The sequence below is a fragment of the Ambystoma mexicanum genome, chromosome 3q (genome assembly GCF_040938575.1).
Source record: "Ambystoma mexicanum isolate Mex_15411 chromosome 3q, UKY_AmexF1_1, whole genome shotgun sequence".
Lineage (NCBI taxonomy): Eukaryota > Metazoa > Chordata > Amphibia > Caudata > Ambystomatidae > Ambystoma > Ambystoma mexicanum.
The window spans coordinates 139514614-139658792 of NC_090926.1; the positions used below are offsets into that span (position 1 = coordinate 139514614).

The 144179-nt window shown below is 46.4% G+C and overlaps 1 protein-coding gene and 1 long non-coding RNA gene across 2 annotated transcripts; one reads left to right on the forward strand and one right to left on the reverse strand.

Annotated features, from left to right (window-relative positions):
• Positions 1 to 34791: 34791 nt before the first annotated feature.
• LOC138582231 (uncharacterized) lies at positions 34792 to 83310 on the reverse strand. Its single transcript, XR_011304987.1, has 2 exons — positions 83114 to 83310; positions 34792 to 37349 (listed from the first exon to the last, which is right to left on the reverse strand). It is a non-coding gene; the product is annotated as an uncharacterized lncRNA (long non-coding RNA).
• LOC138582230 (nuclear receptor subfamily 1 group D member 2-like) lies at positions 57936 to 100836 on the forward strand. The gene is made up of 8 exons (XM_069653330.1): positions 57936 to 58426; positions 86526 to 86816; positions 88785 to 88873; positions 89559 to 89703; positions 95993 to 96501; positions 97875 to 98060; positions 99247 to 99457; positions 100184 to 100836. Exons 1-8 carry the CDS (start codon positions 58411 to 58413, stop codon positions 100378 to 100380), a joined length of 1644 nt encoding a protein of 547 aa, XP_069509431.1. The 5' UTR covers positions 57936 to 58410; the 3' UTR covers positions 100381 to 100836.
• Positions 100837 to 144179: the final 43343 nt, after the last annotated feature.

Below are 144179 nucleotides of genomic sequence, written 5' to 3' on the forward strand. Positions count from 1 at the left end.
TGGGAAGTGACAACACGTTGTTCATGGATCAATCAGTACCAGGGATCGCAAGGTACGATCTGCGTCCAAGGAAATAGACTTATGGCACGGTTCGGCTGTGCGCTCAGAGGAGAAAAACGTTATCAAGGGCTTGCTTTCTGGCCCGGTTAATTGTTTAAAAAGGGGATTCTGTTGGCTAGGGTTTGTGGAAGGACTAAGAAGATGCTCGGCCTGGAGGTCGCCAGCTAAAAGCATTGGTGTTTTTCCGTTTAAAGACTACAATGCCTGCAGCCGCTTCCGCTCGTATGGAAAAGGGAAAAGACTGTGTGACCAGCTACGGGAACGAACATTTAACTATGTGGGCCCCGAAAACGTACTGCTGCTTTGTGATAATGTCAATTGGCTTTATAATAGTCATTGTTTTAGGCTTCTGGTACCTAGAAGAAGTACATCCGCTTGAGAATTTGTTGCCGACTGAAAATGTACCTACTGTTTCTACTCCTTTCGTGCATCTGCACACTCTATCTCCTAGGGACTCTCAGCATAGACAGAGATATCATAACAATACACTACTACTTATCATGAATGCTACATATGCCATCTTTAATAAGTCCGACTGTTGGGTCTGCTTACATTTACCGCAACACAGGGATAAGGGGCTAGGTTGGTATATTCATCCTTTACCTTTGACAACTGCATGCTATGCTTCTCTTAGAGCACTATTCTTTGGTCGCTGGTACGACAGTATCTCAGGGAACTTTGATGGGACTAATCTGAATCAGTTTGAAAAATGTATTTTGACTCCCTTGGGATGCTCGCTCTTTGCAAATAGGAGTAAGCCCAATGTTGCTTCTATTGGGCCTTCCGATAGACTGTCTCGTCCATTTCAATCTTTGATTTCTTTTAAAATGGCTCCTATAGGCAATATGGATGCTATGCCTCCTTCCTACACTGTCAATCATTGCCCCGATTCAGTTTCTTTCTGCATACAGAGGAATGGTACTCAGCCAATGGGAGATTTTAAAGGTTGCGCCAAAGTTGCGAATTTGACTGGGGTAGACAGACCATTGTATGTGGGCGAACCTGTCTACTTTGTTTGCAGTAATGTAGCATTTCCATGGTTACCCAGGGATTGGCAGGGAACTTGTTATTTAGGGATCCTGTTACCCGGGGTATTCATAGCCAGTACTGTAGAGGTTTCAAAGGCTCGTCCACAGCGGGACGAGGATGGCGACACTTCAGCTCAAATTCTGGGCGATTTAGCTAAGTCCTTTGTATCATTTTGGGGACAAATAATGAACTCTGAAGATATCAGGAGACTAGCAAGAGTTCTGGAGAGAACCATCAACCGGACCACTGACATACTCTATAATATGACTCTAGAACAGAAAGCAATAAGGTTAGTAGCACTTCAGAACCGGATGGCATTAGATGTCATCCTGGTTGAACATGGAGGGGTATGTAAATTGGTGGGGTCCGCTTGCTGTGTTTTCGTTCCAGATTCCTCCCCAACTCTCTTCAAGGCAATACAGAATATGCATGTCCTAAATTCAGAAGTGCATGTTCCCGAGGGAAACTGGGATCTTAGCGCTTGGTTCTGGGACTTCTTGCGATCTTGGCGTTGGAAGCTACTTTCGGTCTTGCTGATCATTTTAGGAATTCTGCTGTTTCTTTGTTGCTGTATACAATGTCTAACTGGTATATGTTCGGTGTTAGGAGGATGTTGCGCACAGGCGATGGGTACATTATGACACAAGGTATACGTGTGACTGTTTGTGCTGTCGAACCACGTCTCTCCCCGGTACCTTCACACTCTCCTCACCTGAACTTCCTGAGTTGTCTGTGTCTTGTAGGTTCCGCCGATTCAGGTAGTCTCTTTCCTTTTTTAGGGGTACTTGCCTGTCACGGAAGGAAGCCACAGTTACCGCTGAATGGACAGCAGTTCCGGGACTCCTTTTCTGGAAACAAGCCGGGAAAAGGGAAAAACCCACACGGGGAAAAAACCCTTGAGGATGCAGAGTGATCGTTGCAGTCTGGAAGATCCACGCAGACAAGGCTGGAGAAGACACAGTCCAAAATGCAGGTACGGTGGAGTCCAACGAAGATGAGACCGGTAGCTGAAGGGTCGAGAAGTACTCCGTAGGAAGGCGGGACAGTTCTTAGAAGTAGGAGCAGACCACTGAGAAAAGGCGGCTGGTAGGTGCTGAGTGGGCCGAGGAACACGGCCCAGAGAAGGGAAGAGAACAGTTCCCAGAAAAGGAAGAAGGCAGCGGGAAGAGAAGCAGGAGAACCTTACCGCTGCGGAGAGAGAGAGAGCGGCCAGGGAGGAGAAGGGAGAAAAGAAAACAACGCACGCCGCGGAGGCAGCAAAAGCGGGGGAAGTGGAGGGAGAAAGGGTACCGCGCAGGAAACGGCAGAGGGAGGAGAAAAGATAGGAAAATAGTATCGCTAGGAGAGCGAAACTAGAAGGCACCAAGGTCCGCTTTGTAAGCCGAGGCAAGCGGAGGAATAAAGCGGGGCCAAGGGGAGCGAAGGAACCAGGAGCGCTGGAGTGAAGTCAGCGAGCGGTTGAAACGCAGCGACTTCCGGGTAGAGGGAGAAGATAACACCCGGCAGCCCTGCGTCCGGCCAATGGGCCCGGACCAGAAACAAAGGAAGGACTAAAAACCCTTTTGTCCGGGTTGCAGTCTCCAACGTGGAAGAAGCCGCCAATTGAGGTGGTGGTGGCGGATGACAATACGCCCCAGACAAGAACTCCAATGAATATGTGCTGAAAGAAATTCTAGTGACCGATCTAATGGCAATAGATATCTCTGATGGTGATTCAGGGTGTATGGACATTGGGACGTGGAGTTATTCGTAAAGTGACTAGAAGTAGTTTAGCGATTGGCTTAGGCCAAAAGGAGGATTTGTTGAACTGGAAATTATATCATGGCTCCTTTATTGTATTTATTGACCTAAGCCCAGTCGCTCTGCGAAGAAATCCGCGTTGCAAGGTCCTGACCTTAGATCTGTGTTAGCCGCCATTTTAGGTTGATCCGCCATTTTAGATTCTCACTCTAAAGTCACCCTGTGTTCTAAGATGGTGGACAGCGTCGTTTTGAATGTAACATGGCCGTCCTGACCTCTGTGTACAAGTTAATGTGTAAACTGCCCGCAGGCCAAATGTTAGGGTCATGTACTGAGACCTTGTCCTTCGTTGACCTGTGTATAGAGGATTACCTGTACCAACGAAGCTAATCCATGAACATATATTGTGCACAATACTGTTCGAGCATCTAATGTGAACACTTGTTTAACTATATTGTATAAATGTGTACAAAGACACACTTTGCTATTGTAACTTGTTGGAGAATGTATTAAGGATAATCCGTAAATGTATAGATGCATAAATTAGAAGTGAACTCGGCATGAACCCTAGATCCGAGATTCATTAACTTACAAGTGGGTTGGACATCATGTTTTGCATTGTATAAAAGGTGCTACTATTTTGTGTACAGTCAGTCCCACTCACTGAACACACCGAACAGGGCTGGTATTTGCTGTGTTGTACTGAGGGCCTGATAGCTATCTGTTGCTTTGTCCTTTGAAACTGTTCAGTCATAGAATAAAGATTTGTGTATCTTTTTAACCCGCGTTTGGTGTATTTCCTTTTGGGGTACTCAGCCTCGATATCTTCTTTTTGCTTTCACATGTCAGTGGTGTTTACCCACACAAAGGCATGGTCTGTATGTTTTATGGAGGACCATGCTTCTGGAAAGGGGACTTTCTGCTATCCTCTATTCACTAATTAAACCCCCATTGCCCTTCATGGAGGGGTTAAGCTACCTCTTTTTGGTGGGGTCCCCCTCTACTTGGTTATAGTGTCTGAAAGTGTCTGGCACTATACTTGTTATCCCAACTATTCCTGGAGTGGAGAGAGGGCCTTTCTCAGAAAGCGTCCTAAGCTTTAGATTGGATCTCGCCTTGCACCTACCTTATCCTTGTCCGCCACCCCACCATCCACCACTCCCCCTAGCTCCCCCTCCACCCCTGGCTCCCATACACTAAGCTGATCCCTGCGACTCCCACTTCCAGCTTCTGGCACAGTTACTGTGGTATGCAGTCTTTTGTAGCCAGATTTACCTGGGCGGTCACTTTTAGGGGCGGCCCCGGAAACGCAGTCTAAAGATCTCATGCACATTCTCACCATCATACATTGTGTTCTGACACGTGACATAGGGGAGGACAGCCTGCTGTTAGTAGTGAGAATCATTGCAATATTGAGTTTGGGGGTGAATTGAAAAGGAGTGCTTGATTTCTAAAAGATATGGAGGAATGGGGTGATGTGTTTTTAGAATGGTGAGTCAGATGGGAAGTTGGAGGGGGAACCACACACTGGGATTGGATGTTTCTCTAAGAAATCTCTCCAATCTACTTAAACACCAGCCTTATTTCACACCACAGTATCTCACTAATCTGTAAGGCACCTTGAGGTTGTTTCTGAGGAAACCTAAATGCTGTGTGGCTTGTAATATGGGTTTATATAAATATACAAAATGTTCCCATAGAGTCCACACGTCCTTATTATCTGGCCCTCCAGGTGATTTGGACTACAACTCCCATCAGCCATAGCCATCATATTCAATAATGAACGTTCAAGGCAGTTGTAGTCCAAAACATCTGGAGGGCTACATAATGAGTAGACAATATTAATTACCATGGAGCAAAGGGATGTTCTGTTTTCCTAAATGGGCGCGCCAGTGGTGCAGCTTGACACAATTGAGACGTGGTGATGGCCAGTTCACCTGTTTTGGGCTATATTAAGAACCAGGACCTGCAAGCAGAACTGCAGCGGAAGTCGCACAGGTGAGTCCATTTTGTTTAAAGGGCTAGGAGCCATTAATATAGTAGCCAAGACTCTGCATTCAGAAGAAGAGAGTTCTTACTATGAACATTAGATGATTATTGTACCTTTTACCTTAGAAGGTGTAGTGGAATGCGGGTGCTGAGTTGAACCTGCTCAGCTTGTGTAGAACATGCCCAGGGCTCAGACCCTGATTTTCTAACATACTGATGTACTTCCAGTTTCGACATTGTCAGGGAAGCAGGAGTCGAGGTGTACAAAAATGTATTGCAACTATGTTCCTCTCTACCCCGCCACATGCCAACATACATCCCCACTACAACCCCGCTGTCCACCAACCCATACCCACCCTCATCCCCACAATACACACCCCATACCTGGGTCCTGGCTTTCCGCCACTCCATCCCCAACACTGTGTTTTACAAGTTTGTTATCAACACTGAATGAACATTTCCACCATTACTTTCAGCCATTTCCCCCCACAGCTTGCAACGTTATGCACCATCCCCTTTCCAATCACCAACCGTTTGCACCACCATTCGCACCTCTTGAGGGACATGTCCAGAACTATAGCCACCGCCCACTCCACCCATTACCTGCACACACACACTTTGCCTGCAGCAATTTCAGGTTAATCGTGCTTGATTGCAGAAATCAAACGCACATTGCGGTGATCAGCGTTTGTTTTCTGTAATTAAGCAGGGATATGTTGCGACACGCGGATGGGCATTATGTCCAAAGCCGACTTGTCAAGTAAACTATACCAAGCCAGCACCAGCGAGATAGCTCATCCAAATGTGACGCTAGAGTGTTATCAGCACGGCTCAGGTCCGAATTCCCAGTAGGGGGAAGGCAAAATACAAAGGGTGCCTTCCCTGTTGGTAAGAAACGTTGTTATAGCTGCTGTTTTTAGCCCTGGTCCAAGCAAGGATGTCAACTTCCCTCACCCCAGCCAGGGACAGCCCCCATGAGAAGCACCCTCCCCAAACCCCAGGGAGCCCAGAGCGAGGCGCTCTGCACCACAAAATATAATTGCTGATAATAGGAGATGGGCTAAACCCTGAGTTCTAAGATAAGTAAGGGGCACAAACACCAGAGTGGATTTTATATGATCCCAACAGGGCACCCACTTTATGTATAAAAAATATGTTTTATAATTATACAATTTTCTATTCCCCTTCCTAACGTTCCTCTGGCGTGAGTACCAACTTAATAGGAATCTGCTGCATCAGCCCATCCTTCCTTGCAGGGGACTTTCTTTACCGCACCGCCCTCAGGGGTGGAGCAGGGTGAATTCTGGCCCTGTCCATTCCCATCAGTGCTTTGCTGGGCATTGTTTTGCTCTAATTGAAGTTGTAATTGAAGAAGACTTGCTTAGTGGAAGGCTCAAAGGCCCCTTAATTATGTGGTTACTACCTTTCACACACCTCCACGTTCCACAAAGGCAATGGGACAATGCTAGATTTGTACCTCTGTAGTGATTGATATAGGTTGTGCAGTGGCACCTGGAGCGTTTCAAGTGCCAGATGGAATTACCAATAATATTCTCAGAACCAAATAACCAGACAGAATCAAAGAACATGGCAAAGTATAACTTTATTAACAGCTCAATAAAGTAGGGCAATCTGGCGAACAATGGTTTGTAGTCCACACACAATAACAATCTGATTATACAAAGGCTACATACATCACTATGCATTAACTATGATGTCATTTTACATGTCAAACTGTAACCTATTGAAGGGAGGAATTTGTTAAGGGAACATATGTACCTATATATCATATAAGGGTTAGTATCATTATTGGATGACCCGTATCTGGCAGGCACGTTTTGAACCACCCCTAAATACATATAATACAGATTATAGCAGAATAACAACAGCGGGTTTGCTTGTGCAACATTGTACACCACACTGCTGCATAGACCGTTATGATTAGTTGGCATTGTTTCCCAACCTTGGACTTTCAGCTCATCAGCAACAAGTAAGCAAAATGAAACTCAGGTGCCAAGAACAACATCAGACTACTTACCACTTGCCCAATTAGTCCATGATCTCTCATCGGTCAGGCCCGAAGCCAAGGCTTCTTCTTTGTAGTTTTTTGGACTGTTCTCTACTCTGGGACCTTTAAGGGAGTGTAGGTACACCATTATGTTCATCTGGAGCTTAATGAATAGGCCTTGTCCTCGAGTTCTGAATCACATGTGAGGAGACCACGATTTTGCCCATTTTAACCTTTTATTTAGTGATATTTAATTCATTTAAGATGGGTGTCATTACTTCTCTTGGCTTCCGGAGACTTGGTTGCTTTACCTCACATAAACTTTCTGCATCTTTGTCCAATACTTGGCACTTGAAGATGTTTTCTTCTTTGCTTAATCTAAGAGAAATATGTCTTACGTACATGGCTTATCCTCTTGAATCACTTTGTGACATGTCATTATTCTTGATGTGGCATCCTTGACCCCAAGCCAATAGATATTCTTTGTTCCTCACATGAAGCTGTTTTCCAGCATCTCCTGACTCTGCAGCCCTGGTCTGTCTCTGAGGTAGCTTGATCAGTTCCAACATGAGCCTTGTGTGGTATCCTAGATGTTGTGATTGATGGCATGTGTGAGTGCAGGGGCCTGGTGGAATGCTCAGGTGGAGCTTGGAGTGTTGGGGCACCTGTGTGTTCCAGCAACTGACGGTTGGGGCTTGGAGCTGGGCAGGGAACCATGGTAGAAGCTTGCAGATCTTCTCTCCTACCTCTTACCTACACTATTTAACAAAGAGACAATAAAGCATGTTCCTGTTTCTACTTACCTGGGTCAGCCTGGTTCCTGCTCCTTGTACATCACTGGCCCAGGGTACATCTTGCAGGAGGCAAGATACATTATCTGGCATCCATCTTTTCCTCATGGCCGCTTTAGTCACATTACATTTTCTTCTGCAGCAAGCTTCTATATGCCTCATCTACCTTGCGTTTCTGCGTATGTACATCCACTTCATCTCTTCTCACTGATTTCTTTGGTGCACATGATTTCTTCATATTTGATTACATGTTTCTCTTGTTACTTCAGTTGCATCTTTATTCTTTAAGTATTCTCATATCATTTTGGTGTGTCTTTGTGTCTTCTCTTCATGACGTCACTCTGCTCTTGTCAGGCTTCACGTATAGGTCTTGGCTGTCCAATGATGTATGCAAACATCCTTCCACCACGTCAGTGTGAGGGTACATTCGATATGGTTGTCTGAGTGCATAACGTCCTTCGTAACTTCCATGTGGTATTGGGATGATACTTGGTGTCACAGATAGTGCTCTGTTACTGTTGTTTCAGTGTGACAGAGGTGAGGGGGCAGGTACTAGAGATGATGTGTACATCTGCTCCTCTACATTCCCCCCTCTGGTTGCGTCCTCGGCCACCTCCATCTCTTCAATGTTCTTCATCTTTTCTCCATACTTTGGTTTCTTCAGGATCCATACTTTTGTCACCCCCCTCAGGTCACCTGCATTTTGTATGTGTTCATCCACACTCCAGGTCATATGACAGCATTCCCCAGTCGGTTGACAGAATACACAATGTCCTATATAGTTCTTATGATCCTTTGGGTAATACAACATCATACCTGGGTGTGCCAGCAAACTCTTCTTTATGTTCTCACTGGTGGTGTCTTCAGTTGGTGGTGTATGGTCAGCGTTCATGTCAATCATTATCTTTATCCCAATAACTTTCTTCGCTGTCTTCTTGCATTGTCCTATAACAATCCTTACAAGGCAGAATCCTAGCAATGCCAACACTAGTATTACTCCAAGCAGGTTGAAGACATTTGCCAGCCAAGTTGGAACCCATGAAAATAGGGACGAAAACCAGTCATCCACTTCTGTATTGTCTACTTCTTCCTCCATCTTCATATGTAAGGTTGGCAGCATAGTTATTGCCTCTGTCAGGTTTCCATTTTCTCCATCATGACCAGGTGAATATGTGCAACAGGAAGGCCCAATCTTGGCACACACGCCACCTTCCATTGCTGTGATGAAGTCCAGCACATGCCTGTTCTGGAGGGTCATACTTCTGATGGCCCTCAATTTCTCTTGGATCGCATTAAACCCTTTGATTGTTGTATCTATTGTTTGTAACAACTCCCACCTGGTTATCTGCAACATTTGGCATTCACTGCGGTCTGTATTCCTGTCATAGATATGGCTGTAAATATCACTGCCATCTTGCTGAATAGTTTATGCTCATCTTGAATGCTATCATAAACTTCTATTAATTTTGTTGAGTAATAGGTCTCTCTCTCTTCAGCTGAAGGAGGTTAAGCAACCTCTTCTTTCTCTGATGTGCATCCCTTTTTGGAAACTCTTCAGTATGTAGACCCCTTTAGGGGATCACATATGCAGGAGCATGTGTGACCACAATAGAACATATCCCCCCTCCCGATTTCTAAGCAGCTGCATGCAAGTGCTGGATTCACAGGCCCAAAAATGGTCCATCAGCACGGCAGTTCCTCCACTCATTCCTGGAACTTCAACTATCTGCTTACAGTCCTTGTTTTCTCCTAGTTTAACTGATCCTGTATTTCTGAAGCACAGTGTGACATTCTTCATTGGCAATATGGATACAGGTCCTGCTTCATTCTTGACCCACATTAAAGGTTTTGCATACTTGGCCCATCTTTTCAGGCATTCATCATTCACTATTTGCACTATTTGCACTGGTGATGTCATCAACAAATGTGCGCTGTAGTCCAGCATTCCATCTTCCCATCCTGTGCTGGTTGCTACTCATCCATATATCAACATCTGATGCCTTTCCCAGCATCCTGGCAATCCTGATCTTTCCCATGCATCTGCAAATCCTAGTCTCTTTTGCTCGATAATCATCATCTGATCTACAGTATTACCACTGATGGAATACGGAAGTATCCTACTCATCCACCCTAGGTCCTTTTCCATTTACTATGTATTTATATATCCCTCTTCATATGCAAATGTCTTTATTGGCCTCCATTTTAAGGTTGCCAATCTTCCCTAAAATGGTCCTCTTGTAGTGCATGCTGCTAAGTGAGTAAGATATCTTGCCTCTAGTTCAGGTATTTCTCTTGCAATTAATGTTCTGCTGTGCTCATGGCAAAGGGGACTAGAGACCATACGCAACAGATTTCATCTGATGCTCTCCTCCCCACCTCTTGCATGTGTCGATACCACAAGTTATTCTTTAAGTGGGTCGAATTATCAAGATATGTATTTATATCTTCATGATCTTCACTAGCATCTCCCTTAATCGAATAATTAGCAATAACATTAGGGAAAATGCTACTTGTGCTTTTATTAGGGATAATAAGAGATGTTTCATTGTCAATCACTGTACCTGCATTTTTAATCATTGTGTCTAAATGACATAATAATAAGGTAGAAAAGACAAATCATAGTGCAGAATGAAGTTACAATTAATATTACAAAGAAACTTATTGGCTTTCCTGTTGGTAGTGAGTCTTTTATTTCTTGGAGCATTCTTATTCTTTTAATTCAGTATGTAATTTTTATTATCTTTTGTAAATCACACTTTAATATCACAAACAAAATTCTGCAATCATTGCAGAATGATTCCAATAAAGATTCTGAAAATAATATGAGTGTTTTTAGGGTTTCCAAGAAATGTCACAATGTCCATGTGTTGTCTTACTAGAGCTGGATAAGACTGCAATATGTAGGTAAAACATTCAATAATGTATGTCATGTTTTTATTATTGACAGCAGAAGAGGAGGTATGATACGCTTTCTTTCTTTGGATCCAGTACATTAGTACATTGTCTCTTGCTCTTATCTAAAATAGTTCTGGAACTGATTCAAATGTTTGTTGATCCTTCTTCTTTGCCTTTGAAAAGTTCCTTAAGGATTTAAAGTGTCCTTATATCAATTAATCTTTGTCTTGGTTCTTTGCAGCCAATCTTGTCCTCATCCGAGGGGCTTCTTCTCTTACTTCACTCTCAGTGGATGCAGGAGGGGTCAAGGTCTTTCCTTTGTATGGCTTGATTTCGTGAAAGTGCAGCCAGGCTTGTCTTCCTTGTAACCTGACAGGTGTGGGAGTAACTTCTTCTGCTGTGTATGGTGCTGCAAAATGGGGTTTATTCCAGGTGCAGACAAAACTACATACCAGCACTTGGTCTCCTGGATACAAACTAAGTTGCTTCAGTAGATTGTCGGGATCAATTGTTTGGCTGTCTTCTTCAATCCTCTTTGGCCACACCCTCTGGTTCTTAATCTATTGTGAAATAAAAGTGGTTACAGTTGTCAAGTAATCATGCATCTCATCACCTGATGTCCTCGCTACGATGTGGGCATCAGTTTCTAGGGAAGTAGGAGGAGCAAGATGTATTTTCATGCGGAATCCAGCCACCAACTCATGGGAAGTCAGATGGTGTGCGGAGCTAGGTTGGTTTTGCAGTGTGAATAATGCAAGGGGTAAGCAATGTATCCACCCCTTCTCTAAAGTGATCTTGATTTTAGCTGTCCTCTATTTAAGGAGTCAGTTTAAACAATTGCAAATGACATTCACCTGCGGCTGATAGGCAGAAGAAAACGTATGCTTTATACCTCGTAAAAGAGTAACCTGCTCATATAGTTTCTTTACAAAATGTGGTCCATTGTCAGACCGCAGGACGTCTCACACACCCTAAGAAACGCCTCATGCACAAGAAACTTGGCAGTGCATGTGGCATTGGGGTGCGTACATGGACCTGCCTCAATCCATCTGGAAAAGAGACATACTACTACCAACATGTACCTATAACCATTACATGTCTGCAACCTATCCACATGAGCTATACGTAGATGCTGAAATGGGCCATTAGGTCTAGGGATCACTCCTCTTACTGTCTGCAAAGTGTGCCCTGCTGTTAATTACTGGCACACGATGCAATTTACAGTAAACTGTGCCACATGTTCTAATATATTTGGTGAAAACCAATCTTCTGCAATCTTAGCAGCAAGACTCTCTTGAGTCATATGCGTGGGGTATTGAAGCTGCTCCAGTGCCACCTTCAATAATGCTAGAGGTATAACTGGCTTTCCAGTGCTATCCTGTCTCCATATACCCTCAGTGGGGGATAAAGAACACCCCTACTTCTTTCATAATTCTTGCTCTTCTTGTAATGCTCGATCTTGTAACTCAATTAACTGAACAATAGACTACATTTTAAAACCCTTGTTCACCATCATGCACCGTCCTGACATTTGTTTAACACTTTTAACTTTAAAAAAAGAAATATTTGGGAAATATGCTGCCCTTTTGGCTTCTACATCTGCAGCTTCATTACAGTAAGAAATCATGCCTGGCCTCTTAGTCTTAGTGTCTCAATGAGCTTATCCAATAGGGATGCATGTTGCACTGGTGTGCTGCCTGCGAGGAGGAAACCACTTCTTTTCCATCGTGACAAACCTGCGTGTATAGTTGAAGTCACTTAGGCACAGTCAGAGTACACCATCACTTCCTCATCCTCATATCTTTGAAGTGCGGCAATAAGCACCACTAATTCTGCAGCATGTGCTGAACAATGCAAAGGCAGTCTCACACTTGTCACTATTTCAAATTCACATCACAGTTCAGCTTTACTACTGCAGACCCAGTATGTCTTTCACCAGTAGTTTGGTCAATTTTCGAAGAACCATCAATAAAGAGAATGTCCCCCCTCCGAGAGCATTTTCTCTAATGCAGAGAATGTCATCACAGAACTGAGTATACATATACATTGTGCAGTTATGTACATAGTCCTCCTTTCCCACTGGTTCTTCTACGAATGTTGCTGGATTCACTATTCTGCATCTAACAATTTTGATCACTAGGTTTGAGATAATTACCTTGTACCTTTTTTAAAAAAACTTTATTTTGGTTTGCATATCACATCACATTCGCTTCAACTTCCCTCCAATGTTACATTACATATATTTTTAACAGTGATTCTCCCCCTCCCTCTCCCAGTCCTTACGATGATCATACATGTTTTCATAATTACATTGTTTTAGTTACATTGGGGTTTTGGGTTGACAAACTTCATGGTGGGTTAAGTCACTATCTGAGTCCGATGGGGTGGCACCCAGGTATGCTTTGAACAGAGTCCAAATGCCTTTTGGTCTGCATGGTGGGGGCACCATTCCTATATAGGTTTCCTCGCATTCGTTGACATATGTCAAGGCTGTAAGGAATTGTTCTGCGCGTCTGGCATGGCTACTTTTCCAATTTTGCAGAATGCACTTCTTAGCTACTGCGCAGGTGACATTAAACAGTCTCCTAGTTTTTTCTGTGATTTTTCCTATGTCGCCGAACAGGTATTTTTGGGGATTGAGCTGCGCTGGGATTTGTGTTACATCTTCCAAGATGTTTGCCACTTCACACCGGAACCCGGTTATCAGGGGGCAGGCCCAGTACATGTGAAATGCGTCCGCTCAAGGGCTGTTGTTATTTTGTGTGTGTTTGGACTATATTGTATAGTGTGGAGACCCCTGTGTCTGTTTGTGAATACAGTGATTGATAACATGCATGTTCGGGCGGTTCTACTGGATATGTTGCCCATCGTTTCTTGAATGCCACTTTCATACGGTGGTATTGCAAAGTGACAAGTTGGTTTCGCCCTACTGTATCCGCAAAATCTTCTAGTGTTACAAATATACCGTTTGGAAACGCGGCTTTCATTTTAAATTCATATTCCGGGATCCAAGCCTTCTGTATACTGATGTCGTATGTTGGCTTAATGCCTGGGAAGTTCCATAGCGGCGCCTGTGAATCATGGGCTGTGTCTATGTGGAGCCACTTACTGATTGCAGCCCATGCTGCGATTGTACAGGATGCTGGGTCAAATGTACAATCATCTTTGTGAGATTTTGCGAATATTATGGATCTCCGGTCTGTTGGGCGGACCGAGTGTCGCTCGATGGGGACATGTGGTGTTCTATCTGTGGGGTACTGCCAGTATTTAGCGTATTGTGCCTGCGCCACTTGATAGTACAGCTCGAAGTCGGATGCAGCAAAGCCCCCCATTTCATAGGGTTCCACTAGCTTGTCCCATTTCAGCCTATTGGCTCCACCATTCCATGTGAAAGTGGTCGCCATGGAACGTAAGTTTTCAAAGAAAGGTTTGCCTGGCCATATTGGAACATGCTGAAAATATACAGGAGCTTGGGGAGCACTGCCATTTTGAGTACCGCGACTCGGCCAGCGAGTGATATGGGAAGTATGGCCCAAATTTGCAGTTTGGTGTGGATCGTCTGTAATAGGGATTCATAGTTATCTACATATAGTGACATTTTGTCTCAAAAGACTAGGATTCCCAAGTATCTGATATGGTTAGGGGCCCAGCTCAGGCCGTGTGTGTGTGTAGGGCAGCTAGTGGCTTGTGTCAGTGGAAAGATTTCCGACTTAGCGGTGTCAATTTTGTAGCCTGAGTGTGCAGTGAAGTCTCCTACCACTGTCAGTGTGGGGACTAGATTATTCTCTGGTTCTCGTATATACAATAGTGCATCATCTGCATATAGTGAAATGGATTGGTAAACACCGGCCATCTTTATGCCCCTCAGTTCCTGCTTCAACCCGATTGCAGCCGCCACTGGTTCAATCGTGAGGGCAAAAAGGATGGGAGAGAAGGGACATCCCTGCCTGGTGCCTCTGTGTAAAGTGAGATGGCTGGATAGGGTACGATTTGTTAGGACCCTAGCTTTGGGTGAGGTATAGAGCAATCTGACACATTGGCCCTCATTCCGAGTTAGGACTACACCATGGAGTAAATAGCTCCATGGTTGGCAACCATGGAGCTATTTACTCCATGGAATACCGGCATGGTGAATGGAGTAATTTCCGGTCCATTCCAAGGTTGGATGGACCGGTAATTCCCCATTCACCATAGCCCTTCCCCATCCCCATTTCTGCCCCCATAGGGCTCAATGGGAATGGGGAAGGAGGTAATTACGGCACCGTAAATTACGGTGCCGTAATTTACTCCAAGGTCACTTTGCGGGTCCCGTAATTTACTCCTGCTAAAAGCAGGAGGTAAAGAGGGACCCGCAAAGGGAACTCGGAATACGGAGGTAAGGGATTACCGCCATCGGTGCCCTTACAGGCGCCGGTAATCCCTTACCTCCAACCTCGGAATGACCCCCATTGTGTGAAGTATGGGCCGAAGCCGAATTTATTAAGAACTTCGAACATTTATTTCCACGAAACCGAATCAAACGCTTTCTCAGCGTCCAGTGATACAGCCACTGCCTGTACTTCCGGGTTAATCTGTGCCATGATACTGAATAGTCTACGCAGGTTTAAGGCCGTGGACCTCGTTGGAATAAAGCTGCACTAGTCGGGGTGTATTAGGAAGGTCATTTTGGGCAACAATCTGGTGGCGAGCACTTTTGCGTAGATCTTAGCGTCTGTGTTGATCAGGGAGAGTGGGCGATAGGAGGAGCGGGGCATCTAGGCTTCAACAAAACCGTTATGACTGCATCTGTCATTGTATCTGGGAGTGAGCCGTAGCTCATGGCTTCCTCCCATACTAGGGTTAGTATCGGGGAAAGTATTGTGGCATATGTTTTATAGAGTTCAGAACTCAGGCCATCTGGGCCTGAAGTTTTGCCCGCTGCCAGTGATTTGATCGCTTCAGCGATCTCTTCGCTAGTTATTTGCTGCTCGAGGGCCCAGTTATCCTCTGGCGAAAGTCTAGGGAGATCAATCTCGCTCAGGTATGTATTTATGTTTTCCTGCATACGTGTTTCATGATTTGCGTACAGGTTGTAGTATTCGGTAAACTCAGCATTAATTTCTTCTTCCCCATGTACGGCTATTCCCTCTGCTGTGAAAATGCTTGTGATTGGGGTATGGTTGTGTTCATTCCGTAATAAGCGTGCCAAATGGTTTCCGCCCTATTTCCCTCCCATATCTACGCGCCCTGATTGGAGTGGCCATATATTGTTGTTCTTTGGTTGCTAAATCGTCGAATTTTTGAAGGTGTGCGTTGATATCGGCCAGCGTGTGCTTGTTATGTGTTGCACTGTAGTCGGTTTCGAGTGTTTTCAGATATGTTTCAGTTCTGTCTAATTCTGACGGTCTTAAGGAGTCCGGTGGTTTTGGACATTAAATTTCCCCTCACCCATACCTTAAATATTTCCCATATGATGGACCATTTGTCTACTGACCCTTTATTCAATTGGAAGAATTCCTCCATTTCAGCATATAGTGATTCTTCAACATTCGGATCCTTTAGGATATTTGGGGGCATTCTCCACCGCTGGGTTGGTCATTTTATACTGTGTAATGATACCTCGAGAGTCACCGGAGAGTGGTCCGAGAGCGTGCGGGGAAGTATTTCACAACGCTCTACTGAGTTAATAAGGGGAGAGGAAATGAACCAATAGTCTATTCTGGATTCTGTGTCATGCACTGATGAGTAAAAAGTGTATTGTCTATCAGTTGGATGTATTCCTCTCCAGGCATCGGTCAGGGCCAGCTCCTCTATGGCTTGGTGTATAATTGTGGCCGATTTAGTGAGGTTCCTTTGTTTACTCGAAGACCTGTGCAATGAGACATCGAGGATAGTGTTAAAGTCCCCCCCACAACACCCATGTATCCGCTGTCGAATCGATTTCATTGAGGAGATGGACATAAAACTTGGGGTCATCTAAGTTCGGGCCGTAGGTGTTGACCAATACCAATTTCTCGCCTGCCACAGAGGCCCACACCACAACATATCTACCCAGTGGGTCAGTTTTGCTTTTTTCGGTGGCAAACCCCAACAAGGGGTGTATTAGCGTAAGGACACCTCTGTTCTGTGATGAGTATTCAGTATAGTGTCTGTTATTGCCCCACTGTCTCAAGACACTTTCATTGGTTCCCCGCAATGCATGGGTTTCTTGGAGCATGGCAATGTGTGGGCGGTGTCTATTAATATATGCTCCTACTCTGCTGGCTTTCGCCCTGTTATTCAGTCCACGAATATTCCAGGTAAGCATTTTAAGTGTCAAACCGGTAGGTGACTTTGTTTTCTGCGTCATTTTGATGTATTCCAATCAATCTTGGGAGGGAAGGTCGTCTCATTGAGGGGATCAGCGCGTGATACAGTGATTGCATTTTTTACACCAAACAAACCAATGAACCTCTTCTCCTGGTGCCCAACTGGGGCTTTCAACGGGAGTAACAGGGTTTTTAAACAACAAAACAGTCCCAAGTTACCTGTACCCACCCCCACCCACACCATCGGACCCAACTTAATGATGATCCCTTGTTGCAACTTTGTGGTTTCACCTGTGGGGCGGACGAGTGCTGCAACGCCGCTTCCCTAGTCGAACGCGTCTCATCCAGCTCCATTTAACATTCGAGAACTGTGGTACCCCCTTCTATCACTTCAACTGCATAAGTTTGAAGAGAGGGTAAAAAAAAGAGCTGGAATCGATCAATGGACATTTTGAGGCTTATACGTGCTGTTGATGGTTATTTTGATCAAGTTCATGTCTTCCAGGTGGAAGGAGGATTGAGGCTTCCACATAGGCCAGTGCCGTTGTAGGAGATTCAAAGAAGTGCGCCCGCCCCCCATGTTGTATGCGCAGCCGTGTTGGGAACAGAAGGGCGTACGGCAGCTGTCTTAATCGCAGCTGGAGCTTGATGGACTCATAGGATTGTCTTTGGGTTTGGACTCCCGCTGAGAAATCGGGGTATATATGTATGTTGTCGTTGCTGTATTTCAGGGGCCCCCTTTCCCTTGCCAGCTTCAGAGCAGTGTCTCTGTCCCTATAGTTCAGTAGTTTGACAATGATTGTGCGGGGGGAGCCCCCGTCTTGGGTGATGGGGCAAGGGTGCGGTGTGCCCGTTCGACTAACTATTGTGGGGAGAATGAGTCTTCACCCAGGAGGGACGTCAAAAGGGTTTTGATTTGAGATTCCATCGGGCCTTTGCAAAAGGATTCTGAGAGACCGACTATACGTATGTTGTCCACCTCGATCTCGACTCCAAATCATCACACTTGTCCCAGAGCTTATTCATTTCCCCTTTCAGGAGTGCAATGTCGTGGGTGTTTTGGTGGGTTGAATCCTCGTTCGCACTGATTCTATTTTCAGTGTCTGTGATCCTGGCACTTTCTATATCTACTCGGGCTTTGAGGGAACCTATTGTTGAGACAATGGCCCTCATTACGACCCTGGCGGAAAGTGACTGACCGGACCGCCACAGCGTAAATAGCGTTTCCGCCATTGCAAGAAGGAGCAAAGTGCGGCCCATTCCGACCCATCGGGCACGAGCACCACGGCATGGCGGAAGTGCAAAGTCCGCGATGGCGGAAATGACCCCAAAACGGCCCACACCGCCGCCGTACGGCGCCCTAGGTGCAATATCGCCACCCATCACAGCGGACACCGCAGTGTGCGCCTACCGTAAAGTACGGTGACCGGAAATATACGGAAACGGAAGTTAAAACACGGGCCCGGAACGGGAAACAACCCGCCGTACACCTATAAAACCACTAAAACCACACAACCACTAAAATCACCACCCTGAGACACAACCCAACCCGTCATCCACCCTAGCGAAACCAAGAAAAATGGGAAAAGTAGCGAAGAAAGCGTGCGACCGCAAGCGGCAGGTCCACTTCTCCCGTGAGGAACTCACCGTGCTAACAGAGACCCTCCAGGAGAATGCTGCCGTCGTCTTCTCCACGCAAATGACCAGGACGGCACTCGCAAACAAGAAGGCCATATGGGCTCTGGTGGCACAGCGGGTAAGTGCGGTGGGGACCGCACCCCGCATCCCACAGCAATGCCGTAAGCGATGGGACGACCTGCGGATACGCGTCCGCAGCATACTCTCTGCCAACCGCAACATTGCCACAGCCACCGGGGGAGGGTCGGAATCACCAATCAAGCTGACCCCCTGGGAAGAAATCTGTGCCTCCACCATCGGAATGGAGAGCATAGAGGGAGTCGGAGGGATGGAGAAAGGAGTGCAGACATCCGAAGAATCAGGTAGGTGGGCCTAATGAAACAATGCCAAAACCACAAAGTCCATCCATGTGAAGCACCATGTGTCCCCATAGTGCAACAGAAACACATGTCCAGGAGAACGTCCACACACATTGGCCTGATAGCGCACGTTAAAACCCACAATAAATACATAAATAATTAAAAACCCCTAAAACACGCACTACACGTGCAGCAGGCACACCCTAACTGCAGGCTGCCAAACAACTGCACCCTCACTCCACACACAAATGGAAGCACCTCCAAGGCCCCGACCCAAATCACCCTCAGGTACCACCCCAATGCATGTGATACAATGCCATTCCAATTCCCACAGACCCACCAATAACCCTCGCCCTCCTTTACTCCACCACAGGGTCCGATCCAAACGACGAGCTGCAGGACACCCCTACCAGCACACCTGCAAAGAGGGCCAAGACCAACGGCCAAAGACCCTCCACCTCAGCTGCACGCATCAAGACACGGCAGCAGCACAAATCAGGTGGCAGCACACAGGAGGGAACATCAACAGGCACCCCAGCAGCCAGCATGCCCACAACACCACCACCACAGGTCCCCCCAACGGATGCCACAGAAGGCACTGCCTCCGGTGGCAGCAGCACCATAGGTGACACCCCATTGATGGCAGCATGCTCCGACACAGAAGACGGGGATGTCGAAGTCAGATCCATCCATGACCTGTCCCAATCCCCCTGTCTGTTCCATCCCGTACTACATGAGGATACCACGCAGGGGCACCCACAAGACGACGACTGGCCATCCCCCACAAGCCCTGTGGCAGGGCAACATGAGGACAACAGCCCCTCTGTGACACCCCCGCAAATGGCCATGGCCCAGCAGAGGCAACAGTCCCTCGACCAGTTAATCGTGCAACAGCAGCAACTGGCCACGCTCCTCAAGGACCATGCCGATGAATGTGGGGGCACTAAGGCAGACATAGAAACATCAACTGAGACACTTAGGGCAGAAATGGAGAGAGGCACAGAGACACTAAGGGCACAAATGGAGAGTAGCACCGAGAGCCTGAGAGTCCAAATGGAGAGAAGCACCGAGAGCCTGAGGGGGGAACTGCATGCGACATCCAAAGACGTATGTGGTGAACTTGCCGCAGTGCGCCGTGTGCTCACTGAGCTCCCGCAAACCCTTAGGGACATGCATGGACGTGAGCAGGCAGAGACATCATCCGTTGCAAGTTCCGTCCAGGGCAGCCCCCAACGTAGATCTGGGAGGAACCTGCGCTCCACAGGCAGGGGTGCCCCTGATACCCGCAGAGGGGGCTTGCAATAGCGACTGCCCACGGACGATGAGCATCTTTGGACACTGGTGTTCGGGGGGGAGGTGGGAGGGTGGAGGGGGTGTGTTGGGCTCACTTGGGTGGCGGGTCGATAGGGTGTACAACATGATATCACATATGCCATAAAAAGTGCACGATCAACCAATGAGATGTGTGGACATTGATCTTTGTGTACTAGGCCATCATAGGCGTACAGTCCATATTGTGCATGTCCCAGACACACACAGTGCCACGAGTCCCGTGTCCATGTATCAGCCACCAGGCGTGAGTGCTAGAAGCATGCATCAATGAGATGCTGACGAATGTCACGGCCCTCCGGTGCCTCGCAGACTCCTTGAGGTGCTGCCACATCCCCACCCTCATCATGACCATCATCAGGTGCTTGCAGTTCTGCGTCAGGGGGCATGGGCACATTTCTACGTACGCACATGTTGTGGAGCATGACACATGCCATCACCATCTTTGCAACCTTCTCATGGCGGTACAGGAGTGCCCCGCCAGACCTGCTGAGGCAGCGGAAACGAGTCTTCAGTAGGCCGAATGCCTGTTCTATGACTACACGGGTACGTGAATGGGCATGGTTGTAGTCCTCCTCATGCTGGTCCCGTGGGTTCCGGACTGGTGTGAGGAGCCATCTCTTCAGTGGATACCCAGCATCACCTGTATGTGGACGAGAAACGTATGATGTGGAATGCCATTGCTACGTACGCACACCCCCCGCCCCCTTCCTGCCAGGTCATTGCCGAATCACATACCCCACATCATCATGCATGAAATGAGACTCACCGAGTAGCCAGGATCTGTTCCCTGCGTGTCGCTCCATGTAGCGTGGTATTGTAGAGTTCCTCAAGACCATAGAATCATGGGTTGATCCAGGGAATCGGGCACAACAATGTGTAATGATCCTGTTGGAGTCACACACCATTTGTACATTCAGAGAATGAAATTGTTTTCGGTTGCGGTAGTGGGCCTCCATGGCATGTGGGACGACCAATTCCACATGGGTGCAGTCGATGGCACCAATGCAACCCGGTATGCCGGCAAGTGCATGGAATCCCACTTTCTTGTTGGTAATTTCCAGCTCCGAGCGTGGTAGGGAGATGTAGTCGTCTGCGTGCTTCAGGAGGGCATCGAGCACTTGCAATAGTGTCCGTGAGAACAGTGGCTGAGAAATGCCATGCAACTGTCCGACTGTGTGCTGGTAGGTGCCTGTGGCCAGGAAGTGGAGTACAGACACCACCTTCAGTAGGGGTGGGATGGCGGTTGGGCTATCTATCATGCTGACAAGGTCAGCCTGTGTCATGTCCACAATGGCGGTTATGGTGTCCCGGTCCAGATGGTAGAGGGTGTGGATCTGCTCATCAGTGAGGTTGAACGGATGTGCTCGGAGGCGTGGGATTGCGGGCTGCCTGCGTGGTGGTAGTGGCTGTGCTGGCGGCCCTTGCTGGCCCTGCCTTGGCCTCCTCCTCCTCCTGCGTCTCCTCCGTGCGGCCGGTTGTAGTTGGTGTTCGTCTTCTTCTTGGAGTTGGAGTACTTGCAGTGCTATCAGGTCCCCCAGGGCCAACATCGCGAGTTCTGCCGGTAGCATTTCGGTGTGGTTGTGGGAGGAGACTGGCTGTGCAATTTATGTGTTTCCAGGCTGAATGGCCTCCACCTGTGGTGATTCATTCCACCTGTGCAAACTGCTCTCCCCTTTGGCCGAGCACGTCCCGCGCACAACGCTGCAATTCGTGGAATGGCATCTTGCTATTGCAATCTTGTATTTGTACCCGATGGCCGTGTAACATTGGTTGATATGTTCATTCTGTTGTGGTCCCATTGTTTCACATACTATCTGTGCAGTCGCGAACAGAGTTGTGAAGGGTCAGTGGAACGTAGTACTCGAGTAACGGTGGGCCCTCATTCATCACTGTACCGAGTTGCAACGACGGGCGGGGCGTCCCATTCGTGGGTGAAGGCAGTTGCCATTTTCACACACAGCCGCACTCGATGGATTAATTAGTGTTTTCAAACGGCCACAGATGCCTTTTCGACGTGATGTTGCAAATGAGGAATTCGAAGGGCGGCGCTTTCGGTATTCAGCTAGCGGCGAGGAGATGCCCACAGGTCTGACTGCAAATATAACGTTCTATTGTTCTATGTCCTTGGGACAGGGGCCATGGCGAGAATGCTATGATTGATATGAATAGTATGGGATGCGCAATTGCGTAGTGGACGATAAGGCAGGACGTTCCCAAATACATGTTACTTCACTAGACTGGAATTACGTGCTGGGGCACTGTGGATTTTGCAGGCTGCATAACGCACAGACTCAATGGATATTTCTAATGTTATGTGAGTACATATTCAGGCGTTTTCATTACGGGATGAGGGAATGATGAATGGATGCATGGGCAGGTGATTTGATACAGTGTTTGCCATGTACAGGGCTTCTTGGGATCTGTCCGCCCCCCCCTGCGCTATGTGATGCAGGGCTGCCATAGTGGGACCATCGTCTATCTGGCCTTGTTGAGCCCTCCCTGTCTCGACGCGCCTTCAGACACTTGTGTCCATGCACGTTACCAATCCCATCTGAAGGATTCTGTTTTCACAGGCGCATGCACAGGTACACTCGTTTGTGATGGTGTTTTCACCTCGATATAGATAGTTATGATTCGCAAGTGGTTTTGGGGTGGTGATGATCCTTTGGAGTGGGCTTGCATGCATATGGCTGTGGATCTAGTGTGATCATTGAAGTGAGTTGTTCGAATGTAGTTCTGATGGCCATTCTATTCTGTTTCTTTTCTTTTGGTTGACAGGTATCTCCTCCCCTTTTGCCACTGCCATGTGTATGCCACTCCTGCAGATGGATTTTACTCCCGACACCTGCTGCTTCGTGTTAATCAATGGAGCAGCATTACGATCTTATGGGACGATCGCCAATGGGCCACATGCCCTTACGCAGTACTGGTGGCTCGGAGCAACATTTCGGCCTTTCAGCTGGACTAGTGCCTCCCCATTGGGACGGCCCTGCGGTTCTGTGCGCTTCCATGTTGCCTTTTCGTACGTGTATGTGGCTCTGTGTACCATGAGGGAACAGGGCGTCACACGAGTAGTGGCTGGTCATTTCTTGCGGATGCAGCCCACAATGGTGAAATGTGTTTTGGAGTTCATGGCCTGATGGCTGTATGGGCTTGGTGATATTGATGTGCATTAAAATTCTATTCTGATATGGGCCGTGTAGCGTTCTTCTTTGCAAGTGATGTGGCATATTCCTATTTGGGGAGCGATGTATTGTGAGGGGATCTGCATTGGGTTCCAGCTTCGGAGTTTTGTTGCGTGGTCCTGTACTGGGCGCGTTTGCCTACGAAGCCCGTGAGGTCAGGGATGGGGGCTGCCAATATGACAGTTTGAATGTTGTCATGCTCAGGGGCGGGGGATTGGGTTTTGTGTGACAGATGCCGGTCAGCCAGGTGGACTGGTGGAATGTTGTGATTTTCTGAATATTGCTGGTCACAGGTGCCTGTGTTTGCGTGCGTTTCTTGGTGGGGGACTGTGGTCATGTCCATTGGGATGGCTTCTGTATTCGTGCCATCTGTGTCCTGCAGCTCCCATTGGCCCCTCTTGAGGTTCATTTGTTCGTTGGCATGCATGGGTGACTTGTGCATTTCACTGGTTGCATTGTGGCTTCGTTGCACCTACGGGGAGTTGTACTTTGTGGGCAGGGAGCGGTGTACGGGCAGTCAGTGGGGCCGTTTACGGTTGATTCGCGATGCCGTACTTCTCACCATGGCGGAATGGTGCATTCCGCCATGCTTGATGGCGTTAGGTACATGTCCGCTGGGGTCGGAATTGGCGTACCGTTGCGCCATGGTGGTGTTTACGGTTTGGCATGGCGCGCGCGCGCGTGCTTGGTGCAGTTAGCGTTGGCGTTCACTACGGTGTCGCTAATGGCATCGTACTTTGCGGTGACGGGTCATAGTCGCACCGAGCGCTATTCGATGGCGGTATTGCATTTCCGCCATCGTTTTCCGAATTCCGCCAGGGTCGTAATGAGGGCCAATGTCATCTAACTTAACATTTATTGCCAGGAACCCGTTTTGCACCATTGTTAGGAGTTGATCGAATTTCGAGTCGTCTGTAGCCGAGGATGTAGCGGCTGTTAATGGGTCTGGGCTTTCTGAGGGTGTTTGTGAATTTGTGAAGGAATCCATCGGTCCGGTCTTCCTGCTTTTGACTAAGTTTTTCCCGGGTATCACAGGGGTGTTCGTTTTGGTTGTTCTGATTGAAATGATGGGCGTGGATGTCCGCTTGCATTCGGATCTGTTTATGCCAAGATGCAGGGCTTTGTGTACTGGGTTTGGGGGGGCTAGTCGATTCTCAATTGTGCAGTCTGCGGGGACAGAGTGGTCCGGATATGCTATTAGATGACAGATTCTGGTGGAACTTGTGGACAAGAGTCTTTTTCGCCCCATCACGGGTATTGGCCGGGGGGGTTTTGTGGCCTTAGCCAAATTCACTGGGTTCCTACTATGCGTTATTGTGCCAGGGCCTATTGGACCCACCTTAGACAAGGGTCAGGCTGGATGGTGTTCTCTCCACCTCTTCTCAGATGAATTGATGGAGCGACTTAGACTTGAGCGGTTTTGTCCCCCACGGGCACCCGGCTCCTATGGGTTACGGGTGTCTGTCATTCGCGTGGTGCTTGCCTGTCTTGCGTGTTGCGCAGGTGTCCTCCACAGCATAAGGGGTCTTCTCCCGTGTCCTTTCGCCCACCAACTTGCGTTCATTGGCAGATATGCCCGTTCAGGGGTCTGAGTTGATTATTTCAATAATCTGACCCGGGGCGCTGCTTAGAGTTGAACCGTGTGTGCGGTGCGTATGGACGATATCCCTCTGCGCCTGTCTCTGCGTGCGGCCGGCCCAGAGGGGTAGGAGTGGGCCAGCCGTGTTTTGGGCTCTGTGGTCAATTGCTGCACGTTGGGCCGTCCCTCTCTGTGTGTTATGGGTTGGTGTAGCCGCCGCAGCTCCAGGCCGTATATTGGACATGAGGGACGCTCTCCGCTGGAAGGCGGGCCAGGGTGCAGTATTTGTGACTTGCTGAGAGCACAGGGGGAGGCAACGTTGATCCTACCAGTGGGGCTTCTGTTTCCATTGCGCCGCCAACGTCTGCCATCCGCCGATGTCCGGGACATCCCGGGCTGTTGGTGCCACCGCCTTCAGCATGCGCTGCCTGCAAGGCCAACTCCGCCCACGGAGAGGCTTGCGTGCGATCAGGAGCTGCGACTCTCACGTTGGTTCTTCTGAAGCTGCAGAGTGGCCCGGAGCTTCTCGTTTGCGACCCTGCCTGTATTTGGCCATACCGGGTCCGTTTTCTCCCGTTCTTTCTGAGGGTGGATTCAGGATATATACTGCGATCAGCTCAGCTGTTATCGTGGTTCGGGGGATCCAGTTATAGGGTATGTTTGTGAAGGATTTTTACTGGAGAGGAGCGCCACTCTTAGGCGGCCATCTTGTTGTCCAACAGCCATAATTACCTTGTAGCATGATGCTCTTTGTGTAGTCAATGTACTTTTTGGCTTCTCTAGAATGGCAAATAGCGGGTTTGACAAATAATGTCACTGAACACCCCATTGTAATGCTTGAAGCTTTTTCAATAGCAAACCTAGCAGCAGCTAACACTTGTTCACAAGAGTAATGTCCTTTTATTACTGGATCTAAAATCCCACTATAGTAAGCAAATGGTTTATGGCCATGTCCTAATGTCATTTTCTGTGCGAGGACTGCTGCCATAACTTCTCCATTTGAATGAGAAAATCGATAAAACTCTTCATTATAATCTGGAATTAATTCCTAATACAGAGACCAAACTGATAGCCCTTTTTAATTCTTGAAGTCCTTCAGTCATTTCATCTGTCCATGTTTTCTTACTTTTGCCTACCTGTGCTTCCTTAAGTCCTTTTAAAAGTGGTTCAATATATGTGATATAATCGAAACCCAAGGCCCTGCAATAGTTACATAGGCCTACAAATTGGTGCATTTCCCTCACTGTTTTAGGTTCTGACGTCTTCATAATTGCTTCAGCTCTCTCAGGTGTCACTTTTCTCCATTCTTGAGAGATTAACTGTCCTAGTGCAGGACTTCTTCCTGACAAAACTGGAATTTTTATTTGTCCACTTTGTATCCTTTCGCTGCTAGTATTGTCATTAGTTGAACTGAGTCTTCCCTACTTTTCTCTTCTGTCTCACTGCACAATAATATATCATCTATGTACTGAATTGTTGTACTCTCAAGTTGTACGTTACCTAGGTCCATCTGAAGGACCCTATTGATGTTTGAGGGGTACTCACAGTACCCGTGAGGAAGACAAGTGCATTTTAGGTGCTGATTTATATACGAAAATGAAGTCAAATCCTGCAAGTCTTCATGAAGGGGGAATTGAGAAAAATGCGTTCTTTAAGTCTATTACAGTCACATATTTGATGTTAGATGGGATGTTACATATTATTGTAGTGGTTTTTGGAGCCAAAGGAAACTCTGCTTCAACAATATTATTTAGGGGACAGAGATCCTGAATAAATCTCCACAACCCCCAAGTTGATTTCTTCACTGAGTGCACAGCCGTATTACCTTGGGACGCTGATGGCACTAATATTCCCTACTTCATTAAAACGGAAATAGTCTCAAATATACCGTCACCTGCTTCTCTGGACATGGGTTATTGTTTTGCTCATGGCAACATTTCTCCTGGTTTAAGTTTGATTTTGACTGCCTCTGCTCCTTTCAATAGACCCACTTCATATGGACTGGTCGTCCATAAAATGCTTGGTACCTTTTCTAAATCTTCCTGGAAAAATGACAGTTTCTTTTTTACCATTGCCATTCTCTGTGGTACCTCTCTATTCTCCACTTTAATCCAGTAAGTAAGACTAATGAAAAATACTAACTAATCATCTGAGTAATCATCCCTGAAAAGCTCCTTGTCTGTCAAGTCTGTCAATCTATATCCTTCGGCAAGGGCTATTACTGCTCTCCATCCTCTTCCCTCATCATCTGTTCCATGAACACTCACCCTTTCCTCTTAACCACTGCTGCTTCAGCTCAACGGGAATAACTTGTCATTCTTCATCATCCATAGGTATTTCTGGTCTAAACAAAAACTCTTCAGGTATTCTCCATATTTTACCTACCTACCTGGGTAACCATGTTAATAAAGCAGGTTTCTGTGTGTGATCTTGAACATAATACTCTTGTACTCTTGTGGTTCTGTATTATCCTCCCTCTTGGAGTTTGCCAGTTTTGCTGTATGCCCCCTCTACTTCTACAAGTTCTGGCTATGTGTCCCATCCTTCCACAATTCCAAAATTGCTGCAGCTGTCCTCCATTAACTCCTTCTCCTCCCTGAGGGTTTTGGAATACTCCTTGTCCCCCCCTAGGTCCCTACCCTCTACCTTGTGGCCAGAAATGATTTCCACTCTGATCCATAGGGTACACTATGTTGCTTTGCTGTGTTGGCCGTATATCTTGTGTTGCCACTCCTTCACCACTCATTAATACTGCTCCCTCTATGGCTAGTTTTGACTGTTTTTTTTCTGAACTAACTTTGCTTACTCCTTTCTATTCTCAGCCTTCTTTTTATTCTTCTCCTGTAACAATCGACAATGATGCACAATAGTCAATTTCATCTCTGGCCATGGCTTTGACTCCATCCCTACCTGTTCCTTCACCTGAGATGTTAGGGCTATAGAGATACAGCCCTTGGCCTCAAGCCCAGGGACCATATCTCTCCAGCCCTAAGATCTCTCCACTGACTCCCGGTTGCTGCAAGGATCAAATTTAAATCCCTCTGCATCATCCATAATACCAGGGACCATTCTATCTGCAACTAACTCTCACCAAATACTCTCCTTCCAGATCCCTCCAATCCCCCTGCTCCAACTCTCTGCTTGTCAAGCGCTTCTCTAAGCAGAGAGTGGGTGGGCGTTCTCTTCCCTTGGCTTGCTCCCTCCTATGGAAGAGCCTCCCCCTTTCTCTCTGTCTTGAGCCGGATCTCCTTAAGTTCCACGAGCACCTCAAGACTTTCCTCTTTTCCTCCTCTTTCCCTCTCTCCCACCTGCGCTAAACCCCACAGTTGATGTGATTGGTGGCCTGGGGGCTTATGTGTTCCTCTGATTCCTGGCCTTCTGTCCAATAGCCCGCAGCATCCTCAATCCCCCTGCACTTGCCTTCGGGCACCAATGGCCTGTGAGGTCTCACAGGCCTGCACTTATTGTATTGGCTGGTGACCCGCCTTCCACCAAGTGGTCACTGCCTGCCACTTACCTATTGCCTTTGCAACCGCTTCTCTGGCACTTACCTGTTGCCTTGCAACTGGGTCACTGGCACTTCCCCACTCTGTGGAACCTCAAGCACTTACCCCCTTCCCCTGTCCCTCGTCTTTCCCTGCACTTGCCCGCTCTGAATGTTCACAAGGCCTAGTTTGGCCGCTTCTGTATTCTGCTCATCACTGTTATGTTATTCCAGTGTCTTGCTGTTCCCATGTTCCCTTCCCTTTGCCCTGTGGGCACTTTGAAACACAATTCCTTGATGTATAAGCACCTTACAAATAGCTAATTAAATAAAATAAATAAATCAGCTGCTGCACTGGCTCGGGCAGTCCCTGACATAAAATATGATAAAATAATGACACTGTTTTATCACACGGTTCTCTCATCGCAAGACGCCAGCGTTCTTGAACATCTTGAATAAAGGCAACAGGATCTTCATCCTCACCTATGTTTCTGGTTATAATCGCACGCATGTCTGATGTATCAAGATATTGTTCTCTGAACTCCCGCCATACGTCTGCTCTGCAATTATTAAATGACACTCCATCATGTGTCATGTTTTGTCCAGTCACACACGCATACCCTGCTTGTCTCCAGATGTCGTCAGCCCCTCTCCTCTAGAATGATTGCTTTTATATCGCTGATTGCTAATGTTATTCTTTCTAACTAATAAATCAATTTTCCCTTACCTGAAGTCAAACTAGCAAATTTACATTTCAAATTATTCGTATTTATTTGTGGCAACGGTATATATTGTGGTCGTCTTCCCCCTTTCTCTAATAATGAGAATTGTGTAAATCCTGATCCATAATCATACCCACCTATGCTTCTTGTTTTCCAGGTGGGGTTAGTCTCGCCCATTTGTCCCCGCCCTGGCAATGCCCTTAATCTGCTTATATAAGGCAGGGATATTTCTCCTGCACTGCGCAAACGTACTTGTGGTCGCTCAGTGTATGATATCGGTTCTGGCATTTTTTCTTTAGGGTCCTCTGAGTCTGACCATTTCACCCCTTTGTCTACAATTCAGTCTTTCAAAAACTGCATACGCCCTCTCTTTGCACTCTCCCATTCTCTTCCCTATCTTCGTCTGTCAGCATTATACCCCAAATTGTATGGCTGTCATCTCTTTCCCCGTCATCAGAATCTAGTCTATCTAAAGACAGCGTTCTAAGCTCATCTGTCATTACGTTGTGTGTCCTACCTCCTGTTTCCCTTGATAGAGATCTTTCGATATTCTCTTTGGTTTTGTACCCATCTTTATCCCTCATTTGCCCCAATCCTTTTCCCTGTCTTCTGCCTCATGATCGTCAGCCCATGTTTGTATTCTTGGTCTCCCTTGCAGCTCCCTACGGAGCTGTTGTGACCCTCTCTCTTCTTCCCATAGTTCCTTTGCTTCGATCGGCACCATGCCTCGATTGAATAGATAATCTATTTTGTCATCCCTTTGTCCCCTACTCCTGTTCATCTCTTCTTCCCTTCTTCTCACCTCTCTTTTCACTTCTTCCTCTTGCCTTCTTTGTAACCTACATTCTTTCATTCTTTGTGTTTCTATCTTCCCTTGTTTCTTCTCTAGTTTCTCTTTTTCTCCCTTATCCTTCTTCGGTCTTCCTTTTGTTTCCTCTTTTATCTTCCCTTCCTTGTATGTTTTCTCTCATTCTCTTTCCTTCTTTTCCCACTCTTCACTTTCTCTAACCCCATCAATGCCCTTGTCATCTAGTTTGAGTAATATCTGTCCTCCCATCCATTCATTCTATACTATTGTCACTTCCTTGACCACGGGGGTCATTCTGAGGTTGGAGGTAAGGGATTACCGGCGCCTGTAAGGGCACCGATGGCGGTAATCCCTTACCTCTGTATTCCGAGTTCCCTTTGCGGGTCCCTCTTTACCTCCTGCTCTTAGCAGGAGTAAATTACGGGACCCGCAAAGTGACCTTGGAGTAAATTACGGCACCGTAATTTACGGTGCCGTAATTACCTCCTTCCCCATTCCCATTGAGCCCTATGGGGGCAGAAATGGGGATGGGGAAGGGCGATGGTGAATGGGGAATTACCGGTCCATCCAACCTTGGAATGGACCGGAAATTACTCCATTCACCATGCCAGTATTCCATGGAGTAAATAGCTCCATGGTTGCCAACCATTGAGCTATTTACTCCATGGTGTAGTCCTAACTCGGAATGAGGGCCCTTGTCTTTTAACTTCCTCCTCTATCACTATGGCTGTCCTTCCTCTCATCACATTGTTTATTTTGATTGTGTGTTCACATATATTTGTATTTCTCTACCTTTGCTCTCTTCCATATTGTCCTCACTGTTATAAGCAGGGGGCTCATATTTCGGATTGACATAACCTGCCGCTGCTTTAAATTCCTATAAAGGATCAAATCACTGCTTCTCAGTATCTGTGCTCTTGTTCTCAGAAGAGGAGCTGAAGGCATTTTATCCCCCCGTTTATGCTAATTAAGCATCTACTCCTTCTCAGGCAGATCTTCTTTCTCACTCTAGTACATCTTCCATAGTTCTAAAACAGCCACCCTTTTCTGTAACTTCTTTCCCTTATATGTAGCATTCGATTACGTTGTCATATGTCACAATACTGTTTTTGACAACAAACCCTGCTGAGGCCATGGCATACGTGTCTTATTAGTCATGCCTCAGACCCACTCTGAATGATATTTCCATATCTTAGCTGTGTATCTTGTCAATGTCCTGCATACGTGTAGAAGAGGAGTGTCTACCATGGTGACAAGTTGATTTTGACTGTCTATACTTACCCAAGTTTTTATTCTTCTCTTTATGTTATCAAATATACCACACTGATAAATTTGAGCAGGCACCATCAATTGCCACTTAATTATCTTTTTGTTACATCATTGATATTTGAAGAATCTCTTCTTTATTTGTCTCCTTTAATTTTTATCCTTCTGATTGATGTCTATTTGCTTGATTAAAAAAATCTTAAAATAATGTACATTTTTTACTATCCTTTTATATCTACTAGTTTTATTTAACACAACAAAAGCTTTACACTGGCATATTTATACCCCACACATGTGCACTTTAATAAATGTTCCCCTACGTATGCCTTCCTTTACTGTCTTTAGTAAATGTATCTCATCTTATTTTTGCTCCATTTTGGAGCTTGATGCACACTCTTCTTGTTGGCCGTGCCTCAGGAATCCTGAACCTCCCTATTTGGAGTCTTTTTAGTGCGTACCCTTCCATCCCCTTGGAACCGGGAATCGAGGTATCAACTTCTCTTCTTTATAATCCCCCAAATCCTGTAAATTTACAACACAGTACCTCTCCCTAGTTTTGCCACTTTCAATGTTCTACTTAGGTCCATGGCTTAGCTCAAGTCTCTCTACATCGATTCTCCCTCAACCAACCAGTTCGCCTTCCATCCACGTGGCACCTGCGGGGACCGGACAGGAATTTCGTCAAAGAGGCACCTCTTTTTACACAAGTTTTATTGGGCGCTGTTCTCCACAGGAAGCTCTGCAGTCTTCTGTATTAGCGGGAGGGATTGTTTGGGGGAACATGTCTACTTATAGAATATATACGGGTTAGTCCTTCATTGGCTGTCTCTTTTCTGTAAGACACACCTGGAACTACCTCTTGATACATATAATACTGATTATAGCAACCAAAATGGCAGCAGATTGGTCTATGCAACATTGTATAGCAGTTTGCCCCATAAACCCACTGATTGGTTGGCATTCACATCCAACCTTGGTCCTTCGGCTCAGCTAACAGTACGTAAGCGAAATGAAACCCAGGTGCTTGAATCACATCAGATTACTCCACACTTTCTCAATTAGTACATCATCTCTCATCAGTCCAGTCTAAGTCAAAGCCTCCCATCTGTAGTTAAAATGTAGCCTGCTCTCTGTTCTAAGACATTCAAGGGATTGTAAGCACATCACTATCTTCATTCGATGCTCGATGAATAGCCCTTGTTTTCGACTTCTGACCGACATGTGAAGAGACCACAAATGTGTCCATTTCAGCCTCTTATTTACTGCAATTTGATTTAATTATACTGTTTGTCATTGCTCTACGTGGCCTCTAGAGACTTGCTCACTCTACCTTGTATAGATTGTGTAGACTTTATACACTTTTAAATGTCCAATACTTGGCTCTTGTAGATGTTTTCTTCTTCTTTAGTCAAAGAGAAATATGTCTCGTCCATGGCTTTTCCGTTGGCCGCCCTTTGTGCTTTGCAGCTATTCCTTAAAAATAGCACCCTTGATCCCAAGCCAACATAGACTCCTCTTTTTCGTGCACACAAAGCTGTTTTTCCAGCTTCTCCTGACTCTGCAACCCTGATCTGTTTCTGGGGTAGCTGAATTGAATCTTTACATGAGCTGGAGTCCACTTTCCTATTCTGGCCGTCCTTGCCACGTTATATATTCCTCCATAGTAAGCTTCTATGCATTTCTTCTACCCTTCTGTTACTGCGTATTTACACTTATTGGCCAGCAACTTACTTTGTCTTCATTTGTATTCATGATTACTTTACCATTTCGTACATGTTTCTCTTATCACTTCAGTTACATTGTCACTCTTCAGTATTTTCATATTGTTTCAGAATGTCCTCGTATAGCTTCTTTATGACCACAATCTGCCTATGTCAGATTTCACTCAGTGCTCCATGATGTCCAATGGTGCGTGCTGACATCCTTCCACAGGGCATCCTTCCACACTTTCAGTGCAAGGGTACATTCAATACGGTTGTCTGAGTGCATATAGTCTCTCGGTACACTAAATGCAGTATAGGCATAACACATGGAGTCTCACATAGGCAAACCCTTTGGTGGAGACGAAGGAACATTAATCACTAACACCCGACAGGACAGGGAACGCTTAGAATTCGTAGGGAGGGAACCACGCACTAGGAGCTCAGGGAGGCAAAGAACAGTCAGAGCCCAATTATGACCAAAGAGTAACCCATAACCTTAGCAATCTCAACCCTTGGTGGGGGAGGCCTACACCTCCTTTCGCGCCCACTGATCACTAGACAGCCACAGGGATAGGCCACCACCTCGTGCACAACCAGTTCAATAAACTGCAGAGGAACGATCCAGCAGACAGCAAGGCCAAAAGACACCAAAGACAGGCACCCAAAAGAATGAGGTAACCCACTAACCCATCGGCTAAAACCTCAACTCTCTCTGCACACACCTCTCAAACCCTAAACAAACACAACCATTCTCTTGCACTGCAAACCACAAGCACTTCACTACACTGCAACAACAAAACAAACCGCACATAGGCCCTCATTACGACCCAGGCGGTAAGTTACCGCCTGGGTCGTACCCTTACCACCATGGCGTAAACTATGTTTACGCCATGGTGGTTGGCGGATTTACCGCCCCATTCCAAGGTGAGTGGGGCGGTAAATCCCCATTTCCCATTTTACCCTTACCCATTCCCATTTTTTCCCCATAGGGCATAATGGGAATGGGGAAAGGCGCTAATTACGCCACCGTAAATTACGGTGGCGTAATTAGCACCAAGGTCCCTTTGCGGCATGGGTTTTAACGCCTGCAAAAAGCAGGCTTTAAAATCACCATCCCGCAAAGGGACCTTGGAATCAGGCGTTAAGGGTCGGCGCCGTTTACGACGCCGTAAACCCCTTAACGCCTGGGTCCTAATGAGGGCCATAGTCTCGCACAACAGCACATGGGAGCGCACAGATCTGCAAACCGCACACATGCTCAGCGAACAGTGCTAACCGAACTGAAGCTGCCAATAGAACATCCCAAATCTTGCTCTACCTTTATCCCACTACACCCTACTAACCGATCTGACCCTATTAATTTTCAGATCTGCCAGAGCGCCAGGGAACCACACTGGTGGTGATAGTGCACGGTATAAATATCCTTTAACATAACATAATATAGGACCGTTCTCCTGCTGTTCCAGTATGAAGGCGGTGCCAGGGCGGGTGTTAGGGAAAATGTGTCCATCTGCTCCTCTACAGTGTCTCACCCAAGGGTGCCTCATCCCGACTACCCAAGTCAACTCCAACCAGGTGATCCACCCACACATAGCCACCCCCAGAGTCAGGATACGAAAGCGGTGGTCTTTCCCTGGCCACCTGGGAGGATATATTGGTGAAGGAAGTGGGGATATCGTCAGATTCCTCACATAAGCCACATTTTGAGTCTTTGAGCATAAACAAAATGGATTACAAATTGCCATGTTTGGTCGATGTCATTGAGCAAACATCTATATATCATGTAAAGACATACAGCTATTATACATTGACCATAGAACTTTCACCCCAGAATTAATGTACATGGCTTCAATCATTTTTCCATATATCCATATAGTCTGATTAATGGCTAGGGACATATTGAGACAGACATTCAATCCGATGGGAATTGACGTTAGTAAGATAACGTTTTATAATAATAATGAATCACAAACAGTCATGAATGTTATATGAGGCAAAATACCAAGCTGTTTTGCTAAACTACATGACATTCAGACAAAGGGTCTTATCCTGATTATTGCTCTGTTGCAGACAGGCACACCACATTGATGTGCAACTCAGTTCTGATTTGCAACATTTGCTTCATTGACTTGCGCACTGCTTCTGGTGTGCACATGCAATCATCTCAGGCAACCTTCTTGGATTGCATTCAGTGAAATCAGAATAGGCTCTAGTCCTAAATCACCATGTTTCCATCCCATTTCCACAGGTGCAGGAAGGTCAGGTATGACACAATGGGCATTTTGCCACACCACGGCTTGATATTGTAAGCTCATCAAATGGAAAGGAAGAGCATCACTTGTTGGTGACATTGCTGCTGGTTTGCCAGTCTTGGAGAACAAGATATGTCATGCTGAATTAACAGAGTCTGTTCTGTGCACATAATATATTCTGCAAACAAACACTTGTGCGGGTTTGAAATTCTCCATTTGTGAGTTTACCAATTCCTAAGATCTTCAGCAGTTCATGGTGCTCACTGAATGGTGCAGTTCCTGGTGCTCTCTGAAACGTTTGGTGTGATTGGCAAATAGGAGGTGATGTCACACCAGTTAAAGCGTGAAATGGTAGCAATGTTGTGAATCTCTTGGTAGATTGTCAAAAAAGTATCAATTGGTATATGACGCTGTCTCTCTGATGTACCTGGCATCATCCAAAGATGGTCCCAATGTGCCATTCATAGTGGAAACCAAAAGCAGGAGAACATCAGTGTACCGGGATGACACAACCACTGTCCTAAACTGGCTCTGCACACCATGCAACACCAGTCTTGTGTCAGCTTCTTTGTGTGTTGATTTCAGCGCACTTAAATCAGTTGTCTCTTTTGAAGACCTGACCTCAAGCTCTTCCCTGAACACTCCAGCAACTAAAATGTCTTTGTCCTCTGGTGCTTGTGAACACAATTCATTTGACAAGAGTATTGCCAGATCAGCTTTATTGTCAGCCAGTAACAGATGTTTCCAGTTCTTTGGAAGAGGCACATCATGACCCTCAATAAGTTAATTGGTCAAGTGGATTTGATGCCCCATTTTATGGTAGTACCCCTGATTGTCTCTTCACTTTACCTGTTGAAAACATCTATCTGTTGATACCTATAACCTGCATTCTGCACTGTCCTAACATACGTGTTAGCCAGATCTCCGAAGGTTAGTGCATTGTCTGGCTTCCCAGAGCTACCACACGTGCTTTTCCTTCAATGACAAGACAGGATGAACTTTCATTAAGTTCAATAGATTAAGGACAGTTTATTCTTTCTGTTTTCCCATCTGCCAGAACTCACTTGTTCCCAGTGTGGAGTGTACCATTCATTTCCGTAAGTGACAAAGGAACTGGAAGAAGTTAATGTTTTAAGAAAATATGGCAAGTCAACTAGTCGTCCATCTACATAGGCAGTACATTAGACATTGGAGGACATTTCTGTCTCCCTTCATAATAGTTTTCTTGCCCTTGCCCTTAGTGTCTTTACCCACGCCATATAGAGAGGCAAATGTCGGTGTGTTATTCTTCTTGAGGATTGCACGGAATAAAACATCTGGGTTGCTGTGCTGCTCAGATATAATCAATCACTTTTGAACAAAGTCATCTATTTCCTCTTGTCCAAGCACTTTTGCACACAGTAGCGAGTCTAGATTGAATCTGCTTCAAGATCTTCTATTGCACTGTTTTGCAATGACTCTGGGTGTGTAACACTAGAAAACCCATTGAAACCCTGGAAGGTCAATACCAAGGCACTCTCATCATCATTGTCAGGCTTTTATCATGACTTGGTAGCTTCGTTGTGTAGGTGTGCACTCCCAACACAAAGATTGTACATTGCATGTGTGCTAGCTGCTATATGTGATCTAGGATTATATGACAATGTCCACCTGCACAGTGCTGATGTCATCTTGGGGATATCAATGGTTCCACCACCTTTCTTTCCTATGCCATTTATCCACTCCATCAGCCTGGTTTAAGGTTTGATTCGATCATGTCACAACAAAATTGCCCTTTTGAAACTCTGTTGACACAGCATCTGGAAATTGGAGTATATGAGCTAACTATATTTTACCCCATCTTGCATAGTTAAGGTTGTCAAATCGCTTTGAGTATGGCAATATATGACTAAAAGAGGGAATATGGAGGTCCCATTTCCCATCACGCTTGGCTTGAGTGAACTGCAACAGTATTGAGACCTTGGGCCTCATTATGAGTATGCCGGTCCAGTAACAACGGTGTTGGTAAGCTTTTACCGGCACGGCTACCGCCAGGGTCATACTGAGGCCCCATGTCTGTGAACTGCCACCAGAAGATGAAGTTCACATCCTCAGATTTACTTACAACAAAATCCATCAGAAGTACTAATGGGAACTTTGGCTTTATGGGTTTGGCAGAATATGCACAAGCTCTAATCCACACTCGAACCCCTCTTCAAGGAAACCAGGAGATCCATTGTCACCTGATGAGAAGGAGAAGAAACATAAAGCAGACACAATTACAATACATTACAAAAAGCTTAATCCATTTTAACTGTGGACTGCACTATAATGCAGATGAGCTAGATTACATGAACATTAGCTTATAATATCGTACCATAACAATGCATTTTGGCAGCCATTTTTTAATGCTAATTAAAAGGTCAAATACTCATAATTCGTCTTAGGAACGGAGTTAATGGAATTCAGCATTCCCTAATTATGTGAAAACATGAGCTTGCCAACGTTTACATCAAAGTGCACCTAACATTCACATGTATCAGAAATCCGTCCCGTCTATGAATTATAGAAACATGTTACCTAACAATGCAATTAATGTATCTAACTAAACTAACACCATCATATGAATGCTTGGACTGCCAAGCTAAACGCCCAGAAGCCACCAAGTCCAAGGTAGATTGTGTGATAGGTGAATGTGGGCAGTAGCACACAGGAAGATAAGGAAATCTGGTTTCTGAATGCACTGCAAGCCTTGGCATTCTAATTGTATAAGCGTTTTATGGTATCATTGTGTGGATATTGCAGTGAATTCCCATGCAATATCCTATGTTGAATGCAGAGTGCCTGAATGAGGCGTATGACTTCCCTTCTTTTACCTGTGAAAATATTCAATGCTGCAAAAGATGATGAACATGCTCTGCCAGAGTTACTATTTCTGGAGACATTCTCACAGTAGTATGCAGAATTTCATTAGGGATAGCATATGGAATAATACACCAGTCATATAATAATTAGGTGATGGTGTTATATAACTTTTTGTAAACATTGCATGCATGTTACATGCACAATTTGAAACCATTATGTAATTCAGCCCAAAGCCAAAAAGTGGTCTTTATGATTAGAAAATATAATTTCTAGGCTCAAAGACACACGAAAAAGACACTCCGTGCCCAGGGCACCTGGATGCAGTAACTGATTGGCACAGGTAATGTTGATGGTGTATCACCGGGTCAACTATGGTCCACATAGGGGGTACCAGGTTGCCTCCTTCAAGTAATTGAACAACTATATTCGAACAACAAAGCCTCTGTGCAATGGGGTGTGGGATGCAAGCTGACAGACTCTTTCATGGTGACCAGTGGGGTGAGGCAGGGATGCGTTCGGGCCCCCCTGATGTTCCTAATTTACACCAATGACGTCATAAACCATGTAAGAACAAAATGTCTGGATCAACCAAAGTTAGGGCTAGAATCCCTCTCAATGTTGCTTTTTGCGGACGATGCCGTCCTTCTATCAACATCAGTTAGGGGTCTAGAAACTACTTTGGAAGCATCGGTGGGAAATTGCACAAAGCTCCAGGAAAAAGAAAATCTTTACACTTCTGGCCAAATTTAAACAGCATACTAAATTCAAGCTGTCCATTATCTGAACTATTCTAGAACAGGTCCGATTTTATGACTATGTGGGGGTAAGACTTAATGATCAGGGCCTTTGGCCATCCCACTTGACTAAATCTAGTTCCACACCAGAAAAATACAGAGGTGCAATTTGGAGATTTTGTCTCTGTCATCGCTGGGGGGCTATTTCACCAGCCCTCACCATGTATGTTACACAGGCAAAATCTGCAGCATTGTATGGCATTGAGACCTGGGGGCACGCAGCTAGCAGCAAATTGGGGCGGGCCGAAAGAGTTTTCCTCAAGCATCTGCTTGGTATATCTTCTGCGTGCCCAGGACCTCCTCTCTACCTTGAGTTGGGCCTCAGAACAATCAACACTGACGTGGCCCTCAGGCCGGTTCTTTATTGGGTCAGAGTGTGGCCAACTCCTGAACTAGTAACCTATAGCGAGGCAGTTAAACACATCCTAGAATTTGAGGGAGGCAGGTTGTTGCCCAGGTTTACCCCTGTTAATAAATGTTTGCTCAAACTGAACCGAAGTCATTAAGTCACTTTCTATTCTTCTGCCAGGGTTATCCTGTGGCTAGAAGTAAGTATTTGAAGACAATCTGTAATTCATATGGTATACGAATGCACAAACGAAGCAGTCTTGCTTTTCAATCGTTACAACGACATGAACAGCGTATAGTTTGTAGCTAACTACATCCACCAGGCGTGGTGTATAAGATCTAGACTGTTGAAGGGCGGAGTAGCAGAGAATTAACCTGATTTACAACTGACACAGAGTACCCAATATATTACATGAAATAAGGAAATTATGTTGTGATCCTTGTGACTGTGTATATTTTGCTTGTTTCCCCACCTCTACTTCTATTCTATATATCTCTTAAACTCATCCTTACTACCCAACCAGAATGTTTAACCTGGAGGTAACACCTATGATATAACCATGTAATAGAGTTATGCACTTTTGAGAATATCATTAAAGATCACGTTTTTATTTTTATATATGCAGCTAGCTCTTTCAATAATTGAATCTTGATTGTATGGCTGCTTTGCACATCCTTCAAGGGATTCCACAGGAAACCTCTTATCCAAATAGTCTACCCAAGGCAAGGATCAGGACATAATCGATTGGTTCGAGTTGTTATTCTTTAAAACATTTTAGAAATATAATTTTCTGTCCTGATCATGCTGATAATCTGTCTACTTATTTCTTGAATTGTTATTTTGCACGGTCTCATTAGGCTGTTTATTTAAGCAATTCCTTATTCCTGGAATTGCCATTTTGCAGTTTTCTCAAAGGTCGGTCTTCGAAATTCTTTGTGTGCGCAAGATCTTATGAGGAGGCGACAATTAGGATAGTTCTGTGCATGCAATGGTACTTAGAGGCCACCTTCAGAATAGATCTGGATAATTTTAACTAGCTTTGTCCTACTCCATTGATTATTTTTTATTTATATAGCATTTTAATTTGTATGCCTGCTGGTATTTTTTTATTGTAAATCTTCTTTTAACTAATGTTAAATGCTTTGATACATTTTTATGTGTTTCTGGCAAATGACAAAATGTCGAATAAAAGCCAAATGATGATGACGCGGGCAAGCAACGCATCCAATGCGAAGGAAATGTGAAGTTCCACAAAAAACAAAGGCCCGAGGGGTGCCAAATAAGCAACCACGGGAGCCAGGGAGACAGTTCCAAAAGGTCTCTACGCGTGGCGCATTCAAGTGGAGATGCATCTGAAACATGATTTGCTTGTTTTCCTGCAATGGCATTTATTTCGTACGAGCACTGCTCACAGTCGCTTTTGGTTTTCGTTTTGGCTATTAGGTGGAGCTTCAGCAGTGCCTATCAAGTCAGAACGAATGGTATAGGGGTACAGGTAGGAGGGATATGGCTGTGAGGAGGAAGACGGCCTGTGGGTGTTGTTTGGGCTTTTACACACAAATTTACTGACCTCGGCCCAACTAATCCCTTTGCCCGTACCCAGGGTCGGACTGGGACAAGAAATAGGCCCGGACACCAAAAAAATAGGGGCCCACCCCTCGCCTCAAAAAAGTGGCCCACCCCTTGCCTCAAAAAAGTGGCCCTCAAACCATCATCCGTGAATCGCGTCAATTCACGACTTTACAGAAAATGCTATGTATGGAGGGGTCATGTGTCTGTTACATTACAACACAACTCATAAAATAACATTACTTTGCATACAGTTCTGTGACAGGGTCCACAGCTGCGAGGCGCAGGAGTGGCATGAACCAACCACCCCCACTGCGGTTTTGGGACCTGCTGCAAGTCAATGCTTATACAGCGCTCCGCAACCCCAGCAGGGAAGGAGGGTTAGAGTGACGATGGTTGGATAGGAGGGGGGGGAGTAGGGAAACCAGAATGAGGTTTAGGGAGAGATTATGGATAGGTTGGGGATGTAAGGGTAAGGTTTGATCACTGCGCATGCTTCCAGTTAGCTGTTACACTCATACAAACACACGTCCCAGCGCAGGATCAAAGGATTTCTCCCTTCTCTGGCAGCTTTGGTTTAAGTTTCTGGCTGAAATAGCCCATACGCCTCTCACTCTTATACATTGTACACAGTAGAGGTGACGGTACTTGCGCTCCAGTCCCCAGTAAATTAGTAACTCCCCTCATCTCCCTAGGTGCAGAGTTTGGGGGATCTGGAAGCATGTACCTGTTTAAACTTTACATACAACAAGAACACCAACCCCGGCACCATTTTTAGTTTGCGCTATTGGGTAGGGGTGTTGCTGGGGCTGGAAAAAGATCCAGGGACAGGCTATGCTAATGTCGGGACTGGCGAGACTCTGGGCTAGCTACCATTTTGGTTGTAGGCAGCCCTGCCCCCTGAGCTTCTATCCGGGGCTATAACGAAAAGAGAACCAAGGGTTATAGCCTCCTTAGACCCCCCCACATCCTCGCTAGCAACGCCTTTGCTCATGGGAACTCTTTGAGCTCACATTAATCAGCCTTATCAAACTTGCACTTGAGGTGTCTGCCAGTGTGTTTATCAAAGCCGTCTTCTGAGAGTTATAAGCTTAATTGGAGTTGCAAATCACTACTGATGTAATAAAAATGTCTTAACCAGGTCATCCTAGAGCCACTTGATTTATAGGCATTCTGTGTGACCTGCTCGGAAGTCCTGTTAAAAACACTTGTGCTTGTGTGGAATGTAACCATGGTGCATGCATGGTGTGTGTGCATCAGGTCTTATATGACTTATGCCGTGTGTGTAAAATGGTTGGTTATGATTATGGTTTTTGCTGTGGAGTACATATGTGCTGTGGGCGATTCATTCACTTCACACTAGTGCGTGTTGCACTGCACACACACTAGTAAGTTAAGTATGGGTCACAGCCTTGGATTTGGGGGCCGTGCGAGCTGCTGAACATGGGAGAGCGCAAGCCAAGCGTATGAGAAAAGTGACCATAGACCAGTCTGAAAAAGTCCCACAAGCACACGTTTCTTATTTGTTATTATTCACAAAAAACTCAGAAGTTTCTAAAGGCATATTTAGGAAAATAATGTTGCCAAACACAGTGTATTTTAAAACACCCAGGTTTAGTAATAGCATGAGCACAGTGTACATACTACAACACTGGCCTGTTGGCCCTGCCCTTCAGTTACTGCCCTATAACACGTTAAACCAGCTGAATCTAATGATAGCAGTCTGAGTCCTGCCCAAATGACGTCTTGCTCTGGAAGGACTAGAGAGCGAGAGCAGACAGGGTACAGTAGTTTGAGATGCCCATATACTGCCCATTGGAAGTGTAAAAGCAGGTGGCGCTCGTTGCTGGTGACATTTACTGTGAACACTTGCCTTTTTTGGAAACTGTGCTTTGAACCACTGTAAGTTACAATGTGGTGGTAAAAAAGGGCATGGATTCTATAATCATCCATGGAGAAAGACATGTGACAGCCCTTGCAATAATCCATTCGGCAAACACACAGTCACAAAAAAGGATAAAATAAAGTGGACAGAAAATCAGAGGTTCAGTGCTGAAACTTACAACGATGGGCCATCCCATTCCGAATGCGTTGAGCGGGAAGCCAAATGTGGCACAACGCAAAGCTCTATGGGCAGGTACACCACGGAAGCTGCAGTGGTGTAGGTTACACTCCCCACACTGGAGCCCTCCCTTTAGCTAACCAAGACTGGACACACTTTTCAAAAGGGTTAGAATAAAGCTGTCACGATATCTTAGAAGCTGCAAACACTTTGGATTCAGAGGAGCAGGTTTTCTATTTTTTTTTAAACATTTGTAGTGGCAAGGTTTGAGGTGCATGCATCAACAATTCGTAAATCAATAGAACACTTTTGTTTTCATAAGTGAACAGATAAAACGAAGTATGTCATGATAAATGCATTGAAATGAGCCACAATGTATTTGCGCGCCGGGTTTCAATATAAATGCTCTGCTTCGCTTAGTATGTGTGTGCTATTTCAAGAGCACATACGTTTCAATGCAAAATAGTGTACCAGTCTGAAAATATCCTCAAAAGGTGTACACTTCTGCTTGCCAAGTCGTGCCAAAAATAAGCAAACCCGCAGACTGAATTTGCTACGTCGTTTACAGAGGCCTATAGTTCCGATCACTTCTTATTGTTCAGCAGTTTCTCTAATTATATGTTGGTGAACTGTGTTCGTTTGTAAATAAATCAAGTCCCAGAAATGTCTCTGAATACTACTGATATGTTCTTTTCAAGCAAAAGTATTTGCAACTGTCTTGAAACTTGGCCTAGATCAGATGAAAAAAGGCATCCCAGTTTTTTGAACACTGCTTAGGTGTTGGGAAGAGAGGTTGAGATAAGCTAAATACAGTCCACTAAGATATCGAATCAAATATTGAAAACGGCTTTCATTGCATCGTATCTAAAGCGAGGATTGGCAGTTAAGGGAGGGTGAGGACAGTCACATTGTAGCCGATTGGGGCTGAAAAGCGAAACAGACTGCGCACTGCACTCCGTGACAAATGTTGTTAAGGCAATAAAAACACACACACAACAGGATAATAAAATAAAAAAACGCAGGCGCCCCGGTGCCTCCTATCAAGGCAGCCCCTGTGCTGTGGACCCGAGGCCCCCGCAGGCTATGACATGAAGGGTAATTACCGTGGACCCGGGGATCGAACCCGTGTTGCTCCATGTCGTTTTGCTTTCAAGGCGAGCACGTTGCCCCCCTAAGCTATCCTCCCGAGACCTGATGTTCGTGTGATTTTCTTTGGGCACAAGCAGCCTGTGCATGCGGTACGAAGCCACAAAGGGGCAGTTTTGGGGGAGTAGAAAAAGCGGCATGGTCAAATCTAGGGAGAGCTGGCGCCGCATGAGGTAGAGAACAGGAACTGACTGAGAGCAATATTGGGGCAGAATGAAGGACAGCGCGCAATACATTTGGGGCAGATCCTACCTAACCTCCGCGATGTGAAACGCACTGAGTCTGAGCTAGCTGGTGGGCTGCCTGCCAATCCATTAGAAGTCTGACCTTACCTGATTGTGCACTCTACAGCACAGTTAGCAGGCTGGCTGCTGTGGCCTGGGCACTGGCGGCCTCCTCTGACTCGCCTGCCCTGCAGCCCTGCAGCCCTGGTGACTCCTCTCCTCCTTAGTGGCTGTGGGCACTGGGCAGTGGCGGACTGATGGCCTCCGAGTTGTCTGGTGGTCCACCACTGGACTGGTGTGTGCACTGCAGTGTGGCTCAGCTGGTTCTCTCTGTCTCTGTCTCTAGTAGTCTGTGCCCGCTCTGTGCTACCTATGCGCCGTGTGGTGTGGCCAGAATCGTGCCCAGGGTCAGAGGCCCAAGGCAAAAATCCTCAATCACGTCACGTGGTGTGACGTCGTGGACCTGGCGGCACAGTGTCTATGTAGGGCGGGAAGCTGGCCCTGCAGCGAATTTTATTGGCCCCCGCCTTGTTCGGCGGCGGCCGCAAGCCCCAGGCACAAATTGCTGTTTCAACTTTGCAAGAAGTGCAATAAATTTGTTGTTACTTCCTGCAAAGTTGAAGTGAAGCAATTGAGTGTGTGTGAAATGTGTCAGTGGCTGCACTGCCGTGCCAAAGTGCTGGGGGCCAGGCCCAGCTCCCAGCCCAGCCCTGAAGCCTAGGCAGGCAGGCTGCCCCGCACGGTTGGCCCCCCTAGGGTCAGGACTCAGAGGTGTTAATTGCTTTAGTTTGTAATTGCTAAGTTGCTAGATCAATCAGAACAACTAAGCTGGCCCGATCGAGCCGAGCACATGACACTGCATTGCGCCGCCCCCCCTCGGCACGGCCGCCGGTTGCCACTGGCCACCGTACTTGATGCATATGCATCTGCATGCATCATAAATTATGATGCATGCATGATGCAATCATCAAAGCAAGGTAACACAACATCTCAGATCTGTAGTGTTACCTTGCTTTGATGAATTATTTATGCTGCTGCAGTCTGACTGCAGACAGTGCCGCATCCTGTTGCCCGGCCCAGCCCCCCACCCCCTCATGAGTCTTGACACTTCCGACGGCCGCGGCCTGCTGCGAGGCAAACTGCTCAGCTCGGTCACGTCGGGCGGGGCTGCCCGCCCGCAGGTAGTGCTGCGGGCCACGGCATGCCGCACACATATTCTCATACAGAGACAATTGGAATTACTAATTCCAAAAATAAATTTAAAAAGAAAAAACGGCCCAGGGGTGGCTGCCGAAAAACCGGCCCCAGGGGTCCCCAAAGTCGTTCGGCCCACGGGCCGATCGACCGAAAGGGCCAGTCCAAGCCTGCCCGTACCCACCCACAACCAGCCTCTCACCATCCAATACACACCCTCCTTGGATCTTTTTGAGCTAACACTATCATGTAGAAACATCAGAATATGGGCGCTTATGGGCTTGCTTTTGTTTGTTATCTCTAAGCAGTCTCCTGAATAGGGACTGTTTAACTAGAGTTGTAAATCAGCTCGTAGTGTAATAAAAATGTCTTAGCCAAGTGTGCCTTCATTCACTTGCTTTTTCGGCAATATGTGTATTCTTTTATCTGTTCCATGCTCTGGATTCCTGTACAAAACAACCATTGGCAAAGCCAACAGTTGTGGCTCTTTTACAGGGATTAGGTAGGGATTTGGCAGGCACTGCCGTCATACACCCATGTTCTCCTGTTACTTTGTTGTGGCCAGGAACAATTATGGCAGTGACTTACAAATGTCTTTGTGCTTACCCAAAAGCTAAAACTGTTGGCTTTGACAATGCTGCTGTTCTTTGGTGCTTCAACATAGTGTCCCTAAAATGTTGTTTTTAAGTTGTTGATGTACTTTGAATCCTGGTGTAACATCAACCGATGATACCCCCAATTTGAAAACCCACTTGAACTGTCCAAGTCGGCCATGTGTTTAGGACTATTTTAAACAGGTTGCATGTCTGAACGAGGAGTCAATGTACACTCCACGACAGAGGAGCGACATGAGTGCCAAAATGAAAACTAGTTAAACCCCCCTCCACCTTAGCCCAGACTTCCTGAAATCCCAGGAAGTTCACTAGAGATTGGTAACCCCCCTTGCTTAGTATCTGGCTTGATAGTGACGAGGGCCTACAGGTACGCCCCCCTGCAACCCCCTTTGTCTTTATCATTTCCTTTGTGGCCTTCGAGGTTAATTTTAACCTAGGAGTCCCACATGAAAATTGATATCAGGAATTGCTGCCTTCCAATCACCCACGTCTCATTTGGACCTTCTCTCTCTCACACCCTCCTACTCCTCACCGGATGTAGCTACTTTCTTTCCCTTCCTGCTATTCTCCTCCTTTCTCTTCCACCCACTCTCTACTCTCTCTCCCTCTTTTTCTCTCACTTCTGTCACTCCAATGTATGTCTACTACTCTCTCCTCCCACTACTTTTCACTACTCTCTACTCTTACAGCGCTCTACAATACACTACCCCCTCCTCCTCTCAGTCACCCTCCTTCCACTTACTCATTTGCCTTTCTCACTCACTCTCATTTACTACCCCAACACTTGTACTTAACCTCAGTCACGCTCTTCTTTCCCCCATGCACACACACTCAGAGACAAGTACTCATTTCTCTCACCAACCAATACCTCACGCGCACACTCTCCCTGCAAGTCTCTTCAAGGCTTAACACTACTGTCCTCCTCTGTCTGGTCTCTCGATCCGCCTTCTCCTCCCTTGACCTCAACAACCCACACTTCCTGGGTCCTTCTGTACCCTTTTATCCTCCTCCACCCCGTTCTATTGGTTTTCAGCTTCAGCTGGTTCCCTGGGTCAATCTCTGCCTTCTTTCCCCCATGGGCAGGGCTACAGCACAGGGAAACCATAAAACACCAATTAAGCTCTTCCCTCTCTCTGAATGAGGGCCCACCAGTGTCCGGCAATGGCAGCTGGCTCCAACAAAATTGACTTTCACAGTTTGTGTCCTTCAATGAATTAGCATGTGGAGTGATGATCTGCTGTGAGCAACGATCCAGTGGCCTGCTGTTCACTGCTAGCTCTCTCACTGGAGGGCTGTGTGCTTTGTTCTGTACCACAGGGGAGTGGTTCAGCGGGTATAACTTGATCCAAGGTGCTACTTTGCAATTGTATCCAGGCACATGGAGAGGTGATAGAGACGGTGGCCCTCGCACCTATGGGGCAGAACTGGCTCTGGCAAACACCCTGCCCCAGGTTGAGAGGTAAACCCATCCCACTTCAACAGGGTCAGCTATCTGACCCTGTCACACACCTCCACACTTTTTCTGAAGTTAGCATCTTCCTTTGGACATCTGGCTGTCTGAAGGTTTCATGAAAGGAAATCTACATCGGTTTCTTTAGACTCTGCCATGTGCCCTGTGGTGAACGAATATGGCTGGAGGGCCAGGCTCCATCTTCTGATATGTGGGTTTGCGTCTTCATTCCGTGCCATCCATACCAAGGTGGCATGGTTAGTAATTAATTTGAATTGATGCAAACTGACCAGTTGGGATGAGTCTTTGTTAGTTTATCCAATAATGGTGCTGCTAATTCTGGGAACTCGGGAAAGAACCACCTGTAATATTCCACCAGCGCCAGAAAAACCTGGAAGTTCTTTTTGGTTTGGAGTTGTTGGATACTCTGAATGGCTGCCACCTTACTATGCTGGGTAAGCACCAGCCCATGTCCAACCTGAAACGTGAGATATTTCATGATTAGTGGACCATGTGGCATTTTGCTGGGTTGGCCGCAAATTGGGCCCTTCCCAGTTGGTTGCACGCCACCGTTAGGTGTCTCAGATGCTCCTCGCAGGATTTGCTATACACAATTATGTCTTCAGGGTAGGCCCGAGTGAAGGTCCAACAGGGTCCAGGATGCAGTCCATTAGATGCTTAAACATAGTGGGAGCCCCATGGAGGCCAAAAACAGGACCGTAAATTGGAAAAGTTCTACTGTTGTTCAAAGCGCAGTTTCCTACTTGGCATAATCATCCAGGGGGAGCTGCCAATATCCATTCATGAATTTTAATGTGGAGATTAATTTAGCACCCCCTGCAGTTTTCACAGATTCATCAATGCAGGGCAGGGGGTGCATCGCACTTTGATATTTCATTTCATTTTTGAAAAATCGTTGCAAAAGTGCCATATATTGTTGGGTTTTGGAAGCAAGACAATTGGAGGTGACTACTCCCAGGTCCAACATTTTCTTCAATTCGCCCCTATCTTCTTTCTGGCTTCACGTAGATGGCATTATTTATATCTACATCACTCTTCCAGGTGTGTTTGGATTTTGTGTGCCTCCCTCTTACCCTTCCTGGATTTGGGGAGAAAATGTCAGGATATGCTTTGCTAGCTCTTTGTAGTTTGAGGTAGAAAGGCATGGAGGAATTGTGACCCTCTAGACTTGCATTAATAGGGGAGTCACTTTAGCATTATTGTTGACGAGAGCCAGGTTGTGTACCTATTCAATGTATTTTTAGAGTATTTTGAACCATGGGGTCATTGCTGGTTTATCGACTCCCAGGCACTTCTCACTCTTCTCTCATGATATCGAGGGAATCTTGTGTGGTCTGGCCGTATGCCAAATCAAAAGTAGAGAATCCTGTGGTGGATCGGGGAGTCTTTCTTACAGCAAATGCGGCCCATGGAATTAAATTGTCCCAGATATTTCTGTCTTCAGCAACCAGTTTCCTCAAGATGCATGCACTTTAGCGTTTGTTAAACCTCTTAATCACCCCGGCAGTCTGAGGATGGTATCCTGACGATCTATGGGTCTTGATTTTCATGAGGTCCTTCATTTCCTACGTCAGCTAAGACATGAAATTGTTGCTCTAGTCTGTACTGTAAGAATTTCTGTAGGGAAACCGACTCTGATGAAGAATGGATATTGCTCCTTGAGGGTAAAACATCTGGAGGTCTGGTGGTCTAGTGAAAGATAATTATGATTAACTTGTTCCCTGTCAGTCTCTAAACGAACAAAGGTGACTACTGTGAAGGATTTCCATATCCTAGGGGAAATGTTCTCACAAAATGTGGATATTCTTACCTTGAAAACGGGAATCCAGCCCTAATTTCCTTAGAAAGAAACTCTAGAGAGCCGTCACAAACCGGGGCACCAGCCACAACCACCGGCAACCTAAGCAACGGCCTAACTAGCAAAGAAACAGGGCAAGAAAGGACCCTCCAGCCCACCACCACATGCGCATAAAACCTGGTGTGCCCAAGCTGCCAAACTTCCAATTACAATACTTGTGTAAGCACACAACGATGGCGAGAGGGTTTCTATGCAGAGGTCCGACCAAAGAGAATAACTGAAGCGGTATCAAAGGTAAGTAAAACAAAAAAGTCTATGGATGTGTGAATTTTTTATGTATTGCAATGTGTAAGTGTGTGTGTGTGTGCGCACTGCATCGTTGCTTTATACTGAATATATCAGCATAGACTGTGGCTGAAGCTTTATGAAAGTCATTACAGTGACCATAATTCTGGTGTAGAATGTGGGCACAAAATCAAAGTGATTTAAACTGGATTGCTATCCTATTATTGGTGCACTGCTATGAAGTGATTTATAGTGACACTGCTGACACATATCGCTAGCGCAAGGGCATGAAAATGGCTTACAGATGCATTGCTGGAATATGTCGTGGACATGTTATAAAATGCTCCTGTGTACTGTTAGTAGCATGCCATATACTGGATTTTTTAATGTATTTTCCCAGATAATTGTTTGTAAAATGCATAACTTTAACACAGTATTTTATACCCTTTCTTGGGGGAAGAAATGGCCCATCCCACCCACCCCCTTGAAATTCCCAATCTTCTTGGCTATGCTTGGACACAGCCATTTGTCAGAGATGTTAATGCCCCTCTGCTATAAATATCCACTTTCCGTCACTGACCTTGAACCGTTTACATGGCTCGTGCCCCCTCAGGGGCCTCCTGCTTCCCCAGCACCACAATCTTCCTCTCTCACCGGCATGCACATAATGGCACTCACCATGAACATTGTGCTGGTGCATTTGGGTGACACTCCCACACCTCTCTTTCTGCACTGGGTAAAACATGCAACTTACACCAGGTGTGGCACGCTCCAGCGGCAGCATGATCACTATGTACTGTGCTCATGAGTAGTGGCCTATCACTCCCCGGGTGTCCGTGTCATGGATTGCACTTTTTTGAGGAACTTGGGCGACATCAGAGGGTCTTGCATGGGGGCATATTTTGTGTTATGCCACTGCACATTTTATATCTATTAAAGTGTTAATACTGGTGGCTCTATGGTGGTTGAACTGGACAACATGCTGTAACCCCACTATACATTGGCAGCAGTGATTGGAGGTCACCATATATGGACATTACTCCGGTTGCTAAGCATGGAAGACATCAGTCACATAATATGTAAAGTTCAATAGGGAAGGGAGCAGAGAATGGTGGGCAGAATGGCACATGGGTGAGTTTGGAAGTCGCACAGACAACCCTCGAGCCACTTCTCAAAGGTTGACGTTCAGGCCCATTTTTTGAGGCTGTCAAAGCGGCAGCTTCCAGGGACGCAGAGCTTACGGGGCCACAAGAAGAACCCCCACCCACACCCCCACCCCCAGGCAGCTGCCACTGGCCACCATCCCACACGTGAAATGTTTGTTTTTATGCGGCTGTCTGTAGAACAACTAAAGTTGTGCAGTCCCAGGTAAGGCCGTGCTGTCATCTCACAACCCCCAATCGAGACACGTCCCCTCCCCACACCAGTCCAGCCTCTGAGCAGTACCTGTTGAGCAGGCCTCACCAGAGCTTCACAAGCACTTTGATGCTTACCACTTTCTTTGTACTGACAGAGCATTTAAAGTGGGACTATTTACAAGTAAAAGCCCATTTAAGGAGCCATTGCTTTTCAGGAGGCGTTCTTAACAAGGCGCATTTTTATGCTGAAAGCACACACTAAACAGCAGTTAGATGCCAAAATGTACGCCTTCTTTCAAGAGAATTAAATTGTCACACAGAAAAAGTTTTAAACTGTATTTTACTTTCATGTGCTCTTATTTGACAGACCAAAAAGTGTTTGTTTTGTAAAATATCAAGTTTTTTCTCACATATGGAGCATGCCTGCGTAAGGTTACAAGATTCCAGGATAGCAGCAACAGTACCTTTTTGGCAGGACTATGAGAGGACAGACTGGGAGAATCTACATTGTAAATGCATCCTTTGTTCAGCAAGTTCACATGTAAACCACAGCTTTATTTGGGGACAGTACAACACTGCAAACACAAGAGAGGATACACAATTCAGCGTGTGAATACTTCCTTGCTTATATATTTTAAAGTTTTTGGTCCTTTTTTTACCAGCTCATTTCAAACAGAAGGGGCGCTGCTGGTGTGCCTGTCTATATCTATGCGCACACAGAGGGCTTATGCATTGTTTTTATTTTAAATAAAACAAATACACATATGTGCCAGTGGCACAACAACCATTAGGCAGATCAGGCTTTCCCCCGCTCCATGAAATTTTGGGCTAAGTTGACCTGACCTGGCTGACTTCCAGAGCCGTAGTCGCACAGAACAAGACACAGACAGCATAGATAAGACCCCTCTGACTGGAGGGGGGAATGGGTTGGGTCGGGGCTGGCAACGCCGTTGCGCCATTGCGGCCCTGATCCCTCCTTCGGGTCCTCCCGCCCACCCCCGACCCTCTTGGTGCACATCGATGGCGCAGGGTGCCAGGCAGGGGATGGCTGTTGGGGTGGGCTGGCCATTTTTCGCTGGATTGGCGGGGCGAAGAGTGGAGCCAGCTCCTGGAAAACGGCCATTTAACGGGTGGCCCGAGGAGGGAGGGAGCATTGGCTTCCTACCCCTCGTTGAACCTGTCACCAGTCCTACTGCTCCCTGCTCTCCGTCGACTCCAGAGGACTGCTTCCTGTCCGGACTTTGACAGACCTGCTTGCAATAAGGGGCGAGGTTTTGGAGCCCTTGTTTCTCCACCAAGGTGAACCCAGCCTGTCCAGCTTCCAATTTAGGAAAATATTTGAGAGGGCTCTCTCAGTAGCAGGCCTGAATGGGTCAGGGTGCACCACACACTCATTACGGATACGCCGCAGGCATCGATTTGGAAACGGAGCAAATTATGAAGCTGGGGCGATGGAAGTCAAATGCATTTAAGGACTACATTTGGCCACACTTGTCATGTTGAGCAGAAAGAAGGATGAATGCAGTCGGCTGAAAATGCGGGGGCTGGTGGGGTTATGGGCACTTTGCATGCGCCAGTCCGGAGAAGTATTTGTCAGTTTATATGTGTCTGTGTATCTCATATTGTGTTTCTTGTCACCATAGAGGATGTCACCGGGAAGAATGGTAATGATCATTGGACACTCGTTCATCAAGAGGTTGGAATGGATGATGAGGGCGCGTCCAGGTCTGCTGAGATGTCCAGGGATCACTGTGTGCTGGATTGGTGTAAGGGGATTGCATCTACACCAGGTGCAGGGTGTTTTGGCAAAGGAGAAAGCAAGGTGCGGATTGCCGGACCGTGATCTGGTCTTTCAGCACATAGGGGGCAATGACTTGGAAGAGAGCTGAGGGGAGGGTTGGTGTCAATCTTCTCCAGGATGTGCAGGTTTTGTCTCCAGGCAATCATAGCATGGTCACAGATCATACCACGGACTAAGAGGGGATCGGCCGGGTCTGCGCGCCCCTTGAACATTTCGTCAAGGAAACTGAATAATGGACTAGCCTGGGTTGTCACCGTTTTAGTACACGGCACACGCCAACTAGGGAACTCCTTCCGCTACAATGGATGTGGCACACAATAAAGCGATTTTGATTTTTAATATTCTACAGATTCTTTTGAGTAGGCCTACAACCCGTCTCGCACATAACTTCCACAAACACCCTATGTCACAATGGACTAGGAACCAGGCCAGTGGGTATCAATAAGGTATTTATTAATTTATTATTCAATGTAAACGAGTATAATCAAAATACAGCAGCCACCAAAGTTGTGGAAACACAAAATGCATTAATCTCTACAAATCAAACATATTAAGATTTGCTATTACAGTTAATTCAGACTTTTAATGGAAAAACAGAAAAAGAACAATTCACGACAAAGTGATAGCCCCTACAGTTACCCACTCCCACCTGCAACACTCACCCCCAAACATGAATTTAGACTTGATTCTTTTGAATGGAAGGCAGTGGCAAGGAGTAAGAATATAGAGTGAAAATCGGTTTTGGGGTAAAGCCCACCACCACAAGATGGGAAGCCAGCAAAGAAAGGGAAAACCCGTTTTTGGAGCAAAAGGGAAGAATGGGTTTTGGTTATTTCTCACAACTGCTAGGGGACAGAATAGAAGGAAATTTGTATTGCTTACACTTAGGAGGTAGGGAAAGATTTTTGAGAATACTAATCAGCACACCAGGGCAAACTAGAAATGAAGCGGGAAATCGGTTTTGGGAGAAAGCAAATGCAAAGGGAAATATACAGTGGCAAATGGAAATGCAAAAAGAAATTACAGTGGCAAATGGAAATTCATTTACATTGGGACTTACAATGACAGGCAGCTCAGGGAAGGGGTTTAGCTTACAATGGGAAAATTGGTTTTCAGTGACAAGGACAGAGGCACATAACAGGTAGACTTCTAGGCAAAAGGGATTGCTCACAATGAGAACAACTGTTTGGGTTTAATAGGAGAGATGCGAATAGGAATTTGTTTGGAAATGCACACAATACACAGACAAATCCAGTTTTTAGTTATTAGGAGAATAATTCTTTTGAGGCAACACTTTAATGACTATAACAATTAAATAAAAACACCAAGCACAAGGTGGTTGATTTCAAATTGCAACAATCTTGAACCGTGAATTTCAATGGGGGAATTAATTGATTTACTTAAAAAAATACTAAGGATTTACACAGACAACTGAGAGGTTTTTCAAAGGAGATATGCTAACATACACAGGCAAACAAGAGATTATTATGGAGAGATGACTGAATTACATTGGCAATTTGAGGTTTTCAATGGGGACATTGGATTCACTGCTACAAAAATGAAGGGCTTATGCAATTTAGGGCTGGGGTTATACGCTACTTACAAAGCAAGCCTTGGTTTAGGATTCAGGAAAGCCAGCTGGATCTCAAGACACTCTGGACAGATAGGGCAAGGGGTCTGGTCAATGCACTCTCAAAGATGGTAAGGTTCAGCAGCCTTCTCTCTGTCCTCTTTCTCCTGTCTCCCAGGTTTTTGTGTGTGTCAAGTCCTAGTACAGTCCCCCTTATATAGCAGAAATTACATCACTAATTTTTCAATCTAGGGGAAGTACCCTGAAATTATCCCTGCTGCTCCGATTGGACAGTTACCATCCCTCTATCCGCACCCTGTCAGAATTTGGTTCAGGGGAGGATTTGTCATCCTCCTCTTGTTCCCCTTACCACTTTTTGGAAAAAACAAGTTATATATTATAACTTCAAAATTGTACAAGCCACTGCCATATGAAACAAATATTCGGTTTTCGTTAATCATGGGGAATTAGATAAGCCAGTCACCAAATCTGTACGATGTAGCATGGCCATGTGGCACATTTTTGTCATTTTCATATAATGTGCAACAATTATAAATATGTAAATCATCAAGAATATTCCTAATTTCAATGTCCACCTTTTCATCAAATCTCATAATTGGCACAGGCCCAAAGTCCCAGGTAAATGCAATGTATATCCTTAAAACTGCCTGGAAATGACATGAAAAATGACATTAAATGGAAATCAATCCTTAGTCTGATGGCTGCGCAAAATGCCTAAAACGAAATAGTCTTTTAATATTAATTGGGAGTGTCTTGTTCAACATATGGGAGGGCCGCTTCATCCCCAACAGCCATCTGTCTCCCGGGGCTCGCCTGTGACCAGAGTTTTTTTCTGAGGCCCTTTGAAATTGGCAGTTTTCTCTTTGAAGTGGGTGCTATAAGAACTCTGACCTTTTCGTCATGCTTTAGCCAAGGATTGCCTTCTTTGAAATCCCTGCATTCTTGCCGTCATGTCTGCGTCTGCAGAACAAGGAATTATGACACCTCGCAGCAGCATCACATTTTATTGCAGGGTTGTGAGAGGATATGTGTGATATGCAGCTGGAAGTGGGGCTTTCATTGTGAAGTTCCTGCCTCAGCCAGAACCGTTTTTTCCTGACGTTGTGTCCCTTCATAGGTTACAGGAGTTTTGTGGGTGAAACGTAATATACATTTGCTTTGGTCATCCCCCACATCATGTTTCCCTGACATTTTCTGTGTGAGCAGTGATCTCTTTTTTCATTGTGGCTTTTTAAAACCGTTTCATGTGCAGGCCGTTTTTGCTTTTAATGTGTACAAATCCTCCTTGTGTGAATTGACATTGCTGCTGATCCATTGATAATGATGGGTAGGCCCCGTTCCCCACAGTTCTTTCATTTTACATGAACCAAAAGAAAAAGCTGGCCGTTTTTTTGGTGGGAGTGTTTAAATTCTTGCCACTCGTGCTAACTAAAATCAAAAGCCAGGCCGTTATTGATTGCAGTGTATAACTTCTTTCCATTCATGTGACAGGGAAAGTAAAGCAAGGCCCTTTTCGGTTGCAGTGTTGACATTCTTGCCAATTATGTGAAATACAAGTAAAGCAAGGCCATTTTTGGTTGCAGTGTTTAAATGCTGCTGTTCAGGTGAAAGGGACTTCTGTTTGGGGCCTTTAAATGCACCCCCAGGGTTGGCATCCTACCACGGGCAATTCAGGACTGTGGTAAATGGAATGGTAAGAGGAGTGGCATACTTTCACTAGGATGTGGTGCACCTGTCCGAGCAAGGAAATTAACATTTGTGCAAGAACTTTGTGGCCTTTATTCTCACAATTTGGAATGGCGGGAGTGCCCTGAACCGGTGTCGTGTGCCTGTGGAAGGTGGTGGAGGTCCAAGTGCACAGTAATTTTCCCCTCCAAGGGGCCCAAGTGCACAGTAATTTTCCCCTCCAGGGGGCCCGGTGCCCGAGATAAGTCAGTGGTGTGGGTCGCTGCCTCTCACTAGGGGGTTTTGGGCCAGTAAAGGTCTTGGGGGCCAATGCAGTTGGTATAGGTTTGAGGTATGGGGCCTCCTGGTACCGTCCCAAAGAGGGCATGGTGGGGAGGCCAGGGTGGCACATCACCGCCATACACCGCCCGGGGGGTGGGGGGAAGGGACAGAATGGACCACCTGTCAAAAAATGTAAATGATGATATATTTGTGTTGTTGCCATGTTGTGCTACTAACAGATCACAGTTCTGGGTTGTGTTTTGCTGTGCATGAATAAATGTAGCCATCATTTTCCCAAACTGGTGTTAAGCATTCTTCTGCCTTTGGCCGTTGCCCCCTGCTCAGCCCACATAGGTAAGACCCGTCTGAGGGTCGCTTCCTTCAGGTCACCCTGCCTGCGCCCTGCCCTTCTCGAAGCACATCGATAGTGCAGGGTGCCAGGCCGGGGATGGCTGGGTGCGCCAGGGGGTGGCCATCTTTGTTTGTTTGTGTTGTTGCCATCTTATGCTATCAACGGGTTACGTTTGTGGGTTGTGTTTTGCTGTGTATAAATAAATGTGGCCATCATTTTCCCAAATTGGTGTTATGCCTGCCTCTGCCTTTCCTTGCGGCCCCCTGCTCAGCCAATAAATGGTGGCGGCGACTGCACAGTTAAGAAATGTCCGGCAATTACTAATGTAAAATCTTTCATTGTTTGCACCTGCATTCCTGTGCATACCTTTTCAGCCAACTGAACTCCCGTTAGGGGTTAGTACTTGCATGTCAGGGGAGTGACTGGAAGGGTAGGGGGACAGTAGACAGTTCATTCTCACAACAGTTCTTAAGTGGGCGGTTTCAGACATGAAGGAGTGGGTTAACTGCTTGTAACATGGACGCTGCACTAGAATAGACCCATTAGAATGTGTACAAAAGTTAGATGCTCCCACACAAGTAAGTTTGTCCCTCCCCTACAGTTTCTGAAGTTAGAGCCTCTCCCAGCATTTGAAAGGTTATCCACCCCTCCACCCCCCTGAAATGTTAGCATAGGTTCACCCTTGATAGGTGCCCGTCCATATTTGGGGGAATCACAGTGATAGCCGTGCATCCTGGGGAGTGGTTCTGTCACCCCACATAGAGGTGTAGTTTGTAAGTGACGTGTCCCAGGTGTAGGGGGAAGGGGTGCATTCCAGGGCTTTGCCCTAGGAAATAAATTAGCTGGAAACTGCCCTGTTGACATGCATGGATCCTTAAAGTGGTACCTCACAAAAAAGAATGATGGGGGAGCAAATGGTTGCGGGGGGTGGGGGGGGCTTGTTGCACAGCCGTATTAAGGGCAGTGCAGTATTTCGGAGAGCGGGTCAGAATGGACTTCGCTTCCCGATGGGAGTTTTGCGTTGTCATGGATGGCCTGCAGTGTAAATAGGTCATGCTAAGCTCTCGGTAACATCACATAACAGAAGAGCGGAGGAAGGCGGGGGGGGGCTGGAGCTTCCCCCTCCTCTCTGCTACATAACATCAGCTTCATTCAGAGATTGCTAACACGACCATAGCCTGGGACAGAGGGGGGGCTGACTGACAGCCATCGGTGTGTGATACTGGATGTGGGGCGCATAATAACTAAGCTGCAGCCGGCGCAGCCCCGCAGTGAGAAGCGCTCCTCGCATTTCCTGGCCGCGAGCGGCGCGGCGGGCGGCCCTGTATTTACTCGCGGCCGCCCGCCCCTCCCCCCTGCACATGTGCCTGTGCAAGCTGAGCTCATCGCTCCCGTGTGAAATGTGTGTCAGTGGGCCAGGCGGTCACATGCCGCCGCCACGAGCGGGCTGATACTGCAACCTGCGCCAGGGCCGCCGCCGCCGCGCGCACTGCCTCCTGGCGCCCGGGATGGGAGGCAGCGCATCCTCCGCCGCCACACCCGTGTATATATGCGCACAGCGGGCCGCCTCGGCGTAGCACACGCCACATGCAGCGAGCGCCTTGGCCGCGGAGCACGCAGGATTATTACGCGCGCCGTCCTTCGCTGCAGAAGCTACGCGCCGGTGCGCTCGCGCGTGGGAGCACTGCGACACCTGGCACGCAGGAGACTGAGCTGAGGGAGCGCCGGGCTCTGCGCCCGCTTCCGCAGTGGCGTCCGGTCACCTGAGCGAGCCGCAGAGCGACGCCGCGGGTGCCTGCATCTGCCCTCCTCACCGACGCCAACCCTCCACAGAAGACAGCCCTGCCGACAACGGGCGGCCCAGCGCCGGGCGTGCAGGGGGCCATGGACTGTAGCCCGGGTAAGAGCTGCCGCCCACTTATCTATCGCGTTATTTCTATTTTGTTGAAAGTGCACAACCACAACCTGAAATATCGCGTATTTGTAAATTAAGTGTATCTTTTACAGACCTGTCAATGGCAGACAACGCACATCATTAGCATGATACGTTTATGAGTGTTACATGTATGCATAGTGCATACACACACGTGGGTGCATTGCTATGTTACCAACTAGGCAACGGACATAGGCATTCATACAACCCTCATCTATCTCTGTCTTTATTTGCGGAATTTCTCTTTTATTTTTTTATTTTTTACAGTGCCTTAAAGCTTCTAGAAGGGGACACGGTGGCGCTCTCAGCAACTAAATGCATTCGTTGATATATATATATACATATATATAAGTATACGACTCATTGCGGGCCGCTGCCCCGCAGTGCCAGGTATGAAAGCTGGGCATGCACGCGGCCTTATGCGCGGATTTAAGCATGCCCACTGGCTTCTGCCACCTGCAGGGCACCGATGCTGGCATCACTTGCTTTGTGGTACCCCGCAGAGGGACTGACTGGGGTGCCATGGACGCGTGACTGGATATCCCCAGGCGGCGCCAGAATTCTTTAATGTATTGCCGAATTTGGGAAGTAGCGGCCGGGAGCTCTTTTCGCTGGGCCCCGGATGCCTGCATGCCTTCTACCCTCACTGCGCGGAGCAAATGCAGCATTTTGCGCGATAGGGGGAAAAGGGCGCATACACCAGCCAAAGTGTCCATTGGAGGTAAAAGCGCCGCAGCAAAGCCTCGGTCTTTGAATATGAAACAAGAAGGGGCATTCGTGGGGAGTGGGATAAGTAGAGGTTCGAAATGACATTTTCTCATCATTTGTAGTTTCGTATGGACTCTTTTTCATCAACACCTAGAGAGTAGAGGGCCCGGCTCATGGAATTGTTTGCACGGTTCACAGTGACTTTGCAGTGCCGATACATTCGCCAGTGCAAAGTCACTTGGAACCATGCAAACAATTTCATGATTCGGGATAATAGTGCGGTGCCTGCAAATAAAAACACAACGTAAATAGTAAGAAAAAAAATAACCAGAACCCTGCATAATAAAATACATGCACAGTATAGAATAAGGTGGATAAAATTGGCCGTGGGATTTTTATATACAACAATCAACCAAATTGGAAGAGTCAGAATGTGCTTTTAGGCATCTTGCGGTCAGGTGTTGAGCAGTGCCATTCCCAATTGGCATCCTTGAACATGACCCGTGCCGCCACACCTGAGTGGGTCTACAACAGCTCATCTTCCCCCCCAATGAACCCCTTTCTGATAGGATCCCAAAAATGTCCCTCGTGAATACTTCCATGCCCCTTATTGACACGTGAACGCTACGCTATCCTGGTGAAACAACTCTGGGTTCTTTAGTGATATTCCTCCATGTCTAACTCAACTCCGCCTGACATTCCTGCAAAAGCTTTCGAGAGCTTTCTTCAATTTCCTCATAGGCAAGTGTACTGCATTATTGGATGTAGCCCTCCTCCAATGTCTCCTGGGCACTCCTTCTGGCACTAACATTTCAGTGCCCGTCTAGTATTGGGGTACACTTCTAAGTGATGTACACATTTCTGGCAATAACTGCTACCTCCCCAATTGCGGTAAATCATTACCGCCTAGGTGTATTATTATAAATTCAGGAGGATCCCCGAACCCGATCCAGTCCGCCAGTCTGTCGTGCAGTTCTTCCCATAACATGCCAGGCATCCCCCACCAGGCGGTGATTATTTTTGGGAAATGAAGGCCTTGCTGAGTGTCAGGACACAGACGAGTGACCTGCACCCATGCAGACGTGAAGGGGCCATTACCTGCCCAAAACAATATGGGCATTGGGGCAGCTCCTCGCTTACATGTCTCTTGCAATTCTCAGATCTCCAACAGCCAATTTTCCTAACTTTTTTAGGTCCCAAACCCCCCATTCAAGCGGAAGTCCCTGCTGGCCTGCACCTAGGCGAAATTAATGGGTCCCAAATTCTGCTGGAACCCATCCCACTCTGTTAGTTGCTTTTTAAAAAAAATGCTTGAAACTGAAATCTATCTAGTTACTTAGGGGCCTGCCATCCTTGTGTATCATTTTCCCCATTTTGGGGCGTAACTGTAGAAATAGCCTAGTTCTACATATTGGGCAGTGCCTGTGATCATCTGGGCAATATAGGTTGCTTATTCTTCCCTTTCCTAATTGATCAGTTTCGGATTTTTAATAAAATAGACATGCTTTCTCCTAAATCATTATCGGTCGCTGTGTTTTTTGCTATAATTTCATTTACTTTGAAAGCCCCAAAGTAAGTCAGGGCAAATGCTGCCCTGAATAGGGCTGCCTCACTGTCACTGCTACGTATTAATGTTATTGTTTTTTTTATAACTCGCCTAATACCATACCCGAGTTCGGTTTCTACGTGCGGATCCGGGATTCGAACCCCTGTTGCTCTGCGTGGTCTTGCTTCCAAGACCAGCACAATGCCCACGTGCTATTATCCTCCGTTCATATGTCAGGCAAAACATCTAAGAATCTCACCAATTTCCCAAAGTTCAAAGGTTCGCTTTGTATCTGCTTTTGTTCCTTTTGTTCTGGCTCATCCCCTGAGCGCACAGTTTGTTAATGTACTATTAGTCCAGTTGATCCTTTGACACCACCTCCCGACCCCTGTTAATTTGGCAAAATAAGCTATTGCTGCCCTGTGCGATACTGCCCATGATTTCATTGTGTTCTGTTTAAAAGCCCATCCCACAAATTCATTCACCTGATCTTTATTAATGTCTTTAACATTTCTGAATTGTAATATTTTACTGAACCCTTGCAAGCACTCACTGTATTGCATTGGGTGCGTTCTGGTGTGCTAAAAATCCTTTTTTCACGAGTCCCCCCCCAAACCTTCCATGCTTCTTCTGGCACCCCCGCCATCTCTCGCTCTGCCTGCGGTCTCCAGGACCTGAATGCTGTCAACTGCAAACAAGATAATGCATCAGCGGCGGCATTCACTTTGCCGGCGGTAGGCCTGGCTTTTACCACAATGTTGTGTTTTAATGCAGCTTTCGCTATTGTTCTCAGTACCTCGAGCAGCAGCTGGCATGATGTGAACCCTTTATTTATTTCCTGGACCACAGCCATATTATCTGGCCAAACGGCCAATTATGTATTCTTCGGTTCTGTACCCTACAAGCAAAAGGCAATACATATGGGGAATATTTCCAACAACGTAATATATTGCTGGTCCAGCTTTGTGTGTGCCAGGGTTGGGCGATGGCCCTGCACACCACTTATTGCGCAAGATAATTTTAAAGCCATTGCTACCTGCTGCATCTGTATTAATGTTCTCTTGCTCTCACGGTTCATTGGTGTCCGCCAAATTACTGTGTCGTCTTAAAATCCCACAAACATTCTTCCCATATTTCCAGGTCGTTTTTTACATTCCTACCTAGTCTTATTGGTGATGTCTCTTTGATGTCCCTTTTATTTTTAGCTCCAAGTTTCTTTGGAAGACATGCACTTGTGGCATTGTCCTGGATGCAAAATTACGTTTATCTGCTAAAGATTGAATTTCTCTCACGGTTGCTTTACCTCTTCCTTTTAGGGTGCTTATTGTTGCTAATAAATCCTCTACTTTATTTGTAGGTATTCAACGTTCCCCTTTTAGAGAGTCAATTTCTATTTGTGGAATGAACTGACCTGAGCTGGACCAACTGTCTTGTCGTCCGCCAAAGGCATTCCAGAGTCAACAGCAAGTTCCTTAAAACTCTCTAGGGCCCTCCTGCACACATCAGACCCCTGTAGTGAACCACTAATACTTCAGGCATCATTTTCTGGAAAGTCCACTGCAAGAATGAACCTACTTTTTCAAAATATGCACGAGATACAGTGTAACCCATGTGGAGGCATTTGTCAAAATAATTATTTTTATCAACTTGAAAACAAAGTGTGGATTATGGAGCCTGTCAAACCCAGTGCCCTTCAGGGCAAGTGGACTGGGTTGTACTGTGTGCTGGAAAAGGTCAGTGAGGTGAACTATCTCATTGACGTGAAAGGACCTAAACAGATGTGCAGGGTCTTTCACGCCAACCGGCTAAAACCTCATTATAGCTAGGATGACTTGGTCATGGCATTACTGACTGATGGACAGACTGAGGAGGAGACAATCCCCTCTCAGACCTCCTGACAGCACGAACACACCGGCCCCTGTGCCACTGCAGAGGGACTGTGAACTAAGCACACTGTCTGTGCCATACCGCCCTCAGGGTGCCTCAGGGAACTAGCGTTTCTGGGACTTAAAAGTGTGTAGTGACTATAGAACCATATATTTCATTCTGGCTCTTGAAACAGAAGGAGGTCTCTTGCCGACCTGGGGTTCTCACTTATGCGGCTGTACCTGCGGGTTCCGTCAGTCACCTATAGAGCACGCCAGAAGTATTTTGTAGGGGGTGTGCGTAGGGCACACCACAAGTATTTCCGAGAGGGGCACGAGGAGTGGCATGAGTGGATGGCGACTCACGTTTTAAAACTGCAAATAGTGGCAAATAAAAAGTTATAACTTCCAATCGAGAAATGGCTCGTAGAATCGGCAATTGCACATGGTAATGCCAAATCTAGTGGCCGAAAAGTGCAAACTTCCCATTGAGAAATGTGTAGATGAGGTGGCAATAGGCATGGTGATGTCAGAGCTGGCCTGTCCACATTGCAAACTTGCAATCGAGAAATCGGTAGACCAGCTGTCAATGGATGTGGCAATTTCAAAGGGGCAGGTAAAAACGGAAAACTTCCAGTTTAGAACTGGGTAGACGAGTTGGCAACAGACACAGTGATGGCAAAACTGGCCGGTAAAGACTGCAAATTTACCATCAACAAATGGACAGAGTATTTGGCAATGGACAGGGTGATGCCAAAACAGACTACTTTTTTGGTTGGTCCTGCTTTAATTCTAATTCTGCATTTAGGCAGATGGGTCATGGGTTCTGTGTCCACCCGTTGGCCCTCAGAACCATCAAGCACCTAATCGGCCCTTCCAACCATCATCCAGTCCATATGAGCCCTTTTGTGATTTTCTTCCCCTCTCTCTCTACAGTCTTGGTAGATTCACCAAAATCCATTCTCACGTCTCTCTGGGCAGTGCTATATCCCATTGCTGGAGCAAGGACAAGCGTATAACATGTACTATTGGCCACATCACTCAGTTCTACGTACGCCACCTGAATTGGCTGCACAGGCTGGCTTGCGTCAACCTTACGGGGCCTTGCAGAACATTTAGGGGTCCCTCAAATGCCTTGCTTAGAAGGAGAGGGTTTCAGAGCCTCGAGATCGAATGGCTGGAGATTGGCAGCATTAAGAAAATTCTAAAAGGTGCCTGTTTGTTTATCAGTCATTCTCAATAGTTTCTAAAAAACAAGTGAAGGAGTGGTGGCCAGAATCATTTCTAGGAGGCTTTGCGATTGCCTTGCAGGCGTCTGTCCCACTGTCTGCATTTGCAGCATTTTTCGTGCACAGTCGGAATGTTATTAGTTTGCTGTAAGGTGACAAAGGGGGGGGGGGTGCATATGTGGTTGTTGTTCTGTTTTTATCCTTGTGTTCTATGAAGACTGTGTGGATGAAGATTTTTTTACCGAGACACATTTCTGTATTTTAAAATAAAGCCAGTAAACAGATTTAAAAGATGACTCTTGGGATGGCACACTTGGACTTCTTGCCTCACAGGGTGTCTGAACTGGGACCTAGCCATTGGAGTCCGGGAACCTCCCAAGGTTTGGAGACTCTGGGGATGATGCTTTTTCCTTATCCGTCCGCTGCAGTATGGCTGCATGCAAGACTCAGGGGGCATCATTGCCTGTTTAGAGGTTCCTGCCATTACAGGCCTATTTAGTCTTTTATTGTGTTACTTGGGTCTTTGCACGCTGGGAACTGGCTCTTTGAGTTACACACAAAAAGTAATACATTAGGTTTGAGGTTATCCACAACAATCTGCATGACAAAATTGGGGAATAAAATGATTTCCAGTGAGAAGTATTCCTATATTGACTGGTTTTGAGAAGCTGACATGGCTTGGTGTACATGCGAGTTGCCAGGCTCAGCAGTAGTTAGGGGGGTATGTAGACTGCTGTGTGTTTTGGGCATATCTGGATTGCTGGAATGCTGCGGGGATATTTGGACAGCTGGAACTTTACACCGGGGACTGTGTCTCTTGGGACGTAAAGGGCTATGTGGACTCTTGAGAAAATGTGAGATTTTTATGCTCCTGCAGCATAAAAGGGTATTTAGCCACTTTTCATATTTAGAGTTGTATAGACTCATTCAGCGTTAACAGATTATTTGGCCACTGGATTGTTTTGGGCATGTTTTCATTTTTGGGGTGTTCGGCGGTTATTCACAGGCCTGTTATCTTTATTTTAATGCATTGTACATTGTGAATATTCAGACTCCTTAAGATGTGAAGAGGTATTTAGAGGTTATAGGGGTATCTGTGCACATGCCACATGTGCTTACACTACTCGGACATCACTGGTTTAGTTAAACTCTGGGGACATTAATGAGGTCATTAAAGCCCTGGATATTCCATGGGATTGGAAGTCATGGTTTGTTCTGGGATATTTCGATGTATGCGCACATCTCAATCCTGGGATGTTCTGGAGGTATCTGAGATGCTGTTGTCAAATGGCTGAAGTTCATTACAGGGTATTTGACTACTTGGCACCATAGCGTATGCATGCCCAGCTACTGGCCGTGAGCCTGGATATCTGCAGCATACTCCTAGGGGCTCCTGGAAGGATGGGTGACTGGTACCCGGGATCCCCAGATTTGTAGAATGCAAATTTGCCACAATGGCCCTTTTGTTTGACGCTGTAGAGGCTGCTTGGCTACCATTGCTTATGATGCGATAGCTACAAAAGTAATGCCTTGGTCTCTGACATGGGGCAACACGCACTTCACAAGTTCGAATCCCACGCCCACGGCAGTACAGACTTAGCCTATCCTTCTGAGTTCGATAAATAAAGTACCACTCATTATGGGGTCAAAATAACAACAGCTTCGAAGCTGGAGGAGTCTTGTATGGAATTCTTTATAAGAACACAATAATATTATGTATAGGTTTAGTGTGGTGAGAATGCAAGGTGACAGAAAACAGAAAGGGAAGAAGCTGAAGGCTGTGGTACCAGTGCCAGCTTTTGCTCTTCTGCTCATCCTTAGATTGGCACGAGCTAGGCGTCCACCCCTGTCCCCATTCCCACTCTGCCACCATAGCTGAAATATCGGCCACTGGTAGCCCTCCCTTTCCATCCTGTGAAGCCGACTGTGCACCTGCTGGCAAGGGATTTGGGGTATGTCTGATCTCACTGGAGAGTGGGCCAGGAGTTCTGGGCATGGCTGCAGGCTGCGTGGCAGAGAGGGGTTTAGGTTGAGCCGGGAGGAGGGAGGGTAGGAGCACCTTTGCTGGGTATATTTTTGAATGGACCTCTGCTGTGTCACAAGATTAAGCTGGGAGGGCGGGTGGTTGCTAAACCGGTCTGCTCTGCAGGGAATGTTTATCCACTTCACTAATCATCTGGTTACGAGGGGCTTAGTGTCACCACAGAGAGGCCAGGTGGGAGATTTACGCTAAAGAGCAAATTATGAATGGATTGGGTGAAGCAACAGACACGAAACAAGAAACGGAAGAGGCGGCGTCCAGTGTGGAGATCTGATCTCAAATAGTCGCTGCAATTCCAGAGCAAAGAGTTGATTCTAGTGGAGAGTTTGAGTTTTCACAGGTGGGTTCTGGTACCGGTGGATCTCAGATTCCACCGAGGAGATTGATTCCAGAGGAGAGGCCTCATTCCAAAGATGATTTCTGATTAAAAAGGTAGACTCAGATTCCAAAGATGACGTCTAATTCCTATGGGTTGCTCAGATTCCGGGGGGGTGAACCCAAAGATTCAGGCCCACCAAAGTAGCGTTACTGTGTACTCTTTTTGCGTGAGATAACTGCGCGTGTATATGTTGCTCAGATGATGTGCTTGCTTTGGGTTTTTCAGTGTATGTTCTCTGAGTTTGTAGATGGGTTACAGCTGGCATAGATCCCAGAAGGTTTGGAATCCACCCGGGGAAAGGAGACAGAGCAGCCGAAAGAAGGGGCTGTGGAGGTTAGAGTTATCAGCACACTGGCCGGGTGCGTTATCCGATCGGGTTTCTCCCAACATAGGCTGAATCTAATGTCCCGGTTCGGAACATGCTTTGCACTGCTCACACCAGCCCCGCCATTTAGCCCCTTCTGTCCACTCCCACCTGCCATCCAGCCCACAACCCCTGGCTCTAACCCACCTGTAGGTTTTTGGACACCTCCATCGCGGTTCTCCTTACAGATCCCGGTGCACTATGAAAATGGAAGATGGGCACGGCTTGGAGACTTGCCTTTCATTTCCATGGCGGCATTCTTGGTTGAGTGTTTGGGAAAACGTGCAACCCATTTTGTTAATCAAATACGTTGCTCTCAGCACCCAGATTCATAAACCCAGCGTCCAGGCAGCAATACCCCCCCCACCTCCCTTCTGCATGCTTTATGGGCCAGTAACGGGACCAGAGCCTGCGCTTAAACCCTCACAAATCTTGCAGGGTGGGGTTTTTGTTACTATATTAACAAATGACTCCAATACCCCAGGTCACTTTTCGTGGTTTTCATAAAGAAACTAGGTTTCTGTGTTTTCCCAGTGGCCAGTCCTTGTTTATGTTTGTGATCTATATGCAGGTGTGCTGCTCTCTGAGAGTTGTGAGTTGTAGAACATTGTCTGTGTGTGTTACTCTGCCCTGAGCTTGTTAGCTGTGTGTAATTCTGCCTTTGCTGTTTACAGTTGGGGAATGCGCTTCTGTAAGAGCAAATGTGTCTGGATGTTTACCATCCGCTCCCTCTGCAGGAGGTTGTGTGTGAGAAGGAGGTGTGTGTGGGAAAGGGGGTTCTGTGTGAGGCCAGGCTCTGCCCCAGACCGGATCTGTGGAAGTATGTCACTGGAGCTGCCATGTGAGCAGTGAGTCAGGTGGCAAGGGAGGGTGGGCTGGCAGGGCTCCAAGCTGCCGCCTATCCTGCTGCAGGGCTGCGGCTGGCGACACGTGAGCCTCTGACCCCCACAGAAGACTCCGCCAATGCGTGGGTGGGAGAGGAGGAATCCGGTCCGACCCGAATCCAGACAGGGAGGCTCTGCCGCAGCGGCAGCGATTCTGCAGTGCTGCCCGCATTGCTCGCAGTGATATCGGCAGTGCACCCTGTGGCTTCTCGGCACTCCCTCGTACAGGTGCCGCACTTGCCATGATAACTGCAGCGTTCCATATGGCATCTGCAGTCCTGCCCCTGATATCTGCAGTGCTCTCTGTGGTGCAACATATAGCGATATCCTGGCAAATAAGCCACTGAACTTCCAGCTCACGAGCATCTCGTGCAACCCACATTACATGGTGTACCAGTTTGCAACTCTCCAACTCTGCCTTGGAAACACAAGCCCCTTATCACAACACTTAAGGATACATTCTACTGTCTATTGCTGAACTATGTTCCACCTAACAGGAATTAATGCGCTCATGCATAATATATTTTGTTAATTTATTTATATTTATATAGCGCACAAGCAGCCCAGGGGCATGGAGGCGCTGTTACTTGCAAGAGCTTAGGTTACACAGGTACAGGAATGGTAGCAGTCGTTGACACATTATGAATACTACAAAACATAATACTGTTGTATATCTGTTGGTATACTGTGGTACCAGTGATATCCACAAGTCTTCCAACAGTATCTGTACAACTAGTGATATCTGCTTTACTTCCGGTCAGATCTGCAGTGCGTTTTGAGGTATCGGTCGCGCTTATATCTGCATTGCCGTCCAAGATATTCTTACCTTTGTATCTGCAGTCCTATTCTGCAGAGCTGCCCAAATATACGCAATACTGCGCTGCTAACTGCAGTCTCCTTGTGATGTCAGCAGAGCAGGCCGCATCGCCTTACATTGTATCTAGTATTGCTAAAAGATATCTGCAGTGCTGCCAGTTATGTCTACAGTGCTGCCTGCTTCTGATATCTTCATTGCGGGCCACATATCTACTGCTGTCTACAATATGTGCATTCCTGGTGGTGTAATCTGCAGGGCTGCCAACGATACCTGCAGCTTGTAGCTTATTTATTTATGCATTTATTAAGCGCACTTAGCCCGGCGGCATCAAGGCGCTGGTTACAACATAATTAGGAATCAAACAGTGCAGTTTCGGACGATCTTCAAATCAAGCAGAACAAATTCAGTTTGTGGGGATCTAGAAATGTGCTTAGATCAGGCCACACTCTGGATAAAAAGAAGAGTATTAAGATGTTTCCTGAAGGACCAGTAGGATTGTTCTGATCTTAGTCATGGAGAGCAGTACTCCCGATATCTTCAGTGATGACCATAACATCTGCACTACTGGTCAGTAAGGCCGGAAGGATCTACAGTGCTTCACAGGCAGGATTATCTGAAGTACACACATGCACACAAGTTCCCGCAGTTCTGCCTATGCCGGAGTCTCTGTAGCAAAAACACACACGGATTCATACAACATGGTTAATGCAAAAGGCTGGTACATGAACACAGACACACTGATACGCCTGCTTTATCCCTTAAAATGATGCACAAACTTGCAACAGTAAGAAAACAAGGAGTCATAGATTTGAGGGTGTCTGCCCAGTGTTGAGCTGCCGCCTGCACTGCGTTGTTGACGTGCTTAGAGTAGATGCATCCACAGCACACGCCACACAGAGGAGCTCTGCCACTGTGTTATAACATAAAAGTGTTTCACTTATGGTAATTATTGGGAGCATAGGAAGCATGTGTTTCAACACCAATATCAAAGTATTCAAAAATCAAATATATTTTTATTTGCCCAAATATACTCCAGTTGAGAATGGGAACTACTTTTTTACTTTCTGAAAAATCCGTTCCCGTTTACCTGCCCAAAACAGAGGATTGGTCCTACATGAAAATCTTTTTTGGGGCGCTGCCTGCACTAGAGGACGGCTAGAGGGAGGATGTTGTGCGTGAGCACACCAATTCTTACATTACTACCGATCAGGAGGCTGTGGTGTGAACCAAAGTGATTCCCGAAGTCTCTGCTACAGGCACACACAGGTTCCTGCATTGCTTCTCATGCAGGACACTGCTTTCTGTAGTTCATCTGATGCACTCAGAAAGGTAGATGGCCTATGGAGTAGGGATGTAACGGTATAACGATATACCGTTAAAGATACCGTGAACCACTTAATTGAACAATAATAACCGTCACATTGTTTATACCGTTATACCGTTCATACCGTAAAGTGTGCTTTTCAATCTGATTTGGAAAGGCTGCAGTAAGCAATTGCTGTGCAGTCTTGGTCTTGCACTGTTGGATGTGCCGTCTGCCAAGTAGTTTCAGTTGGAGCAGTTTTAAATGCCATTCCATAAACCACACGTGCCTCACACAAAATCAATATGTTAGCAATAGGAAGAATAGATACAGTGCCAAGAAGGAAAAGGGTTTACTTTGGGTTGGCGGCTTTGGGGTTTATATATTTATAATGGATAATGTTACTAAACATATGGCAATGGGGGATTTCCCTGGTTCTATCATTGAATTTACATATAATAAGTCATACTGCGAAATTCACTCATCTCTGTGGGTATTCCATGCTGCCATACCAAAGGATAACATGTCCATGATTACTGAACACCTTTTGGCCCGCAAGTAAACTAAAGGCTGTAACGTAAAGAGAGTGCGTGTGTGTGTGTGTGTGTGTGTGTGTGTGTGTGTCTCTGTGTGTGTCTCTGTGTGTATATGCGCACAAGCGTATACTACCATCAGCGTCCATTGATCGGTGGCATGTAGGTTATCAAGATGGCAACATGTTCATCTTCACCAGTAGCCAGTGGGGGGAGCATAAAGCCTAAATGACCACTTAAGAAAAGCTATTCAGTTTGCTTTGCCAGTTGCAGCAGGGCCCCCCCTCCTCCTCTCCACACGTGTGTTTGTGTTTGAGGGAAGCAAGGCATTTCAGTGGAAAGTATGTTGAAAAGCCCAATTCTGGCCCTGGGTGCCTGGTTTTGTTTGTGATGGTAAATCTGTCAATTTATGACCTTTTAGAAAATATTTGTTAAGATTATTTAACTCCACCTGCTATACCGCGATAACCATGATATACCGTCATTTGGCAAGAAGGTTACCGTACTGTCATAAAACTAATACCGTGACACCCCTACTATGGAGTGAGAGGGTGGATGCCGCATCTTCCCAGGTCCTTCTGGCTGGAGTGCAGGATGCCGCTTCTTCCCAGGTCCTTCTGGCTGGAGTGCAGGATGCCGCTTCTTCCCAGGTCCTTCTGGCTGGAGTGCAGGATGCCGCTTCTTCCCAGGCCCTTCTGGCTGGAGTGCAGGATGCCGCTTCTTCTGAGGCCCTTCTGGCTGGAGTGCAGGATGCTGCTTCTTCTGAGGCCCTTCTGGCTGGAGTGCAGGATGCCGCTTCTTCTGAGGCCCTTCTGGCTGGAGTGCAGGATGACGCTGCTTCTCAGGTCCTTCTGGCTGGAGTGCAGGATGCTGCTTCTTCTGAGGCCCTTCTGGCTGGAGTGCAGGATGACGCTGCTTACCAGGTCCTTCTGGCTGGAGTGCAGGCCAGGCGTGGAGAAGACTCCAGAACAAAGGCTTTGTTCCCAGGAATCAAAGATTCTGGGCCCCAAAGCTGTGTCATGGATCTCTCTGTGGGTTGAGGCCTAATCTAAGGCGCACTAAATATTGAATTGCCAAATAAATTAACTAGCCTGCAGGAATCCAAGTTGCCAGTCTAGCGCAGACATCTTCCAAAACAGTAGCCCCAGCGATTAAAGGCTGAGCGGGAACACCTAACTTTATGAACATATTATATACACATAAACACACACACAATGGATAGATACTAAGTGTAGCATGAGCATTCCCGCTTAAGTGGTGGGAGGCTGGTAGGGTTATGCTGATGTACCTCTGGGCCAAGGCCATAGGATCAAACATGATGTGCCCTAAAGCATGCATATTCACCAGGCGTTGCACTGTGACCCTGGGATTCCCTGGTTTTCGAGGCCAGTAAGGAGACCGATAGATTTAGGCACTTGGTAAGCTGCTCCCTCTGCAGTCTAAGTATTTCATTTGGAGTGGAGAGCCTCTAGGGGGTGTGGGGGCGGGAGTCTTTGTTTTAAGGCATTCCTTTTGTTATGTCAGTTTTGTGTGAAAGAGTCAATGTCTTGCAGCATACTTTCGATTCCAAACAACCCATATCTTCCAGTTCCCGAGTCCTAACTTTAGATCTACTCATGTCCTTGAGTTTCCTTGAGTTTGCAAAAAAAAACATGTCTTCAAGTGCCTTTGCAGTGGTATTCCAACTGTGGCATGTCCCCCCCTGGTGGTGCCTGACACTATATTCAGCCGGGGTGGCGGGTTGGGGGTGGGAGGGAATGCCACACAATGAAATCACGCAAAGATCAAATTCAAGACCCTCTGCATCATCCACTAGGCTGTCGGTGGCCTGGGACCTCTCTACATCCAGCTTTCTCTCCCTGCCTAAATACCTCCCTGCTAGAGTTCTTTGGTCCTCTAGCTCCAACTTTCGGCAGGTCAGACATTTCTCCAAGCAGAGAGTGGGAGCTAGATCTCTTTCCTCGGCAGGAGCCTCCCTCTGGGATGGTCTCTGTGTCCCCCTCAGACTTGAGCCGGATCTTTTCAAATTCCGTAAACTTCTAAAGACTTTCCTTTTCTCCTCCTCCGTCCCTCTCCCCTTCCCTTGCTAATGTCCCTCTGTTGCTGCGACTGGTGCCTGGTCCCTTCTGAGACCTACTGGGGTCAGGACCCTACCCCCTGTCCAGTCTCCCCAGCACCTCCTTCAGCACTTGCCCTTGGGCACCCCTTCCCTGACTAGCCTGGATCGGGTCCCCCTGTCCATCACACTTGTTTCCCTTCCCCCTTTCCCCCGGTACTTTGCACTCAGTGGCTCCATTGGCACTTGCTCAGCCTCCCATGGTCCCCGACTCCTACACTTCTACCCCTCCCATTCCTTTCACTCCTCCTTGTACCCTACCTATGCCCTCCCCTACTTTTTTATCTCTACACTTGCACGGTAAGAATGTCACAAGGCCTAGTACGACCGTTGGTGTTGTTTTTTCTTCTATGATCCCCTCCCCACTTTTGTCTTGTGGCGCCTGGAATGTTCCCCTCCCCACTTTATAGGCGTCATACAAATGCCCACTAAAATAAATAAAATAAAAGCATATGGCAGCTGATTAGCCTTTTCAGGATGTCTTGCAGCTAGTCATGATTATTGCCCTGAGGCTCCCACACATGAGCAAAGTGCAGAAGCATTAAGGTGAAGGGGAGCAGCGCTGTTTTGGGAAAGACACAGCCTGAAGGTTAAGTGCCTGATTCACAGAAGCCTTTTATAATGCTGCAATCCCATTAAAAAATGCTCTGTGAATCAGGCCCTATGTTTCTTTCGTAGATGCTCCCAGAGTTGCTTTCTCCTTGGGTAGTGGGGCGAACTCTCTACCCTTTAGCCCCACCCTTTGCACCCAGCTTGATGGCAACTGTAAGCCTGTCCTTCACTCTACCCCATCCATCATTGCAATATTTGGGAAAGGTAACCCAAAAGCAGGCTTTTACCTGTCACACAAACCTCGAGCCACAGTAGCCTCTGCATCGTCTGTTAGGCAAAATGGGATCAAGCGAGGCAGCACGGGAACATGGGAAGAAGAGAAGAGGGAGAGAAAACTAAACGAAACGCTGAAAGTACGGGAGATAGAAAGGAGGACTAAAACTAGAAGCAAAGAGAACGATGACACAGAAAAAGAGAGAGGGAAGTGACAGAGGGAGATATAACTAAAGCAAAAAGTGAACGAGGAATGGAGTTAGAGAGAGGAAAGGGAGGAGAGAAAGAAGGGGTAGGATTATACATGATCATGGGTCCCATTCACTTTTGGAGATATTCCGGGACTTGTAGTCTGGGACTTGTAGTCCACTAACATCTCCTGAATGGCATGGAGCCTGCTATCATGAATGTGGCATGGCAACAGAGAAGGTAATTGTATGTGCCACATCACCTCATATATTAATTGCTGATGTTTCAATTTGTCAAGCAAGTCACTGCTAGGGAAGGCACTTTCTCATAACAGTTTTGCCCAATATCACAAGAATCCCACCACTTCTGAATACCTGTTGAACGATAATTCAAAAGTACACTGCAGTGCACGCTTCAGTTGAGTGATACAAATAAGATGAAGTGACTGTCTTTCAAACTAATCACAATTCCCAATTAAGTGTTACCTCTCTTGGGGGTAAAAACACTTATCTATGCTAGTAAAACAGTATTACAAAAAGGTAAATAAAATGGAACTGCCATTGTTTCTAATTCTAAGTGAACTGTCCTCTGGCGGATTAAAAGCACAGTTTGTCCTTTTAGTGAGGTGGGCGGAGCTATGCAAATGATGAATTTTTTTTGTAGTCTGGACAATGGGAGTGCAAGCAACTCATAGTGACCCTGGAGTCACAGTGCAAAGTTGCTATCTGTGGCTGCGGCCAGCCAGGGGTGGACTTGGAACCAAAAAAGGCCCTGGAAATAATTTTAAAACTGCCCTTTTCCTATGAGAACATTTGAAAATGAAATAGTTTACCACACAGAAGAGGTCCATGGTGCAGCGGCCTACCGGGAAATCTCCAGAGTTCCCTAGAGGCCAGGCCACCCCTGAGGCAAGCCCAGTATCGGGGTAGTGCAAGCCACTTGAAAAGGGAGAGTGAGGCTTGAATGAGCAACACTGTGTGCACATCACAAAGCTCCGCCAACTCACGTGCAGGGAGGCGCTGCAGCACGCCGCGCCGAAAAAGCACCTGCTTCCTGGGTGTGAGCCCTGGGTGTGGAGTCATTGCAGGTCGCACGTGCACGCCGAGGCGGGCCGTCATTATATATCATTATATAGTGCGAGGAGCTGAACTCTGGGCCCTGCTTCCAGGAGCTGATAAGACTTGGAGCTTCGGGAGTGGCCTCCAGCTGACCCCGACGCAGGAAGCCTCCAGACCTTCTTTCAAAACCTCTTATTGCGACAGTATGTCCAGATATGCGACCTGCTCTAACCTTGCTGTACAGGCGACATGCAAGATAAACAGCGAAGACGTCCCATGGAAATGAAACCGGGAAGTGCTTAAGACTGCTCTCATTTTATTTAATGCTGGTTTCCCGGCACAGTTGCATAGCGTGGGGGAGGTTATTATTGGGTTGGAAAAGAACACAACAGTATATATTCCTAGGTTGGCAATACTACCACAAACATCCATTGCCACCTCGGCCACAGTGACTCGCTCAGTGAAATCATCATTGGAGGCTCTAGCTGTGACCCATGGTGTCTCGGGAGGATAGCTCTGGGGCAACGTGCTCGCCTTGGAAGCAAGACGACACGGAGCACCACAGGTTCGATCCCTGGGTCCGTGCTTAGAAACCTCTGGGTATTAAGCACGTTATAAATATCATATCATTGGCAGGACGACACTCTTCACGTGGCCGCTGATTTGGGCTACACAAGTTAAAGGTGACTTTTGTATGTGTTTTCGAGTTGTCAGAAAATGCACAGGGGGCAGCTACAGGGACCCTACAGTTTCTGATCATGCACCTGGCAAGGGTTACCGCGAGACACCTATAAGCAGGGGTGTTGCTAGGTCTGGAAAAGATCGGGGGCTAAGCTAATGGCGGGATTCGGGGCTAGCTATAGCCTTTTGGTTGTAGTCCCGGAGCTTCTATCCGGGGCTGCAACCAAAAGACCCGGGGCTACAGTCCCCTAAGCCCTCCCTAGCAACGCCTCTGCCTATAAGTAATGATAGGTGTTGCTCTTAACCAATTGAAAGATGCTTCATTCAACCTTATCAGGATGAAGGGCTAACGCAGGCCGTCTGGGAAGTGAAGTGTGACTGCCGGCTTCCCTGAGACCACCACTATGAGCCCCGCACTCAATGACTCATATTGCTGACATTGCAATGCAGTGACCACTTTGCGCCCTACTGTGCCCGTAACCTCTACTTTGCCTCACCAATCTGCTTCCTTGCTACGTGAACAGAGTGGAAAAGCACAGGATGATGTTGGTGTGTGGGTCATGCCTCAGTCTGGTAGAGAAGCTTGATGCTACAAAAACTCTCCGACTCTCTACAGAAAGGTATTCAACGAAAATATTGTATCCAAAATCCTGCATCACCCAAAATCCTGCACTTTGGGACTACAAAAATCTCATATTGCAAAATACCGAATTAGGGGAGCGAGGGTTGCAGGGGGTCTCCCCCGCTCCCCTAATTCGGTATTTTGGTCTGCAGGGGTCGCGGCGGTGTCCCCCGCATACACAACATGTGTTGCGGGGCCAAAACAAATAATCCTCCAAAATCTCGAATTACAAAATGCGAACCTACTGTGTTCGTGATTTTGTAGTTCGAGATTTTCGTTTTCGTGACCTTAACATACAGCCCTACAGAAAGACTTTGTTCAGAGCCAAAAGAGACTGTTGGGCCGATTTATCAATTTTCTTGGTAAGCTATCAGATAGTGCCACAATGCCTGACAGTGGTGTCATATGTGGACTCTCCTGTGCTCTTCCAGAGGGTTCAGCTCCAGGCTGACCAAATGCTTTTTTGGAGAGAGTGCTCAGCCTCGCAGGCCTATGTGACTGAGCCACCTCGCCCTACTACCTCTTCTGGTCAGTCATCACTCCCGTGCCCATCCTCTAATTTCTATTTCAACCCACTATAGGGGCTCAAGCAAGATCCATCCTTCTTGGCGAAACCAAAAGGGACAGAAGCTTAGAATGAGACAACAATTACGCGACTGGGAAAGTGGAACTCTGGGAAAGTTTGCCTCTGATATGGAGAGGCTCACACGAGCAGCACCTCGATTACCCCAGCGACACTCTAATATGCAAACTCAAATGTTGTATTCTGGTTAAATCGTCAAACATTGGACTACTCAAATACTGCCTATGGCAAACCAGAAAATAACATAAGCATCCGCCATTCTCAGGTAGGGAAATACAGCCCAAGCCCTCGTTGCAGGCCCCCGCAAGTGCAGCTTGAGATAAGCGCATGCCTTTGATTAGAGCTCGTCATAGGAGTACAGGTTAGTCCAGGCAGGTGAAGGCCGCCCAGTGCAAGTGAAATCAAAATGCTCAGAAGCTTAGAGTGACACATACATTATGCAAAACAGAAAGTGTGCCTCTGGGTAAGTTCCCATTAGGTTGGTAGTTCGGCTTGCCACTTGCTGCAAGAGTGCCCACATGTCAGGTCCAGCTTCGGGCTGAGGAGGGCTGCTGTTGGGTCCATCAAGACAAAGGCGGTGTAAGGTCACCCCAAGATGCTGTTCCTTTATGTTCATCATAGTGGGAGGGACAAGGCCGGGGTTGGAAGAGTCACGTTGTGGTAACCGACCTACACTAAACATACTAGCCTTCCACTGGCATCTGCCTGGGTGGGCATCTACACACGTGCGACACACTCTCCTGCATCTCTACGGCCTTTCTGGGATATCCAAGCACTAGCTCTGGGCGAAATCGAGTGTGGACTGGTTCTGCCACAGCCCATGTGACATTTTAGAGGCTGTTGTCTGTGAAGCAATGCCCCCAAACACCCAATATGTGTGTGTATTTTGCCCGTTATCCCTGGCACTTCAGAGGCACTCGCCCGTTGGCATCGCTGCCCGTGCGTAGGTCGGGGCAGAGCAGCACGGTCTCTCGGGCGGGCAGCAAGGGGTCAGCGGCCTGGCACGCGATGCTCTGCTCAGCACAGTGCGCTCGCGGCTGCCCTACATTCTCGCTTCTTGCTGAGCTCGGCTTCCCTCGTGTCAGAAGTGGAGCAGTGTGATGGATTGTGGGCCAGACACTGCCGGAGAACATTCCTGCATGTGGGGCAGGCAGGGGGCGCTGGGGGAGGAGAGAGAGGGCGCGGGGCCGAGTGTTTGGGCCGGTTCAGGCCATTGTGGCTGTGATGCACTGAGCGGAAGAGGGATGCGGGAGAGGGTCGTTCAGGGTGCTGGTCACTGACGCCGCCCTGCTGCGAGATTGCCATGCACCTGCTGCGGGTGATTTAATTGCATCCTTCGGGAGGAAAGTGTTATCTAATTTATACGAACTCCCCGCTCACAACCAGCAGTGGCCACGGTCTACAGCACAGCCAAACACAGTAACAACTCTTTTCCCCACCTGGGCTTCTATGCCACAAGAAAGGGTTAACTTCTCAGGCCTGACATTGGGCAACCTGGCATCTCCGAGGGTCTCTGTGCTGCCCGTACAGACCAGCTCATGCTGTGTAGGAAGGTGGCGGCCTTCTGGCCCTGTATGGGAGATCGGGACATGGATGGTCCCTGAGCTGGGAGGCAGGTCCAAGTTATAGTACCACAATAATGTCACCGTTTTTATATAGTGCCTAATGCCAGAACCCCCTGCTTCTAAGCTCTTTTATTTTAGGGGCTGCTACTACCCAATTTACTACCCATTTCAATGTATAAACCTCTGAACGATGAAGAGCCGAGGTGGACTGCCTGTGCCCGGCAGCCTGAACTCGCATGCCATGGGGCGAGAGAGAGGGATTAACTCGTTCAGCCCACCTGCCTTAAATATACTACCGAGCTTCGCAGCTTGGTATGTTAAAGCGTGGCCGCCTGAGGGGCTTTCATCACTTTTTGCTGATCCCGGCGCTTGAGTGCTGTCTATAACCTGTGACTGCCTCCCATCCTTGCCTCAGAAAACACCAAATAAGTGTTGGCGATAAAAGGCTGTGGTTTTTATTGCACATTACGTAATAATAACACACCATCATCATAATAATACATAATGTACACTATTGGGCATGGGGCACAGGGTCCAGGGTTGTGCCCCCTGGCCCGTGTCACCTTCCTCTTTCCACGACGACGTGGGCCTCACCCGTTGCCCTGTATCTCTTCTCTTCTTTCTCTTCCCTTTTTTCTTGGGTGGGAGGGTTCTTGGGAAAGAAAAAAGTATTCTGCGTACTCAGACTACTTGTTTGGTGCTCTGTGCGGAGTCCCAAACAAGATTGTACTTTTCTGGTGCTTGGGCAGCTCCTTATATTATGGATGACTAGCCTTAGGCTATGTCTGCTTGTGTGGGGGCTCTGACCATCCCTCGACTGCACTTCTCACTTTGGGGTGCTCATTTGTTCCCTACCTGGGGGTTTCCTGCCTCCTATCTTTGGGGCTTGTCACCTTCTCTTTTACTGTATTGGCCCATTGTTTCCCTCATCCTCCCTGGCACCGCGTGTCTGTGGGAAGGGCTGGGCAGAGGTGTTGCACTTCCTCTGAGTCACTGGTTGCTGCCTGACAACCTGTGATCTGCTCCTCTCCCCATTTGTCCTATTTTGCCCCACAGATTACTGGCCCCCGCTTTCTTAGTTACGGGGTGCCCCCTCCACAGCGCTGTCTAAATCTGAAACTATTGCATTGCAGTGCAGCCAGGAGGGAGATGACCTATGAGGCAGGGCACACAGCTAGTGGGTGTTTAGTTGTTTACAACACCGTATGGTCTTTCTCACCCACTATCTGCCCTTCCCCGCCCCAAAACTCATCCTCATGGGCTCTCTTTGAGCCAGCTCTACCAAGCGGTTACACCAACGCTTGGCATGCCTGTTATTTTTAAGCAGTCTGCTCAGCTAACTGCAGCTGTAAATTCACTACTGGCGTAACAACCCTGTCTTAACCAAGTGTGCCTTCAGACACTTGATTTAATTTGTTGCAGGCACTAAATTACTGACAAAGCAAACAGTTTTGGCTTGTGTATAGGTATTAGGCATTTTCCATAAACTGCCATCATATACCCAGGTAATCACACCATTGTCCACCTGTTGCCATCTAATGGCCAGGCAGTACCATTATGGCAGTGCCTGGTAAATGCCTGTCCCATACCTACACACAAGCCAAAAACTGTTGGCTTTGCCAATGCTCGCTGTATTTAGGAACCACCAGAGTAGGTGATGATGAACTTAGTCTAAGGGTAGTTTCCTAATGTTGGAACTTATTTACTATAAGACAAGATCATATTCATAGAAGGCACGACAAACCATGTAGACAGATTTAAACTCAAAATGGCTCTGACTGGTTACCAGGGCAGAGCAGCGAGCCAGTGAGATGGGCTTGTGCTGCTATACAGGGTCGGCCTTAGTAGCGGCAGCACCCGGGCAGCAAAACTAAAATGTGGCGCCCCTCCCCCTGCATGCCCCTGGTCATGCGTGGGTGCCACATTTTTCAATAGGCACTGATGAGAAAGCCTCTGCGCCCTATTGTTATTAAATTTGTCCCGCTCCCAGGAGCAGGGCGCATTTAATTTGAATGGGGCACCTGCTGTGCCTTCTCCCACCATGCCAGCTCAGGGGCGACCTTGAAAGACTCCCCCAAGCCTGCGTGGCGGGGGGCTAATGACCCCCCGGGCGGTTGCCCGGGTGGCCCTGCCCTAAGGCCGGCCCTGCTGCTTTGGTTTAATTTGCAGACAAGCTGCCGCATTCGTCACTGGAGCTATTTGGAGATGCCTCAGTAAGTGCTATTAGAGTGATGGATGTGGAGCATTACCAGTGCCAGAGGTTCATGCACTTTGCAAAGGAGAGTTAAGTATGGGGAGATATGTGCCATCATTCTAAGGTCGTAAAGGCGTAAAGATTTTTTTTTTCATTGTACCTGGGATCTGCTGAGCGAGTGTGAGCTCTGCGATAAGCTTTACTCCTAAATTCTCTCTTTTTATAAGGATTTTATATAGGTCTGTTCACCAACTGTATTATTCAGGAGTTCACAGTCAGTTTGGAGGGCGATCCTGCCATGAGAATCTCTGTTTTATTCAGATTTATTTTAAGGTAATTATATCACAGCCGCAAGTCGATTTGTAACACCTGTCGGAATCTGATGCAAGCTTAAAAATGAATTGGGTATTATCCCCGAATGAGGTCTATGCTAGGAGTGGGTGGGGGAAATGAGCCCTTCGGAAGAACACTGCATCCTGGGGAGGTGACATCTGCCACGCGTGGGGCGAGGCCTACTAGTTATGTACAGTTGTTACAGTGCAGTGCCTTGACCTATATACCAGCACCATATAAACGAATTTCTTGTAGATGAGTAGGAAGGCCCCGGTTGTCCAACTCTAGGCCTTTAGGGCCAGAATCCTGATGGGCTTTCAGGATATCCCTTATTAATATTCATGAGAGAATTTGCATATGTTTACAATCATTGTATGCAAATGTATCTTATGAATATTAATGAGGGGTATCCATAAAATCTGACATATTTTCCGCCCTCATGAACTGGAGTTCGACAATCCTGGAACTAATGGTGCCCAGCGTGTCCGACAGGCCAAGTAGTACCAGAACTCTGCCACATCAGTGGCCATCTAGCAGGATAATAATGACTGCTTTGGTGCAATTCAAGGCACCAACGTCCGTTGGTAGATCCTGGGCCAGGTAGTAAGACAAGGAGCAAGAACCATACAGACCCAGGTAAATTGCAAACAGAAGCAAGATTCTTTATTCCTCATAGTTACAGCTTAGCGGTGTAGAGGTGGGAGAGAAGGTAGCATGCATCCACTCTGGTCCCTGTCTCATCTCCCAGTCCCCCAACTGACATTCCCGGAACATCCAGGCGTCCAGGATTCCACATACCTCACAGCATTCTACCAGGTCTCTCCCTGCAAACACTCAAGACACACATACTCTAGTCACAACACATCTCCTTCTCTAAAAACAAACAATTGTGAAAGACACTCCTTCACATGCCAGGACAGCAACCACAACAAAACTAAACTTCTACCCTGGCCTGCCACGCCAGGGTCTCCGTACAGCCACTACCGAGCACAAGCTTGCCACACAAGGACTAATAAATAGACCTACAAACTCAACCATCACAAAGAAACGTGAAACTCCTTCTGCCAGGTACTGCCACTCGCTTACCACAGGTCTGCCACACCTGATTACTAACCTATCCCCACCACCGGGACTAAACTCACTGGCCAAACCGATGTCCTAGGCATCCATCTAAACTAAGCTAAAAACCACAACATCCAAAGACAATCTACACCTCATCCCTTCTCCCACAAGAACACATATAAAAGAATGAAATGGATAGAAAAGTAACTTACAGAACAAATAACACACTAAACCAATTTGTGCCACCACTAAGACATGGTGCGAAGAAATACAGACCCTGTGTGAGGCCCACAAGCATACAGTGCAAAATTCATGCCAGCACGAAAGAATGGAACAAATGCTTGCACAAAAATGAACTGAAAGTTTAAAACAATTTAAAAAAATGTTGGAATATCTAAAAATTCTTACCAGTGTAATAACATTGCAACCATGCAAGGTTTAAAAAGTAACACATGCCACCGCATAAACTTCACCAAAAAACCTCAGTTATGCTGGCAGTGCCTTGTGCGCCAAATAGGAACTCTAATCCCTCTCCTAAATAATGGAATTCTAACCCATCACCCACTAAACAAATTGGCAACACAAACCCCAACTATGCTCTTCCTCGACTAGATGGGTCGCTCTGATCAAACATACGACTCATAACACAACTAAATTAGATTCTCCCAACATATATGCATCTCAATTCCTCCATACATGGCCACTCTGGTTAAACACGCGACACATGGAAATACATCTAACCTGGATGCTCTCACAATGGCATCTCAAACTGAACCTCTAGTGAATTCTAAATCTACTGACACTCTAAACACTTCATTCTCTTGTCGGCAACACTCCTGGCCAGCATGTGAGCCACTACTTAAACTTCATGAACATTTAATCACCTAAATGCACACCTGCACTATGCTTCATTACTCATCATGTACATCATTAACTGGATAACATTTCATATTTCTTAATGCAGATGTGGAACATTTTGGGAATGACAATGACACTGGAAAGAACAGTGTTGACCAGGCACTGCTCCACCAGCGTAACTACATGTGCATTTAAGAAACATCTCACTTAGAATTTAAAAAAATGTAATTCCCAAATTAGTGCTAATTAACATTTCTCACATCAGTGCATTGCCCCAAGTAGTGTCTGTAGGACAGTCTCCCAAAAACTGCGAAACAATCACATTTCCTATGGGCCCTTACTCATGTATAATATAGCCATATATATAACGTCACATTTAATCTCATGTACTACTAAATCGTGTACTGCTCTTCATTAAAGAATACATTCGTGTTGCACTGTATACGTTTCACCCTTGAACATGTTAAAATATACTTGCATTCTCAATGCAATGTCAACACTGATTAATATCCACACGGTATAAGCTGAAACTCGCAAAACTTGTAATCTAAAAATCACAGCATTTAAACATCTTAAAACCTCGTAGGTCTTGTTTCCTTTTTTTAAAAAAAAAATCATAATGAAATTAGCATTCTTATTCCCAAAGTGTGCTTTCACTTCATGCTAACAAAACCACATGTAAACTTTTAATGACCTTCTAGTCTGCCGACAGCTTTATAAAAACGCTTCTTTGAGAAACGCGGTCGTATAATTTTAACAAAATCAAAACAGGCAACGAAACCTCGAGTCCTTTCATTGCTCTCCATGTGGCCGTGTAGATAATGATTCCAACACATTACCGAGCCGGCACTGTGCTCTGGTGATCATTTCACACGTGGCATCCGAGTTCCTGTACTTACAGTCACGGCCGCTGCAACATCGAGTTCCTGCTGCGTTCGACTCCCTTTTGCGGCTTCACGAGAATACAATTATCAGCATCAAAAGCCCCTGGGGAACAGACACGGCGGTGGCGGCGGCGGCTACCGCATTGATAGTTAACGCGCTCATCTGCCGTCACCACGGCATCCACAATAAAGTTCCCAAAAACATCTTCTTCATGACGACTTCCACCTAGTCCGGCTCACTTCCTAGTGCGTCATCGTGTTTGTGCACGCATATCCGGCCTTTCCTCTAGTCGGCTTCCCCTGAACTCGGAGAAAGAGATAATGGTGCAGTAACTTCTTTGCGTTCCAGCCTAACGGCACGGCTGGACGTGTTCGACGCACATGACTCCAACGGCCCCCTTGAGCCTCAACATGGCCCCCAAACTCGTCCGCCCCATTTTCACAATTAACAGTACATTGAAGCTGAAAATGCGATACGTGGACAATACATATATTCCAAGCGCAACAGTGCTCACATCCATATCTGATTTTGGCCTTATCCTGGCCGCATGCATGGGTGTACCACTGTCCAGCCATTTACACAGCAGGACCTGCAACTGTACTGGTCATCTCCTGTACCTGCAACTTCCATGAGGCACCTCTGGATCACTCTGGACAGGACATCATCTCGCCAACCAGGGACTCTGTGCTGCTCATGGACTCTAAACAGCAGAACGCGTGGATCTCACTTCCTTTTGGCCTCTACACTGCTCCCATGGTCTCCCCTCTCTCTTCTCATGGATAGACTTCCCCTGTGAGGCCTTAATTCATCTCTTTGAGTCTCCTCCACTCCACTCTCCCCCTCTTTTCTGAGGTATTTTCTAGAATCCTCGTCACCAAATGTTAGATCCTGGGCCAGGTAATAAGACAAGGATCAAGAACCTTACTGACCCAGGTAAATTGCAAACAGAAACAGGATGCTTTATTCCTCATAGTTACAGCTTAGCGGTGTAGAGGTGGGAGAGAAGGTAGCATGCATCCATTCTGGTCCCTGTCTCATCTCCCAGTCCTCCAACTGACATTCCCGGAACCTGCAGGTGTCCAGGATTCCACACACCTCACAGCATTCTAGCAGGTCTCTCCCTGCAAACACTCAAGACACATACACTCTAGTCACAACACCTGTCTTTACCTGATCCATCTTGCAATTAGATTCTACCCAAGCATCTACCAGCTGAGTAACTGCCCAGTGCTGCATGAGTGTGACTGCTTGATGTACAGCACTCTGTTGCTTCTCAGATAGGTTTGGGCTTTACAGCTTCAATAGGGGAGTAACTGAGGCTGTCTTCAAGTGCTCCAGCACCAATCTAGTTGTCAGAGAAAGGTTCAGTACCACTCTCTGTCGATCAGACACTGTAACATGGCTGGCAAGTTCCTTAAAGATCCGCAGACCTCGGTTTAGGCTGAAGTTGTGCTGTCCTCCGCCATTGCAGGCGGTCCAGGGATGCTCGCACTCTCTGCTTGTTTACTAAATGCATTCTTGGGCTCTATGTGCTGCAACTTTCAAAGTGACTTCCGGGTGGTGTTCTTCTACAAATATTCTGAATACGAGATGTGCCTACTTAAAGTCGTTAGTACAGGGTCCTCCGCAGAACCAGAAAGAAAACACCCCAGGGGCATGAATGCAAAAGAAGCAGCGGGGAACCTGTTGTAGTGGCGGTGCGGTTTCAAGGGCTGGAGGTCACAAGGCAGGGCTAGTCAGGTGGAGGTGCACGAGTAGAACAGGGAATGTCCTTACAGCAAGGGTGGCAAACGCACAGCGCTGCCATACACAAGGCCTCCTGGAAATCATAAAAACATGCATGCAGGCCTGCGGCCCACAAGAGGAATGATGCAAGTGCACCAGCAAAGACACAGCTGGAGACTGAGTAGACTTCTCAGTCTGTGAGCAGCCAATGAACTAGGCTGACTAGATGGGCCTGGCGATCCTCCCTGCAGCCTAGACCGGTGCAAAATGACATGGCGTGAAGGGCAAGTCCAGTAAGTGCCCAGTCACCCTGACACTGTCCCCATGGTCCTCTTCCTCCTGAGAGAGGCGACACCTGGAGCAGCTAATGACGTGTCCTGCTGAGGCGCCTTAGCTGCTTCCCAGTCCTGCGTTTGGCTCCAGTCGGACCTTGTGTTAAAGCGCTGTAGTAACTGCTCAGAAAGAAACAAAGCCACATCTTTGCAAGGTCTTTTAAAATGCCCAACACATGGCAACGTAGAGTATAATAAATATAAACACACCTACTGATGTTATTAAATGAGTTACCGTTTTGTCTTTTACCCTTTCATCCCTTAACCCCTTCAGTGCTGCATTCATTTTCCTACAATGCTAAGTACAATTAGTGGCAAAGGCAGTAAGAAATGGTATGCCACGTCTTTGGCACTGGGGCAGAAGGGGCAAGGGCAGACATACATGATATGAAAACAGTTAGTGATAATTGGTGACTAGGATAAGTAGCTCATATTTAGTCTACACTCTTCGTTGGTATATGATTGATAATGATAACATAATAATATAGCCTTATGGACCGAGGGACAGGTCATTATCGCTGGGTAATGACCCGCCACCTCACCTCTGGCCATAAATTGGGGAAGGGTAATTATCCCAAGCAGTAATGACCCTTATGAGGTCTATAAGCCTGTTAGCACATAATGGTAGTAGCAATACATGTTTTGGAGCTTTGGCGCCGAAGTAAACAATGTTAGAATAATAATGAAAAGTTAAATTGACAAACTGAGTTAGTCAATTAAATGTGATTTCATTTTGTAGCATTTAAATAACAAGCTTGTTTTCATACATTAAGCATTTCAATTGCATGTTTGGATAAACTGGAGAGTGTTATAACATGATGTTGTGTACAAGTAAACAGTTTCTCTATAACAAAGTGAAAGCATTTTCCCATGTTTTATCTTTCTTGTTGCTGTGCTAAGTAGGATGCTGCAGTGAAAAAAGGTTCTCTTAGAGAGAAAGTGTCTTGATGAAAGACATCTTACCTGGAAATTGCATTATTGTTTTCCTGTCTGCTTTTAAAGTCAGAAAGTTCCAAATGCAGTCAATACTAGTAGTTATTGACTGCAATCTGAACATTCTGATTAGGTGAGAGGACAATAATGATCTCCATGTGCTAATATTGGTTATTTAAATAGTCCTTCATGCTGGATAGATCATGTTTCGTAGCACTGTTGTAATAGTTACTATTCCTGAAAACAACATGTTGGTAAACACAGGCCAGTAGTAGCATGAGATTGTGACGTGTGGCTTATAGTGTGACGTGGAAGGCAGTGCCTGAAGTGACACAGCCTGGTAGATTGGAAGTCATTAGGTCTACGGTTCTAGGCATTCCTTCGGCAGCCTTGAGCTGGCAGATGCCATCTAACCACTCTCATTATCTCTTTTAAGGTGGTGTCATTCTCTACGTTGGCTCAACAGCCTGCTCCACGCCTTCTCCGGACAGCCCTACCAGCGGGTACCTGGTGCCTTCGCCCAGCTCAATGCCTTCCTCGCCAGAAGAAATGACACTGATGGAGATTGGTGCCATGAAAGCCAGAGGAGCTCCGTCACCGCCCTCGCCCAAGGTGGGGTTCCAGTTTCCAGACAGCGGGTCACGGTACCCCAATAAGGGGCGAGGTTCTCCTGCCCCTGGCCGGCTGGCGGGAGCCAAGCAGAACGGGGTCTCTGGCACTTTCAGTAGTAAGTCGACATTCTTTTTTTTTTCCCACCAACATTGCCTCTCCTCTGCAAGATTCGGTGGCTGGCACGGAAATAGTAAAAGGACTCGGCATGAGCACCCTTTACTAATCTCAGTGGCCATGTTTGTTTGCAACTGCAAAGCTGAAGTTCTCTTAAAAAGAATGGCCATTAGTATCCTAGATTTCTGCCTGGGGTGCTAATACCATTAATTGCCAAAGAGGCTAATGGCACTAAGTCCATGGCCACCTCTGTTTAGTGGCCATTACCAGACTCATAAACCCGCCTCCTTACCATCAAATCTATATTATTACAGCGCTAATGAAATGGAGAAATCTGACATGAAGCACAATATAAAAATGTTAAATTATTATTGCAATGTCTAAATCAGTATGTTACCTCATGGCATCACAAGTGATTTGGAGCAGTTTGCCGCGATTGGCTCGTCTTCTGAAATGCAGGCGCATCTAATTCACTAACACAGGTCACGTGACTGTTTTTAGTCTGCTAGTCAAAAGGAGCAGCGTATGAAATCTTCCCCTCTAGAAATGAGACTGGGTAACCAGAGCTCAAAGTGTGAAATATGTTAATAGGCCGTAAAGTGAATGATATTTATGATTGATTAATGTAAAAAGTGCTTCACCCTGTAGAGATGTAATAATGAGAAGTTGGCGTGCAAAAATGGGCAGCCATTGTGTGATGAAACATTGAAAACATGTACCAACCCTCCATATATACACTGAGATGACGATTTATAAGATGCAATCTCGATTTGTAAGCTGCAAGAGGGCTGCAATCTCCACTGAGGGGGGAAGGAGCGCAGAGGGGCATTTAGGATTGGGCATGCCCAGAGACCGATTGTGTAGAAATCATGGGGCGGGGGAAGGGAGCGCTAAGCACAGGAGAAAAGGACTATAAGAAGGAAAAGACACATGAATACAAGTAACAATAAAGAGTACCGCTTAGGACAGAAAATACTGTTCTGACAATTCTGAGGGTTTTGGTTGAATTCATGAAAGATCTCTTGCGGGAATTGTGCCGCAGGACCTATTAACCATTATACCCCCTCTGTCAGGCAGATGCAGCACAATTCGCCTTTTCTTTTATTGTGGTGACCTGCATGGACAGAAATGTGTATTTCTGTGCAATTTCGCCCTATACACAAGTAAACCATTGTGTGGTATTTGCGCTCCTTACTGAACTCCTCACAATATTTAGCAGAATGGTGCGTGCCATTCCACTCTAACTTCGTAATGCTACCCTGCACTTTTTTTGAGAGGGGAATGGACTAAGCAACAGTGTGCCATGCTCTGCCTATTTGCACTCATCAAACTGTTTCAAGTTGTGCTAACATGCTAACAGCCTTGTTGGCGGTGTTGCCGCTTACACTGCGTAAATGTCGTAGTTGTCTGTTCAGATATTAAGATAGATCAAAAATGCATAGACTGATTGAAAAAGGAGGGAAAGAGAGCCTCGTGCAGCGATAGGAAGTGCATAAGAATGCAGTGAGTAGTTGCATATAGCACCCGGTCCTGTAGGAAGGGTTGCACAGAGTCCGGGAGGGGTGAGGCCCCTGAGACACTTGGGTGCTTTCAGAGGGGGTAAGGTGATTACTTTTGGCTGGTTGCATAGACCAAGCACAGTAGGAATAGTCGATCTCAATGCAAGGGAGGATAGCACAGCGGCAGCGTGCGCGTCTTGGAAGCAAGACGACACAAAGCAACAACAGGTTCGATCCCCGGGTCCGCGCTTAGAAACCTCCGAGTGTTTAAGCGCGTTATAAATACGTAACTAAGACAAAGAAAAATCACAACTAAGAAAAACTAACAATTCCTGTAACAGCGCCTCTGTGTGAGCGCTTTATAAATGTAAAAAATAAATAAAAAATAAGGCGTGGATTAGGGTGCACTCTGAAAAGTTGGGGTGCTCCAAATATGTCCTATACTGATGACGTGTTGTCTTCCTTCACAGAGGCAGGGGGGATGGTCTTACTCTGCAAGGTCTGCGGAGACATCGCATCAGGCTTCCACTATGGGGTCCATGCCTGTGAAGGCTGCAAGGTGAGTGAGAACCGCGACTTGGTCATACGCTAGCGATGATGGCATCAATGTTGGGGAGTTAGATCAGTTGAAAACCCCCTCTACCTGCTGCCAGTAAGTCTGTTGAAAGTTTGGGTCAGATGGTGACTCAGCCAATGACAGCTTCACCTGCTTAAGATGGCGTAATTGGTTGGCTGCTCCCATTCCTTGAAAGGGCATGTCGCCCCGGGCGGTCTCCCTGCCATAAGGCTGGCCCTGCCTCTGAGCCTAATGGCATCTAGCTCAAGTAGAGTGCCAAGTAGAGTGCCAAGGAGGGCATCATTCCTATGACTCATTTGGCAGTCGTCCAGCCGTTGTTGGGACTCCTGTCGTCCTTGGCCTGGCTGCTTTCGTCATGCAGGGGGTTGGCCAAAGATGCCGCCTTCTTTCTACAGCTCCCTCTGGGTAGTGTGGTGCGTGTTAAGTCACATTTAGCATCCAGCGCCCCCCATGTTGCAGTGGTTGTTGAGCTGCAGTTAGGCTGTGGTGCCCCTCCTGCTAGCACTCTGAGCGGTCAGTACTTGCTGGGCCGCAGTTGGTTCATGGCTGCCTTCTTGCATCCATGGCGTCATGCAAGATGCATGCGCGCAGAGTTGTTTGTTGGCTGCGACCACATTTACCACTTGTTATTAGTTGACGGTGCCCCCTTCTGTCCTCCCACATGCAGGGTTTCTTCCGCCGCAGCATCCAGCAGAACATCCACTACAAGACATGTGTGAAGAATGAGAACTGCACAATCATGCGCATGAACCGGAACCGCTGCCAGCACTGCCGCTTCAAGAAGTGCCTGGCCGTTGGCATGTCCCGTGATGGTGAGTCGTGGGGATTTTTTGGTAACTCATTGGTGGGGTATATGAGCAAGTGTGCCCCCTACTTTTGATGTGGGGGCCCAACCCCTAGGCAGGCTAGCTGGTGGTCACTTATCTGGCCTACATAGTTTCTTCCCACTAGAGTAGGCTTCCCAGACTCGTCTGTAAAAAGAGTAAGTATGAGCACACCAAAAGCAACGTTAACAGTGCACCCCGTCTCTCCTTGTTTTTCTTCAGGAGAGGCTCCAACCCCCTCAGGCAGCCCCTTAACTGCACGTAGCCGTGTGGTTAAAGAGCTGTCTGCTGGGTCGGCGCCTCTGATTAAGAAACAAAAGGAGATGCAGGTGCACTGTTATCATAATTTTGGTGCTCCTTTCGCTTCTTTTTTGCGGTATGCCATGTTTTGGCACAGGCGATTAGGTGCCGGCTGTTTTGGCACGCCATGTTGGCTGCAGCCAACAGGGTGCATGGAGCTGTCTGTACCGGGATAGCACTGCTAACAGTAATATCCAGGCACAGATATCTATCCGCACCGGGATATTACTGTTGGCTTTAATATATTGTCTGCCAAAGCACTAATAAATGCAGTGCTTTGGGTGACAGTATATTTAAGCCAAAACACTCTGCGCTCTGTACATGGAACCCCTTACAGTTACAGTTACATGTACTAAGCATGTGGTGTTTGCCTTAAATATACTGTCACCCGAAGCACTTCATTTATTATTGCTTTGTTGGACAATATTTTTAAATGAACAGTAAGAACCCGGGGCGGATAGGTCTCTCTGCCGGGATATTACTGTTAGCAGTGCTATCCTGACAGGGACAGCTCCCTGCGCCCTGTTGGCTGTGGCCAACAGGGCAAGCCTGAATAGCGGCTGCACCAAAAGCATCACGCCGAAGGGCTGGCACCTAACGGGCTGTGTTTGGAATGTCTGACTTTGCCTTTTTTCTTATGAGAAGCACTGACTCCCGAAGGCAGCCCTTTAATCATTAGGCTCTGTAGAGTGAAAGGCCTGCTGAAGTAGGTTGAGGCGTTTAGGGTTTGTTTGGGGTGACCGGCAGAGCCCTGGCTTGGGAGCACTTTTTGAAGACTGCCAGGGCTCGCCCCGTCTAGCCCAGGCCCACTTAAAACCCTGCCTGAAGAAGTACCACCAGACCCGTAACATCATGACAGGGCTTGGCCCGAGCTTTCTAGGTGGCGTAGTTCTCCCTTTCGTGCCTTACACCGGTGAAGAATATAGGACTCACAAGGTTTCACCAATGGCTTTTCTTTCTTCGCTAAAGGGTTTTACATGAATCAGGCTATTCTCAGATTGGGATTTGTGATGTCACTGAACAATGAAAGTTTGGGCATCAAAACACCGGGCCCAGACTTTAAATTGAAATAAACCAGTCCGCTGGATTTACCCATTTTTTCTAACCCTCTCTTTCAGAGAGATAAGAAATAAAAGTGACCAGCCCACCACTGCAGTCACCTGGCCCCGGTGTCAGTTGGCGCTTCCTGTCCCAGGCAGGCAGTGGCGGTTTAGTGGTTAGCAGTTCCGGGGGCAAGATGAAGACACTTTCAGTAACACTTGCTAAAATGCGGCTGTGTGTGTTAGACCACATAACCTCTTCCTCCTACTGTGTCAGGCGGGTCGTATGTCGGGCCCTTCCGGGGAAGTAGCTTGTCGGTGCTACAGATGGACGAAGAAGGGGGGCAGAGGGAAACCCACTGCCTGGGGAAATGTCTTCCTGAACTGCCGGAGGTCAAGCCCTCGCCTGGTGTAGACCTGAACTTCTCATGCACCGGAGCAAGCAACCACAACGCTCCTCACCCCCGCCGCCAAATTGCTCTGGCCCCATGGTGGATGGCCCCTCTCTGCTTCTGCCTAACATTATTAATATGCCTCGCCAAATCGCCAGTGCGTCTATTGATATCACTTTTCAGCGCCTTTGGCTCCCTGAGCTTACACCTCCTCTGCAGATGGAGGAGAACGTGGCGCACCTGCACAGACAGGTATGTCGCGGCCATGGGACATCTGGACTCCAGCCCAGAACCCCTGACTTTAAGGTTTCCCAATGGGGGGGTGCTTGGGTCGCATGACATCCCGGTTTTGGGGGGATAGTCAGTTTTTCACACCTTGCTCCTTTGTCCTTCAAGCTTCAGTAAAGCAGTCATTGTTCTACTTTTTGCAGCAGGCTTTGAAGCAAGATCCTTGTTCCTTGTTCCTTGTTAGGGAAGTCTCTTGGCAAAGGGTGAGTGTAGGCCAAGTTACAGCCGCAGGAAAACCCTTGTGTGTTGAGGTGGGGAGACGGGTGGGTGACGGGCAGATGGGAGAGTGTAAAGAAGTGATGGGTGGGGTAGGAGAGAGGAAACTGTATGAACGAGTCAAGAGGCAGTAGGCGGCATGTAAAAACGCTGCCCATATATTGTTCCAAGTGCGCCCCTTACCATCAGTAGCGCACCCCCACATGTAGCATATACATGACCCAGCATTCCCTCCATACGTTTAAAAGGACTGTGAAGACACTCCTCATCTGCCTCGAATTAAATACAAACTCAGATTTGCAGGTATTTCGGTGCACCTCGGCGACTAATCTGTCATACATATTGGTCAGCTCTCAGCCTTTGATGTCCTTTACCGTGCTTAGTAAATGGACTCTACAAAAGTTTCGCAGTTATTGGTTCAGAAAATATGGCAACCTTGCAATGATGACTGCAAGCCAGCGCTGAGAAGTATTCATTACACACAGATTGCCACACTGCATTGGCCAGCTGGCACGCAATGCGCTACACACATCCAGACACGGGGTCCGGTTTACAGTGCGTTTTTCAATGGCAACGCGCTATTGTAAAACGCTTTTGTAAATCAGGCTCATTGCATGTTATGTGTTGGTGGTGTGGCCGAGTTCTGTACCATTAATTCTCCAACATCCGTCGTACGTCGGGCAGCTGTTCACTAACCCTTCCACTAATAACAGCGCCTTTGCCAGAAGTGTCCCTTTGACTGTGTATTTATTTTGTAAGTGTTTTATCCCCAAAACACCACGTACCCTTATTAAACTTCCCTAATTACAATTTAAAAAAAGTTCTATTTTTCTGAACGTGTTACAGCGTGGCAGTTCTGTACACGCCTAGCACGCGGTCTGCCGGAAATCAGTCTTTACCAACTTCCGGCGACCCCAAATAAATTCACTTTTGTGAATGAATATTTCACTCCAAAAGAGTGTTCAGCGTTTAGGTGTTGTACGGCATTTACATAAACTCACCGTGCTGGTACACAACCGTGAACAGTGTATAATAAATGTCCCCCCTTTTAAAACGTTGTAAACGGGGTCTTTTAATCACCGTTCAGCTTTTGCCACCGCACTATTTAACAATGAACTTATCCCAAATATACTCTACACCACTAAGAAATAGAAGAGGAATTGTGCTTACCTAAAATAACCCTGCATTCAACTTCCTAATGTTGCAAAAGGAAGCTGAGATGTGTACTTAGCTCGCCACATGAACCCACTCTTATTCTCCACATCTTTTGAAATCTACCCTGACGCGAATGTCGATTTATTTTAGAAACTCGGGAATCCACAGAGAAACAACAAGTGCTTCTTCGAAGGGGCAGGGCCGATCAGCTTAGAAAAGCTCAAAACGTTCTACATACTTATCTCACTCATACTAACACAACCACCTCTCGCACCGCAATCTGCATGCACTTCACCACACTGCTACAACACATAAACTGCACCAACAGCACAAGAGGTCTGACATCGCCCCGATATTCGCACCTAAAGCTCAGCACCCGGTGTATACCGAGTTGAAGCTGCCAACAGAACACCACTCCTCTCACTCTCCTACTCCGTCGTCACCCTACTAACCCATCCCACCTTCTCATCTGCCTATCCGCCCGTACAAATATCTTTAACATTTAACATTTAAAGAAGTGCTGTGAATCGGGGCGTAGAGAAGGTATTGTCAGAGAGGGCATGAGTGCAGGGCGAGGTGTATGCTAAAGGTATTGGGTGTTTGATGTAGTGTCCAAAGCAGGGACCGTGGACAAGGAAACCTGGGCTCACAACAGTTGTTCCCTGCTTCAGCAAAGAGTGTGAGTCCAGGTAAATAGCTTTACTTCCCTGTGCCTCAGGACCATTATCTGCCAACACTTGGAGTGCCTAGACTTCACTCACCTTGAAAAGTATACTGTGCAAAGCACTCACTCAGATAGAAAGCCACTGTAGCATTTCACCTGTGCATGTGTTTCACGGCCACCGTACAGGCTCTGATAGCCTGCACAATGCTCTCAGTGACAGGTGAGTTGCAAACAGGCCAGGGATCGCAAAAGCAGCTGGTAGCGCCTCTAAGACTGGCAGTGTACTTGTCCCTGTTAGCTGCCATCCTGAAGGCGCCTCGTAGGTATTACGTGCCACAGACGTCACCCTGTAGGAATGGTTGATTTTGTTCATGAGTGGGGCTAGGTTGTTTGACCCTGGAGGACGGTAAATAGAGGTCCTTAGCTACAATATGTTATATGTTATATTACTGAGTTTTATACCACTCTCGGCTGCCATTTGCATAACCTCTTGGTGTGAGGGTTAGTGGGGGTTGGCGGGAAGGGAACATGCAAACAAGCTTTGCTGTTTGTTTGTTTGTTTTATTTATTTATATAGTGCTCCAGATCCAGAGGTAAGAGGGCGCATCAGGATATGGTTACATAGTACATTATATACAGTTTACATTTATACATTATGCAATTTACTTGGTAAAAAGCACAATAGGGTATAGGCAATTTTGGCAGACCTAGAAGAGAGAAGATGGTAATTGCTAGTTTTTTTCAGTACCCAACTAATGACCTGTTTCCTAAAGGACTGAAAGGACTCAATAGATTTGATGTTTAATGGCAGGGTGTTCCAGAGTTGGGAGGCAAGGACTGTAAAGCTGGATCCACCAGATCTTTTTAGAGTGAATCTGGGCACTGTTAGACCTAAGGTATTAGAGGATCTAGTCATTGTGGTATCAGGTTTCAAGGTGAATTTGTTAGTGAGATAGGGTGGGGCTAGATGGTTTAAGGCTTTGTATGCGAGACAGATGGTTTTGAGTTGGATTTTTTGATGGATAGAGAGCCGTTTACAGGATTTTCTAATGGTTGAGATGTGCTCTCGCCTGGGGATATTTAATGCTGCACGAAGCACGTTATTTTGTAGTACCTGTAGTTTATTAATTATGGATTGGTTTGTGCATATCGGAAAGACTGTTACAGTAGTCCAATTTGGACTGTATAAGAGCCCTGGCCAGTGTAAGGCAACTATTAGAGGACAAGAAAGGTCTACAAGCCCTGATCATCTTACCCGTGTAGGCATTGGCTGAGGCAGTCATGGTAATTTGTTTGGAGTGTTGATGCATGCGATTCAGGGGCACCAGGGTGCTGCTGCATGTGAGTCTGTTTCTAGGTGGCTCGTGTTGAGAGCGCTTAAAGCATCTGTATCAAGAAGGGAGTCTCATGTCCCTGTGGTACCAGGATGCACTGGTCTGATGCTTGATGACAAAACATTGCCATGTGATGGCCTTCAGACAACGGTAACATGCGGGCTATACACTGGCTCCCGGTAACAGCTCAGATTCAATTCAAGGCGGCTACGTTGGTTCATAAGTGCCTCTATGCTAAAGCCCCAACATGTTTGAAAGACAGACTGGTCATTTATGAACCGAAGAGGACTTTGCATTCAGGCAACTCTGCCCCAGATTTAGGTGGACACATGGTCTAGGTAGGTCTTTCCCAGCTGTGGCGGCTCACTTTTGGAACTCCGTGCCTTTGGAGTTTCGACAGGAAGCCAATCTGCTCTCATTCCGCAAATCCCTGAAAACTCTGCTGTTCAGCAGAAGGGTGTTTTGCTACAGGGTCTTTTGAGATGCCTGCACTGGCCCGCCATGGATGTTCGTACTGCTGTGTTTTTGTTGGCTCTGATGCCTGTGGGTTTTCGGTGCATTAGAAATACATAAATACAATTAAAATAAATAAATAAAATGCACAAAAAGCAGAATGGACACATCATGCCTGATGTAGGCCAGTGCCCACTTCTTCCTTGCCCCAACAGGCAGTCCTGTTGGTGTTGCTGCATTTTTGTACAAAAAGAGGGGCTGATGAAGTGCTGCTGAAATAAAACTCATTCTCTGAAATCCTTGGTTTACACAGAGCCCCTGTATTCATTCTCTCCCCCTCTCTCTCTTTCTCTCTCTCTCTCTAGCCTGTAGCATTGTCCTTTTTCAGAAACTCTGCGCATCTCATATTCTGTTTCTGTTTAACTCTCTTTCCAGCAGTGCGATTCGGACGGATACCCAAGCGTGAGAAACAGAGGCTCCTGGATGAGATGCAAAGTTACATGAGCAGCATTCACGAGTCACCCATGGACTTAGGCTTGGGGCCTGAAACTCCCCCAAGCCCCGATTCCCAAGCAGAGGAAGCCATCGGCGTTGTCTCCCGTGCCTACCGCAACATCTTCGTGAGCAACCAAGACTGCCTGAGCAAGCGCTGGCAGACTGACCGCCATCCCTCGCCCCCAGCTGCTGATCGGCAGCTTAGCAATTGGCCAGGGTTTGAGACATACAATCAGGCGTCCCTGCGCCTCTCTGGATATGTTTGCCCCCAGGACACAGCAGGTTTTGTAGATATCAACCAGCATGTATTCAACAAAGACATTGACCAAACGCAGCAGGGAGGCTTTCACCAGAAAGCTGGATGCTGTGGCGCGCCTTTCGAGAGTGGAGTCACGGAACCCATTGATCAGAGCTCCTGTCCATGGAGAAGGCCCACCAGCAAAGGCATTGTAAGCACATTTGAGGCAAGGGAATGTGATGTGATGAGTTCACCCATGGGTGCAGGAGAAGAGAGGGCTTCTGAATATGTTTTTCCTATCTCTCAAGTACCATCTGGCCCAAATACACTGCTGGCAGGGTGACATTGCACAGAGATTAGATAGCTACTTTAGGCTAAGCACATCATTCCAACTGAAGAATGTTTATTACGTGTTTTAGCCGATGTAGGGAGTAAAATTGATTCCATTGGCTGAGTCCAACTTCTGATTGATTTCAGTTAGTCGATTCTGATCAATGCAAAATTCTATTGGCTGATTCTGTTAACAGATTTAGGGAGAAAACATGCTAAACATGATCTGTTGGCTGATCCCAGTTCAGTAATTCTGAGAGCAAACAAGCTTCCACTGACAGATTCACAGAGTAAAAAACTTGAGTTGCTTGATTCAGGGAGTACATAAGCTTTCTCTGTCAGGGGCCATCAACTTGCGACTCTCCAGATGTTTTTCACTACAACATCCATGGTCACTCACCAGTGACCAGTCTGCTTGGGCTGATGGGTGTTGTAGTCCAAAAGCTCTGGAGAGGCAAAGGCTAAAGATGCAGGACTACCCAATCCATGGACTTACAGTGATTACATGAGTCGATTTTGGAGGTAAACGTGCTTGCACTGTTTGATTATAGAGGTAAAATCCTTCCTTGGCTAATTCCAAATGACCCATTCTTGGCATACATATGCCAGCCTTATCAGATTCTGGGAGAGTAACAAGCTTCCATTGGCCGATTCCGATTGGCATAGTCGACCATTAAACGTGCCTTTCTTGGTTGATACTGTGCTACTCAAGTGTTAGCTTGGATATTTTCCTGCCTGTCGTTTAGAGCTGAGATAAAAATTCCTTAATTCAAGAGGCGGTCTTCAGCTGTCTTCAGATACCCGAGTCCTGCCTCACTTTACCTCCACTAGCTGTCCAGGATGCCCTGCTTTCTTACACCTTGGAGAGGGCACAAGTAATCGGTTGCAGATTATTTGGCTAGTTTAACAAAGTGGATGCTGACTTGGTTTGTCTGCAAGATATTGTGATAAGACAACAGTGCCAGGCATAGCCATCTTTAACTCCACAGTTTTCTGTAGCAGGACTACACTTGAGGCAGAAGTCCCAGCATCTCCTGCATAGACATTGGGGTCCTGTAGCAGAAACATTTGAAATCTGCCTTCACTGTGGGAAGAATTAATGCACTGCACAATGTGCATAGGCAGCGGCATGGGTGGAAGGTCTCCTGCATGACCAACATGGGATTAAGTGCATATGTGGGATCTCTCAGTTCAATTTGACCGCGTGGAGACATTTTTGTGGATATTTACCGTCCCCTATTTTGGATTCCTTAGGCCTGCCCGCTGAACTCCAGCCCCTACTGTAGCAGCTCCAAGTCCAGCCAGCAGATCTGGGAGGAGTTCTCGCAATGCTTCACGCCAGCCGTCAAAGAGGTGGTGGAGTTTGCCAAGAGTATCCCAGGCTTCCAGGCGCTGTGCCTGCAGGACCAGGTCATGCTGCTGAAAGCCGGCACCTTCCAGGTCAGCACCGAAAGCTTGTGCACATGTGTGTCGTGGTCTGTGCGCAGACCTTCGTGTGTCCTGCTCTATTTCCACGCAGAGCTGTCTCAACCTGTTGGGGCATGTATTTCTTGACTTTCAGTCTATCCGTGTTCATGTGTGGCTTAGTAGATCAGTGCATCTGTATGTTTGAGGTTATGCAATGTATGTGTTCCATTCTGTGTTCAGTTATGTATCAGTACATGTCTGTATGTGTATCTCTGTGGGTGGCCATCCATGTGAAATGTCTTACAGGGTATGTGTTGAGGAGTGTGTGTTGTGTGGCTGTCATTGTTTGGCAATGTGATTCTCTACTTTAATGAACCCTTGGACAAAGAACAGAAGGGGCGGTCTTTGGGGGCCTTCTCCTTTGCATCGTCCCAAAGTGCTCATGATTTTACAACTCAGCGAAGGAGCGAGAGTCTTCGAGGGGGCCTATAGTGGGGCTGGAGTCAGACCCAGACCTGTTGTGATTTTTCTCCATCTCTCTTTTTCAATGCCTTTGGTCTCTCCCATTGTGTGGCTGTCCCCATGCCTCTCACCTTCTCTCTATCTCCGAAACTGTCTACACGTTTGTCGATCACTCTCTTGCTTGTCGTCGCTGAATATCACGCACTTCCTTTGCCTATCTGTTGGACTTTTCCTGGGTGCCTGTCATTCTCTTCCCCTGCTGTTGATGTCCCCCCTGACAGCCTCTCTTTCATCCACTCTATCACAGTACTTCCTTCTCTTTGATGGCGTCTCTCTAAACAATTTTTCTGAGGCTGTCTTTACGGAGCGGAGGTTCTTTATCATTGGTGTTGAAAATATATTTAGCCAGCTCCCGCTGCTCTGTGGAAATGAGCGCCTTCATTTTCTTGGGTTCATTAAGCCGCTCTGGCTGAATTGCGTTGAGCGGAGGGGTAGCTGGATATTTCTCAACTCTGTTCCCCTCTTAGCTGTTTCTGTGGCCCTTATTTGCCTTCTTTGTAAATACAAGAAAAGAAAGCAGATGGACGAAGATTGAAAATATCAAGTGCAAATAAGGAAACAAAGTGGTCGCACTTGCCTATTTGTGGACCTTAAAAACCGACCCCCCATGTGCTCCTTACCTGTAGGGCCGGTGGTGAATGATCATTGGGTGACATGCCTGTACACTAATCAGAGACGCCCACTTTTCTCCCCCCAGGTGTTAATGGTCCGCTTCTCCACGCTCTTCAATGCCAAGGAAAAGGCAGTCACCTTCCTGAGTGGCCACTCTTACTCGGTGGGCAGTCTGCGCTCCATGGGCATGGGCTCCCTTCTCGACTCCATGTCTGAGTTCAGCGAGAAGCTGGGTTCGCTGGGGCTGGATGCCCAGGAGATGGCACTCTTCATGGCTGTGGTCCTGGTGTCAGCAGGTTGGTATAGAATAAGCATCATGCCCACCGCTATCGGAGTCAACCAACCCCTTTGCGAAAGCATATCGGCACACATTTCAAAGAACAATGCGCAACAACCCATTCACTCTAGTCTGATTTTCGGACGATCGGTAGGACCGTTGTTTGTGACAACAGCATGGTGTATATGAAAAGCTAACCTAGCAGCTCTTTCTGTGGGTAAAGGCCAGCTGGCTGTTCTTTATAAAGAAGGCCTGGCCTGTATATGCAGTGTGAATCCACACCACAGCCTACTGAATCCTAAGGTTTTCTCTACACTTTGTTGCTAGGTTACAGAAAGACAGAGACTGGGGCGCAGCATGTTAATTTCGGTGTTGGCATAGTTGACCTAATGCCAACTTGACCTAATCCAATTTGCCCGCATCTTTTTTGTCGAATTTGGTAGGTCAAATGGTATATTTTGATTAAAAATTTGTTTTGGGGTGGGGTAAGGGAATAGGTTGAAGTGGGGGGAAGCTGGCGTGGGGGTCTCCCCCCACATTAGGAGTGGGTTGTGGAGGGTCTCCCTCTTCAGTAGGTCAAAAAGAATTAGACCCAGAAAATTCGTTCAAATCGGCAGTAGGTCAGGTTTTTTAGGCAAAATAACCCATATCGTTAATTTCTGCCCCTTGATGAGATTGCGCTAAACAGTTACTGAACCTGTGTATAACAGATATTCACCCCTTACCCTTTCTCTCTCCTTTGCAGATCGCTCAGGAATCTCCGATGTAGATGCTGTGGAGAGCCTGCAAGAGACCCTTATCAGGGCCTTGAGGATGCTGGTGAACAAGAAGCACCCTGATGATTCCACTCTCTTCCCAAAACTTTTACTCCGGCTCCCGGACCTTCGGACTCTTAATAACCAGCACTCAGAGAAACTGCTGGCTTTCCGTATTGACACTTGAGAAGGGAGGGAGTTGCAACCTGAGATATGGAGAGCTGAGCCATATAGGTTTTGGGCGCGCCTGAGGAAAGACTCCCAAGGGGTTGGCGGCCCAGCAACCTGAAGGGAAAAAGGCTTCCAAGAATTGTAAAGAACGGGCTGACATGGGGGGGGGCCCTTCGGAGAAGGACACCAGGTGTGGCTTAAGGATGCCTACCTGACAGAAAGTAAAGAGGAACAAGCGCGCCCAGGAAGAGCGCATGGACTACTAGAGGTGCTTGGAACCCCACAGATGTACGTGGGCGGCGGACACATGCTCGCATGTTCATGGATTCGCGCACCCAGCGTGTGCTTATGGTCTTTAGAGTTTCATTTGTATATACCGAACCGGGACACTTTGTTCATAAATTAAGTGTTTGATCCTGTACAGTCTTGTTTTTTTAAATAAAATAAATCAGAGGATTTTCTGTTACATGCATCCTCCGTGCACTTGCCCACTCCTTTATCTGCCAACTTCCTCGAGTACTGATTCTGATAATAAATTCCACTTCTATGGCTTTTTACATGGATCAAATCTTAGGGTGTAGCCCAAAGTCTCAGGGATCTGTGCTCATACTCTTAGGTCAGAGGCAATCTTTGGGGTCATGCACATATCCTCAAACTACGTCTGAATGTTTTCTCAATTCTGCCTCTCATCTTACACTCCACAGATATGCAAGCGGGCTGGTTCATCATAGCGGCTATCGCACATCTTACAATATAATAAAAGGCCAGATGTATGTTTGTCCCTGTATGTTTGTCCGATGCAGTCAAAGCTTCGCCAGTTATCACTGCTAGAGGGAGCTGTTGCCTTAGGATATATAGATACAATGCCAATTTGCATAGCTTCACCTGTTTCCACTGCTAGAGGGAGATGTTGCCTTAGGATATATAGTGGTCCTACTTTGTTAATGAAAACCTGCACTTTGGCCCGTGCACAGGCCTGTACACTAGTATATAATGTAATGTAAATACATAGATATTTACAGCTGCTAAGGGCTCCCATGAGCAACCTTTTTTAACAGTCATCAGTTATTGGTGACTGTCAATATTGAATCCAAAGGATCCCTAATATGTTGATGGCGAGGAACAGGTGCTACATCATGGGGTATGATGCTACTAGTCCAAATAAGTGAATGAATGTGGAGCGAGGTACTAGCTGCTGAGCTACTGCTCCCAGCTAATTGATTTTCCACCTCTTCTCCCATCACAGGTGGGATCAGTTCTCAGCGGCTGTCGAGCTAAAGACTTCAAAGGACTTTAAAGCAAATATATAAGGAAAAAAACAGAGCAGTAAGTAGCAGAGGTTAATGGGGACGAAGGGTGGGAGCAGTAGGGTTTCCAGAGGTAGAGAGGTTGAGTAGCCCGACCAGCGACATAAAGACACATCCTGAAGTGTAGGATGATCTGCATTGGTAACTTGTTCCAGAGACAGGGTGCGTAGCAGGGAAAGACCTGCTCCAAAATGTTTCCCCTCTTGCAGTTCTTTGTTTCCTGTCTGCCAATTCCATGCAGTGTTGCCCTCCTGAGATGGTGACTTTCTCAGCCAGGCCGAGTGGCATTTTGGTTGTGATCGCCTTGTAGCTGATGTAGGATGTCTTGAACATGATGCATGCTTGAAGGGCAAGCCAGTGCAGCTGCTTGAGGATGGGGGTGTTGAATGTTCTTAGTCCTGTGATGAGGCATGCTGCAGCATTCTGGACAACCTTCACAGGTACAAAAGTGGTATTTTGGACTACTGTGAGTAGGGCATTGCCACTGCACGGATGGGAGATGACCAGAGCTTTGTGACTACTGTTGTGAAACTCATGGAGAGGATGAGGGGCTTGACTTTCTGGAGGAGCATTAGCTAGTACCAAGGTATTTGGGTCTTGTTGGTGATGTGTATTTTAAATGAAATGTCAAAGTCAATAAGGCACTGCATTAAAATGTGATAATAATAATAATAACAATAATAATAATATTCAGATTCATTAAAACACTAGGTCCTCATTACAAGTTAGCTTGTCCGGTAATAAAGTGCTGGTAGTACTGTGTACCGGCACTATTACCGGGCCACACAATTACGAGACAGAATGCTGTTAACACTGGCATTGATAGATGCATATCCTGTGGCATTATTACGGCCCATGGCATTACCAGCTCCACCGGCATAAAAATGCCAGTTGCACTGGAAAAAACATGCCGGCAACACATGCATTGCGGACCAGGTGGTAAATGGACCCAGGTGAGCCCAATACAACCAGGAACACTAGAAAAGGACCACACCCAAAAGACTCCACCAACACAACCATGTTGCCTCTCTGTGGTAGCAACGGACATGGAGGCGCTGTAGTACAGCTGAATGAGCTTGAACAGCACCTATGGTGGCAGGAAGCCAGGCCAGGCAGAGGAGGAGGATGATGGCTGGGATGCAATTGGGGAGGCAGAGGCAAGCAGTCATACTCCGCACAAGGGCCACACACTGAGCCTTGACAGATGGGCAGATGCATACCCTGTACTCGCTAAGCAGAGAGACATACATGAACTACTGAACCTAATCTGGGGCAACATAGGGAGCAGGAGCGGCATCCGGACAGCCATACCGCCGCTGCTGAAGCTAGTGTCATTCCTGCACTTCCCAGCCACAGGCACGTTGCAGCACACGGTGGGCCAGCTGCATGGCATATCGCAGCTCGCCTTCTCCAGAGTGCTAGTGCCGGTACTGGAGGTCCTTCTGCGCCATGTGGGCCAGCACATTGTGCTCCCAACCACCCATGCACAGGTGAATGCCACCAGGGGCCGCTTTTACGTACCAAAATACAACAATACCACTCCCAAAACTCCACACCTGCAGTACGCCATCATACCCAGGCCAATAAAGGCATGACCTTGCAAGGTGCATGCATGCACAAATCGCAGTGTGGGTGTCATGTGGTGTGTGCAGACACTGTATGGGCAGTGGCATGGTGATTAGCATGCCACACCATGGGGATATGCATGCTTGGACTGTTGGTGGCTATTGCGTTCCTGCTCACATCATTCCACCCCATAGATTACAACACATCCCGGTGCAGATGACTCACAATTGCTGTCTCACATACTTAGCATGCTACTGGATGCATCGGGTATCAGGGTACCTAACAACGTGCCGTTGCAATGTCAGTCTGACCACATACATGCCATGGCTCACCTTGTGTCCACCCCCCCTTGCAGGTGCTTCTGGATATGCCCTGGCTCATGACCCTACTGAGGGATTCGCAGTCGCCAGAGGACGTGGCATACAACCATGCCCATTTGCAAACAAGGGCAACTATTGAACAGATGTGTGGACTCCTAAAGGTACGTTTCAGGTGCCTACACCGGTCAGGGGGCCCTTATGTACAGGGCAGACAATGTGGGGCAGATAGCCCTGGCCTGTGCAATGTTGCATAATATCTGCATAAGGAGAAACATACCCCTGCCTGCAGACCTCGACATGCCACCCCCTGGAGATGATGATGAGGACAGTGACAGTGCTAGTGAGGCAGCACCAGCCAGGCACATGCACATGGACGCCAGGGATGGGCATATTGTATGACAGCAAATCATAGACAACTACTTCTGAGGTCATCTGACTGTAACAACACATGATATGACACTGTAAATAATGTGCTCACTCAATAAAATGCAGACACTTGAATAACGGCTGTCTACTCATTGTTACAAGTGACAAATTGAATGTATTAACCATTACTACATACTACATTTCAAACACCCTGCTCGCCTCCCCCTCCCCACACACCCACCACACCCCCAACGCAGTCACCACCCCACCCCACACACCCTCCACCACTTCCCCAATCACCCACTATCCCCTCCTCACACACCCTCAACTCCCACCCCACACAGCCACTACCCTTTCCCCACACACCCTCCATGGCTCCCCACACACCGTCCACCCCCATCTCACACACCCACCACCCACTCCACACACATCCTCCACCCCTGTCCTTACATCCTCCACCCCCACCCCAAACTACATTACTACAAACTGTTTTTTCGACCAGTCCAGTGTTTCACTCCCTGTGCCTCTTGGTATGAGGACCCTTGTCACGGGCAAGCACATCCAGATGTCTATGGGGTGGCCCCTGGGGCTGCCCTAACTTGAGCTGGAAGGGGTGGCCGTGCTGGTGCAGTCTGACCCTTGAGCGCCCATGCCCTCCTGGCTGGCCTGCACACACATTGCCACTGACTCTGCCAGTGCTGACACTCCTTCATGGCTCTCACAGAGTCTGTGGGCTAGTTGAACGAGTGCCGCATTGGTACAGCCCAGAGCATAGGCACAGCAGCGGCCAATGGCCTGTATGGCTTCCCTAATGAGTTAGGCCTCCGCTAGCTGCTGGCGTTGTATGTCAAGCATCTCCTCGTGACGGGCCTCCATCTGCTGGATGTGGTCGTTCATCTATTTGGTGACGGCATTGGTGGACATGGCGGGCTGTGGAGGTGGGGGAGGGATGGGGTGTCTCATCTGTGTCCTGACTACCATCTGCCACTTCTGCCTCATCAGAGGTGTTGCCATGTGATGCAGGGGCATGATCGATGAGGGTTGCTCTGAATGGCTGCCATGGGTGGGCCACTGCCTGGGCCTGTGGGGATGGCTGCTGTTCTGGGGCAGCTGGCTGGGCCTCCTTGGCTGGTGGCTGGCTGGGCCACATGGGCTGCTAACTGGGCCTCCTGGGCTACTGGCTGTGTCTCTCTGGCTAGCGTTGCCCCAGTTGTTGGACGGGTGGGCCTTTGGGAAGCTTGGCTGGGCCTTGCATGGTCAGTGGATGGACCTGGGGTGTTGCCATCGCTCTCAGTGGATGTGGCTGTTAGGGTGAGAAAACATCAGTTAGAGGGCTCTGTGACTTCGATGCACTTGCATTACGCTACTTGGACATTGCATGTTCCCTGGCCTGGTCAAGATGGGGCGGCGGGGTAGATTATGCACTGCTGCGTGCATGCATGCCTGTATGGGGTCTGTCCGTTTTGGTTAGACTCATGGCACAGTAGTTTGTCTGTTGTGTGTTAATTGGGGTAGTACTGACTGTCCAGTCATGCCACAGTGCACATGACAGTGCACATGGGCACGGTAGCTTGTTGTGTACAATGGTATTGCATGTGTTAGATTGGGCCCGACCCCGGTCTTCTATGTGTGCCTGGGGACATTAGACATAACTGTCACTGCTACTGTCCCTTTCCTTGTGCACGGTTCCCTGACCTGTTTAGTGTGCAGCATTTGTCTGGTGCAGCGTATTCTGGTGTGACTCGTTGTACTCACTGCCATCTCCTTGTGTCCCGGCTCCGGCCTCTGCTCCTCTGACACCCTCTATGCCCTCCAGATGTATGATTGAGCTGCATCGCTCCTCCCAGGACATCACTCAGATGGGTGACACCGTCCTGCCTCCTGTAGCATAGATTCACGGCAGTGGGTTGCCAGCAGGTTCCGCACCCTCAGCCGCATGTCATCCCAACTTTTGCGGCAGCCCCTGGATGTTCTGGGACGGACCCCAAAGCAATGACTCGACTGGCCACCTCCAGCAATATGGCTAACTTGCACCGCTGGCTGGTGCGGCGGTTGTCCCTGCCAAAGAGGGTATCTGCATTGTCCACTATGTGGTCTGTCAATGCCGTTAATTCTGCCTCCAAGAAACGTGGCTTCCTGAGCCGGACTTCTGGGATGCTGCTCTTGCTGCTTCCGGACATCCTAGCATTGTTTCCTGGTATGGATGGCTAGAGGAAATGCAAGATTTAAATTGGAATGTGTTCTCCAAAATGGCCAGTGGCCACCTTTCAGTTCCTGTGATCATGCTATTTCCGGTGCCGGTGTTTCCGGAATCAAAGGGATGGATCTCGTGTTAGCGGCATGTTTTCAGATGGTGGCACCATCAATTTGTGAGTTTATCCCCTATTACCGCATTGCCGGTGTCACAGTTTCTGGATCTGCTGGATGCGCACGCCGCAGGTGTTGTAATATGCTGGTGATTGCGACATGCCAGTAGCCGGTAACAGTACTACCATATTGGCGGAATCACAGGCATTGCAAATGATAACTTGTAATGAGGGCCAATGTGTAGCTTTCAGAAGGCTTAAAACAGCTCATAGTTCCTGTCTGAATATTTAATTGACTATTAGGGCTTTTGTCAGTTCATAGGATACATGCCGACGTTATATGCCAGAATTGCTAATATAGCATGTTGATGTTGTTGCACACACAATATAAGCTTGGATCATACCCAGTGGGAACCCATAACATGGAACAACCTACCACTTCACATCCGCACTGCACCCTCCATCACCACTTTCCAAAAGCGCTTCAAAACATAATTGTTTCCTTAGACATTATTCAGCCCCTCCAGCTCCCCCTGCTACCGCTTGTTTATCCTAATATGCCTACCCTGAAAATATTTTGAAACCTCTGTTTCACCTCCCACCTTTTGAACTTTCCGAGACCCTTTGAGTAGGGCCAGTGCTGAACGACAATTCAAATAGAATAACATTGCCACTACAAATAACTTTCATGATGCAACTCTGACACTAGACACATGCACACATCATTCTTGCACAGACACATGCACAAACCCGCACAGTCACACTCGCATGCAGACTCATACAAAAATACACCATCTTCCAACATCTCAAAACCTTAAACTACTTTAGGCACACATTCTGGGGCTGCACCCTCTTGCCATTTGTGGAGTTCAATAAATTAAAAATAGTACCTATACTCTTATATATATATGGTGCAGAAATCTGGGTTCATAAACAAATTAGGAGCATTATCAGCCTAGACGATTCATGCCATAAGAAATTGTTATCATGTGCACGTAGTCTGCCAGTGGAATTTATCAGGGCTGAATTTGGAATCATGCCACTTCCATATCAGTTGATTAAGAAGAGATACTGCTTAGTTAGCAACATCTATTGCCCTTCAGAACATTCTCTCCTAAAGCAGATCAACAAAGCATTCAGTACTAACGCGAATGGCCTCAGTTCCTCTACCACTATGGGCTATCTATTCAAAGATGTTCTTCTGCATTAGGATAAATATCCTAAAGGTCAACGTCAGTGACATTATGAATGAATCAGTTAAAATTTAACTGAAAAAAGCTATCAGCAAACTGGATTTTCATCATAATAAGGTTCATTTTAGCACTAAATCAACCTCGAGCGGATCCCTACCTGACATTCCGGCAACACTCCTAAATATGAGCAGGAATATCCCAATTGGCGAACTAGAAGAGATTATATATGTTTTACGATTAATAGATTACCTAATTTAGAGGTCAAATGCGACCGGAATAAAGCTCCTATCATTGCTAGAGGTTGTCCATTATGCTCAGCCGAGGTCACTGAAACATGAAAACATTTGTTACTATCATGTAGACGAATGATATGATATCATATGGCATTTATAACGCGCCTATACACAGGTGTTTCAAGGCGCGAGAGCTAAATATTTTGCAGACTACCATACACCAAATGTGACTGAAGAATTTAAGAAACAATTGTGGAATACGATAATGTCAGGAAAGAATTCATATATAATAAATACTACCATGTGATATTGGTAGGAGATTCATGAGATATTACCTAAATCTCAATCATCTACGTTGATCAATGTTATGTGCCATCAACTGATAGCTTATTCTTTTTTATTATTATTCCATATCATTGGCTGGTGTACTGTATTGTTGGTAATAGCATGCATGCTATTTAATGTATAAACAGTCATGAATACTAATTAAAAAAAAATACACATTTCAACATGCATAAGCACACACCCTTGATCACTTGTCCGCGCACACATCAAAAATCTTGCAAATGCACATTGCAATACATTCAATCATACAGGTATACAACCACTTTTTTATTACTTATCTTCGCACTGTGCTGCTTTGGACTTCTCTCTGTTCTGGTAAGGCAATGACAGTACTCTGGAGCAAGTCAAGCACCCGGGCGAGATCCAGTTTAGTTGCCTGGCAACCAGTAGGTGGCTCTACGCAGAACCTGTATGCCATAGGGCCGGTACCATGTGCTGCTCCCACCTGTGCATCTCTTTTTTTTTTAAGGCAGTGCTTTGATGGACCCAGGTCAGGCTAGCCCAGTGCGAAGCCACTAGGCATGGAGGAAAGGCCCAAGGGGCAAACCCCCTTCCTGGAAACCACTGACTCTGTTCCTGAGCACGAAGCACCCCTGTTCTTCTCATTGAGCTTTGGTAAGGATGCCTAGACCCTTGGTCACCAGCACTTTTGAATTCGAAAAGATGCACCTTTTAGATCGGAGCTATGGTCCCCATCCAAGCTCCAAATGTCCTGTGAATACCAGAAGCCCAGAATGAGTACTACAAACAGCCAAGGACGCCCACCCGGATCTCAGACAACGTAGGTGTGGAGCAACGGAACTGAGGCTTTGCTTAACTGAAGAACTAATTTCCTTCCTAATAAAGGTATTCTGGCACCTGACCACCTTGACTCCTGGAGGCTGCATCCACCTGCATGGTTTATAGAAGAAGCGCTCATCCAACAAACAGAGAGCCTTCACCCAATAGCCAACATCTGCTGGTGCCAAAAACAAACCTCACTGAGCCAGTCCCTTAAGAGAGAGAACCCACCAGCCCCATAACGGGGCCCTGCACGAAAGCCAGTAACTACAGCCCCAAGCAAAGCAAAATGTCTAATGGATAGTCGTTCGGTAAGATTATCTACTCACTTCATCCCAGGAACTACCTCAGAGTGACTCTGTAAGTCGGGGTCCACCACACTCTCCACCATTACATTGCCCTCGAACCACAAGATGCAGAGTATTCAGACCTCTACCTGGGTGTGGACCTCTGCAGTTGCGTCTTGGCTCTGATAGCCCTGACCATCTCCCACACCAGGCCGGAATGCATCAGGAGTCTATCAAGCTGCCTCTGTGCAATAAGAGTCTTTCCATTACCGTAGATTTCTTCGAATACCATTTCACCTAATGAGATCTCACCAAATTTATTTCACCGAAAATGGTAGGGGAAATGGTATATGTGTAATGTATAATAGATGGGGTGCTGGGTAAGGGCATACGTTAGGGTAGGGAGGGGTGATGGGGTCTGGGGGCGGTTCTCCCCTGCATTATTAAAAAAAGTAGAAAAAATAAAAAGAAGATTAGTTTTTCGTTTGAATGGATTTGGTGAAATCTCCATTAGGTGAAATATTTTCGAAGAAATCACATACTTCCAAGTCTTTCAACTACAGTCACTAGTAGGGCACCCAACTCTTTTCCATCAGCAGACAGTCCCTTTGGAGAGAGACACCCAGGAGAAAAGTGCAACCATGTGAGTCCCTCCCCTCAAAACACGGCCAGCCAAGAAATTCTGACTGTAAACTTCTACATTAAAGATTTAACTGTACTGAACCCAACCTTGGGGTATCTCCTCAGCATTTGTGCCTCGAAATGGACAGAGGCATTGGATGAAAATGCATGTAACTGTCATGGACCATAGCCTGCAAAAGACACTGATAATCAAAAGCCAGGATCTCAAGTTTCAGCAAAATAACTCCACAGATTTCCATTACAAAGGATTCAGGACCCATGACTTTAAAGGACCTTGCTATGGTGCTCAACTGCTCTAGGAAATCATGATCACATTTACTAATATTGGTCATAGGATCTCCTAGGATCGCCAAGGACTGTGGTAGACCCAACTTTACGTAAACCTTTTTGGTGGCAGAACTCTAAAATGGTTAGGGCCAGAGTCTTTCCATTTTCCTCTTGGACACCCATTTTTCATGACTAACCTCTAACTGAACCCTCATATTAAGTAACTTTTGAAATATCTCTGTTATAGATATCTGATACCACCCCACAGATTCCCTCCTGTAGAGCTTGGGCATTGATTACTGAACCACATCTGCCGTGTGTGAGCCAAGGAAGCTATGGAACCCTATCCATCCTCTGTAGACATAATATCCAGTTTCCTCAATTGGAGGGAGCATCAGCAGTACTGGTGTGAGCATTGACGGCTACCACCTTCTGTAACCAAGACCTGCAGAAAGTCTGGCAGTGTGTCTCTCCATAATCTGTCATGCTCCGAATAAGGAAATGGGTAATCTAATCTGGTATTAGGAGGGACTCCTGCCTGTTTCTGCCAGGGTTACACACAAGGTCTATGCCAGAGCGGCACAGCCCTGTAAGGTTCAGGTATTGCAAATACATTTCTGGCTAAGTACTGGGGATCAGTGCAGGCGCAGTGACAGGTTTGCTTAACCTTAAGGTGCTGGCAGCCATATTTAAGGTCTCAGTCTCCAGCCCCCCCATAGCAAATCAAATAGTAAGGAAGTATGAGGAACTGGATAACCCAAAAAACATGAGGGGCCTCAGAAGGGCAGGCTAAAAACACATAGCTGGGAGTTGTGGCAAAGGGACACGCCCAAGAGAAATCGCACACAAATTTAGAGAATGAGCCAACCAATCCTATTTGTTATTTGGCCTTTTTGGATGGGCTGCAGAGTGTAAAAAGATGAAATGAAAGTATGACAGGATGATAATTTGGGACAGTGGTCCAGAGTGGTGTAATAGCAAGTGAAGTGGGAGAACAGCAGTGGAAGCAAGGGGGTAGAGCTTACCTGGTGCTATGTTAGAATGTATTTCTAAACTCTGGACTGGTGGACAGATATCTAGGAGGCCACCCTTGTTTGATGAACAGTGTACACGTCTGGGAAGTTACACAGACCAATTCTCGGTAGTGAGGGTGATCAGAGGCCTACAATGAGCAACCACAGTGATACACCAAGAATCACCATTAGACAGGAGTGTACAAAATATACTATTTATTATAGGCCAAATAATCAACACAAATGAATTAAGAAAATAAATAGCAAAATACCACACAAGCAACACACTATGTGAAACAGGGTGAACAAACTTTAGAGCACAGACAAGCTTCAGAGACGGCAACCCTAACTTTAGAAGTCCAGCCCTACGATGAATGGAGCTCAAATGCGCCCACTCATGCATAAAAGTCACAAAGTACCTTTTTAGGGAGATGGAAACAGAAAGAATTCTAAAGGGGAGAAACAAGTTCCAACAGTCAGGAGTGGATCTGCTGCGATGAACAAAGCTGTTCCTGACATTTGGAGGGCTTTAGGAAGCGGGGGCTGCCCAAGCCAAAAGAGAAGACCACAATTGATCCTGCATGTGTAAAAGCGTCTGGATGAACAAAGGGCCACCAGTAAGTGACTTCACTACTCACCGCCCTTAGCTAGGTCTTGGTCCAAACTTGGCGGGCCTGGAGGTGGGTGTCAGCTGTTCAATTTCCCGCTCTCGGTTTGGCTTCCAGGTGCACAGGCGCTGCGGGTGTGGATACAGGTCCGGAATAGAACAGGAGCTGTGAATCTTGATTCAGGTGACGAATGATGAAAGCACTGATGCAGCTGGTCTCAGAGCAACGAAAGGAATGTGGGAAGTCCACCTTCAGTGACCGGCACTGTCGCACAGTAACGCAGGGGCTCCCAACTCTTGCAAACTGACGCTGCCTCCTATCTTGCAACCCAAAGGTGCTGGAATGATGACATTCGGCACAGGGGTGCTTTGCAGGGCAATCTAGGATTCCCCAAAGTCTCAAGCCTAGTTTAGCTGGACAGTCCACTGAATGGGCCAAAGACACTTTCAAACAGGCTCACTTGCAGGGCAACCAGGAGGCATCGAGAGTAATTAGTCCCACCCCTTGGTTTGAAGCACCTTCACTGGTTTTCTGAGATCAAGTGCAAAGCAGGGCTCCCCCAGGACAACAATGGGATTTGGGTGCCAACCTTCTTCTGTGTGTCTCGGGATTGTCCATTGTTCTGCTCGGCTCTTCCAGATACTGCAGTTTAGTTCTGACCTGTTGCTGATCTACTGGAATGCATACTCCTCATTTCCAAAGTCAGGCGAGTGCTCACACCCGGCCCACCAATGAGAAGATCTGCCCCATGCATGCACACCAGCAGTGGTCCAATCAGGGACCACTGGGGTTCTCATGCTCTCATGCACACCATATACCCTGGAACCACTAGTGTGGATTGGGACCAGACAGTCTCAGCCCACTTCCTGGGTACCCACACATGCGACCTGCAGGGACCTGCGAAAGAAGTGGTTTTCGCATGCAACTTCATGCCCAAATAAGGAAGTCCTAGGCCGGGAAGACCAGGGGGAAGGTCAAGGGACAAAATGGCCAAGCCAACAGTCAAAATACCTTGTGGCATGGCCATTTTGGACACTAGCCACAGTCATGAGACAAACGCGGTAAGCACGGTATGGCTCGATAAAAAGTTGTACGAATAAAAGGAAAAGCTACTGCTGCCACCAGTATGTTCCGAGGCACACAGTACAGTCACTAAAAAATCCATAGGAAAAACACATTGACCCCATTGCGCAGTACAGTAATGTTCCTTGTCCAATGATAAACTGTTACCAAAAAGTGGATACAAAGTCAAAAGACTAAGGGAAACTAAGTTTCCCAGTACTGACAGCCTGAAGGACGTGTCAGTTTCCCCATAACAATGAGAAAAAGCCCAGTGGAGTGCAGCTGAGCCTGTGCTCCACTGTAAAAACGTCAGGGCAGGATACTGTAACAAAAGCAAAAAGTTTGGGAGGTCCATAATTATGGAGGGAAAGTTGTTTTCAGAGAAACCTTTCCTAACATGCTACAATTCAGTACCTTAGAGAAACCAGGAAATGTGGGAAGCAGAATGTATCATTTCTGCTGTGGGCTGTAGCCCAGAAACTGGCAAAAGTGTGTGATTGTCAGAAATAGAGGGTTGATAGTTTCACGCTCTAGGAGTATCTCACACCTCCTTCCTGACCACGGAAGCCGAATGGTAGTTGACCCTCCCACCTTGGTTGGCAAGGGTTCCTGATTCTGGATAACAGGGAACCTTGAGGCAGCCAATGGGGGGAAGAGGGTTAGGGAGAAGTTGTTGATAGGGGAGGGGTGATTAGGAAAACCTGATAGAGGTTTACGGAGCTTCCATTCGGTATAGGTAATGAGGGGTTTGATGGGAATAGACTAAACTTTTTTTTATTTATTTATTTTTAATTTAGTTTGTTACAAACATTTTAAAAAGAACAAATCAGATCTTCACATACATTTCATCAAGACTCAAAATGCAACAAAAATGATCACACAACCTTTCATAAGTACTTAAGAGTTCAACTAACTATGATCATATAAATATTAAAGTCATTTATGGACAATTACTTGTTTGATGTCTTTTCAAGTAAATCATTCAATTGCTCTAATTCCACCAATCTTCTCCGTCATGTAGTGGTCTTTTTGCAATTTCCAGACCAAGGTACTTAGTTCCTAAGTCTTTTAATTCTGTGCAATAGATAGTGAGATGCTTTAAGGTTTCCTTGGCAGTGTGACAAAACCTACAGTTCCAATTGAAAGTTAAACTATTGGCACTTAACTTTTGTTTTTCTCTTGTGCCATACACGTTTAAGCGAAATAGTATAAAAAGTTGCCTGCGATTTTTTATTGGGGAACTTTATCAAATAATTCTGCAAAACATTATATGTATTCGCCTCAGCTGCAGCCAGTCGCATACACTTATGTTTAGATCTTTTGTCCATAGTCTGAATCCAATCTAGCTGCCAAAGCTTTTTCTTCACCTGGTTGGGATTCCCTTGTAACACAAGCTTATCTGAGTTTAGTTGTATTACTAACTCCTCGCATTCATTTACCCATTCACCATGGATCGAGTCTTTGTTGCTATTCTTGCCTTTCTTCAGGATATCAAATTGAGGTGGGGTATCTGAGCATATCAGTTTCTGGTACAAGCTGAGAGTGTTCCAAGTTACTCTTGCCTCTATTGATACGAGTCTAAGTTCGTATCTTATACATGCTGTTGGAGTTCCTTGAGGTAAAAATACAAATTTCCACTGATGGATCCTTTTGCGTGCTCTGCGTTTTCCCCTGAGGTCTTGTAGCACAAGTACTTCAGATTTAGCTGGGTTGATTGTCAGGCCATTTGCAGTGACATATTTTTCAAGGGCTGCTAGTTTTCGCTGTTGGGGTAACGTCTAAGAGAACAATGTCGTCAGCATATAGCATCTAAGAACAAATGCATGAACGTCCCTCAACGTATCCCCAATGACAGAAATTAACAGATTGAATATAATGGAAGCCAAGGGGCACCCGTGCCCAAATACCCTCTGGGTTTGAATCGGGATGGACAAGGTTCCTCTCTGGTCAAGCCGAATTTACATTTCAGTATTAGAGTGTAGCTCTTTTTATGGCCATAATAAGACTATCCGGGCACTTCCACTCAAGCATTTTGGTCCACAGCAATTCATGATCCAGGCTAGTGAAGGCGTGAGCCAGGCCAAATGAAGGCCAAATAAATGTTGGTGTTGTGTTAAATTGCCTGCATCTTTAACAAGTTGATGATCAGCAAATTTAACCCACACTCTTGACAAACCCGGTTTGACGAAGATGACGTTTCTATCCATGTCACTCAATGGCATTGTAGCTGTGTTGCAAAAATGTTGCCTACCACGTCTAACAATGCAATTGGTCTATAGTTTTTAGGGTCAGTTCTTATGCTCTTTTTGAAGAAGGGTACAACAATGGCTCTTTTCCAGGTTGGAGGAATTGCTCGTTTTAAAAAAATGTTCTTATACAAAACGTAACAAAATTTTGCCCATTCCGCGGGGTGTAATTTCAGTATTTTATTAGTCAGCCCATCAAGGCAGGGGCCCGAGAAGCACTAATTGTCTTGAAGTTACTCAGAATGTCATCTTCACTAATTTTCGATATCCCAATGTTGTAGCTTTGTAAATTCTGGATCTTTAGTGTCGCTGTGTTTCTTGAATAAGTTGGTATAATGCAAAGACCAATCTGATTCAGATACCATATTGCAGAAAATTGCTTGTTGTGGTGCCTCCATGTTATTAAGTATTGACCAAAAGTCTTGCAAGTTTTTACATGCAATAGGCTCCATAATTGATTCAGCATCACGTTGTTCCATTATCGCCTTGTGAGATATTAACCAGTTTTTATATTTAGTTTTTGCAGAGTGTTTTTCAACAAGGTGATTTGGGTGACTAGTGTTCATAAGCATTTGGATGGTTTTTCGAACCTCTTGCTTTTTTATGAGGAATTCCACGTCAAAGATTAGTTTATGTTTGAAACCCAGGTTTTTTAAGCCTTGGTAGTTTTCAATTTAGCGTTCTAATAATGGGCAATACTCGATGTTTTTATCAACATCAATTTGCAATTTAGAATCAAGTATTTGCGAGATGTTAATGATCTTATTCGCATTGAGTTTTAGTCTGTTTCGACCTGGAACCATGATGAGATTCTGTTTCCAGCTGTCAGCAGCAGCATGATTAGGGCCATACAATTTTAACTCCACAAGATTGTGGTCACTTTGTGTTGTGTCAACCACATGGAATCTGATGACTTTTTGGGCCATGTTCTTGGACACAAAAAAATAGGAATAGATTGAAAGGTTCCACGACTCCACGTCGGCTGAGCCAGGATGTCTCCTGGCAGATTTCTATTAAGCATGTGTAGGGAGCGGCTTTCCATCTCTTGCATACAAATGGATTTGGTTTCGAGAACATTGTTTCTTACTTTGTTTTTTTCTACTGAATTGAGCTCAGCACACTCCATATTTAAATTGCCACATATAATAATGTTCGAAAGCAGATCATTAGCCATTATGTCTTCATTGATGTCACAAATTTGATCAAAAATTGGCACACCACCCACAGCACGATGTTGCCAGTATATGTTGATAATATGTAGTGTTACCCACACATTACTGGCGCAACTTGCAAGTGCAATAGCAGAGACTTGTATATAAGCAGTGTAGCTCTTCGAAAATAAAATCCGGCATCTGGTTTGTTTTTTAACTAACGTTAGAAGCCCGGCCATTGGACGACCCTTTTGTTGGATGATGACACGATGAATTATGGTTTCATAGCCCTCAACACATGGCAGAGTGGACAACCAAGTTTCTTGAAGGCACAAAATGTCAATAGATTGTAGAGATTGCGATGGATTGTGTAGAAGATGGACAAATCCTCTGGTGTTCCATGATCCCATCACCAGCGGAAGATGAGATTCACACCTGTGGCGTTAACTGCACATTTTGGGATTAAGGGTGCCAGCAATCCATCTCCACTTATCAACGGACTCATGTGAGTTATTTTCACTTTGGAAGTCATCACAGAGTTCTCCATTTTTACAAGCAAATGTGATTTTAATTTGTTTTTGTGTGATTTCTGGGCTTTTTTGCAGAAATGCTGAGTCCACTTTCTTTGGATGATGTATCATTATTTTCCTTGATGGGTCCAAGGGCGGGGCTAAGCTGAATGGGAACAGCTTTTTCTGCAGCCTTTTTTTTACCACAATCCTTTTTTTCTTTTGCCAGGCTGGTTTCTCGTATTTTACTTCTTTTTTGGTGTTCTGTCGTCAACAAATTCTGCAGTATTAATATCAGTGGAGGAGATCCATCTTAAATGTGGAAAATAGTGGATTAGGAGCAGCACATTTTTCCTATTTAGAATTAGCCCATTGTGCGCTCTAACAACAAACATTGGTTTGTGTCCACTTTTTCCTGGCAGTTTGTGCTGTTAACCATCATGGACGACAGTTTGCATTTGTCAACCCTCCATTCCTCTTTGTTTGTGTCTTTATTCACAACCTCCTTCTTTTTTCTTATAAATTGAGAGTCAAGTTTGGTGGTCTCACATTTGCCTATGGAGGAAACTGCCACTGAGGGTCTTTTCTTAGGTTTTGCAATAAGTGTTTCCATTAAGTTGTTTTTCTTGGATTCACTTATGTCCCTTCTTTGGTCAATAGTACGAAAGATGTAAGGGGGAGACATTTCACTAGGTTTCCCACTCTTTTTTTATTACTTTAGTCTCAGGAGTTTGAATGATAGCACAGATTCGCCTTTGCCCCAATAATGGAGTACCATCTTTAGGAATTTTTTCTGACAGATCAATTTCGTCCTCTGAAGCGATGCATATCATTTTTCTTTTATTTAGATTCATTGGGTCATTTGCAGAATCATCCTCAGATTCAGTATCATAAGTAGACAGATTTAACATTTGAGCCAAAGTTTGAGCTTCACTCTGTGCAACATCGCTGACAGGCAGTGCCCCAAGGTCTTTAACTATCTCAGTTGGTTTATTCTTTACAGGTAGGGCAACAGCTGTCGCTTGTTTTGATAGAATTTGTAGAGTGGATGATTGTATTGTTGCATTTAGAGATTTTATATTTCTCAGGAATTTCTGGGAACTGTTGCTTTTCTGGCACTTAGATGTAGGTACATTTTTGCCTTCCTTTTATCTTGTTTAGATTTTTCCTTGCTTGCATTTGAGGTTCAGTTAAATATTGCATAGGTGTTAGCGCTGTTGTTTATGCCTTAATCTTTAGCAGGGCCTATGTTGGGCAAAGGATTGACAATAAGGGCCGCAGCATTAGCTGATGTGAAGGGTTGGGAAGCCAGCTGCTGGTATCAGTTGGTATATGTTTGGCTTTTTTCCGTGTTTTCTAGGACTACAAGACCCTGTCTGTGTACTGCACAACTTGTTCATAGGCTCTGACTCAGGCATAACTATTATAACGTCAGTACTTGTGACATTTTGCTGCACAGATATATCAGTGGCATGACCCTCTTTAGGGAATTCATATTGCGAGGCCACATGAGTAAAGTTAGAAGCCGTGGGTATAGCTGTTTTAGCCTCAACAGCTTTTACAGAACAACACTTTGACTCCATCTTATCCCTTTTCAATATGCCCATTGCTTCTCTAGCTACTTCAGCTAGGAGTCTCTTGTCCTCACTGTTAATTCTTAATTGTTCTCTTAGCAGATTGGCAGACATTTCATGTTTTTTATTATCATTAACCATCTGTGTTTTTAAGTCGTTTAACCCTGACTCAATATTTATAATTTTGGAGTTCATGAGAGCTAGCAATGTGATGTGGTCACTAGCATTATCATGTCATTGCTTGTACATCTTTAAAAACGGCATAACAGAAATGGACATAGCTGACGTTATTTTTGAGTCAATCTCTTGGTATAGGTTGTCAGCCATTTCCTTTATGACGTGTTGTGTATGAAAGGAACTCCGAAATGGAGCAGTTCTCCTTATTGTAGGGTAAGGGCGTTCAATAAAGGAGTAATTTGATGAAGAATCATTGGAAGACCCAGTCCTATCAGAACATTGGGTAGTGGACTTTAAATCTACATCATTGTTGTTCTTAATTGCTGCGTTTGCTAAAGACGGCATTTGAGACCATCTTTGGGAACAAATTATTTTAGAGGCAGGACTAGAGTCAATTCTTCTACGCTTATGAGGATGTTTCTCTTGGTGATAGTCATAAGAGGTTATATCTTTATCTCAGTATGTTGAGTCTCTCATCAGTTACTTCTTGAAAAGCAGAGTCTTCAATGTCTTTTTGTAAAGTACAGGCTCTGCTTTCAAGTGAGCTAGTCATATTTCTTTTTTCATTCATCAGGGTCAAGTCTTTAAGAAGTTCGTCTGCTATGGCCAGGGAGTTACGCTGTTTTTTAGGGCTCACATTGGCATCAGATATTTTAAGTTCTTTGCCATTATTGCCTGTATTACTAGTGTAGCCACCATGTTAACCATCTCTGGGTGCTCTGATGTATCAGAAATATCAGCTAGTGCTCTTAGGTCAAATGGGTCTTGGAGGCTGGTGTTATAAGGCACTTTTTCTGTGCTATAGACTGTTCTGGACACACTCAAGTTAGAGGTGGTCTTGCATTTCAATACTACAGACCCCTTGCATGTTTGTAACTCAGCATCAACTGAGTTAGCCTGCATATTTGCAGTTTGCCCTGCGATGCAGTGTTCCATATACCCTGGATCGCTTGATTGAAAGTCATTGAGCTTATTTCCTTCAGCAGTGCGCCAGGCCAAAACACGCAGTTGTGTGTGTGTGGGAGTGGGGGGGGGTTTGATAAACTGTCTTGTGGGATTTATAGCTGAGCTCAAGATTATTCTCCATGTTGTCTGTATAAGCCTGCGTATATGAATTTTCTTGTTCCGGTAAATCACTTGTACAATCACATGGAATCGCGTTTGCATCAACAATAATTGTGTTGTTCACACATCGACTGTTGAAACAGATTGTACAGCCTGATGTGCATACGCAGTTTAGTGGGAACATATCATCCTCCGTTATAGTCACAGTATTCTGCCCGATTAAATCACCTTGCATAGATTGGTGACCTGGTAATGTTGTTTTATCGGACAAAACTGAAGGAGCACACAGTTCTCCCCTGGCACCCCTCCCACTTACTTGTACATTTTTGTCCGATCGCGCAGAGCTACAGGGATCACTACGATCGTTATGTAGTTTAGAAAGAGGGAGGGCCGAATGGCATCTCAGATGTTGTAGTCTTGTACGAGCAGGCATTGGTGTTGATAATCCGGGCAAGCGTAGAATCAAATCCCCGGCGTCCGGCATCTTCGGCCCAAAAGGAACACAATGAACACTCGGCCTCACTCCGCCAGCAAGCAAGCTCTTATGGACAAAGTGAAGCTAGAAGACAGACTCCGGTCCGTCTTGAACACTGTGGAAAACAAAAGCACTTTTCCAAATGTAAATTTCACTTCAGCTCTTGCAGCCTGGCACCCTGTGCCTTCCCGGTTCCCCTCAGAAAAATGACGAGGGACAAGTCAGACGCTCCAGGATTTTGCAGAAACGTTCCCGGTATCCCGAAGAAAATGGCCACTTGCACAGGCAGCCACAGCCTTCCCGCTTCCCGAATCACACTCAGCGCTCACTGAAAATGACGTACAACACACACACCTTGTGGACCATAACCTGCTGTGAACTCTTTGAGCCTTTACTCTACTACTCCCATCTCCAGTGGGAGTGTTAGGCATACTCCTGTCCGCCTTAATGTGCCACGCCTTGTATAGGAACACCAAACAACTGTAGTCACACCCCTTCATATTTAAAAGTGCAAACCCCTCCTGAAATTTCCAGATCATCTAAGCACTGCGAAGCAACAAACATTAGCACATTAAACAACCACATTCAATGCAACATGACATCTTGACAAACTTGACATGTAAGCCAAAGGGTGCCCTTGTACACACACATGGCAACATGACTGAAGCAGTGCTGCTCGCCCTGTAGAAGCGTTTCTCCTGGCAATGAGTCCAGTGCACATAAAACAACAAACAGGTGTAGGCGTCAGCAGCAGCCACAAAACACGTGCGCTGCTCATCGTTTAGCGTTCCATTTCTTGACACAGAGATGTCTTTATCGATGGGCAAACGGGGCACGTGCTCCGAGCCCCTCAACCTGGGGAGGGTGCTGCTGGAGGCAAGCTTGGAGGGGAAAGCTGACCAGGCAGTCACTAGGTAAGGGGCCTGGAAAAAAAACACCTGTGTCCATCCTCGCCAGACACATAAAAAAAGCAAGTCAGTGTCACTGCTGCTCCCCTCCCTTCTCACAGCCCCCACACCATGGCAACCAAGGGTCAAGGCAGATCTCACATTGTCCATAAGTGGATCGCTGCCCTTTTTACTTTGCATTCTGGTACTTGCAGTTTTTCCGTTTCTCATTAGTCCAGAACTACAAGTTGCAGAATGCAAAGAGTAAAAGTAAAACCAGGATATGGTGAGGTATTTGCATCCCTTGGACAGGGACTTGCATCTGACAAGACACAAGAGGAGTTCTCTGAAGTGTTCCTTTCATCTCTGTGACCTACCTGGGTGCTGTTTTGAGGGTTAGAGGAGAGCACATGGGGATTAAAGTTGGACAGGTTCGAATGCCGGAGGGTAGGATTGAGACTTGCACCGTTTCCTTGGGGGCAGAAGGGCCGGCGATTGCACTATTTCTTTACTTTGTGGGTTTTGCTGAGATGAGGAGCAGTTTCTTTTAAAGAGGGGCACGATCCATGGTGGCCTCAATATTGCTTGTGGTGGATACTGGGCAACATTTTGCATCTCGTGCTGGACACCAGAGACTAAAGAAAAGCTCACAGATTTGGAAATTATACACACGTGGAGTTTTCTAAGTCTAAAATATCAGTATAACATATGGACAAAAAACGGAATATCTATTTCTTTTCATAATGTACATTAGTATTTCGAAATTTGGGTTTCATTGATACAGGGATTTCAAGTTCGTCGGTAAGGTTAATACACCGGTGAGATCAGTGTTTCCGCAGTCGTGGTTGTTCTGGTGATGTCTGGATCGGTGTAGGGGTGCTTCTTGTGACCCGCTTAACAGAACTCTCACATTCGACGTGGTCCTTCGTGAGACGGCCAGCTAGTCATGTCTTTCCCCTTTGCATTCTGGACTTGCAGATTTTCTTTCCTATTTGAATTTAAGGAAAACTACAAGTTCTAGAATTCTAAGTAAATTCAGGAATCGGTAGCCTTCTCACTGCATGGCCATAGGAAACTTGCAGCCAGGTCTCCGTGGGGCTCTTTTTACTGCAGGGTTCCGCATGTTAATGCCATTCTGAGTTTCAGTTCTCATCTTGTCCTACTCTGGTTCGGACTGAGACAAAATCAGGCCCGGCCACCAAGAAAAAGAGGCCCACGGTGGTAAATTACTTTTCCTGACGTTGTGCCACTAGCTGCTTCATTAGTACCAGGTGACACATTTCCGGTACTATTTGTGACAAAAATTGCTCTTGAATGCACATTGGGGCAATAAACTTAATCAAAACTACCATCCCCGCAGTGCACTGACTCCTCAAATTGCACCACAGTGTCCTCCAGAAGTGGCCAGGATAGCCAGATAGGTAGACACCTAGGGCATTGTCCTATTGCCCTGCAGGCTAGTTTGTTCATGTCCCATTTCAGGTGTGGGTAGATTATCTAATAGAGGTTTTCATTTCATTTCCTTCAACATAAAAACAGCACTAAAAGTATCAGAATGAAAAGAAAATCAGGACTGTGTGACCTGGACCACACAGGCTTTTGCCCGCTGACTCCAGGGAAGATGGAAAGCCAAGGAAATGGGCCTTTGCCAGTCAGCCTCAGCAACCCTCCCAACAGGCCTCCAAGTGCCCAGCATTCCAAGGAGTCATTTAAAAGCAGGGATGAGGGACGAAAACGATTCGCCAAAGCAGAGATCACATTTATTTGTCATTAGAATGTTTATTTTATCTGATATGGTATTGCCAAACAAATCTGCTTATTTATAAGTAAAATAAATACATAAAAATCATGTAAAAAACTCAGTATCAGGTAATATTATCCCCACCAATAATATCGCCATACATATGGTCGTTGGGTAAGGCCATAGGCGATATTATCAGTGAGGATAATTTATGGGGTTATTGGTGTCCCCCGCTCCATCCATGAAAAAAATGATGGGGATTGCAGGGGTGTCCGCCGCAGGTTCCATTGCTTAATATCGCGCAAAAATATGGCGATATTTTTGTATGGCGATATGTTTGCAGGGATATTAACACATGGAACCAAAAACTCTCATTCGAACTTTATGACTTGTTGTTTTTCTTTCCCCTTTTAAATATGGGATATCTGCATGTTCCAGAATTCAAACAAAAACGGGAATCAGAAAATAATAAGACATTCATTTCCAGACTTTTGTACGAATATTGCAGGCTTCCATGTATTATAATTGGATGCCAGCCCTATGAGTCTTTGTTGCACTAGTCCAGTGGACCTAGCGCAGCATCACTTTGAAGAATACCTCGTCAAATACTTCGGAATTTGAGTACACTATTTCACCTTCCCTCTTGGTTTGTAATAGATACATTTCATATTTATGTTGATGTGCTCCATATTCGCCAATTTCCAAATCTAACAATTGTACTACTCATTTGTTAAGTCTTTTTACTTAATAAATCAAGGAATCACATCTTTTTCTTCTGAATATTATTTATTGAACAATGTCCATACATGAAGTTGATGCTTCATGCATATAAAAAACAAAATGGCTCCACGACTGAACCAGGAACATTCTGGGCTTCATTCTAACTATGACGGTCCGGTAACAATGGTGCCGGTAAGCCTACCTGCACCGTTGTTACCGGACTGGCACATTATGATTCTGCGGGCGTGTGCCGTCCTGCCCACCAGGGTCCGACCTCGGGGGCGGAATGGCACCTGCCCGTAGTTTCACAAAAGCATCGGCACCATTATTAACGGTACCATTGCTTCCGTGGTCGCCATTCCTATTGAGTCCTATGGGAATGGGGATTTACAATTACTGGCACTGACCTTTCGGAACGCCGTGGTTGTAATCCCTCGGTGTTATCGGCAAGCCAGGCACCAGTAAAATTTGCAAGTCTGGTGGCAACCTGCTGGTTTTACTGGCACGGTTACCGTCGGACATGTGATGAGGCCCTCTGTCTACAATTTCAGTTAGGACAGGGTGTGAGTGTCAGATCCTAGTGTGTATCAGCAGCCAATTCTATCACATCTCTTTATCTATTTTTGAAGAGGTTTGGCACAAGTATCAATCATTCAAATTTCAATCCCACATATCGAGTTACTTTTTATACCTCTGTTTGTATTTTCTGTGCATTCAGCTACTTGGGTGTCACTCTTCTTTTTGGTTGGATGATATACATCCGTAGGTTTTCCAAGTTGTGGTTCAATACCAGCAAATTTCTCCCTCTTCTAAAGTGTTTTACGGGCATGAAAATATTGTCTGCTTCTTCTTAGAATCCTAGACTGACCTATTGTGTGGGTGTCTAGGATTGGTTATCTTTATGGTTCTTACAGACTCCTTGTTAAATTGCCTCGTAGTTGTTGAACATCTGATAAATCTCTTCCCTTCTGTATATGTAGGAATTCCAAGATCCAACCTGAATTTCACAGTTCTCTGGTTCAGGAGCCTTAGACTGTTCAGCCTCCCTCTATTTTTAGTTTGGACAATTAGGTGTTGCTTGAGACATCGATAAGTGGAAACTATTGAATTGGAGTACGGATAGGGAAGAGTTACACTATGAGGAGGGACACAGAGTCTCTAGGTGTTGTTTTGTTATGTGCCCACCCATTGCCTGCACATGGCCATACTAATCTCTATTGCCATTCACACCCATTGCTGCCTCTGCCCGCCCAAAACCCCTCTTCAAGGGATCTCTTCGAGCTCACTTTAATCAAGCCTTACCATCAGGCTTTGCATTAAAAGTGCCTGTCAGTGTTTCTTCAAAGCAGTCTTTTGAGAGTTAATGATTTAAATGGAGTTGTAAACATGATGCTGGTATAATAAAAATGTCTTACTGGCCTGGCTTCAGTCATTTCATGTATAAGCACCTTGCATATACTTCACTGAAATCCTGGTAAAAACATGCATCGGCAAAGCCACTGAACATGTTTAAAACAAGCATTGGCAAAGCCAACATTTTTGGCTTCTGCATAAGGTTTAAGCTTTTGCCAGGCACTGCTATTAGATGCCCAGCTACTCACACCATTTTGCACCTGCTACCAACAATGTACTACCATTAATTCCACTGCAGCTGTGCTTGGCAAGTACCTTTCCCATGCCTACACAAAAGCCCAAACTGTTTGCATTCCACTGCTTGTTGTGTTAGCTTTGACCCCCTGATCTCTCAGGGTTTATGGCATTGCTTGTTGATTTGTATTCACATTATCCATTGTTGGATAGGTCTTGGGTGGCTCCTTCTTTTGTTCATTGTCCTCCGTTTTCTTGCTGGCTCTAGCCACAGTTTCATCATAAGCCTTAGCCTACTTCATTGTATGAAGAGGGCAAGAGTGAAGAATATTTACGCGTGTAATGAAAGACGTGAATAAAGTTAAATTGTCGATGGATATTTGAACTTTAATATGAATCAGAGAAGGTACGAGACAAAGTAACAGCATTCTCCGGTACTGCGGATGTGCTCAATCAAATGTCTCTGTGTGATGTACCCAGTCAAGAAGTGGCAGAAACAAAAGCAATAAAGTGAAACTTATGGATGAAGTGAATCAAAGTGGTCATGTGATGGTTTTAGAAAAATCCATCGCACAGTCGAAAGTCTTCGAATTTTTATAACAAAAAGAAAGCAAAGAAAGTGAGATTATAAGGTGCGAGCCCAATTGAGGGAGACCCGTTGTCTGAGCCCGATCGAGGGAGACCAATTGTAAACATTGAGTTTAAGTGGGTCTGAACCTAACAGAGGCAGGTCCATGGTGAATAGTAAATCCGAGATCCTTTGAATGTGAAAATCCTGATGAGAAAGGAACTTTGGTACTTGTTTGTTACACCAGGCACTCTGCAATAAGAGACTTTTATTGGAAAAGAGACTTTGGCGTAGAAGGCCCAGATACCTATGTTTTGAACTGCATCCTTGTGGCAGAGAAGCCAGAGTGTGTGCGAAGCTCGAGCTTGCCACCTTGTCCCTTGCTGAAAACGTGGGGAAGGGAAGCCAACTGCTCAACTATCCTGCCATATTGTTTCTTGAACACTTTTCTTTTGCACGCATCATTTCCCACACCATTTGTATTTAGAAGTAAGAATTGGCAATAGGTTTATTAGTATAGGCCCTTTTATTTTGCCAGAGACTCCAGTAGGACTGCGTTATTATTATTTGATGGTTGTAGCTTGCTCCCATCCTCAGATTAAGGGTTAGATAGGCGTTCAATGAACCCATTGAAGTTCGATGAAGACCCTTGAACTGTGATCAATTGTGTCTGTCTTCACTGTTTGATACCATGCCTTCCTTACAGGACACATCATTAGATTCTAGCGGTCATCAACGTGGGGACGCCGAGTTAACCTAATCATCAACTCTCACATCGGCTGAATTTCAAGTTTTTTTTTGCGTTCAATCTGATCACCTTAACTGTCCATTAACTAATGTTTTTTCAGTGAATTTCAAAGGTTTTGTTATGCCATACTTTATTCAAAGTCACTAGCCATGGCCTTTAGCTGTGACCACTGTGCATGTTCTACCTATAGGTTTCCTTCGGCCGTGCCCTTCGGCCGTGCCCACTTTCCATGTTCCACTAATAGGTTTCTTTAGGTCCCCCTAGCACTGTACATGTTCCACCTATAGGTTTCCTTAGGCCTTACCAGCCATGGCCTTTGGCCATGGCCACTGTGCATATTCCACCAATAGGTTTCTTCATGGCCCACTAGCCATGGCCTTAGGCCGTGGCCACTGTACATGTTCCACCTATAGGTTTCTTTAGGGCCCAGTAGCCACAGCCTTTGGTCATGGCCAGTGGCTATGATCTTAGCCATGCCCACTGTGTATGTTCCCACCAATAGGCTTTTTTAGGGCCCACTAGGCATGGCCTTCAGCCATGGACAATGTACCTGTTCCATCTATAGGTTTCCTTATGGCCCACTAGCCATTGCTTTCGGCCAAGGCCAGTGGCCACGGCCTTTGGCCGTGACCACTGTCCATGTTGCACAAATTGCATGTTGCACCAATTGATTTCTTTAGGGCCCACTAGCCATGGCCTTTGGCCAGTGGCCACGGGCCCTTTTTGTTTTTTTTAATTCTTTTCCCATTTTCGCAGTAACTGAAAAATGTCCTTGTTTGTTAAAAACTCTTTTCTGATGGCCACCGTTATTCCATTGAAATACCCATAACTTTGGTTATCCCTGGATATAAACAGGGTTATCAGAAAACGCTTGAAAAATCCCAAACATTTCCCTACCCTCACAGGCACTCATCAAGTGCCCCCTGCTTTTGCCATGCCCCCCTACCCCCCCACTCTGGTTAGGTGCGTTTTCCTTCTCTAGCCTTCTTCCATTACCGCCTATCACTCTTCAATTCATGTGACACACTTTCATTCCTGCTTGCTTCTTCTGTTGTAGCTGTGGTTATAACCAGAGTTAACCCCAGACTCCTCCTGGAAATGCAATCAACATTTTGTCCTTAAGTTGTTTCGCACCTGGTCCAATTCCGTCCAGAGGTTTTTGCTGTGCGCTGAGCATACATTTAGAGTTTTTCTTTTTCAGAAAATTAATGGGAATAGGCCAAAAAGCAGCGTTTAATTGCTTTCTTAATATGTTTTTCATTTTTTAACAAATCTTTACCACAATTTCCAGTCTAGGGGGGAAGGGGTGGGGGCTGGGGCATGACAAACATTTTGTTTGTACAATATCAACCTTAATCCGTCATGCAAGTGAAAAGTTATTAGCAATTTATTTTTGGGATTCCAAAGGAATTTGATACTCACTTTAACTATAGTGTGAAGAATGCTGCACTATAATTATATTTTTATATATGTATTTGTATTTATTTGAAAAACAGGGATGCCAAGTTCAAACAGAAAAGAATTACAAGAACACATTTACAGATGGCAGAGGCATTCCTACAAACAGGGTGCCTGTACAATAGCAAAAAGATGAGAACAAGTGGCAAGCCAGTTCATGAGGGTGCAAAAAAGTGGGACATATGCCAGGGACAAAACGAAAATAAACAGAAAATAATATATATAGGAAAGCATGTGACATACAAAGGTCACATTAACCTAAGGAGGCAAATGCTTCAAAATAAAGAGGAGTACTATTTAAATATACAAAATTACATTATTAGGCTTCACTGGAGGCAGTGGTGGAGTCAGGTAGGGAGGATGGGGGAGAGGACAGAGGGAGAGGGAAAGGGGAGCTCCCTCTTCATCAAATAAGTGAAGGTTAAGCCCAGCCATGGAGAGATCCACTGTTTGGCTGAGTTTGATTGCAAAGGGTAGTGGGTTCTAGTTGAGCAAGGTGAGTAGGAGGAAAGAGCAGATGCGAGAGGAAGCACATGGAGTATATGGGATGGTGAGGTTGACTGCAGAGGAGGATCAGAAGGAACGAGATGGTAAGTGAACTGAGATATAATCAGACAGGTAATGAGGAGCAAGACCTTTGATAGCTGTACAGAACAAGAGAAGGAAATTGGAAAAAAGCGCTTATGCATGGAGAGTCAACCAGCCTGTTGTCAGTAGGTAGAAGTGGGGGAGGATGTGGGTAGGTTGTAGAGAGGACAGGTAGCAAAGTTGAGGGCTTTGTCTAGAGGGAGGAAGGAGTACAGAGGCCAAGGAGTAGGCATGAACAGTGGTCCAGTTTGTTGAGCACGAGAGTGGATATTAGAGTTTTTGTAGAGTTGTTAGTAAGAAAATAGCAATTTTCTGAATATTGAGACGATTAATACGAGCAGCAGAGGCAGTGGTAGTGATGAATTTCTGCTGACCTAGCCCGCTATCAAAGAGGACCCCAAGATTGCAAGTGTTGGGTGAGGGAACAAGGACATGGAAGGGGAAGGATGGCACTGGAAGCTGGAAGAGGGATGACTTCTGTTTTTTAAGACTTCACCATGAGACAGCCACGAGCCATCAAGTGATGCAGTGCAGTGACACAGCTCGAAATCCATTCCCAGATGGCTGTGGTGAAGGAGGAAAATGAAATTATTTGAGTATAATCAGTAAAAAAGTGATAGTGAAAGCAAAAGCATGAGATAGGTCTTTTTAGGGCAGATGTATAGAGGTTCAAGCACTGATGCTTGGGAGGCACTGACAGAGTGAGGAGGGGGGTCAGATGTTTTCAGGTACTAAGAAATGTTGAAATGATTGACCAAAGGTCCTGGAGCATTAGGAGGAGAGAAGTGTGGTTGACAGTGTTGAAAGCAGCAGTAAGGTCCAAAAGGATGAGTATAGAAGAACGTTTAGAGTGGTGAACATTAGAGTTAAAGTTTGAGACATGCAAGAGTGCAGTCTCGGTGGAGTGTTCACTACGGAATCCAGATTGAAGTGGATCACCAAGGTCATTATCCACAAGGTACTTAGTGATCCGCTTGATACCACCCAATCAAGGTCTTTTGAATAATGGGAAAGGAGAGAAACTGGATGATAGTTTTCTAGGATGTTTGTGTCAGGAGGGTTTCCTTCAATAAGGGTAAGCCATATGCAGATCTGAAGGAGGCAGGGAAGAGTTCAGTGGGGAGAGGGAGGTTAAAGAGCTCATAGAGATACGGGCAGGTGATTGAGACTAAGTCTTTGACCATTTGGGGAGCAAAAGTGTAGATAGGAGGGCAAGATAGGTTGGCACTGCGAACAGTGTGCGCTTATTCAACAGGGGGTAGGGGAGAAGTAGTCAAGAGTAAAAGAGATAGGGGAAGAAGTGGTGGGCCAACGGAGGGTTGGGGAGAGAGAGAGAAGAGGGCTGCAAGACTGGTACACATTTCAGAGATTGTAGAGAAAAAGTAGTGAGCCCCATCATTAGTAGAAAGACCTGGTGGATATTGGCTTGGGAGGAGTCCGCAATGATTGGAGGGTAGATGAAAGATGCCAGGGGTGATTGCGAATGGAGGAGGTCGTGTTTGTGCATTAGGGGGATCTGGCAGAATCCAGTTCAGAGGTTAGGGTAGGGTAGATGTCTGGAATTTTCCCCAGAATCCTAGGTCATGGCACATGCTTGTTTTCTTTTGAGGGTCTGAATTTTGGAGGTGATCCAAAGCCGTGGGTGGGGACGGGAAGGTGTGAATGTGCGAGCAGGATAGTGTTGGTCAAATGGAGTCATAAGTCCAGAGGGAAAGTCAAAGAAAGCACATTCAATGGAAGAGGCATGACTAGGGGAGACAGATGAGAGGTCCTACCATCATCAAGGTAAGGGGCAAGAGAGTCCTGCCTGAATTTCCTATAAGTTATTGAGTAAGGGAGCGGAGGAGTAGAAGGTGGAGGGACCGAGACGTTGAAGTGAACAATGGAGTGATCAGAGGGAGAGGTGTCAATGGAGAGGTCAGAGAAAGAGAGTGAATTACAGAGAAAGACATGTCAAGTGAGTTCCCACCAGAGTGGCTAAGCTGGTTGTGGTAGGGGAGTGGAGGGAGTGGTCAGGTAAGGTTGAGTTAAGTTCAAGGAAGCTGGCTGTAGCGGGGTTGGGAGGTTAAAGTCCCCCAGCATGACAATGGGGATGTTGGTAGGAAGTGACTCAAGGAGAAGGGTCAGATCAGGGAAGAAGTTGTTGAGAGGAGCAGGGGGTCGATAGAGATTCAGAACTGTGAGAGGAGTAGGAGGAGGAGTTTAATAGTGACGTATCCACAAGAGGAAGAGTTGGTGTCTGATGGGGGTAATGGTGCACTGTATATATGCTGCATACTCTGCACATTTGCTTTGCTCCTTGCCCAATTTTTACTTCCATTCTCCAGACAGTATCTCTTTGTTTATGCATACAGTCTGAGCAAGACTCCAGCAAAAAGATACAAACACAGGTCATTTTTACTGTTAATTCCTGAACTTTATGGGATATGCAGTAGAGAGCTGAACTGATTTGCTTTTTGAAATGTAGAGGTTTAATGGCAAAAGAAGGATGATGGATCTTGGATACTGTATAATGATCCCGTGCACTCTTGTCAGACACATCACTGAGAAAGAGGACGTGACGGAGTCTCAAGGAAACCTCATAGCACATTTGTTACATGATAAATATGCAGCAGTCCTGCCATCTAGTGGAAGTCTTTCTGAATTGCAGCCACATATCGCTGAATATTTTCTGGATTGCGTCGTTTTTCCAGGGACAACTAGAGGCCTTAGAAGAAAAAAAAGAATTACCATTTTCTTCCATATTTTAAGTCCACGTGGAAAGGTGTATACGATATATTGATATTTTGCAAATGCTGCACCGCCGCACCTGAAAGACATTTTCTCAATGTGGATTCACTGTCACACAGAGCGCCAGGGGACCACTCTGGTGGCGATAGTCCCCGGTATAAATATACTTTAACATTAACATTGATTAATGCAACTTTGGAAAGGCTGATTGAGGCAGACCTTCATAGCCCCATCACCATCCAAACTGCCATTCTACCCCTGCTGAAGCTAGTGTCTGTCCTCCACTTATGTGCCAAAGGCACATTCCGAAACACTCTTGGGATTCTGTTGGATACGCGTATAAGGCATGCCCATTAGCACATCTCCCTGCCCACCACCCAGGCCCAGGTGCAGGCTACAAAGGCAAGGCTATTTATTTATTTATTTATTTATTAGACATTTGTTTGGCGCCTAAACACAAGTGTTTCCAGGCGCCACAAGAAAAGATGGGGGAGGGGGCACATGGGAAACACAAAAGTAGAACAGTAACGGTTATATTGGCCTTGAGACAATCCTACCATGCAAGTACTTGGCAAGGTGGTAAGTGCAAGAGGTTAGGAGGTAGAGGGGGGAGTGTAGGGGTGGGCTGCCCCCAGGAAAGGGGGGCAGACAAGAGCGGGGCGGACCAAGGTGGCAAGTGCCGGGGAAAAAGGTGAAAGGGAGGATGAGTGCGGTGGACAGGCAGAACCAAGTTGGGATAGTCCAGGCAAGGAGCCCAAGGGCAAGTGCTAGCATAGGATGAGACTGGTAGGATGTAGTCTGGACCCTGTATGACTCTGAAGGGACTAGGCTCCAGTCACAGTGGCAGAGGGAGAGTTAGCAAAGGGGTGGGGCGGTGGGGGGGGGGGGAAGAGGAGAAAAGGAAAGTCTTGAGAACTTTTCGAAACTTAAGAAGATCCGGCTGAAGTCTGAGTCGGGAGTGAGGCCATTCCAGAGGGAGAAGCCATCCAAGGAAAGGGATCTACCTCCCTCTCTCTGCTTTGGAGAAGTTTTTGACCTGCAGTGAGTTGGAGCCAGAGGACCAAAGGACTCTGGCCGAGAGGTATTTAGGGAGGGAAAACTGGATGTAAAGAGGTCCCAGGCCCCAGATAGCCTTGTGGATGAAGCAACAGGTCTTGAATTTGATCCTTGTGGTCATCAGGAGCCAGTGGAGAGATTTTAGGGCTGGAAAGATATCCAGGACTTGAGGCCAAGAATAAGTCTTGCAGCCCTGTTCTGGATTAGTTGTAGGGGGCAAAGGGAGGAAAGAGGCAGATTGAGGAAGATGCTGTTGCAGTAGTTTAGCCTAGCGAGAACCAGGGCTATGGACACCTTGGCTTCTGGGGGAAGGTGAGGAAAGGTAGAATGCCCCTGAGAAGGTGGAGCTGAAAGTTGGACTTCTTGGCAAGGCCCGTGATGTGTGGAGAGAAAGAGAGAGAGAGGAAACAAAGATGATCCCAAGGTTTTTTGTCTCAAAGGTGGGTGAGGGGAGGGGGCCCAATGTGTCTGGCCAGAGAGAGTGGGGGAAACAAGGAGCAGGTGTCCCTTTGAGAAGGATCTATGTCTTACTCGCATTGAGGCAGAGATCATTGGCAGAGCAACATGCCCGAATAGCAGTCAGGCAGTCAGGTATGAGGGACGAGGAGGAGGTAGAGGATGGCAGCTTGAAGGAGAGCTGATTGTCACCTGCAGAACACTGGAAATGTGGGCAGTAATTGGAGATCAGGTAGTTCAGAGGGGCCTGATAGATGTTGAAGAGCCATGGTGTGAGGATAGAGCCCTGGGGGATGCCACAGGTAGAGAGTGTGGTGGAGAAGAGAAAAGGACCCATTTGCACTTTGGAAGGTCTGTTTGAAAGGAAGGAGGTAAGCCACTCCAGTGTCCTATAATGCCTGCGGTATCATAGAGACGGTTTATGAGAATGGAGTGGTTGACTATGTCAAAGGCAGAAGAAAGATCAAGGAAGATCAGAACAGAAGGAGTGTTAGAGTCCAGGTTAGAGAGCAGGGCTTTGCTGGTGTTCAGGAGAGCAGTTTCCATGCCTTTGGCGGCCCTGAAGCCAGACTGGTGGTCATGGAGGCAGCCAGCCATTGCAGTTCTATGCCATTTCCCTGTTTCCTGATGTATAGCAGCACTGAACTGTACACATGTGACATTAGTGCCTCTGGTCAGGCAGTGGGGTCGGTATATCGGAACCAGAAACGGTATCATTCCATGAACATTCCGATGACATCTGATGCAGTTCTCACCTGATGCTGTAACCCAACCAAGCTTTTATGGCTGGAAGGTTTCAAAAAAATCATAACCATGGGCACATTTCTGGGCAACACTCCAAACCATTGTTTTCCAGCCTGTCAAGCCATAACAGAAGGGGAAAGACCATATGCAAATCAGGCTTTGTCTCAACCCAAAAAGGCGCAGTCCAGCCTGAACTGCTAGGCCACATCCCTTCTGCACGAGACCACAAGCATCCCCACATACATTTCTGCCTTGTTAGGAGTAGCTTGGGACTCTAGGCCCAGCAGGCTGGTGCCCCACATCTGGGTACACCCGCCCCACTTGGGTGACTAAAGCAAAATCGACATTTTATGTCTGGAAGCTTTCGAATACATCATAACCATAGGCACAGCTCTGGGCAACCCTCCATACCATCATCTTTCAGCCTGCCAAGCCATTGCAGAAGGGGCTGTGCCTATATCCAAGTTCCACCCACAATGCCATGGTCTTGAGGAACAGCACTCTCAGAGTTTACATGAACACACACAGAGAACAGTGTACCTACCTGGCTTTTAGGTAAGTAGTCAAACTGATAATTAATTGTAACCGGGGCACACAAGAAGACAGGTACAAGAACAAATGCAACCAAACTACAAGTCCCATAATAGCTTGTCGAAGATGCATGAAATAGGCTTCGGCCTAGTACCCATGTTCTTATGGGCACATTGTGTGACCTGAGCAAACTATATGGCAGGTTCTCTTGGGATGTATGAAAGCAGCCACACAATTCCTTCCATTAATCAAACACTGGTACCTGTCAAGTCCTACTAGCCATTCCCAGCCAATGCAAGGAGATAGGCCAGAATAAGGCCCAGCCTCATGACCATAGTATCTCCATTAAGGGTGATGCCTAAACAGACATGATTGCATGAACATGATGATGCAGGATACACTGCACTCTCCTGCTTGGGTCCATTCACATCCACAGACACCCAAGTGATGCAAAGGGTTTCCTCCACAAACGCATATCAGCCCACAAAAGCCACTGGGACACTAATAATGGTAACATGCACTTTGACAAACAAAAGTTGTGTTTACCACTGTCCTTTCTACCTGTTGTATGTGACACAGGGTATCCACAGTTATCGTGGGCGATGACACCTGTGAGGAACCCTGGTGGACCACAGGAGTTAGCCTATAAGGAGGCACACAAGAGAAGCAGATAATGCACTGAGCGCACAGTTGGACTGCTGATGTGAAGGTTCAGGAGCTTCCACCAGACTGCTCAGTAAAGATGGGAGAAATTGTCATATGTGCAATGCTGCATAACATGTGTATACAGCAGAATATTCCAATGCCTCAACATGAGGACCATCCACCTTCTGGCTCTGATGATGCAGAAGGTGCAGGTGACAACAGAGTACCTTGTGATGGATTTGAGGAAGTGAGAGAAGGGTGCATAGGCTGCCAAGACCTAATGGACAACTGTTTTTGATTTCACAAATTGCACCTGTCATTGTATTGTTACCTTTCACTACATTCACTGGTATCACTGAAAGGAAATGACCACTAGATTCATTGGCTGTATTCTTAAGTTATTTATTTAACATCTAAACACCCCTTCCCTGTCCACACCCTCAACACTCTCCCCTCCCCACACCCTCATCCCCAACACCCTAACCTCCCCATACACTCATTCCCAACACCCTCCCCTTCCCACCCCGTCACCCTCAATGCTCTACCCTCCCGACACACTTATATCCAACACCCTCCCTTCCCCACAACCTCATCCCCAATACCCTACCTCTCCATACCCTCCTCTCCACCGTACCCTCCCAACAACCTTGTTGAGTTAGAGTGGTGGGACAAGGGATGTGCTGCAGAGAGCACCCTGGTGGGGTGCTTGCCACGGATCCCTCAGTTGGGGTGGCTGACACTGAACTAGCTGCTTCGCTGCCCACTGGCACCTGTATATGCTGCAGGGTGAGGGTAATAGGATTTTAAACATTCCCATTAGTGGCAGACATGTGCTATTCCAACTCCCACACTGTCTTGCTCATCAGTTTCATGCTGGCTATGCCATATACTGATCCATATACTGATCACTGACACAAATGGTCCACAGATCCAGAAGCCTGTGCCCTTCTGCGTCATCATCCTCTGGAGATGTGTTTGTGTCATCCCCATGGTGCCAAATCAGTGCATGGTGAGTGGATAAGGGGGAAGGAATGGTGTGCAGAGGTGAGATGCTAGGTAAGGGAGAGGAGTTCATTGATAAGCCCACACTTTGGCAGCTACAGATGCTTGGCAGTGGTGCCTGACACAGGTTCTGCAATGCGGGCAGGTTGAGCATTCCTCCATAGTGGGCTGTCAAGCAGGCGTACCTGTGTCAGATGTGGTGTTGGTGGTTAGCACCCGCTGACTCAGTGCCAAAAGTGGTGGAATGTGGCTAAGTGCTGTGACATGCTGCCCTATGGCCTCTGTGGTTGCCACAACTGTCTTAGTTATTCTGGTGGCCCAGTGGTGGCTTCAGTGGTACGCTTGGACAACAAGGTCCTTGAGGTGTCCTTAGGGCTATGACTGCTTGGCTTCTTGGGTACTACTCCACTGTACAGTGAAGCATGATCTGGTGCCATAGTAGCACTTGCAGGAGCAGAAGTGGCAGGTGTGCTGGACCCTCTTGCATTCCCGTTGGGAGCCATTGAACATGTCAGGATTACCCTTGTAGTAATGTCGGTGTGATTTGATGCAGTTTATCAGTCAGCTACAAATAACCTATGGTGGGCAGGGTCTGAAAATCTGAAATGGGTCTTGCTGGAATGGGAGGCAACATCACAGATGACTGGGTTGGTGATTGCTGGTTATTTGGAAGTGTTTGGAATGTGTATCTTGGCTGGGCTGTGGTCTGATGGACTTTCACGTTGAGCAAGCTCATGGTTGCCCATGTACACCTCGGCCCATTTTGTTTTTTAAATGAGTTGTCTTTGCACATGAAAGGCGCTCTTCTACCCATCATGGTGTGATGGAAACCTTTGGGGGAGCACACTGTACATACAGGGGCTTGCTGCTAATGCTCTGATGCACATGTTCTGTTTGGGGCTAAGGCACCAGCATCTGTTGGATTTGCACTATGCGTTTTCTTGGTAGGAACTCTTTGGCTGACATGTGGTGTGGTGCCAATGGTGGTTGATGATGTACTTTTTGATTCAGCGTCACTCCAGGATACTTGCTGTTGTCTTTATCTTGTTAATGTCCTACATTAAGGGCCTCCTACTGCTCTATGGTGGACCTTTTTCGGTTTAATCACCTGCCATGCCTCCCTTTGCACCCTCTTCTTAAAAAACACTCTGCCGACCCTTCCTGCTTGGCTAACTATCGTCCAATCTCCATCACTAATTTCCTGGGCAAACTCCTGGAAAAGCTGGCCATCTCCCAGCTTAATCTTCACACTGAATCTGTTGGTTGTCTCCATGACCATCAGTCTTGCTTCAGAGCTTCCAGAACAGAGAACCAGAAACAGTGAGCTTCTGGGGGAAGGAGAGGAAAGGGAGAAAATCTCTGAGGAGGTGCAGCTGGTAGTGTGACTTCCTAAAGATGTCAGAGATGTGAGGAGAGAAGGAAAGTGTGGAGTCGAAGATGACCCTGAGGTTTTTAGCCTCAGAGGTGGGAGCAGGAAGAGGGCAAAGAGAGGCCAGCCAGAGAGTGATAGGAAAGGATGGAGCTGGTGTGCTGATGAGGAGAATCTCTGGCTTACTGGCATTAAGGCAGAGATCATTGGCGGCGTACCACTCCTGGATGGCGGACAAACAGTCAGAGATGAGAGAAGAAGAAGAAGTGGTGGAAGTGAGCCTGAAGAAAAGTTGAGTTTCATCCGCATAGCACTGAAAGTTGGGGCACAGAGCAGCAATGCGGTGGGCAAGAAATGCCAGGTATTGTTTGAACAGCCAGGGAGAGAGGTTAGACACCTGGGGAACTAGAGATAGAGATAGAGGAGAGGAAGGACCCAAGTTGGACCTAGGAGGGTCGATCGGAGAGGAAAGAGGTCAGCCACGCCAGAGCCTGACCAGTGATACCCAGGTTATCATGGAGACGGTTGAGCAGGATGGTATGGTTGACAGTATCAAAGGCAGAAGAGAGATCAAGCAAAATGAGAACCCAAGGAATGTTAGAATCAAGGTTCGAGAGCAGGTCCTCACGGATGTTCAGGAGAGCAGTTTCTGTGCTTCTGGCAGCTCTGAAGCTAGACTGATGGTCATGAAGACTACCAACAGATTCAGCATGGAGATTAAGCTGGGAGATGGCCAGTTTCTCCAGGAGCTTGCCCAGGAAGGGAGTGATAGAGATTGGGCGGTATTTAGCTGGGCAGGAGGGGTCGGAAGAGGGCTTCTTAAGAAGGGGATGCACAAGGGAGTGCTTGAGAGGGGATGGGAAGACTCTAGCGGCGAAAGAGTGATTGAAGAAGTCAGCAAGGGCATGGGCCAGGGAGTCGATGTGGTCCGTGATAGTTTTGGAGGAACAGGGGTGGACCTGTTTTGAAGAGACTTTCATAGATCGGACTTGTCTCGAAACCTCGTCAGCAGAAAAAAGGGGAAAGGCAGAGAAGGGGAGAGGAGGGGTGGCTGCAGAAGGGCCAGAGGGAGAGCAGGGAATAGAGGGGGGGAGGTGATAGGAGGAGAGTGAGGACAGGATGTCCTGAGTTTTAGAGATGAAGTGAGAGGCCAGTGCTGAGCAGAGGGCCTGGGAGGGGACAGGAGAGGTAGAGACTGCAGCAGGGTTGGCCAGCTCCTTGCAGATTTTAAAGAGTTCGGCCGAATTTTTAGATGCCGCAGAGATGCGGGCTTGGATGTGGGCTCTCTTCTTGGAGAGAACGGAGAGCCGGTATTGCCTTTGGAGCAGGCGACAGGCCAGTTTGTCAGAGGATGCACATGAAGCACGCCATTTCCTCTCTGCCTACCCTGCACTTGCGTTTAAGGGTGACGAGATCCGAGTCATACCAGGAGTTACATTTGGCTTTGGGCTTCAGGTGGATTCTCATGACAGGGGCAAGGATATCAAGAGTATCAGATATAGCAGAGTGGAGAGTGGAGAGGGCTGTGTCAGGGTGGGAGTCAGCCGAAGGGAGAGGAGGGGCGAGAAGGTGGCAGCAAAAGCCTCAACTGACACGCGCTTCATAGGTCGGATGACCAATAAGGAAGGTGGCAATGATGAGGGTGGCTTTGCCTGTTGGGTAGGGAGGGTGCGGTGGGAGGATAGGAGAAAGTGATCACTCCAAGAGAGAGGAGTGGAGAGAGGGACAGAGAGGGGAAGGTCAGAGGAGATCATAGCATCAAGAGTGTGCCCTGCAGAGTGGGTCGGCCCAGACGGGAGGATAGAGAGTGAGAGAGAGTCGCAGAGGTCGCGAAAGAGTCCAGAGGGGGGGCAGGAGGCATCCAGGTGGATGGTGAAGTCTCCAAGAAGGAGGAGTTGAGTGGTTGAGGATAAGAGTGAGGAGGAGAGGTCAGCCCACTCAGAGAGGAAGGAGGAGATTTGACCAGGTGGCCAATAGATAGTAGCCACGGTAAGGGAATGGCTAGGAGAGAGAGAGAGTCGGCAGACAAGATATTCAAAAGAGGAGTAGATCTGCGTGGGAGTAACAGTGGCAGGGATCCACTCAGGGAAGATAAACACGCTAAAGCACTTAGATATCTACTACTTAACACTAGATCTCTGTTAAAACACTCGACAGAAGTAGCCGACTTCCCGATTGAGCATGATATTGACATCCGTGCAATAACAGAATCATGGCTTCACGATGCAGCGGGACCAGTCCTGGCAATGGCCCTTCCACAGGACTATACCATCTTAAGAGCAGAGAGGTCCTCAGGGAAGGGGGAGGAGTGGCGCTGATTGCTCGCAAGTGCTCAAACATTTGCCATATTAACACCTTGGGTATTGTCGACTGTGAAACTTTGCACGCTAAGATGTTGATTGGTCCCAATACTATGGTTAATATATTCTTGTTATATCGCCCTCCCCATAGCATGGCAGACTTCTTAGTCCAATTCAGTAATTGGAGATCAGCATCATTGAAACCTCAATCTAAGATTCTCATACTAGGAGATCTGAATATAAGGTGTAATGACCCTGATGACTGCTTAGCTAAATATGTGCAAGCAATCTTGAAAGTGCTGAATTTTCAACAACACATCTTGAAGCCATCTCACAAGGGGGCAGAATTCTAGACTGGGTGGCATCCCATGGCCTATTGGTGGATACCATTACAGTGAACCCCTGCCCATGGTCCGACCATTCCTTCATACAGTTTCAGATGCCCAAGATAATACATCCTGAAAATGAGAGCAGTGCACCAGTGAAGATCTGTGTGCCGTAACCTGTGGAAATTAACCCCAAGCTCATTAACCCCCTTCTCCACTTCAGCAATAGACGATCTTGCATGCTTAGACTCTGCTTCTAAACTAGCAGAAGCCTATGACAACATGATGACTCTGGCAGTAAACAGCCCAGTACCTATAAAATAAAGACTGGTAAAGGCACAGCCATCTAAACCTTGGTACTCAGCAGACATCCATAAACTAAAAAGAGTTTTTTAAAAGATGGTAAAAATCTCTGTCCCAGAAGATAAGGATGAGTGCACGACAGCAGTTAAGATGCATAAACTAGCCATCTGTGGCAAAGAAAGTATTTGATGAAAAAAGGAGTAATGGTGCATCCTCCAACTCCCAGGAACTGTTCAAGATCCTGAGAGAACTAGAGGATCCATGCCCACCTTCCTCCATATTTAAGAAAGATGCACAGTGGTGACTGAACATATAGAACTCTATGCGTCCTAAGGTTAAGAATATAAAAAGGGATATTGTCGCCAATCTGACCTCCTTACCGTACATTACCACTGCTTGTAGCCCAGGAAAACAAACTGTGCATTCTCATAATTAAGATTTTTCTGAAGTGACTGAGACAGTAGTCATTGAAACATTGGAAAAACTGAAGCCAACAAACTGCAAAGGTGACATTTGCCCAGCAGCAATCGTCAAATCTTGTGCTAACATTCGTGTCCCCTTGATTACTAAATGTATCGATCATTTAAGGAAAGGTATGTCCACAAGTCCATTAAACAGACGTGGATTGCCCTCTCGCTGGAAAATCCCTCTCTGGACTCTCTGGTAGTGGGTAATTATCGGCCTATAACAAACACACCTTTGTGCTGAAGATTCTTGATAGAATTGCCCATCAGCAAATCCAGGAGGCTTCAGTAACATCTTAGGCCCAAAACAGTCAGGTTTCAGAAGTTTTCACAGCACAGAATCCACCTTGCTGGACTTGAAAACTAACATCTATCAACATCTTGACACGGGACAGATCACCCTTCCGATCCTTCTGGACCTGACCGCGGCATGTGATCTGGTTGATCACGCCACCCTGGTACCCAGGCTGCAAGAATATGCCACCTTCTCTCCTGGGGATGAAAGTTGGATGCTGTCCTTTCTGTCAGACCGAACAGACAAAGTGTATAGTGAGTAAGCGACTGCAGAAGGCTTTGTGCTGCCATGCAGTGTCCCGCAGGGATCATGTTTGTGGCCCACACTCTTCAATATTTTCCCTTTGCCCCTGTTTGAAATGCTGGATTCTAAAGGAGTGATTTATGCAAACTATGCAGGTGACACCCAGTGTCTTATCCCCCTCACGGGTTGTTATGCAAATGACTCCCTGACAATCAACACCATCAACAATTATATACACAAATGGATGCTATTAAATGGACTAGCACTGAACAACTCTAAAACTGAAATCATTATTTTGGGCAGAACACACAAGCTTTGCAATCTAGATCCTCCATACTATACATTCAAAGTGGCTGAATGCTCACTCGTCTCTCTTCCTAAAGTCAAAACCCTGGGTGTCATTTTAGATCAAGAGCTGAGCATGAAAGCTCACGTTAGTCGTTTAATCTCAAGCTCTTCATACTATCTGAAGCTGTTAGCTCTTATTCGTTCTTTTCTTAATTCAAAATGTTGTGCCACAGTGACGCAGGCCATTGTTGGATTATGGTTTGACTACTGCTCAGGCCTATTTCAGGGCCTAAGTCAAGTAGAACTCAGTCGCCTCCAAGTGGTCCAAAATAATGCAGTCAGGGTAGACTGTGGATTGCAAAAACATGACCATGTATTTTTATCCAGGAAGGCCTTGCACTGGCTCTCAATTGGGAAACGGATCATATTCTGTACCTTTTGTATTGCGCACACTTGTCTATTTGGGAAGAGTCCTGCTTACCTCTCATCAATGCTAAAATGGCTTCCTGTCAGACGGACATTACGGTCCAATAACTCTGGCCTTTTACTTGTCCCTAAAGTGAAAATCTCGCTTGTACTGGAAGGATGTTTTCCTATGACAGTGCCGTGCCTCTGGGACGCATTGCCAGCTGATCTGAGGTCATGTTCCTCATTAATGTCCTTCAAGCGCAGACTCAAGACTCTATTGTTTGAATAAACTGGTCTCCTATTCAACTCTTCTGAAAGCTGGCCCTGATTTATTTACTTTAGTGTTCCTTGTCATTTGTCTTGTCTGTGCTTCTATGCCCAAGGGCTGTGTTCCAGCACTTTACAAATAAAATAAATAAATACAAATGTAGACACACACACACACCCACACCCACACACACAGATGTTCCCAAACACCCACATCTCTCACACTCTGGGACACGCCCTCACACATTCACCCACATTTGTAGACACTGGAACCACTCCTTTTGGGCTCTCAACGCGCACATACACATACATTTTTTTTAACCTACCTGACATTCAAGGAAAAAACATAGTAACAAAACCTTTGAAATTCAAGGAAAAATGTTTAGTTGCAGGGATGCTAAGGTGAGAAATTAACGCAAAAAAAACCCTGAAATTTTGCTGCAGCCAACTTAACTTTGTGCCCCCTGTTGTGCAGCCTATGACCACAATGGTGACATCACAGATGACTTCACTGATGATATCACTAATTCCATCCTTGTTCAAAACTGAATGAGAGAAAAAAGAAAATGAAGACCTATTAGTTAGATCTACACTCTCTGCCATGATGTAACTCAATTCCCAGATAAACATCATCCATATTCACTTGCGTCTTTAGTAGCTCCTGCTCGGTAGCCTGGATCTGGTTCAAAATCATCAGCATCTAGATAATCAGAAATAACAATAGCGATGTTTCGAGGGTGGCCCTTGATTCGCCACTCCCAGTCTGTGTAAGCTGTTCTCCATCACATGGTGGAACCATGTTTTGTAGGAACATTAATATCAAGTGGGTTCCTCATTCCGCCATCCCCCAATTTGTGTGGGCATTCATCTGTTTCTAAATAAACAGTGCAGTGAACCTGCAGAAGTGTACATATCTAAACAACTCTGGTGGGTCGAATGCTGCTGTTGCTTAACACTATTCAAGTCCAATACATGCCAAATAATAAATATCCGCCGAGGAGTTCATACCAGAACATCTCACATTGATCTAATAATGGCAATATTTAGCAAACACTAAATTGAGTGTAAACCAAAAGGGAAACTGAGAATTACAGATCATCTCTGTGATGCCTCAGAGTCTAAGCAGCAGGCTAAGCCCATCTGCAGAAAGATGCTATGAAGCATCCACCACCTACCTGCATCCTACCTCATGTAGTGAGTCTTGGGTCTCGTGACATCACCCGCACGCACTCGTGCATGACAACATCACCGGGACCTCGCGTATGCGGCACGCAGGACGTAAGTAACCACCCCCCCACAGGATGTCGACTAGTAAAATCCTATGTACAGTTATCTAAGCAGAGGAGGGGTGCATACAATTCTGCTGTGTGTGGACATGTATTCAGTAAACATAAATACTTCTACGGGAAATATGCAGTAAACGTTCATAGAGTGGATACTCAAGTATGTATATGTACCCAAGAGTGCCATCATGAGAAAAATGGAAAATTAAAATATGATACATAATACATAGAATACGATACTTCGCCACCATCATCAGGCATAACGTACCCTGGGGCCAGCAAAGGTGCCCAGTTATGTGATAAGTAAACAGAGACGTGCCGGTATCACATGCGTTTGCCATGATTTATAGGTGTAGAGTTGCTGTCACATGTAATAAATAAACATGAAGTATTCACAGTGTCAGTTTGATTTATTGGGCATATTTGAGGTTTGCCCTCAGGTTTTGCCAACACGTGTTTCGACCTATTTGGCCTTTTTCAAGGCAAAAACAATCCTATGCTCAATTGATGTACTGCCTTGTTGCATAGTCAATATATGGTTAGCTGGATTGGAATAGATCACAGTGGTTCCTCTAAATAAGCTATGAAGACAGCTCGAGATACGTCACAGACCATAGTTTCCTGAATAGGATATGCTTGGGTTCCTGAATTCTAAATGGATGCCGTAGGTGTTCCTTGAGTAATAATAATGTGCATAGTCTGTGTTGAGCACTTCCTAAGTAAGAGGTCTCTGCCTCCATCTGGCTTCCGTGTGCGTGGACTCGCACATGGATGCCAGATGGAGGCATACCTGTTTGTCATACCTGTTTTAACCAGACAATCTCTAAGATTCATGCTTCTTTTGTGAGCTAATGTAGGTTGCTCCTGGAAGAGGTGCTCAACCCGTGACTCACATGTAAGTGTTCTCCAGTTCTTCTGCACAACAGAATTGATCTGTTTACTCTGAATAGAGTATTTGGAGACATATACTAAGGCAGGAGGCTTCTTCTCTTTCTGTTCTTTCATGAGGTCATCAATCTACGAAATGTTGGCTACACATTCCTTAGAAGTATTGATTTCCTCGGATTTGTACCCTCTGGCCAAAAATGTGTTACCCATTTTTTCAATCTGGTTGTCATAATCTTCATGGTCACTGGCTATTCTTCTTACTCTCCGCATCTGACAGAAAGGAACATTCTTAATAAAACTTGGTTGGTGGAAGCTTAAGCAATGCAATAGGTTATTTCTATCTGTCTCCTTCCTGTGTATGTTAGTCATATACCTCTCATTCTTAAGTGTGATCACAACATCTAAGAAGTGGATCTGTACTTCAGATG

Excerpts from the sequence above, each read along its gene's own strand:
- LOC138582230 (XM_069653330.1), top strand. Across the intron at positions 96,502-97,874 it reads GGCCCACCAGCAAAGGCATT|GCCTGCCCGCTGAACTCCAG; the intron begins GTAAGCACATTT and ends TGGATTCCTTAG. Across the intron at positions 99,458-100,183 it reads TGTGGTCCTGGTGTCAGCAG|ATCGCTCAGGAATCTCCGAT; the intron begins GTTGGTATAGAA and ends TCTCCTTTGCAG.